General features: G+C 34.4%; 6 protein-coding genes across 9 annotated transcripts; 2 read left to right on the forward strand and 4 right to left on the reverse strand.

Moving 5' to 3' along the window:
• The first annotated feature begins 28006 nt into the window (after positions 1 to 28006).
• LOC104903018 (transcriptional regulator STERILE APETALA) lies at positions 28007 to 48670 on the forward strand. The gene is made up of 2 exons (XM_010690983.4): positions 28007 to 28576; positions 46610 to 48670. Exons 1-2 carry the CDS (start codon positions 28241 to 28243, stop codon positions 47795 to 47797), a joined length of 1524 nt encoding a protein of 507 aa, XP_010689285.2. The 5' UTR covers positions 28007 to 28240; the 3' UTR covers positions 47798 to 48670.
• A 3078-nt stretch (positions 48671 to 51748) lies between these two features.
• On the reverse strand, positions 51749 to 52282 carry LOC125493818 (uncharacterized). Its single transcript, XM_048637341.1, has 2 exons — positions 51944 to 52282; positions 51749 to 51862 (listed from the first exon to the last, which is right to left on the reverse strand). The coding sequence occupies exons 1-2, from the start codon at positions 52280 to 52282 to the stop codon at positions 51749 to 51751; spliced, it is 453 nt and encodes a 150-aa protein (XP_048493298.1).
• Positions 52283 to 63832: 11550 nt separating this feature from the next.
• On the reverse strand, positions 63833 to 71195 carry LOC104902991 (hypothetical protein). Of its 2 annotated transcripts, XM_010690954.4 has the most exons (5): positions 71050 to 71195; positions 70200 to 70501; positions 69906 to 70103; positions 69082 to 69642; positions 63833 to 64385 (listed from the first exon to the last, which is right to left on the reverse strand). In XM_010690954.4, the coding sequence occupies exons 2-5, from the start codon at positions 70432 to 70434 to the stop codon at positions 64036 to 64038; spliced, it is 1344 nt and encodes a 447-aa protein (XP_010689256.2). In that variant the 5' UTR covers positions 70435 to 70501; positions 71050 to 71195; the 3' UTR covers positions 63833 to 64035. The 2 variants fall into 2 exon arrangements, with proteins under 2 accessions (XP_010689256.2, XP_048492625.1); XM_048636668.2 differs by lacking the exon at positions 71050 to 71195 and having other exon boundaries at positions 70200 to 71043.
• A 4270-nt stretch (positions 71196 to 75465) lies between these two features.
• On the reverse strand, positions 75466 to 84662 carry LOC104902993 (mitochondrial import inner membrane translocase subunit TIM50). 3 transcript variants are annotated; one of them, XM_010690955.3, is made up of 10 exons: positions 84296 to 84662; positions 82348 to 82436; positions 81055 to 81091; positions 80046 to 80107; positions 79844 to 79963; positions 79463 to 79564; positions 79287 to 79382; positions 76538 to 76694; positions 76308 to 76410; positions 75466 to 75834 (listed from the first exon to the last, which is right to left on the reverse strand). In XM_010690955.3, the coding sequence occupies exons 1-10, from the start codon at positions 84534 to 84536 to the stop codon at positions 75786 to 75788; spliced, it is 1056 nt and encodes a 351-aa protein (XP_010689257.2). In that variant the 5' UTR covers positions 84537 to 84662; the 3' UTR covers positions 75466 to 75785. The 3 variants fall into 3 exon arrangements, with proteins under 3 accessions (XP_010689257.2, XP_048492113.1, XP_057247784.1); XM_048636156.2 differs by lacking the exon at positions 84296 to 84662 and adding an exon at positions 82712 to 82885; XM_057391801.1 differs by lacking the exon at positions 84296 to 84662 and adding an exon at positions 82530 to 82635.
• A 17582-nt stretch (positions 84663 to 102244) lies between these two features.
• LOC104902995 (glucose-6-phosphate 1-dehydrogenase, chloroplastic) lies at positions 102245 to 110960 on the reverse strand. Its single transcript, XM_010690958.4, has 10 exons — positions 110465 to 110960; positions 107804 to 107994; positions 107589 to 107683; positions 107383 to 107497; positions 104614 to 104819; positions 104386 to 104535; positions 104187 to 104307; positions 103866 to 104095; positions 103576 to 103776; positions 102245 to 102910 (listed from the first exon to the last, which is right to left on the reverse strand). The coding sequence occupies exons 1-10, from the start codon at positions 110694 to 110696 to the stop codon at positions 102658 to 102660; spliced, it is 1794 nt and encodes a 597-aa protein (XP_010689260.2). The 5' UTR covers positions 110697 to 110960; the 3' UTR covers positions 102245 to 102657.
• Positions 110961 to 140423: 29463 nt separating this feature from the next.
• LOC125493817 (protein FAR1-RELATED SEQUENCE 5-like) lies at positions 140424 to 142475 on the forward strand. Its single transcript, XM_048637340.1, has 4 exons — positions 140424 to 140505; positions 141690 to 141860; positions 141958 to 142349; positions 142470 to 142475. The coding sequence occupies exons 1-4, from the start codon at positions 140424 to 140426 to the stop codon at positions 142473 to 142475; spliced, it is 651 nt and encodes a 216-aa protein (XP_048493297.1).
• Positions 142476 to 144179: the final 1704 nt, after the last annotated feature.

The following is a 144179-nucleotide window of genomic DNA, read 5'->3' on the forward strand; positions in this document are numbered from 1 at the left end:
TTTAGGACTTTTCAAAAGAGACACAGTTACCTCCTTCTTAGGAGCATGGAGTAAAGGACAAGCATCAATAGTGTGCTCTTCAAAGCCACAAAAAGAACATCCAGCACTAAAATCTTCATACCAAATCACATAGCCACATTTCTTACCACCAGCACGAGACAACTCAGCATATTCAAGGAGGGGCTCAGTAATATCAACATGAATACAAGCCCTAGGAAACCTTATCTTATTTCTCAATAGAGAATTAGCATCCAGTTTAATCAAAACTCCAACATTATTAGCAGCAAACAAGTTAGCCAGAGATTCAAAGTTAAGAAGTTCAGTAGGGAACCTAGGGATACGAACCCAAAGGTCCACCCACTTAATTTCTTCCATGAAAGGATCAAAATTAGGGCGCCATGCCTGAAGCACAAAGAGGTCTCCTTGGACATGCCAAGGCCTCTCAGACCATACTAGAGCCAAATCATTAGGGTTAGCAAACTTAAGGAGAATCCAGTGATTCCCCATTTCCAAGAAATCAATATCACCATGCACAAACTTCCATTCAGACTTTGTACGAAAAATAATCATACGAACATCAAGAGGTTCACCCAACATCTTACTAATTAAACAGGATTTAGTGAGTTCCTTAATATCTTGTTGGACTTGGGCAAGCTCATCCACAACCACCGCCTCAGGAAAAGCAGCATCAAAGGGAGGATCTTGGACACACTTATTACTAGAAACAGCATTAGAGGAATTCTTAGAAGGTGAACTATCATCAGGTACTCAAGAGGGATCCTGAGGCTGAGCCTCAATCACCTTAGAGTTACCTGATTCCAGGACAGCCTCCTTAAAATTCATACTCACAAAAACTAAAAAACTTTTAAGACAAACAAAAGCACACCAGAAAGAAAGGGACTTTAGTACGAAAACTAGACGAGAGAAAACAAGATGAGTTGAAAGAAATTCACACACCTTCAGCTGCTTTATATAGTAGATAATACGAGCACAATCTAAGCAATCACTCTTCACATAAGTTTACTAAAGTCACTTACCATCGCCATAAAAATAAATGCTAGGGTTTCGGTTTGACGAAAAATTCTGGAAACTTGATGAACAGCACGCCAAAAACCAAATGGATCTAAGAGAAAAAAGCCACTCTCAATGAATGACAGCACAGAAAATGCCCTCTTAAACTCACACTTCACTCCACACCTCTGCCACACATTAAATGCCCGAAAAAAGCACCTCCAATTAAAAGCCCCAATTCTTAGCGGAAACCCTAACTCATTCAAAACCAAGGCCAAATTTGAAAATCCAGCCTGGAAATCATCATTAGAGGCTACTGAGTATAGCTCTAATTGAATACTAACCCTATAAAAATATAGTAGAGGAAGATTATTACTGCTACTAACCAAAACTTTAATAGCCTTAAGCAGGGTGTTAGGGTGATTTACCCAACACGGAATCAATTTAGTACCACTGAAATGACAAGAGAAGAAGGAGAAACTAGATTTTTCACCCAATTTGCAGCAAGTACCATGGCAGGGAGAGATCTTAATAGCCTTTTGATGATGAACTAGGGTTTCTCGGGGGGACTTTGGGGACTTTAATCGCCTTTTTCCTCTCTTTTTCTTTCTAGCTTTCTCTCTCATCTTTTTTAACATCATAAGGGGATTGTTTAGATTTGACAAGTTATTATGAATACAATTTTATTGTAGCCATTTTAAAATTATCCTCTTATTAGTGGTGTCATGTCTTATTCTAGTACTACTGTATAAGCGCGAATTTTACTATCTCATTGTAAGAGTTTTAATATTGAAATCGTTTTGTAAAATAAGTCGCCAACAAATCTTTGAAGAAAGACTCATAAACCTAATTGGATATCTGAAAATTTAAATGGACATCCAAAAGGAAATTATCCAATGTAGATTTCCTTGTCATGGCTTTATAATGAACCAAAAATTGATTTGGGGGGGGGGGGGGGTGGTGATAGTATGAACATGATCATAAATCACGTTCACCCATTTCTAGCCTCTACTAAATACAAGTCTAGTCTTATTTTATTTAACTAAACAATCAAGCAATTAATTTCCAACACCCTTAAAATTAATCTAGGTTAGTTCATTAAACACAAAAAGCTAATTTGCTAACATGTTCATTAGCAATAAAAAACTACATATCAAAACCAATTGTTTAAATTATCTTATTAGACACAAACATTTATTTGAGTTTTTTATTAGCAAAATAAACATAATGAAGGTGATGAAAATAAAAAAAATAATCATGAATATATACATAAAAGAGGGAAGGAGAGATATGATATTCAAAAGACATAAATATTCAAAGATTTACATCATCAAAGAAATGTATATGTTTAGTGATTTCGATAAAATAATAAAGATGATATTCAAACTGATTAAAAGGACCCTCAGAAATTATACCTCTATTTGAGTCGTTTATTTGTATGGATCTTAGGTAGAATCTATACAAATATATTAAAAGGTGTGCGTGACAATGTATACACGCCACGTGACACCTCTGTTACTCCACTAGAATTGTCCAATGTGTACTAAGTATGAATTAAAAAGTAAAATTAGCTTGCAACAAGATTTGAACCCATGACCTCTTGCTATTATACATGACACAATTACCATCTCAATCAACTTTTAATCATGCTTTAAGTGTCACATTATTTATATTTGTACCTTTTAAATATTGAGTTTTTCATAATATAATTTAATGGGAATGGAAAAAAATACATATCAAATTCGGAAGACAACACCAACTTGGGACAATATCCGGACCCATATACTAATTAGATACTAAACCTTGAAACGTAATAGTGTGGAGTGAAGGGTTGCGTTTGTATTAGGTGTAGGAATAGCCAAATAAATATATTATCGTATCTGGCATTAGGTTTTAAGTAAAAACTAGTCTTTAGGCCCGGGCTATGCCCCGGGTAAGTAAAAAAATTTCATTTATTAATATAAAACTTTATGATAATTACATTAAATACAACTTAGTCTAGTGGTTAGAACTTTAGTATATGTACTTGAGGTCTCGGGATCAAATCCTATACTATGCAATTTCTTAATTTTTTTATTGTACATGGATTACATGAACTAAAATTCCCTAGGGAGAGTGCCACGTGACACAGTTTCTTATTTTCGCACGCCTTTTAATATATTTGTATAGATAATATAGAGTGAGAGAATATATGAATATTAGCTAAATTATGTGTGAGGCGTGGGTATCAATAGAAAATAGGAGAGAAAGGGTTTATATTTTTGTTAACCAATTTTATGGATACGGGATACAGGATGATGGGTCGAATTTTTTTAAAGCCTTAGTATAAGGAATGAATCAGGATGTTCATATTCTCACTAGGTATATAAAAACATAGTACAAACATGTACAAGGAATACAAGATATCGACTGTAATTACAAAGCTATAAATAACGCTTAAATCAAGACTAACAATATACATGAAACATTTACATATTTATATGCTACACCAAGTGTTTTTTTTTTTGGAGATCTTGAATCTTGATTAGTAGTCACATACGAGTGAAGTGCAACCTGGAGACAACAAACAATTTAGGTTATAAAAAAGCATAAATTGCCATCAACATTCGACAAGAAAAATGTGAAACTTGTTCATGATGTGTATTGTGTGCAGTTGATAGATTTAGAATAGTCCCTTGAAGAATCAGTCAAAAACCTTTTGAAAATTACGTTGGATCGTTAATGGAATATGTAAAGAAAACTAGCCTGGCATCCACGGGCCCAACAAGGTTGGGCTTTCCTCCATCCTCTTTAAAGCCACATGGCCCCGGAATTCCCTAAGCCTACCAAGGCCACAGTAGGCCCATCATAAAGTGGATCTTATTATCTTATACCACGGATATAGAAGCTGCCATGCATGCCATTGCCAGGTACCTGCAATGTCCCGATGACTTCCAAGTTCCAAGTTCCACCCCGGGTTATCTCTTGCCTCTTCTTAACTCAAACACACATGAGAGTATTTGACTATTTTATTTGTAACTAGTCATATCTTTAGCTTACAGCGTGTGAGCGAGGGTTTGACTATTTTATTGAATGGTTTTAATTTTAGAACGTTTTGGACTCGCCCGCAAATCTTTAAAGGAACACTTATAAACCTAATTGGATATTTTAGTATTTAAATGATTTATTTCTCAAAAGGTTGACTTTTTGACAGTCAAATGAATTATTTAATGATTTAAAAAAGTCAAACATTTTATTTAGTCATACTTTGAAAATTATTTAAATAGCTTAAAACAGATTTTGGTTTAGCAAAAAGGATTTTAAATTGGGTTAGAGGAACCCATGCCAACTACTCAAATCACCAACCATTAAATTTTATTTTAACCCGAACACCTTTTTTTAATCCCAAAAGCGGGACACTATATAGACTCCCAAAACCCCAAATTTCTCCCACACCTTATTTTCTCTCTCTTTCCTCCTCTTTATTTCAGCCATCACTCCTTCCTCTCTTCCTCTCCCTTCCATTCGACTCTCCTCCTCTCCGTTTGCCGGACCGCCGCTAGCAGCCAGCACTGCTCGTTCCCCTCGTGCTGCGTGTCCTCCCTCTTCTTTCTTTTGGTTATTCCTTCCTCGCTCCTCTATTTTTATTTAATGCAAAGTTTATATTTGTAAGAATTGTTTTAATATGTTTATGTTTAAAGTTATAGTTGATGATTTAACTATAAATCTAAAATTATGTAGTTTATATAATGAAGTAAATAAATTTTAGATTTATTGATTATGTTTAAATTAGGATTTTAAGTATTCAAAGTATGGATTTTTAGGGTTTATAAGTTGGAAAATCATAGTAGTATGTTATAATTTATGAAATTGAGTATTCTTATAATTTTAATTATGTTTGAATATGTTTTAAAAGGATTTTATTATATTGTATGTTGCTGAAAATTTTATAAGGATGATTATGATGGAGTTTTATGATCAAAGTATGAGTTTTTAAGGGTTTTTAACAACTAGTATAGTAGTACTATAATAGGAGGCTTTAACAATTAAGTTGATGATGGGAAAGGTTTTTAAACACTTTTAAAGAGGGTTCAAAGTATTTTAATATTGATGGAAATTTATAGAGTATTGATTTGTGGTTAGATTAGTTATTTTAGGCGGATAATTCTCTTTAGGCGACTTTCAAACATGTGAAAGTGGCCTCTCGATTTGTCTACACAAGGTATGTACATACCTATGTGTTGGTTGGATTAGTATCATGTCCTAAGGATAGGATTAATGTATTATCATGTATACGAAACTATTTTTAGTTCATATGTTATTTATATTCAATTGAATTTGCATGTTTTATGCCGTTATGTGAAGCATATTGATTATATTATGTTTGTTGGAATATTGATGCAAGCATATGTGAGTTGGGAACTTTATTTTATTGATTCACGTGATGGATTAATATTTATGTTGGTATTGAATCATGATTGAATCATGATTTTGCGAGAGGTTACAATGGTGGGTGGTTTACTAATACTTCACTCTCTCTCTCTCTCTAGGATGAACTCTCGAGAATCTTCTCCACAAGAACGTGATCTCCTTAACCGTTCCAAAAAAAACAAAAAGAAAAATCACTCATCTCATTTTCTCTACTGATCCTAACCAACAATCCAAGAAAAATAAAGATCAATTCCTACCTATCAATACAACATCTAATGGGGTGCCAAATCCTAAAATTCATTTGGGTAATTCTTATAGGAATATTGTAGTTGCTAATCAGTTTCAAGGTTCCCAATTCCCGAATTCAGAGGAAGAGGATGATTTCTCTGAGGATGATGAGCCACCAGAGCATCTGGTATATAATCTCAGATGCCCTATTGTGCTATTATATAAGGAGGAGAAAAAGAGATTGAGAAAGCCATGGAAACACATTTTAATCATTAAGTTGTTTAATGCAAAAATTGAATACACGTCTCTAATAAAGAAACTGAAGAAAAAGTGGGAACTGAAAGGGGGATTGAATTGATCCTCACAGATATTGGGCATGAATATTTCATTGCGAGATTTACTAACTATGCTGATTACAATCATGTTCATACACAAGGACCATGGATTCTTGACGATAACTATTTCACTATTCGTAAATGGGTTCCAAATTTCATCCCTGATGACTCCCCCTTGAGATTCTAAACAGTGTTGGTGCGGATTTCGCATTTATCTGTTGAATATTTTGACAAGGAATTCCTCAATCAAATTGAAGGGTTGGTTGGAAAGGTGGCCAGGATTGATGATAATACAACTATGGTGGCTCAGCGTGGCCAATTCACAAGGTTAAGTGTTGAGTTAGATCTATCAAAACGTTTACTATCTAAATTCTGGCTGAAGGGTCGAATTTGGAGAATCCAATATGAGGGCCTTAGAATGTTTTGTTTTTATTATGGTGAAATAGGTCATTTGGCGGAAAATTGTCAACATGACTCCATGGAAGAAATGGATATGATTTTACAACATGAAAATAGGAATATAGCAGTCCCTAATCAAGAAATTGAAGATAACAATTTTGGGTCATGGATGTTGGTTAAAAAACCACCTCGTCGCCGCTATGTCAAACAGGATAAACAACCAGTGGAAGGTGGTGGTAAACATCAGGTCCATGCGAATGCTCCAGGTGCCATTGTTGGTCAACCCCAAGCTCAAACCCGTCAAAAAGATCTAGTTATGGGGGTCAAGATTCAATATTTTAGGTGAGGATAATTTGGCGCAATTTAAGCATATTGAAAAAACGGTTGAGGTTCATAATCCTAGCTCTATGTACCAATCCCAAAGTCAAATGGAATCGGCAGATTTGGGGAAAGCATCTCAACCAATTAAGCTAGCTTCCACTGATGCAATTTTTCAAATAGGGAAAATTCAAGCTAATCCCAAAAAATCAGCTATCAATTAAGCCTAATGCAAGCAAACTAAGGCAAGACTCTAGGAAGCTATCCAAAAATATTGGATTAAAATCTATCATCAAAGATTCTACTAACACGCTTTTTCCGGAAATTATTCAAGAATCCAAGGAAGGTTTTGGAAAAGAAAACGCTAAAAGTCTATCTCAGGCCGGTGAAGAAGCCATCCATAACACTCCATTCACGGCCTTAGAAGACATCACCCCTTTGCACCTTCAATCAACCACCTACAACAATGAATATATCACCCAACCCCTCACCCAATCTACTTGCGCATTCCACCAGATCGAGAAAATCCCATGTGTGGTCCATCCAATGACAAAGCCATTAGCCATATATGGAGTTGGAATTTCACTCATGGGAGGCATCAATGCCAGGGATGATCGAACTCATACTCACTCTCAAGATTCCTGATAAGGAGAATCAAGCTTTGCGTTTTTTCAATGATGCATACAGAGCCAAGTTTCCCAACTCATCATGTATTACGAATAGTACAAATAATATTTCGAATAATTACTTTCCCATATCGTGTATCGTTTGGAATGTTTAAGGGGCGGGTAGTCGGGAATTCAATTGTTCTCCGAGAAGTTATCAAACTTCATAAACCTACAATATTAGCTTTAGTTAAAACTCACGTGGGGGACAATCATGCTCAAAAATTGTTGAACACCTTAATTTTAATGGTCACATTAGAGTCGGTGCTCAAGGATTTAGTAGTGGGATTTGGGTGTACTGGAAGCCCGAATTAGTCATTGTTAATTCTATTGAACAAAATTAGCAGTCTTACAAGTAGAAGGTCATTAAACTTGAAAAGAAGATGGCCAAGACTGAGATGTTTTTCTTTCCCTATAAGAGATCAAAGCTCAACTTCCTTTAGCAAAGATTGCTACTGGTTCTGCTAATCCTCCTCTTCTAGATGATCCCTGTCTTTTAGTTGATCCCCATCTTCCTAGTGATCCTATAGAAGAGGATCCATATAATGATGAGGAAGATGAAGAAGGTTTTGGTTCCTCTTACTCCTCTTCCAACAAAGAAGAAGAAGAAGAAGATGATGATGACTCTGATGGAAAGGAAGAAGAAGAGGATGAAGACGATGACGAGGAGGGATTGCTTGTTTCAGCTGTTTCCCCCCTTCCCATCTGATAAATGTTTATGCAATACTGTTTCCACCCCTTTGTTACAAAACAATCTTTTAGGTAATTTAGGTTCTCCTTTTACTACGCTGTTTGTACTTGGATAATTTGCATTTTGATTTATAAACTGTGAGTTGCATGCCTAACCTGATTTCTTGCAGCACGATTACTTGATTGATAGTTGATGCTATTAATTCTGGATGAAGCGATAAGTTATGTGCAATGACTCTCACATTGAGTACTTTTTAATGATGCCAAAAGGGGGAAAATTAGTTGAAGTTGAAGCACCTAAGTGTATAGATTGAGTTTTCCTTAGTATAGTTTTAGTTTAATAAAAAAATATGTTAGGTTTAGGAAATCGTTCAAATAGTTAATTGTTCCAACCTTTTGAGTTTTGTGTCAAGTAGGCTTTTTTAATGAGTTATTTGAGCTTTAGTTGAAGTTATCTACTTATACTAACTAGTTGATTGTATGAAACTTCAAAGAGTTTGTCATCATTAAAAAGGTAAAATTTATTGAGTCCCCTAGGTTTTGAATGATGACAGATAGCTGCAAGGAATAATTATTCTTATGCCTATTTATGAGTCGTTATCAGGAAATAGCTGAGAAAATAAATTTCCAAGACGATTTGTTATGCTATGATGTTTCTTGTGTAGCAAACAGGTTTATTACAAGACTTGAAGTTAGAAGGACACTTGAAGATGTTCGAGGAAAAGACAAGTATCAAATTGTTGAATCAAGGGAAGTTTCAAGAATTGAAGTACATGAAGATGGTATAGGATCTTTCATTTGATTCATATTAGGTCTTCATATAATATTTGCCTATGATATTCTTAAAAGAATTTTTTGTGTTGTTATTAATGCGAAAGAGTGGGGCTTTGAATATGGGAACTAATTGGTTACATATTCTAAACACTACTAAGTATGGTAACAATTCTCGGTACCAGTTACTTTGTAGGATGATTGTGTTGGCTATTTAGAAAAGATTTTCGGGAAAATATTTTTTCAAATACTTTCCATAAGAAAAGATTGCCAGCCTTTAGAATCTTTATTCAGTATTCTCATTCCTTAAAGCGTGTAAATATCTTGGATAATATCTTTCATTCAAGAGAGATATTGGTCAATATATACTTTCCATAACTTAATATTATTATATCTTTGATATCTTGAGTTAAGGTACGTTAGTTTAAAGGTTAGACCTAAGTCTATAAATACCGAATAATGATTTTAAATCACCCTTGACGCTCTCCCGAATTTTTTAACTAACTTTGAGATCTTTCACAAAGGAAAAGCTAAACAGTTTTCAAAGATAGAGTACGCATTATATAGAGCTTTACATTACTCTTTATTTGCTTTATAAGAAAACGTGATTTAAGAGAAACTGATTATATTGAATCTCTAACAGACATGTTAGAGATTGGGTAGTGTTTGTGAGTTCATTCGCGAGCACTTGTGGATTTAAGTGCGAGATAGCACACTAGAGTTAGTGTAGGGTGTGATGTTTTCCTAAATTAAGGGGAAAATTGCGAGAGTATTCTTGCTTTTCAGAGTTGATTAATAAGAAAACTAACATAAGAGGATGTAGGCCCTTGTTTGGCCGAACTTCATTGAATTTAGTGTGTTCTTAACTGCTTACACGTCCTATTATTTCCGTTGTCTAGAACCAGCTCAATTTATTCCTTATTAAATTGAAATAATTTGAATTTAGCACCAATACTCTTAATTACTCAATTCACTGCCCTTATTGAGTACATTGTAAACCTTTAAATATTATTTTTATGGTCTTTTATGTGGATAGCATATTTTTCATAAGAATCGATAAAACCATGCTTGACTCAGTCAAGAAATGGCTTAAACATAGTTTCTCTGTGAAAGAACTTGGAGAGGTTGACTACATCTTGGGAATAAAGATTTGCATAGATAGATCGAAAAGGCTGATTGGACTTAGTCAAGATACTTATATTCATAAGGTTCTTGTAAGGTTCAAGCTAGAAAACACCAAAATAGGTTTCATTCCCATGTAATATGGCATAACACTTGACAAGACTATGTGTCCTTCGAGTCCTGATGAGGTTAAGCGTATAAGTAATGTTCCCCATGCTTCTGTAGTAAGATGCCATGGTATGCGCACTCAGTCGAATGTTACATATATTTTTTAGTATATGCAGTATATACTAGTAAATTCCAGGAAATGCATACTGGATGGCAACGAAGAGTATCTTTAAGTACTTATGAAGGACTAAGGATAATTTCATAGTTTATGGTGGAGTTAATGTGTTGGTTGTTAATGGATACGTGATAGGCTAAAGTCGTATCACCTAATCAAAAATAACCTAAGGTCCACTAACTAGTAGTCTAGGAAGTCAGGATCGAATCCACAGGGAGAAAGTTATATTATTATATCTGAAGTCTAATATTACACAAACAAAATTAGATGAATAGAGTGTGTTACTAAACTAAGCAAATAACAGAACTAAATAAAAAGGTATAAATCGATTAATAAAAGCACTGGAATTATGGGTCACTATGCATACAATTCGGGAAATCAGGGACGAATAACAACCACCTAATAAGTCAAACTGTCTAGGCACATGTAATTTCTCTCGAACATTACCTCCCTCAAAGATCACCCAGCCGCTCTCGCATAGTCAAGAGTCACTTTGCCTAATGATTGAAAGCCTTTACAGTATCTCTTCTCTGGAAGTAGATTCAGTATTGCAATAATAGAAATATAAATCAAGCCTAAATTATTATAAATCTAGCATGAAGATTCAACCATAGGAAACAATTGAAATACAAGGCAATCGAACTAATCTACCAATCCCTCATTGCATACATAGATCCCCACAATCCTAGAAATAGAACTACTCACTCATAATTATGAAAACAATAACAAAATTAATATAAAAACTCATACTTTGAAACATTGCAAATACCAAAGAAAAGAATCTAATTCACAATAGAGGAAGTAATAAAGAAAGATTACCGAACTATATTGAACTTGTAAATAAGAAAAAGGTTCGATCTTGAATTGAAATAAAAAAGCACTAAATTAGGGTTCTTCAAACACTCTCTAGAGAAAACTAATAACAAAAACCAAGATGTCATCTAGAAATTCTAATTTTGCTATTTATACAAGTCCTAAAACTAATAAGGAAAAGCCTAAAAATCAGCCCCAAATTCATTAAAAAATGTGTGGCGCAACGTCACCCGATCGAATCGGGATCCAACATAGAGAAAGCAGCTCAAAATCACAGGCGCCTGATGTCATCGGGCCGCCTAAAAGCTCGGTAGCTGCACAACAGATTTTCCATGGGCGCCCGATGTTGTCGGGCCAAATCGCCCCATCGGGCGTCAACAGCGAATTACGACTGGGCTTCAAAGCCCGATTGGGCCCGCAACAGAAATCATTGCCTTGCTTCTGCGCCTGATCGAGCTGTGGCGCCCGATTCTGTCGGGCCAAGCATTATTTACTCATTTCTTGGCTTAAGAGTCAAATCTTTGGCTCTTCTTTTGCTCAAGGTTCCGGAAAGCGTCCTCGGGATCTCGGGACTCAGCGTCCAACGTCTTCAATCCAATGTAGCGGTCATATAACAGATAGAAAGTAGGGAGTAGTTCCCCAAAACCTGCAATACAACACAAAACAGCAAACCACAACTAGATAGAGAGAGTTAGTGCAAAATGGCTCCTAAGTGCACCATAAGCATCACTTTTATCATATAAGTAGGGGGAAAACTCTATATAAAATCATAACATGAATACACCAATGCAGGCTTCCAAATTGACAAACATGACTTCCAATCCCAATCTGGGTTTCATTTTTTTATTTCAATGGAAGAGCTGTGAGCTAGGACCTGGAAGAGTTTTAAGCAGAGTACAATTGCAGATTCTACAACAAAGGTTGAGTATATTGCAGTAGCAGATACATCAAATGAAGTTGTTTGGATCAAAACTTCATTGGTGAAGCTTCTGCACTTACTAGCATTGAAAATGACATGGAGTTGCACTGTGACAACAATGACGCCTTACTCAGTTCCAAGAACCCATATAACACTAAAAGTCCAAACATATGCTCAAAAAATTCTATTTCATTCGAGAGATCTTTGGAAGAGATGATGTGAAAGTAAGAGAGGTTTAACTGGGAATAATGTGACGAATCTTCTGACTAAACCATTGCTTAAACTAAGCATAATAGTCATACTAAGTCTATGGGCCTAAGCATATGGGAGAATGGCTTTAGGTTATTTACTTCATGTTTACAATTGTAAAGACATTTATTATGCTTTGAATATTTATCAATAAAATTTTGATTTATTATTTAATTATTTGGTTTAGAGTTAAATAAAATATCCAAAAAATTGTGTTTTCAAATAGGATTATTGAAGACATTTTGATAATGGAACCCTATAACGTGAACTGAAATCACAATTTATTTAAAGTCCCTAGTATAGATCACATAAGTGATTTGGTTAAATACTAGCATATAATTAATTGATATCGCATTTCCATGGGCTATGGAGACATAGAGAGTTAACCTAATTATGTTCTTATAGTAGAATCAAACTTCTTTATTTAGGGGATTCGTTTGACATGAGTATGTCTTAATTACCATGAGATAATTATTTAAACCTCGATGATGTTAACCGTCGCGTCGTAAAAGTAGGTTATAAAGGCACGCAGTGGTTAGGTGAACTGAGAATTGATTGGGAGTTATGCTCATACAAGAGTGGATAAATCCTCCTATTAGATAGGCATTGTATCTAGGTCTTTTAAGTTATAACTGAAAAAATTGCATGGCCATGCGGATTCAAGTGTTAATTTGTATTTGAACAATTCAAAATCGGGAATTAAGGAACACAAATTTGAGCATAACATATGTTATGAAATTTGGCATTAAGTGAATTTAAGGAATTTATCATTACGTTTTTGTCTTCAAACAACTGGAGGATTGAAAGAATATGTCCTTAGACATTTCCGGCAATCACAAAATATAAATAGGAATAATTTTGAATATAGTAAAGTTAATTATTTTAGTAATCATATTTGCTTGCCATAAAATAAGTTAGTAGGAAAATCATGATTGCTCCTACACCTAAAATACATAAATTTTAATCCCTCATAATTTTATGAATTTTATAAATATATTTAAAATATATTTATATATTTTTTAGTATATAAATAATTAATTTCTTAAAGTGTTAACTATTTTTGAAGTCAAAGGATCATTTAATATTTTTAAACATACAAATATTTTATTGGGTTATACTTTGAAAGTTATTTAATAATTTGGTTGGTTTGAGTTGAAGTATAAAAGAGTTTAAAGAATGGGTTAGAGGAGCCCAATTCAATTTAAGCACTCAATCAACAAAATTTAAAAGTCCAAACACACTTTTCTAAATCCACAAGCGTTAGTATTGCAAACTTATATAAATCCCATGAGAGCCTGAAAAATTCCCACACAATTACACTCTAATTTTCTCTCCTCTCCCCCCTCACTTGGTCATCTCTCTCTCTATCTCCTCTCTCTCACCCAAATATTCTCTCTCTTGCTTCGTCCTCCTCCGTTGCCAGTCGCAGCCCCACCGGACCGCTGCCAGCAGCAACCGTCGCTGTCGACAGCAGTCCAGCGCCGCCTTCTCCCTCTCGGCCACGCGTGTTTCTTCCTCCTTCCTCTTTGGTTTACTTCTCTCTCCATGCTTTATATTATTTTAATGATAAGTTTTAATGGTTTAAGTATTGTTTTGGTGTTTTAATAATTTGTATTTGTAACTATTTTAATACTAGTTTTTTATGCACGATATGCATGCGGCGACATTTTTGGTCTAACTATTGCTCGGTAATAAAGGAATTCAAAAACAAAAGTACGCATCTAAGTTCACATTCATTTGGTGAGCAAGAAAGATTTAGATACTTACAAATAGTATTTAAAAATTATTTTAATAATTAAGTATAAGTGATGAAATTGCATATCCATGTAATAAAGGGAATTCAATTTTTTTGGAGTTTGTGCTTGTAATTAATTTTGTATTATGGCAAATTTTATTTAAGTTTGAATATGAGTTGTCTGTTTAATAAGAATGTCGTATTTTTTTATTGTCTGTGGTATTAATTTTTGGTAAGTTATTGATTATGAAATTTTTTTTAGTTGATTGGGTGTGAATATAATTTGAATGAATCTTTTATTGGAAAGTTTATGTGATTGACCGTTATATGAGTTGATTGAGTTTAATAGAGATTTGATTAAAAAAATTTTTGGCAAGTTTATGCGTGTATGGTTTTTGATTTACTATTGAAAGGTGTAGTTGGATTGTAATATTTATGTGTGTGGAGGGGTGAATATGTAAATTAATAGGGAGACACCATTGCTCCCCTCTTGGCTTATGTAATAGAGATTAATTTCAGATTATATAAGTAGTTTAGTGGAGTCAATAAATTTCAAATTTAATATATATATATATATATATATATATATATTATATATATATATATATATATATATAATATATATATATATATATATATCCTGGTATCAGAGCCAAGGGGTATTAGTATTTTTGTTCCTTATAAAACTTTATCTTTCTGGTTATAGTACTTTCCATTCTTAACTCTTGCTCCAGTCCTTTTTATTTCGGCTATTTTTAAGGTTTGTAGAGGCAGTAAGTCCCAAAAGTGGCGGTCAGACCATAGGGCTACACCTTCTCTATGGCAGGTAGATTATAGGCTTGTACCAAGTGTTAACCCTGGTCTAAGTTTTTTAACCAGATCATGAGTTCTATTTGGAGCAGAGGAACTTCATCCTCTTCTCATGGTAGTAGTAGTAAAGCCAATAAGCTGGTAAAAAATGAAACTTTTACTATGAAAATCTTGAACAAAGTATTGACAATTGGGAAATACCCAGAGTCAATAAAGACCAAATTTACAAAATGAGTAGATATAACATTTTTAAAACAGATTATATTATCAAAACCCAAGAACGTGATATACATTTAACAAAGCCTATTGATACTATAAAATTGTTTTCAGCTAAAACCTTGCAAAAACATGTTGAAAAGGGATATCGTTACATCCATATAGGATTGGTTCAAGTAGGTTTAAAACCTCTTACAAAAGAAGGATTGAATTCTTCAGTCCTTGTGGCTCTCAGAGATGGCCGATTCAAAGACTTTAATGATTCCTTATTAGGAACAATAGAGTCAAGCTTATGCATGGGTCCAGTCTCGTTCGATTGTTATCCAAATTTCAGTGTCTCTTTAAGTGATAAAAATATCTTATCCTCCTTGCTTTTGCAAATCAAAACTCATAATTACAAAATGTTCGATGGTTCTATACCAGTAGCTTTGATTTATAAAGTCCACTACAAAGCCATGATGTCTGCTTTTAATACTAAAAACATACAACATAGCAAGAAGGAGAAACTCTCCTCCTCCAAACCGACCTTTCTAGGTCTAACATAAGAATCCCTAGACCAATACAATGGAATGACGTCAGTCTTCCTGATGATTGGTTCCTCGAGGGAGCAGCTGAACCTGAAGAGCAATCCCAGCTCTTCCAGAACCTAACACCGATTTACAACAAGTTGTACAGTACTCTGATGGTAGTGTAAAACTTAGTTTTAACAGGAGCATTAGCTCCAGATATTCAGACCATTCCTCTGTTGAAAACCTTGGAAGGTCTTCCTCATCTACCTTCTATAAACAACATGCATTACAAACGACAAATCAGTTGTCCTAGAAATAATTATCCAGAAAGGCCAAGGTATTCTACCTCAGATATACCCTCACCTTCCATCCAAAATGTTGAATATAGAACCCAAGTTCCACACCCCGTTTATGCTGAACGACAGTCTCCTCCAGACTCGCCATCGGCTTCGGTTATAACTGAGAACATTGCAAATGAGCTAAACGTCCTTGAAAAGAACTTTGAGGTCAATAAAAAATTAGTTCATGAAGACTTTTATGCCACACATAATCTCTCAAAGAGAACGTGGTTTTTTTGAACATTTCCTAGATATACGTGCACAAATACAAGAAAGTTACTACAACTTTTTAGTTCAACACAAAGCTCATATTTTATTTTTTGACTGGTTTGAACTATATAGTTTTGACCACAACATTGTTTACCCTTTTAAATCCATAGAACCTGTAAACACCAGCAGAAGGACATCCGTCTGGGAGACTCCAGATGGCACTGTTCAAGCTGACCATCCTCCTTCGACAAATTACCTTCTCCGTAGGAGAACACAAGGTAGAGGCCTCACCTCTAAAGATACCTCAAGATGAAGATACCACAAACCTCAAAAATATTGTCCTACAAAACAACTTCACCAATATTACCCTCAACACGTTAGGAAAGCAACTTTCCAGAATTGAGAAACATAACCTTAAAACTGATACAAACTCGGTCTCAACCCCTGTAGATAAGATCCTCCGAAATCCGATTTTTAAACCATTTCAGATTTCGCAAAAGGCACAAAACGAGGTCATGACTTCAAAAACCGAATTTCTTCAGCTATCAAAGACCAACTTAGCAGGGTGGAACCTTCTACCTCACGAGTTGTTGAGGAAGAAACAGTCCAGAATAACACTATCAGTGTCCTAAACTTAGGTGAAGACACCGATACCGAGACTACCTCCATCCATGACAAAACACCTGAAATAGCTAAGCTCTCTTGGCAAAATTCTGGTCCTCTTGATGTTATTCCTATAAGATCTAGTGAATTCCAGGTTGGAAGTCAGCCTAACACAATTGTTCAACCAAAATATAACGCATCTTCCATTTATGAATGGAACATAGATGGCATGAGTGAACACCAGATTTTAAACCTTTTACAACAGATGACCATGGCTTCAAATGCTTATAAAACCCAATCTGGTACGTCAGATAAAACGGTTGCAGAACTGTTAATTGCAGGCTTCTCTGGCCAGTTAAAGGGATGGTGGGATTTCTATCTCACCAAACAACAGCAACTGGACATTTTAAATGCTATCCAAACAACAGAAGATGGGGTTCCCATTCTCAACCAGAATGGAGAACCAACCCAAGATTCTGTCTCGACCCTAATCTTTACCTTATCTCTACATTTCATTGGAGATTCCTCCCATCTAAGAGATAAAAACGCAGATCTTTTATCTAATCTTAGTGCAAAAAACTTAGTGATTTTCAATGGTATAAGAATACTTTTCTCACTAGGGTTTGCTTAGGGAAGATTCTAACCAACCCTTTTGGAAAGAAAAATTCCTAGCAGGACTCCCAACCATCCTAGGAGAAAAAGTCAGAAACAGAATCCGGGAAGACTTTGGGGAACATATCATCCCTTATGATAGACTAACCTACGGTGAATTAGTTAGCCTAACCTCTAAACAAGGCCTTCAAATATGTCAGGATTTAAGCTTCAAAAACATCTTAAGAAGGAGTTAAAAGAAACTAAAAAGGAGTTAGGATCCTTCTGCCAACAGTTTGATAACTCCTTCCCCCAAGCAAAAACTTGCAAAGGAAGTTGTAGTAAACCAACCACTTACCAAAAACCCTATAGAACCCGAAGGTTTTATAAAAAGACTGAGAAAGTCTTCCATAAAAAACCCTTTGAGCAACGAAAATGGAAGCCCATAAGAAACACCAACAAACCACCCAAAACCGACTTTAAAAATATAACTTGTTTCAAATGTGGTAAAAAGGGTCATACTGCCAGATATTGTAGAGTTTCTAACAAGATCCAAAATCTTGACCTAGATGATGAGACTCTAGGAAGAATTTCAGCTCTTCTAATAGAATCTTCTGATGAAGAGACTGAATCTTATAATTCTGCTGAGAGTCATGGACCTCAGATTGATGAAATTGAATCCTCATCTTCGGAAGAAGATGAACCTTATCCCTAAACGTTCTAACCAAAGAACAAAGCCTTATCCTAGATGTTATCCAGGATATTAGCAACCCTGATTTACAAAAACAATACCTTGAGCGCCTTCGTGAATCCCTTGAAGAAAAACCTAAAGAAAAATCTCAACCCCCCCTCCCCCAGCACTGAACCATACAACCTCACCTCTATTCTAGAAAAGAGGAGTTCTAGAAAGAAGCCAGAAAGAACCATACAGGATCTTCAGGCCGAAGTTAAAACCATTAAAGCTGACATAAGAGATCTTAAAACAAAACAACAGCATGACTCTGCCATAATTCAACTTCTAACCTCTCATATTACTACAGACACCCCTAACGAGAGTGATCCTGACACCGACCCAGGTGAAGAAAATAGCCCAAAAGTCCCAGAGGATTTCCTCTTTGTTTTAAAAGAGATCAGTTCTAGAAAATATTATATAAAGGTTACACTTGAATTTTCTAGTGATTTCATAATTAATACCATAGCTTTATTCGATACCGGGGCAGATTTAAATTGTATTAAATCTAGTCTTGTCCCGAGACGTTTTCATCAAAAAACTTCTGAAAGACTTAGCTCGGCTAATAACACCAAGATGCAAATAGAAGGAAAAACTGAAGCCAGCATTCTTAATCAAGGTCTTTCCTAAAAAGCCAGTTTGTCCTTGTTACCAATATACACCATTCTGTAATTTTGGGAACACCTTTCATAAATATAATAACCCCTTACAATGTTAGCTATGATAGGATATCCTTCAAAACCAAAAATAAGAAACTAGAATTCCTTTTCCTAGAAAAACCAAAAACTAGGAATCTCAACATTATAAAAGCAAGTTCTATTTACAATAGTGAGATAAATTCTCTTATCAACCGAAAGCAAAGTGATGTGCACGATCTAAAACAAAAAATCCATTTACAAAAGATCGAAGATCAGTTACAAAGTAGTGCTCTAAAAACCCAAATAGCTGACTTCCAAAGTCTCCTTGAACGGAAGTTTGCTCTGATCTTCCAAATGCCTTCTGGGATAGAAAGCAACACATGGTCGACTTACCTTATGAACCAGATTATGATGAGAAGAATATCCCTACCAAGGCCCGGCCAACCCAGATGAATGCCGATTTAGAACGTCATTGTCATGAAGAGATTATATTTCTCGAAAGTAAAGGCTTAATTTCAAAATCCCGCTCCCCTTGGAGTTGTGCAGCGTTTTACGTTAACAAAGCTTCAGAAATTGAACGTGGCACACCCAGATTAGTTATAAATTATAAACCTCTTAACGACGCCCTTAGATGGATTCGTTATCCTATACCCAATAAAAAAGACTTGATGCAGAAGTTACACCATGCTTTCATCTTTTCAAAATTTGATATGAAATCTGGATTCTGGCAGATACAGATCAAACCACAACACCGTTATAAAACCGCTTTACTGTTCCTTTTGGCCAATATGAATGGAATGTAATGCCTTTTGGCCTTAAAAATGCTCCTTCTGAATATCAACGGATAATGAACGATATCTTTAACCCCTATTCAGAATTTTGCATAGTTTACATTGATGATGTGCTAGTTTACTCAAGCACGATTGACCAGCATTTCAAAAATCTAAAGACCTTTTTCTATCTAATAAAAAAAATGGTCTCGTCGTTTCAGCAAAAAAGATTTCCTTATTTCAAACAAAGATTAGATTCCTTGGTCACTTGGTGTCTTGTGGAACTATTACCCCTATTGATAGATCTCTCCAATTCACCAGCAAATTTCCTGATAAAATCCTAGACAAAACACAGCTACAGAGATTTCTTGGTAGCTTAAATTATGTCTTAGACTTTTATCCAAATCTTTGTAGAATTGCCAAACCTCTCCATGATAGATTAAAGAAAAACCCACCACCTTGGTCTGATGTCCATACCCAGGCTGTTAAAACAATAAAAACCCGTGTTTTAGAAATTCCATGCCTTAGTTTAGCAAACCCTAACCTATCTAAAATTGTTGAAACAGATGCCAGTGACAAAGGTTACGGAGGTATCTTAAAACAAGTCGACAATGGAAAAGAATACATTATCAGGTTTACCTCAGGGCACTGGAATGATACCCAGAAAAAATACTCTACTATAAAACAAGAAATGTTGTCAATTGTTCTTTGTATTACAAATTCCAGTCTGATTTATTAAATAGAAAATTCCTCTTACGAGTTGATTGTCAAGCTGCTAAAGCTGTTTTAAAAAAGGATGTCCAAAACATTGCTGCAAAACACATTTTTGCCAGATGGCAGTCTATTTTAAGCATTTTTGAATTTGAGATTGAGCATATAAAAGGAGAAGAGAATTCTATCCCTGACTTCTTAACCCGTGAATTTCTTACAGAAATGCCAAAAAAGACAAAAGATAAGGAGAAGTCCCGACCTCCTCCTGAGAAAACCATATGCACCACACAAAAGCCAATAAAAACCTGGTACGACGCAGTTCAGAATATGGAAAGTGAAACCTCCTCCATTGATAGAACTCAGGAAGTTCAAGACTGGCTCCTTTCCATCTCTGAGCACCCTTCTTCTATCCTAAAACACCCCCAAATACTCCAAGCTTTCCAAAGCTCAAAGCAAAGCCAGGAAAACTCCAACAAAGCAGTCATAGAAGACAAAAATAACGCAGGTAAAAATATTACAGTTATTTCAAAACCAGAGGAAGGAGAATCTTCCCAAAAAACCCTTCCTCAAAAACAATTTGTTAAAACAGGCAGCTCTCAGGTTGTGTTGGCTCAACCAAAGAAAAATGAGACTTCCGAATATTTTGTAAAAACTGCTTCTCAAAACATTATAACTATTGAACATGGGTATCATGATGATGATCCTTATGTTTCAATTCAAAAGATTTTTGGGAAAAACTGGTTCTACAAACCTGGGATCGTACTAAAACAACAGATTATTACCAGACGATCCTTGAAACCACTGGCTCTGCTGAATTCAAGCATTTTTCTATAAGAATGAACATACTGAGCCTTCTTATTCAACCATCAAAATCCTAAAGGTTCTCAGTCCTCACGACTGGAATCAAGACCTTTCAAAACACAAAGCCTTCCCTATTAGCTTCAACAACACTTTCCCACATTGTAAAACCTTTAATTATTGGGATTACCAACAGGCTTGGTTCTCCACCTTCCTAATACAAAACAATAGATTATCCCATTCTTGGTTAATCTACTTTAACACTAAAACCATACAGCCAGAAAAATTGCCATCTTGGTTTACACATTGGTGGAAATTCTATGGCTCTTCTACAGAAATCCTTCACCCTGAAGTCACAAAAAGCTATAATACTTTTAGAACCCAATATAAACCTTCAAATATTGAAAGGCGTTTTCCTGCCTTATGTTTATTTTCAATGAAGTTCTACCTCCCTTGGGTTTGTCAATGGTTCCTCGAAATCAACCAAGATCAAGGGGGCATGGTCCTACAAAGAAAATTTAAAACTAGATGGTGGTCAAATTCAATGCTCCGCAGTCTATTCTCGAACCAGCCATTAGAGAATGGCTAAAGAAAAATAGTAACACAGGTATCATGACATCAGGGGCAGAACAATCTCAGTTCCTAGCCCGTAAATCACAAGCAAATTCCTTGCTTGCCTCAGCTAAAACCCCGAAGATTACGCACGGATCCTTCGACAGCTAGCTAATAGCATGTCTGAATCCTCCATAACCTCGGACAATGAAACAATAGCAGACTCCTCCATCCACCTGAGTGACGATGAAGAAGATGCTGGTTTCCAGACTTAAAAAAAAAAAAAAAAAAAAATATATCGCTCACTATCCTCAAAGCAGCAACAGGTTTTACGCAGCAAACAGACAAAATGCTTCAGAACTACAGTCTACTAGTAATTTTGAACAGCAACAGACAAGTTTCTCAACAGTATAAAGCTACAAAACTATTCATCAACAGTATAAAGCTTCTACAAGACAAAATTGTGAACAGTTTAAAGCAGAAGACAAATTGTTCATACACAGTAAAACAACGTGACATTACTACTTCTCCCTGCCTATATATTGAGGACTCTTCTTCAGTTAAGGGCAGAGCAAAATACACAAGAACAAAAGCTCCTCAGAAAATCTCTCTCTCTCTCTCTTCTTCCACAAATAAATTTGTAACTCTCTTTAGTATTTTCAGTTTCATATCAAGACGATTTGTAAGTCTTTCATTTTAAGCAATGGCTGGTTAAACCGCCTTAGTTTTAATTGTTTAATGTTTTATTTTTAAGATTTTATTTTATCTCTGTATTATCTGTTAAAACCCCCAGATCCTTGGCGTTATCCTATATATATATATATATTATATTATAATTATATTATATATATTATATATATTTATATATATAATATATATTATATATATATATATATTATATATATAATATATATATTATATATATATATATATGTATATATATATACATACATATATATATACATACATATATATATATATATATATATATATATATATATTAATTGGGTTTTTAAGCATGAAAGCATGAATTTTTGGTGTTTTTAAGAATTTTAACTATAGTACTATGTTATAGTTTACGAAAATTGAGTACTTTACTCTATACAACTATGTTAAAGTAAGTTTAAAAGAGTTTTAAAGATGTTATATCTTACTGAAATTTTTATTAGTATACTTATGGTGAATTTTAAATAGTAAAGCAATGATTTTATAGGGTTTTAAATGACTAGTATGTTAGTACTATATTAAGGGATATTAAAGGTTGAAATTTTAATGTTTAACGGAGTTTTAAAACACTTTTTAAGAGATTTTAAAGTATTTTAAAGTTGTTGTAATTTTTATATTATAAATACTTGTATGTTTTGGTACTTGGTAGGCGGAGACTTTACCTTGAGTGATTTTTAAGGTTGAGAAAGTGACATCTCATATTGTCTACACAAGGTACGCACATACCTATGTGCTATTAGACTAGTATCATGTTCTAAGGTTAAAATTGATATATTTTCAAGTGTAGGGAACTTTTTATAGTTCATATGTGGTTTATATTTAAGTGGATTTGCTTTTATATGCCGTTGTGTGAAGCATGTTGCCTATGATTATATATTATATATTTGTATGGATGATTGATACAAGAATGTAGGTTGGACGTTTATTATATTAATTCACATGAGGGACTAATAATATGATGATTTTAAAAAGTATTATCGCAAGTGCATGGTGTCTGTTGTTAGCAAAGACTTAGCAAATACGGGTCGATCCCATGGGAAGAGGATTTCTATTGATTTCTGCTTAATTATAATAAACTATCTTAGAGAAACGAATGTTTGATTTAATTAATAACTAAACTAGAAGCAAGTGATATGAAAATGTTGGTTTAATCAATAAATTAAAAGTGTAGGGGACACGTTCGGTCCACCATGATCATACCATCTAAAGAATACAAATCGACTCAATAGCAAATAAATTAAAAGGTGAGTAATTAAAGAAATGGTTAATCATTCAGTCGAGTATTAACACTTTCAATTCAACCTATGCAGTACGATCGTTAGCATATTAAGAATTGCCAATTGTAATAAAGCCTCTATGAATATGATCTTTCAATTCTAATTCTTATTAGGAAATTAATTAATCTTGATATTAGTCAATTACAAGAATCAAACTATTAAAACTTATCAATTGGAATTACTCACAACTCTAATATACACTAGTAGAATAAATGATATTTGCTGTGGTGATATTGCTGCGGTTTTACCTATATATACGTAGCAATATAACACGCAAAAAGAAATAAAAAAATAGAATTTGACAATATTGTTGCGGTTTCTACCCAAAACCGCATCAATATTGTATAACGGTTACCATTTTAAAAACATGTGGGGCCCTGTACAGCTAATATTGTTGCGGTTTCCACGTAGGACCGCAACAATATATTAAACAAATATTTTTTTAATATATTGCTGCGGTTCTACGTGGAAACCGCAACAATATTAGTTGTCACTTACCCAAAAAAAAAGACAGGGGTTTCTAATCTTTCACACTTAGGGTTTTTTCCTTCATTTTCTATCTCTCACCCTCAGTCTCTCTCAGCGCCTCACCCTTTCTTCTCTCTCTCTCATCCTCTCAACCTCTCAACCCTCTCTCATCTCTCTCAACCTCTCTAAACATGCCAGATCTGAACCCTCGGTTTTTAACTATCGTTACTGTTGTTAACTATCTCAACCCTTAACAAATCTCACCCTCAATAACGATAGTTTTTAACCTCGCAAGGCTTGTTTATCAGATCAATATCCTTCATAATCCCAAATTATTAAGGTTTTTTTTTTTCATTTTTTTTCATTATTTAGATTTGTTGGTACCGACCAGAGCTTCTCGCGATGAATTTCCGACGAGTTTTGTTCGAAGTTTCGTCTCTCATCGTTGTCTCGGCCTCAAATCTGAAATTTTCAATGTTCCTTCTCGCGATGAATCTCCGGCGAGTTTTGTTCGAAGTTTCGTTCGTTATAATCTCCGGCGAGTAAGATGGCGGTCTTGGTTTGTGTGATATCTTCGTTCGTTATAATCTCCGGCGAGTAAGATGCATGTCTTGGTTTGCGTGATATCTTCGGTTGAGGACGGTGGGTGATGGCGGTGATTTTAGTTTTTTTTTTTCTTAGATCTGATTTTCTTGTTTTCACCATCTTTGTTTTCTTTGTAAGCTGGTACAATTATTATTTGGTACAGTTTTTTACTTAGATTTTACTGTATAATATAATTTTCTGGTTCTTATTGTTTTTTTCATATATTGTAAATGAGAAGTGATGTTGGTTTCATTTTGAGTTTAGTTTCTATTAAACGATATAATGCTCATTTGTGGGTGGGTTTGTTGCCCGGTTTTATCTTTCAAATTTTATGGCAAAATGCAAAAAAAAAAAAATAAATTTTGCTTGTACCAGGACCCTATTGCTGCGGTTTTGGGCTAGAAACCGCAGCAATATATTGTATTTTTTTAATAAAAAATATATATATTGCTGCGATTCGGGCTAGAAACCGTAGCAATATCTTCAGATATTGCTGCGGTTTAAAACCGCAGCAATATAATTATGACCTATTGATGCCCCCTTAATTGCTGCGCGCCCAAAACCGCTGCAATAGGCCTCTTTTTGACCGCAGCAAATAGCATTTATTCTACTAGTGATATAAATCAATCAATTTTAAAGTATAAAAATCATGGTATAAACATGGCTTCCCTCACTTTATCCAAGAAAAGAGACTTTGAAATAACTAAAACAAAATCAATAATTATCCTAAAATTCATGTTTGAGAAATAATGAAAACAATAATAACAAACAACAATAATAAAGAGGAAGGCAATAGCATATATTAATGAAAAAGAAAGTAACGGAAAATACCTCTATAGCTTGAATTAATGGAAGAGAAGCAAAAACTAGGATTTCAAGGAAAGAGATGAAGAAAAAAAATTAATACTAGAGTTTTCTAGGAATAAAAGCATGAGAGAGAAATCAAAAATCTATCCCTTTTATATTTTCCTATAATATAATCTTTAAATGAGTGAAAGGAAAGAAAATAAGAAAATAAACTAATAAAAGAAGTTTGATGATTGAATGATAATAGCGACGACAGCCACAAGCCTGCGTCCAACACTTAGGCAAGTCCTATAAGGTTACATAAATCCTATAAGGTTACACATTGTAGAAAAATTATACAGAGCAACACAAGCCCATAGCGAGCCTTATGTTGGTCGGCAATAACTAACATAATTAAGCCCATAGGAAAGTGAGGAGAATTGGTTCTCCTAATTAACCTAAAATTCTTCTATTATACATTGATATAATAATACGATTTAGGAAACACATCATTAAGTAGTATCTTTACACCAGAAGAGAGAGAGCAAACACCGTAATTCCTCCTCACATAGAAACCGACGCCTATACCACCGAAAGCAAAAGGTTTTCCTCTTTCATTTTAGCAGACGTTGGTGTTCAACCGGTGTTCGTGGACTGATTAGAGGAGCAACAATGTGGACTCTCAGATCTTTAAAGATTGCATACAACAGGGAGTCCATGTTGCAGAGGTTGTATATCTAATCTGTTGGGTCCCCTAAGTTTTGAATAAGGACAAACAAACTGCAGAGAACAGTTGTTATTACATGTGGTTATAATCTGTTATAAAATAGTTGAGAAACTAACTTTTCCGAGACTATTTGCTAAGATATGATGTTTCATGTGTAACAAACAGGTTTATTCGAAGACTTGAAGCTATGATACCCTCTCGAAGATGTTCGAGGAAAAAACAAGTATTGAATTGTTGATTCAAGGGAAGATTCAAGAATTGAAGTACATAGTATATGATCTGTCATCTGATTCATCTTAGGTCTTCATATGATATTTGTTTATGATATTCTTAGAGGAATTATTTGAGTTGTTCTTAATGTGAAAGAGTAGGGATTTCAATATGAAAACTAGTTGGTTGCATATTAGAACACTATTAAACAGCGTAATAGATCTGGGTACTAGTTACTTTGTCTGGTGATTGAGCTGGTTATTTTAGAAAATATTTTCGAAAAATATTTTCAAATATGCTTTCCTTATAATAGAGTTGCCAACCTTTAGAATCTTTATTCAATATTCTCTAACTTTAAAGTGTGTGAATATCTTGAATACTATATTTCATTTGAGAAAAATATTATTCAATATATACTTTCTGTAACATAAGATTATCATATCTATAATATCTTGAGTTAGGGCACGCTTCAAGGTTAGACTTAAGTCTATAAATACTAAGTCACGCTTTTACATCACCCACGATGCTCTCCCAATTTTATAGAGTAATTTTGAGAGCTTTCATAGAGAACAACTGAATAGTTTCCTAAAATAAAGTACTAATTTCTTAGAGTTTTACATTATTCTTCATTTGCTTTGTTAAAAAGCGTGATCTAAGGAAAAAGTGATCGTACTAAATCTCTAACTGGTCGGTTAGAGATTGAGTAATGTTTGTGAGTTCATTCGCGAGTGCTTGTGAGTTCAAGTGCGAAATAACACACTAGAGTTAGCGTGGGGTGTGTTGTCTCCGTGAATTAATGGAAACATGAGAGTGCAAGAGTATTCTTATGATAGATATTATATATGTGATCTTATATATGATGGACGTTAGAAAATAGTTTCCTATAATTTCAATATATATGCATCTATATGTTTCTACTGTAAATTCATCTTTTCTTCATATTTATAAATTCTCCTTACTCGTGATTGACTATGGCTCAGTACCATTCACTTGGTAAGACCCTACACTAATTTTTAATAGGTTTAGGCTATGTTTAGTTCACCTGAAATTTTCTGATCTGAACTTATCTGATCTGATCTGAACTTATTTTTTCTGATCTGATCTGATCTGAACTTATTTTTTCTGATTACAAGATCTTATCTTTTAGATTTTTCTCAATATATAAGAAAAAATATAGTCATGTGGGGTCTTGTTTGATTCGTCTCAATGAGTACTTTATTAATATTCAATTATTATAATTTTTACTAATATGTAATGAAAGATATAATGATTTTTAAATATAAGCATAATCTGAACTGATCTATTTTGAACTTATTTTTTCTGATCTGATCTGATCTGATCTGATCTGATTAGATCTGAAATAAGCAAAAATAAGGTAAACTGAACATAACCTTAGATGCACAAGTCTTTGTTGATAGAGAGTTCAATAGCAGATAAAATTTGTTTAGTTCTATACTTGCTAATCTCGTATGATTGTATCATTCTCAGATGAAATAACTAGTCCCAAATTAATACATACATGACTTCAATATCTAGTATATGGCTATAAGCCTAATAAATTTCTCAACTTTGTAGTTATCGTGTATATTTGTTTCAAAAAAACCGCCACCAAATTGGTGGCAAATGAGATGAGGATTAGTAATATCGTAGTAGCTTTTACGTGGCAAGTAACACGTGATAACCTTGGTAAATTCACAAGCTCTCACCACACCACCACCCCATCTCATACTTGGACAAAGCAAAAAAGAAACTTTTTACATGCTCTTTTTCCCTCTTTCAAATCAAACCCTTTTTTTTTATAAAATAAATAGAAAAAAAAGAATGTCCTTTTTATGTACCATAAGAACAAATGTAAAGAGGCAATATATATAGAGTACTTTTGGGTCCCCTTCCCCTCATCATATTTATTTTTGTGTTCTTTCCCTCCTCTTCTAAATGGTTTTTGTAAGGGTAAAACCAAAATTTCTTCATCATTACATTCTTCTTCTATAATTTTATTGTCACAAAAAAAAAATTGTAAAATTTTGATAATTTGTTATGTCTTCACCTCCTCCATCCCATGTTGGTGAGGCTTCAACCTCAAGACAAAGATCAAGGAATGGTAATAATGGGAATGGGAATGGGAATAATGGGAATGGTAGTGGAAGTAGTAGAAGTAGAAGACAAAGAAGAAGAAGACCTCAAACTCCAACTCCTTCTCCTCAAGTAGTAGTTATAACATCACAAGAAGCTTCAACTTCAACTTACTACAATTTGAATGGAGGAGTTTGGCCTGAGCCTTTTGTGGAATCTCTTGCTCTTCAACTTGCTCTTGATACTTCTCTTTCTCATGGCCGTCTTGCTGTTGCTCCTACTCTTGCCATTCTTTTCCAGGTATTTCGTTTCCCATTCCCTTTCATTCTTCTTCATGTTTATGTTATGTACCCTTTCGTCGTTTTAATTTATATACTCTCTCCGTTTCTTTTTAATCTACGCAGTTTGCGAATTAATTCATATAATATAGTATCTGCGCAGTTTTCACGTTTGTGAATTAATGTAACGTAGAGTTTTGACCATTGAGGGTTAGTTCTAACGTTTCCTTTCAAATTCCACTGAAAATGAATGTGAATTTAGGGTTTTTTATTTTTATTTTTCATTTGTATGGTTTTGATGGTTTGCTATAAACTTCCAAGAAAACATGACTAACTTCCAAAAGAAAAAGAAAAAAAGTAAGAAACAAAATAAAATTTTATAATATTATTTGGTTAGAAGTTGGTAAGTCAAAGAGATGCGTCCAAAAAGTAAAGAAAACCAAGAAATAAAAAGTGAACATCTTGTCGTAATAATAACTTATGTCAAGTGTGATTAGACAGTTTGGAGCAGAAGGTTTATGATGTGTCAAGTATAATATAGAAGAATGTGTCACACATAATAAACATAACTAGCTGAAGACTGAAGCCTGAAGCTAGGCTAACCTTTAAGCTACATACTCTTTAAATCTCTGACCTTATTATGGAGATTTTGACCTTAATTAATTACTACTCCTTTATCATTCATTTTTATACTTTGTTCTTCTCATGCACCATTTTTTTCTTTAATTATTATATTCTTGTATGTTTCAAATATAACAAGAAGCTTTAGCAGATTTTCATACTCATTGCAAATTTGCAATGCATACAATTCTTAAATATATATAGTGTCTTGAGAGTGCTAACACATAGCCTAATAATTGCACCCAAAACATAAATTAAAGAAATTAATTCTTTTCTATATAGCTGTCTATTGAATTTTATCCTTGAAGGAGATCTATTTTAAAATTAGATTTGAATGTCTGTAGATTAAAAAGAAACGGACTAAAAAAGAAAGTGTGTAGATTTAAAAGAAACGGAGAGAGTATGTCGTAATATATTGTGATAATTTGGCTGAATTATACTATGAATTAGAGTCAACAATTTAAGAAATAATATTAAATTTTTTTAGCTCCTACTAATTAAGAAGATTAGTTAAGATACTACTATTTGTAAATAGTAGTATTGTAATTATAGTTATTGGGTTTTTGGGGGGTGAAAATGTACTTTTAGTAATTGGGATCCTATTATCGAGGATACCAGTGTAGTTATTTTCATCTTTGTGAAAATTTCTATTTTTGGTGTTGAAAGAAAGCAGGGGATATTGTAACCCCAAAAAAATGGAAGCATTCTTTTTCTGGTGTTTTTGGTTCAATAACTTTCCTTTTCTTTGCAACAATCTCTTCTAGAAAATATACCTGTCAATTCTTGTTTTTCTTTTTAGCAACGAGATTTTTTTTTATATATTTATTTTTGACATATTCCAAATTAAACAGTCAGAATGGTACATACCACTTTGTTCGTTCGTTCGTCTGACTTAATTAGCCTCATTTAAATGGTGTACTGCAATTGCTATTTTTATATACTGAACTATATACTTCAAAACTGAAACTTAACCTTATTTAGTTAATCATATTGAGGTCTACACTAGGTATATATATCTGCTATCTACTACCAAAAACAGTGGACGTTGAGTTGCAACTCAGGAAAGAGAAATAGAGAATTACATGCAACAACTGCAAATATTTATTGCTCTTCTTAGACCATTGCCAGTATTATGTATAAATGAATTAAAAGGAAAATTTTTGAGTAACTGTTAGAGAATATTGGACCGTAGGTCTATATCTATTGACAAGACCCATTAGGTTAGATTTATTAGGTTAAGTTTATGTTATGTTCTCTATATGAGTAATGTAATTGTAGTTGCCCATTAGATATAGATCTACGGTCCAATATCCTCTAACAGTAACCCTTAAGGTTGCCAACCCTTTTAGATACATTAAAATAAAATATTGATATGTATGTAATAAATGAGGAGAGAAGAGATATAAAAATAATGTTTTAATGTATTCCTAATCAATGAAAATTCAATAATATGAGGGTTGGCAACCCTTAGGGTCACTTAATTGATGTCCGAAAAATGTGATAGTAATAATGATAACAAGAATAATGTAACAATAATAATAATACAAATAATAATAATAATAATAAGAATGATAATTATAATAAATAGCTATGTATATTTATTTTCAAATCATTCAATGATACTTTTATCAAGAACCTTGGAATATTTTTTTTTTGTTCGTTAACTCATTAATTACATCATCTAGATCAGTGTTACCTCCATTTCTCTGATCAATCACTATAAGAAGCCCAACAATTGCTTCCACCAATCTATATCCCTTTTTGTACATCAAATCTAAAAGCCAAACAATTATTTTCTCCATTTCTTTTAAATTTATTAACTTTATTTTTAGGGCGTCTGAAAAAGTATAAAAAAATTGAAAATATTGAGAGAGTAACGGTAAATTGGGAGAGAAAACTGAAAAATGAAAGAGAAGCTAATATATGGGTTAAATATTAAAAAGTGGATGACATAGGTAGAAAAATAAGAGAAAGTAGATGAACCATGTTACTAAGTATAGAAAAAGCAACAGTGTGTAAATTTAAAAGAAACAGAAGAAGTGTCTTTTTTGAAGGAAAACGAAAAGGGGGAAAAGTATATAGTTGACCATATATGAAGTCAAATAAGAGCTTCGTTGTATAAGCATTTGTTAGAATAAAAATGTAGCAAGTATTACAAAACATCTTATAAAAGGAGTTTGATGTGTGTATTAAGAAACGGAGATATATAATGTTATATAAAACACTTCATGAAGGTGTGACTATTTCTTGGGATGATAGTAAATTTCTCTAATCGTGCAAGTTAGGGTGTAATAAGACTTTCGTTGTATGAACATTTATTAAAAACTAGTTTTGTAAGTATTGTAAAAATATTTTAAGAGTGAGTCTTGAGTGCAAATGTAACATATTACATTATAATTAAATTGTTTAATAAACTTTCACACGTACATGAATACATAATGATATAATGTCCATAAAAATGACATGGATTATACAAGATTACAAAATGGATATGGATCTAATGTAATATTTTCATCCTTTTTCCTGTCATTTGAGTTTCTTTTTAAAAAAAAGTTGTGATTTTTGAGTTGTTACAGAATAAGTAATGGTTTAATAGTTACATCCAAAAATTTGCAATATCTTAAAAAAAATGATGTAATTATCAAGAAATGGACAAAGTTATGTACGAAATTCATACAACACTTCATGTTGAACTCGCAAGTTAGGATGTAACCCCCAAAGCTCAATTCGGTTCATTTTGGGGAAGGGGGTGGGCATGCATGCAACGAATACGATGCGAGGATTCATCTTTTTAAAACCCAACGTGGAGCTCATACGCTGCCCAGTGCTTCAATCTATATACTCCATAGGGTTGACGCTGATCTTTTGCTATTCATGTGCTAGGGGATTTTCATCGTACCATGCTAAAGTTTAAACTACATATTGCAAACCTACAGTCTCCACTCTACAGATAGAGGGTCTCAAACTTATCCTAATTCAGTTTTATCCTTCGTACCATGGACTTCACCCATTATTAGTTTCGAGTTTAAGATACTGCTCTTTGATTAATCTAGAGTTTGATGTTGACTTGCTAAGCAAGTAAGTGATGTTTGTCATGCTGCTATATACTTTTTCTGTTTTTTTTTTTTTTACTTGTAATAGCTTGGCTTTCACGCTTGTCAATGCATAATTTCAACCATTAATAAGTTTAATTACCGATAAGTAAAAATTATAAAAGTAGAAAAATATACATTTAGACGAATCTAACAAGATCCCACATGAATATGTTTTTCTTTAACTATAAATCACCAAATATAAACTAAGTAGAGTTGGTGAATAGCGTAAAAGTTAAACCGTTGCAAGTAAATAAAAACGGAAGAAGTACTTGCTTTAATTTAGGCTATGTTTAGTTCACATGAAATTTTTTGATCTGAACTTATTTGATCTATTCGGAACTTATTTTTTCTGATCTGATTTACAAGATCTTATCTTTTATAAAATATATTATTATTATTATTATATTATTATTATTACTTTGTAATTCATTATTATGCAATACATTATAAGATCTTATTTATAATATTACTATTATTATCATTTTATTTCTATCATAACTTTTACACAACTTTTATTAATAATAATAATTATTATTATTATCATTATTATAATAACAACAATAGTTATAATCATAATAATAATAATAATTATTACTAAAAATAATTATATAACCCAAGTCATTAATTTATATTATAAGAGTACTTATAAAATGTTTCACACTTTCCCTTAATTTTTTTTTTTTGACACTTCAGAAGTCGGCAACTCTTTTTTTTCATATAAAATAAAATAAGATATATAAACAACTATGACTTGCGCAAGAAAGAAATGGATAGCGTGCAACTTAAAATAGCTAGAGAAATTTGAAATTCGATAGAAGAGATATATTGGATCTAAATTTATAATTTGTATCTCGCACTTGGCTTATTTTGAAATGTAATTTGAACTTAATAGTTTTGTTGTCATGAATTTGAGCTATCATATTTTATATATTTTTTTTTTATTTTTGAGCCAATCTTATGTTCTTAACACGTGACTTTTAATTTTCTATTATTTAATAACAAAAAAACTTAAAATAATGATAACAATAATATTTATAATGATAACAACGAGATTAATAATAATTACTAATATTAATAATTAATAAGTACAACAGCAACAATAATACTCCTTAAGAACAAATGTACTTGTAAATAATAGTATTAATAGTAATAATACAAATATAAGCATGATCTCATTTGAATCTAACTGATCTGAACTTATTTGTTCAGATCTAATCCGATCTAAAATAAGCAAAAATAAGGTAAACTGAACATAGCGTTATTTATAATGTTAAACTTTTACAACTTATAATACACAATTTTAACTATTAATAACTTTAATTAACTATAAGTCAAACTTATAAAAAGTTTATATTTAAAACACATATCGAGACGGTCTAACAAGATCCAACGTGAATAATATGTAATTATGTTTATCCTTATATATTAATCATACTAGATGATTAAAAGACGATATATAAATAGCATGAATTTCATGTGTTACAAGTAAATTGAAACGGAGAAAGAAAACCCCTCTTCGAGCCCCCACCTTTTTGCTTTTCCATGTTTTCAAGCTACCCTCCCTTCTCCTCAGTACTTTTTTTTGGCAATCTCCAACCCAATGGTGTTCCCTTTCGATTTGGTGGAGTACAATAAGAAGTTTTTTTTTTAATATTAGTAGTAATATGGTCATAGTGATTAGTATATAAGTATTGTATAATTCAAAAATTTACAAACATTTCCAAATATTTAGGACCCATGCATATATAATAAAACTGTCATACAATATGAAAAGTCAACCGTCTCATTATTTAAACATGGAAAGAGTTGAAAAAACTGAAGTTTAAAGGGGAAATAAGGGTGTATTCTCTTCATCATAAAAAATAAATAAATTTGAGGTCCAATAAATTTTAATCATATTTGATCTGTCTAATATAATATTTAAAGCTAATTTTCAATAAGGACTAATCATGTAATAAATTTTATTTAAATAAGTTTACACACCTAAAAAGTCCAAAGCAACTTGATACAATATCCAAAAGCTTATCGGTGAATAAGTAAAGAACATCTTGTGTAAAAAAGAAAATAAAATCCAAATCCAAACCCTTTAACACAATATATACATTATGCACGCGTAAATTCTAAAATAAAAAAAATTGATGTTATCAAGAAGCAAAATATGTGTGTATACAGTATATGGAATATAGAAAGAGAATGAGAGGAGACAGTCAAAGGGCACAATGGATAAGAGGGTGAGGTCTTCGGTTGTGCCTGTGCGTGGTATAGGCTTTTAGGTATATAATAGTCTAGTAGAGAGTAGAGAGTAGAGAGTAGGGTTATTAGTTATTAGGGGATATATGTAGATTCGTTGCTTTTAACGAGACTGGCCTGAGGCCTCCTTTCTTGGAAATGAAAGAGAGAGAAAAAAGAAATTTCAAAAAGCTACCATGTTAGTATCAAGTCCTATGTTTGTGTAAGCTTTTTCTTCCCTCTATTCGTCTCAATATATGTTTGGACCACATTCTCCACGTACATGTATCATGTATGAACCGTCGTTTCTACCTTTCAAGACATAACATTCGACACTATACCATCTCTTATGAGTTACTCCCTCCACTCTTATTTAGTTGCTACATTTTGACGCAAGAATTTAAGAGATGTCATTTTTATTCTTTTTTAGTGTATTTTTTAACCCCGTTAGCATTAAATAGGTGTGGAAAAAGGAAAAAAGTAGTATTTTTTGATGGAAGAAATGGGAAAACAAATATAATACTATTACTTTTTGGTCAGCCAAGTCTTCTAATAAGGAAATGTAGCAAATAAAAAAAAGCAACATTTTTTTTGAAATGTAGCAAATAAATAAAAGCAGAGGGAGTATGATGGTTGTTCGATCGATATGAGCACGTCGAGATTTTTGAGATGTTTTTTCTATTTTGTCGGAAGTTGAAATCATTTGACAATTTTTTGCGTTAGTCTAAGAATTCAACGATTTTTCGAATTTTACGAACTTCTACTTAATTATACTTTTGTTTTCCTTATGCTACCTCTGTTTTTTTTAGTTGCAACGATTAGACAATTTTTTACTCACACTTTATGTCTAATCGTTGCAACTAAAAAAAAATAGAGGTAGTATTAATCTAATAATCTCCTAATTTTTTATTATCAAGATCGTGGGTATAAATGAATGGATCTTTCTTGTTGAATGGTATTAATTTTGTTCATTCTCTATTTGATTTGCATATTTATTTCATAATTTTTTTATGTAATTATGTTTATTAGTTAGCCCTCGTTATTTTGAAATATATTCTAAATTAACTTACGAGATGACAAATTGTATCTTAGTAGATACTTCATAAGTTCTTTTTAATTTCAACATTTTTCTTATTTGATCACTTTGAATTTTTTAGTTGTATTATTTGCTTTTTCACGTATTTTAACATATTTTTTAGATATTAATATCTCTAATTTTTTAGATTTTAAAAATTATAAAAAATAAATATTAAATTTTTCACATTGAGATGAATTTAATAAGATTTTATTTATCTATTTTATTATGAGAGATTATACTCATCATAGTCTATAGTGTTATTGTAAATTTCATAGTTGATCAGTGTTGACCGACCAATCCATGGTTTAATTCCAAGGTTGTCAGTCATTACCTATATAACTCATTGAGTAGAAATATTGTTTGGTCGATCGGTGGGCTAAGTTAATTTAGATTCCAGTTTTTATTTTTGAATTCTTTATTCTTTCTATTCTTAAAAACCTACTAGTATGAGGAATGTTAGTAGTGGAAATAAAATACTACCGTGTTGTTTGCTTGACAGATTCATGGGAAGTAGAAATTTTTAGGAAGTTCCACTTCCCACAAAATGGAGGAAATTACTTACCTAGGGGGACCTAGGTAAGTGGAAATTTCCGTAAGAATTTTCATTTCCCTTAAATCACTAAACAACATCTAGCCATTCCTAATAAATACAATTACAGAAGAAGATAATATTCCAAGGAATTTGCACTTTCTACATTCAACCAAACGATCACTACGTCTCCTTACAAGATACAGTACAATCTCAATTGTACTTTTTTTTCAAAAAAAAAAAAAAGAGTATATAATTTAATTTTTCACACTATTTATAAAATACAGACTTTGATCATTGTTATGTGGAAGGTTATCGAATTTGTGTCATTGTTATAACCTTGTACATAGAGACTTTACTTTTTTCGGAGGAGAACCTAAAATACTAATTAGCAATAGAAGGAGTTAGCCACTGCCTCATATGTTACTCATCTTCAATGTGGACTAATTAGTCACAACATACTCACGTATGAGTTTTCTATGACATACATGTTGGTCTATCTTTGCTCAACAAACATGATGTCAAATGCCACAATCTGAGAGCAAAGAATAATGTGGGCTTTCGCTTCATGATAAACCTTCAAACCATCTTGTGTTGTGCATTAATCAAATTAATGGACCCTTCCACTTTGGGACTACTAATAGCTTTAGATATTCCACTATTCTAATATAGTACCATACAAGATCTTGTAGTAGTCTTGCATAATACATAGGCCTTTATGAAAGAAATTGTGAACATATGCAAGCTTGGTGTGGTCGATCTTAAAACAATTAGTAAATGTGAAGTAATCGACTAGTTTATATGTTGCTCATTTTCTAAATTGAAATGGGAACATGCGATTCCAAGTTATGTATGAGTTTTCTTTCAATAATAAGTTTATATAGTGAGATGTTAGAAAAGCATTCAATTGAAAGGGTAAAAAGTATTTTACTTAGTCTATTAGGTACTCTCTCCGTTGTTTTAATTAATTACTACATTTTGTTTAAATGGTTGTTTCTTTTTACTTCCTACATTGTTTAATTTAGGATACTTCGTTTATCAAAAAGTAATATTATTATATTTGTTTTTTTCTTTTTCCATCAAGAATTACTAATTTTTTTCCCCACTTTTTTCCATTTATTTACATTAAAAGGGTAAAAAAATACCTTTCAAAAAGCTTGCAACTGGCATTGCCTAAACTCTTGTTCATATCGTAATATAACAATTAAAAAGAAACGGAAGAGTATTTGATGACTTATGGATCGATTGTATCGTGGTTTATTGCTTGTGGATTATAGATTTGTTCTTAGTCACGTCAGTTTTTTGATTTAGATGGCTTTGGTTGCTTCCGTTTCGATTTTGAGTAGAGTTTGGCTAAGAAAATTTGGATGATTACTAGGTTTTTTTTTTTTTTTTAATTAAGGAAAGAAAAACTAGGCTAACCTCCTATTGCGGAGGCCAACGTTACCACTCGTTTCATTTGATTGAATAGAAAGTCATGTCAAAGGAATTTTTGAAAAGAAAACAATGGAGTGTTAAATTATCTTTATTTTGTTTATCCAAGAAAAGTTATTAGCAAGAGAATGTGATATGGGGAAAAGGATGAAGAGAAAACATGAAAACAAGGTTTTGTTCTTTTGGATTGAAATGAACTATACTAAATTGAACTTAATTTATCTGAAGTGAATTCTATGGAAATTGTGAGAGAAATATAACTGAACTGAAACAAAAGAACAGAGCCTAAGTAATACATATAAGATTATTTCATTCCTTTCTTTTTTCTTGTTTTTACAAAAAATTTGGAAAAAGTAATTTTTAATTTCACGAACTAACAAAGAAAGAGGAAAACTATATGCAAAAATAAACATTTTGCACATCCAAATACACTTTTGCAGTTTAGGGTCTTAGGTATTTTTGGTAGGTTGATTCTAACTCAATCCGACTTTTTAGATGTCGAATAGAGTTGAGGTTATTCTAGGAGAGTGTCGATCGAGTCAAACTCGTATATACTCAAGGTTCCTTCTCTTAATAGAAACTTTAGGGTAGATGATGTATTTGCTTTAGACTTTTTCTTTTGTAATGTTTAGTAAGTGTTTTTGAGTCGAATTTTGATTAGCTCAATGTAACTTGTTAACATCTTGAGTTCAATTCAAGCTCACTGAATCGTAAATAATTCGAAAATTGTCTCGTTTCATCGGCACTCCTTACCTGTAGTGTTACTTGTTGGAAAAAGCAGGCATAGAACTGGAAGTTTGTAGTCTACCGTGTTTTCATTAAAAATAAAAGTGTGAAAGATTTGGTTATTGGCATCTCACCATCTCCCTAGCTAATTGATAACATGATGATGTACTCATTCATAGTTGGAGTGTTAAAAAAGTACTGCAACTCTGAGAGGTACAAGACAAGTCGTATATGGTTGATATTATACTTGCACATTGTTCCACATCTCTTTTTATATTTCATTACATATGTCATACATACCTATACTCTCTTTCTTCTTTCTTCTTTCTTCTTTCTTCTTTCTCTCTTTTATGAATGTGACATGAAAAGAAAGTCAGTTAATATTATTTTGTTAATACTTTTCTCCTGATAAGATGTGACCTATGTGACCTACTCATTATAGGGTTCTGAGGACTCTAGTATTCCTACACTCTGCATCCTACTTACTCTCTCTCTACCTGTTGTCTTCACTCTTTCTATATCTCTATTCTGAACATGTACTTTTCACACTTTTCTTTGTCTCTCTATCTTTTTTTTTTTTTTTTTAATTTTTTTTCAATTTTTTCTCCAGCCTCATATGAACCGATGTTTAATGTCTCAGGCTCACTGAGCCACCTGCCAACCTCCCTCTTACTGTGCTATGTTTTGTCTCTCTAGGCACTGTCTCTAATTAATGCTCTTTTTTCATTAGACAAACATAATTCATCTTTCCTTTTCTTTGACCTCTATATTATTTTCTTTTTACTTGTGCGCTTGTTCCATCTATTTTTAGGGAGTGGAAAAGTATAGAGGTGTCCGGTTGTTATTACGCTCAGTTGCTTATTATGTGCAATTTGGTGCTTGACTCGGCTAAAACTAGACTTGGTGAAAATTTGATACGAGTTGATTGGACTCGATCTTGAACTTGATTTAAAACCTTAAAAAAAGTCGCGTTGAGAAAATCTTTATTCCATTTGATATACTTGTGAGCAGCTTGATTAGCGTTTATCGTTATTTTTTGCGCTTTTTTATAATTTTTCAAACTCTATTGTTTATTTTAATATTGAAATCAAGTTTTCTTAATCAAAAATTAATTATGTACTTAGTTACTTCCAAGAATGAGACTACTAGATCTTAAAGATGACAAAATTATACTTCAAAGGATACTGTGGAAATACGTAAACCTACGTTCTCAATTTCATTCTTAGCTCTCTCCTCAATCCTTTAATATTCGCTTTCTCTCGCGTGAGAAATTCAACAAAGGTGTTTACTCGAGTGCAACTTGAACTCGACTCAATCAAAGCATCATCAATGCTCGACTTGCTCCATCAGATTAGCTAGTAATAATCACATAAACTTGTATTTTCCTTAATATTGGGAGATAAAAGTCCGAATCCCTATTGCAATCTAGTTATTCATATTAGATTTGAGTCGAGTCATTTTGAATCGGGTTACTCTCAAGTATATTCTACGTTTGGGTTGAGTGATGATCAGATTAGATACATATTGTATGAGGTTTTCGCCAATCATTTGGTAATAAGATCAAGTTTGTTATTAAGCTAGGTTGTGGGCTTAGTATCGAATTGGGTCCTTGTGAGGTCAAGTCCGGCTGTTTATAGGCAAATCTTCTAGCTGTCTCCGCACCCCTACCTCTTTTATCACTGAGCGGTCATTTAGGGGCCTTAGCTGGTGATCCGGTTGTGTGCTTCGACAATGAAGCTTATTCCCCATCTTCTCCGATTCGATGGGTTGTGTTTGGGATCAAATTGGGTTGGATCGAGGGTCGACACATTGATATTCAATAAAATTATTTTATGTTTGATTATCGAACCTTTTGTTGTGATTACTTAATAAATCGGGAAGCCGACAACAAGATGCCTCCGTCACGACCAATAATAATAATGATAGTAATGATTGGTATTATAATAATAAAATTAGTAACAATTTTATTATAGTTATTATTGTTATTACAATATTACTAATTACTACAATTTTTTAATTTTCCTTTTGTTCTCTTGGGTTTGATCCTGCATTGGAAGTTTTTTTGTTGTAATAATTCTATTGATAATATTACTAATGTGGTTCAATACGGATTTTAGTTGATTTCTGTTCGTAGGATTCACTCAATCTAACTTTAGATCATGTTGATTTCAATTTATTTGAGATTTTGGAAAGAGTCGAGATCGATGTTTTGAAATTAGAAATCGAATTTCATATCGGGGTTAATAGGCAACTTTTTTTGTTTTAATTTCTATTTGTTTAATTTTCTTGATTTTTGTGTGTTAGAACCCATAAAATGCTTGCTAGATCCACTACTTCATCAAATTGCTTTTTATTTGTGGTTCAAAATGCTTCTTGTATTTTTTTTATTACTCCTGAAAAAGTTGTAGGTGGGTAGATTATATTTTCCTTTTTCATGTGGGGTAGATGAAAACTATAGAGAAATTGTGGAAATTATGTGATCTAGTTATCTCTAGAGGAAAAAGTAGTAATATTTAGACTCAAAACAAATTATAAAATGATACAATTTTTTTGGAGAAGAGGGGTGCAATATGAACTAAAGCATTGCCCTAGTGTATTTTTACCTCCATTACAAAATATAGTTCTTGTTTATCTTTTTTTATGAAAATTAAGGTAAGTATAATTTAAGAGAGATATAAAGAGTTTTTATTTATTCAATCAATGATCAATGATAGTGAATAAAGATTAGGAAAAGAGAAAAGTTAAAGAAAAGGGTTGAAGATGTCATAATAATTCATTTAATAACATTAAATGTAGGTACATTAATATAAATATATGAAAAGACATTCCTAGCAAAGAAATGGTGCTAAATGACACTATTCAAAATATGATACTCTTCTCAAACTTCTAATACATATGTTTATGATTTATAAAAATATTAATAATGTGTAGCTACTAGGAATCAGACACATGATTTTTGAAATGAAAAGTAAGAGTTTAACCACCAATCCACTATAATTTTAAGTTTTAATGTTTCAAAGCAAAGTCTTAAAGTTCTATAAGTATATGTAATTATAAAGACAGAGAGCCTTTTTGATCTCTAAAACTTTTATTTAGGTAGTAAAAGCTTCTTACTTCGATTCCATTGAAATTGCCATTTTTATTCCTAATTTCTTAGCAGCTTTTTTTTTAAAAAAATAAATTATTATACCAAAAAATTTAATTTTCCAAGTTCACAATCAATTATGAAATTTATGAATAATAATATTTGATAATTATAACTAACTCGTGGCATCACTCGTGTCACAATACTTGTTTTTTCATGAGAAAATGATGATATGAGATGGGTTTTTTTTTGTAAGGGGAGTACATTAGTGAAGAAGAATATTTTTAGTTAGAAACAAATACTATATTTTGGGACACTCAAAATAAAAATCGAACATGATATCTTGAGATTAAGGAAGTAGTAGAGTTGAAGGGAAAGGAAACGAGAAACAGAAAGGGGTGGAAAGTAACACAAAGCCTCCTGGCTCATCCCTTGCTCTAGAGTTTGGTTAAAGTAGGCTATGTTCAGTTCACCTTATTTTTGCTTATTTCAGATCTAATCAGATTAGATTAGATCAGAAAAATAAGTTCAGATTAGATTTTATATTTAACAATCATTATACTATTAAATATCTTTCATTACATATTAGTAAAAATTATAATAATTGAATATAAATAAAGTACTTATTGAGACGAATCAAACAAGATCCACATGATTATATTTTTTTTATATATTGAGAAAAATCTAAAATATAAGATCTTGTAATCAGATCAGATCAGTTCAGATCAGATCAGAAAAAATAAGCTCAGATCAGATAAGTTCAGATCAGAAAATTTCAGGTGAACTAAACATAGCCGTAGGAAAAGAGTAGATGGCCTCCCTCCTCTTCCACTCCATTTTCTCTCTCACACCATGTATTGCTGAGACTTTTTAAATGAGCTTAAGTAGTCATGTCGAATCATTGACACTTAAACATGGATGAGACACTTAAGCACTTTATTTTAGGTCCCAAAATCGATAAATTTGAGATAGTAGAGTCAAATACTTCAACACATAACAATGTTGGATATATGTATCCGAGTTTAAGAGCACCTACATTGGGGTTCCCCATTTGTAAAAAACTTAAAATAGGAACCTTCACACCAATAGAGGTATGTTACTCATAATGAAAAAAAAATGGGGAACACCAATAAATAGAAAACCATCCAATAATGGTGGTCTATGGTGCATTCCCACGTGGAAGACAAATTATGGGTGGGGTATGGAAAGTAGGAGAGAGAAAATGAGTTAGGGTATGGAAAAGTAGGAGAGAGAAGGTAAATGGGGAGGTTAATGAATAATGGTGTGGAATTGTGAAATGGGAAGGGTTGGTGATAAAGTTAGTGAAAAATGGTGTGGACGAATGAGATGAAGGGAGAGAAATTATGGGGATGTTAATGAATGTTGATGCTCTAAGCAATATAGTTCACCACTACATTTTGACTCCCCAATAATGTCCACAACATCTGCTACCTGTCGACCTGCATCCTTGATAACTACTGCTCAACAACTGCTGACCAGTGTTGCTAGTTGCTACTCCAGCAACCGCCCACCACTGCCTTAGCTCAACAATTTACAATTACGAACCATCACTGCTGCTTTTCATTTATCTTCTTTCCTTCATAAATCTTGGAATACTATCAAATTGACAAATGGAATTAAGCGACATATAAGTGGCCTTGACCTATTGAAAAATAACACCAAAATAAACCAAATATCACCCGGGTTGAAGAATTATCCTCGGACATCGCTCAAATCCAATGTCTCGTTCCCAATTTTAAAAATCGGAGGGAGTAACTTGGTACATGATGTTGAGGATTATACAAGTTACGCTTGAGCTATTGAGACATAATACCAAAATAACCCAACATGTCACCTGACTCTAAAAAAACTAAATCGGGCAATGGGCATGACTTGGACCCAAATACTAGTTTTCAATACTAAAAAATCATTGGAAGCAACCTTGTAAGCGACCGTTAAGGATTATATAAGTTGCGTGCAAGTTTACGAACACCTTATTTTATGTCATTTAATATCATGTTAAAATAATGTTTACAACTCATTTTATATAAAATACTTAAACTTTCTTTCTGAAATAGAATGAGTAATTTGATTTTCAATGTTTGGTTTGTTTAATTTGTAAAGAAAAGAAGATACCTTTTCCAAGGGTGGAAACTCAGAAGTGATCCTCCTACATGAAGTTTTTTTTTTCTCATTTCAAGAATTTAGGGGACATTTGGTTGGTGGTCTTTTAGAAAGGGTAAGGGCGTCAACATAATTGATTCCTTTATTTGTTGTTTTTTTGCACACTTTAATGATTTATTTTATCCTCTCCTTATTCCCAAAGCCCTCTACTCTCATTTTCCCACCATCTAAGGTTTGATGTACCCTTTTTCTTGACTAATCATTGACCATCCAACCCTACTTAACCCACCTGACTCCCCAATCACCAACACTCGACCAACACCGCAATATGACCCGACCACCCACCACCACCCACCACCCACCACCCGATCCTTCCACCTTAACAACCGACACTTCCTAATCATCCGCAAAGCTACCCACCCACTTGAAAACCACCTATCGATCACTTGAAAACCGCTATTACCATCCACCACATAAACCAACAATCAACCGTAGAAAAAAGGTAAGAAAGAATTGAGGAAAGGGAGATATTGAGAAAAGGTGGTAGTGGAGGGAGTGGAAGGGGAAGGACAATGATGCAACGGGAAGGGGATGGGGAGATCCCCTTTGTTGATCCCAATCCTCCTAGCACATGACAAACAAACACCTCCTTACAAGCTAAGCATTAAGCAATGATACATTTTTCTGAGGATAAGGTAGATGATTCTTTTTTCTTCTCCTATCCGTGGTAAGACGTGTTTGTATTTTTCATTTTTTCTCTACTTATCGTGTGAGGAAGTAAACATAAAAAACATAAGTTACATGTATCTTTAATTCTCTTAGAAATTCATTTTGTTGAAAATGTTTTTCCATTCAAACAAATAGAGACTCAAAATGTTAAATTGAATAACCATTAAAAGGTATAATTCTAAGAGCAATGTCGCTTTTCATTTTGGATTAGTTATAATAGGTTGCGTTCTCTTCATATTGCTAAATTAAGTGTCAGGTCCAATAAATTCAGTTCAGATAAGTTTCAATCTGGACAATAAGTTTCAATCAGGTTCAATCATGTCTAATTAGGTCCAATAAGTTTTAATAAAGTTCAAATAGTCAATGATCAATTAATTTGAATTAAAATTTTAAGTTAAAGTACAACTATGAATATTATATATTATTATATTTGTAATATTATCTATTATTTTTTTTATTAATATTACGATTAGCCGATATTTTATTAATAAAAAATTTAATTAAAGTACCGTTATGGTTACATATTATTATATTTGAATTATTATCTATTATTTTATTACTCGTTTAACTATTGGTTGATTATGTTATGATTAAAAATATTATCATCATAGTCAAATAAGGTTAAAAATAATAATCATCATAATTATAATATTTTGCATTTCATCTTTAAATAACTAGATGTAACATGTTTTCGTAACTAATAACAATGAAAGATATAAATGTTATTAATTGATTTCCTAATAGTGTTTTATGAAATTAAAGCAACACTATTAGATATATTAGTGGTGAAAGTTGTGCATAGGCAAGCATATAAATAATATTTTTTTGTTGTTAGAATGTTAAATAATAAGAGATAGCTAATAATTACTATTTTTTGAAGAATAAATTTTAATGATTATTATGTTATAATAAATTTTGAAGGATAATATTTATGTTAGGGGTAATATTTCTATTATTACTCAATAATTTTTTTGTTAAATAAGGTCAAATAAGTTCCAATCAAGTTTAATAAGGTCTAATAAGTTTTAATTAGGTCTAATAAGTTTCAATTAGGTCAATAATTTTCAATTAGGTCTAATATGTTCCAAAAAGGTCCAATAAGTTGCATTAGCCCAATTAGGATCCAATAAATTTAGTTCAAATAAGTTCAGTTCAGAGATGAAATGCGCGTATCCTTAATTTTATTTGATTGATTATAGAACTTAATTCGAATTCGAATACATAGATTTGGAACAACCAAACATTGAACTAACATAAAAGTTTAAAGTAAACGAATTTAGCTTGACATTGACCTCAGCTAAATCCAATGAACTTGAATATTACTTGTCTCAATAAAATTTATTGCATGGTCTATATTCTATTAATTTTGAAATAAATGAAATGTTTTTCTCAAGCAATTCTCATATAAAAGAGATAATCGTTTCATTTATTTCGGAACATTTTGAAGTACTGCTATTTATTTCAAATCTACACAATTTGACATTTACATTTGCCATTGATAATTTTGACCATTAATAATAAACTCTAATTTTGAATAGGTGAAAGTTAAAGTTGATATTTCAAATATATATGTCGATACGAATTGAACAAATTTCGCATGATTATGTTTTGTTCTTTGTATAAACTACAAATGATGGTTAAATGCAGTATGTAAATAATGTCTAAGTATAAATTGTAAATAATGTCTAAGTATAAATTGTATAAATTAAAAGGAAACAAACTAGTAATGAAGTTAAGTAACTTTTTTAGTTCCTCATTTGCTTGATATATTGGTAATGACATGATTCAAATTGCCCTAGATATTAGACTACCATAGATTTAACTAATGTTTTATGAGGGTAAAATTAAAGAAAATTTTAATTCATAACGAGTTGTAAGTTGTAAATTAAATGGCGTTATTGTTTTAAAAAAATGCCACTAATATATGATCATAAAAGTATAGGATTGTCATTTTCCTTTTAAAAAAAATTAAATTTTCTATAATATGCATAAATATATACAATTGTAAAATCTAATTATCTAAATATGTGATCATAGGTTGTTGAATATACACAACTAATGGTGTTAGAAGTTTCTTTCGATAAGAGATGAATTGGATTGGCCTCTAATTACATAAATCGAAAATAACAGCTTTGTAAATGATGCATCGTGATTATTATTATTATTATTATTATTATTATTATTATTATTATTATTATTATTATTATTATTATATGGTTCCTTGAGCTTTGGGAATAATAGTGGACAAGAAGTACATTCCAATTTACATCCAACACATAGTAAAAGTCTAAAAAGGAGGAGACAATAGAGGACAATGTGTTTCAACTTTCATATTTCTTTTATTGTGTTAATAATTAAAACTTTCATGTTTTAATAATAGTTATGTTTTCGTGACATTTTCATAGGTTTGTACAACATGGAGAGCTGTATCACGCTCCGAGCTCCTATGGCAGAATCTAGTGCGCATTGTTTGGAACAGCACAGACCTACACCGTCCTACTTGGCGCGAGGAGTTCATTTATCTTCACTCTACCTCTCGCAACTTCCGTGTTAGCCGATATTCCTACTACGTTCTTCGGCCTTCCGATCATTTATTAGCTGCAGCCCCTGGTGGAGACGATGGTGGTGCAGCTGATCAACTCCCTCTACTGTGCCTTCGCCTTGTGCTTGCTGGCGACCACCTTGCAGTAGGGTTCTCAGACGGTTCTGTGCGCATCTTTCACCTCCCCTCTCGTCTCCACCTTCAAACCATTCATCCTTTGCTCCGTGATCACCTTGGCTTGTTCTCCCGTGCAGTATCTGGAATTGTGCTTCAACCTCTTGCTGATCGTGTTGTTTTTGCCTCCCTTGATGGTGATATTCATGTTGCTTCCCCTCTTGGCGGGCCAACCTCAGCCCGCCGAGCCTACTTAGGGGATGTTGTCAATGATGGGGCTTTAGTTGACTTCACTGGTGGTGGTCGGTTTTGGGTCGGACTTTATGCTGGTGTCCCAGGTAGGGCATTTCGAGTGTGGGATGCAGATTCCGAAGAGCTACTATTTATGGGTGGCTCTCTAACTGATCCAGAATCTGTTATGGGGTGGCACATGCTCACAGAGATTCGACCCACTGAATTCGTGGGTAGAATTCGGGTTGCATCTCAAGGGCTTGCAGTTGGGGTTACAAGCCTTAGAGCATTGGTGTTAGACCTAGAGCAGCACGTCGAGGTAATGGGGGAAGAGACAAGTCGACGAGGCATCATTGTTGGATCAGTTGATGCCAACGATGATGCCTTCGTCATGGTAGACACTCGTGGGACAGCAAGTGTACGACAGTTGCGTACTCTCGAGGAGATGTCTCGGTTCTCTGTGTCACATCGAGGTGGTGGGGGTGCACCATCAGTACCACTCAGGGGAATGCTTGGTTGCATAAATAACATGTACGTAATGATGTGTGCTGGGGGTACCATTAGGGTGTGGGATGCTGCACAGGGTGAGTATTTGTATAGTTTGAGAGAGTGGGTAGAGGAAGCAACAGCACTAGCAGCCGATGATCGACATATTGTCGCGACATCGAGTGATTCGACTATTCACATGTGGGACTATGGCGCTTGATAACAGACGACGGACTGTGTTATATAATGGTTCAATATTTGACTGTTTATGGAAGATTAGATAAGAGGAGGTATAGTTGAGGGAGATTGGTTGGTTTATACACTCCATTTTGCTGACTTGACTCTCTAATGAAGGCAGATAATCATCCAATGCAAACCTAATTTATTTTTAAGATTTATAATTTGTTATTGGGGGTTGAATTTGGGGATAAAAATTGTAGTTTGATTGATTTTTTCTTCTTCTTTAAGTCTTGGTTCCTGACGAGGGTGGGCTTGGTGAGATTTGGGAGGAGAGAGATTCTTAATTATTTTTGTTGTATAGCCCAGAAAGATCTTAGCAAGGAAAGTGATTGTGATTGTTGACTGTGATAGACGAAAAGATGAAAGTACTTGTGAGATCTCACTCTCATTTGGACCAGTTGAAGGGACTTTTTATTTTTTATCTTTTATGATTCTTTTCCATGTTCATGTTTTTTTTTTTTGTAATCTTTCAGACGGTACTGCACTTTCTTATGAGCTCATGGTCCACTGGTGGTCCATTGGGCCCTCTATTATTGGAAATCAGAAGTACATTTGCACGTACAGCTAATCTATGATTATAGGCTTTATAGCCTTGCAAATATGAAATATATCATGGACACAAAATTTTATTTTTTCAAGGATATAATATGAAATATATCGTGATTTTAATTGGTCTGACTAAAGTGGAGATTAAGCTGGAAAGCTATGTCCTAAACTATTTTTAAAATTATTTTTTCATCATATATTCTTGACAAATCGACAAATTCATCATATACCTACAATGATTCATATATTCACTACATACCTTTGTGTTTCTGAAAAAGTTTATCAAATGCTCTTTTTCTTAATTGACGTTAACTCGCCGTTTGCGTTATTTACAACTACCACCACCTCCCCTACCTCTACAGGTCACACCATCCCTCCCCCTCTCCTCAACCCCCACAACCCCCCACAAATCACCCACCCACCACCATGCAGACCCCCCCACCCGCCACCTCTCAAAGTTCGCGACCCTTCTCCTTCGATTTCCGCAACTCCTCTGCAATGGCCGACCACCATATCATCGTCCACTAGAAGTTGGGATACTGCTGCAGAAAATCAAAGGGGAGGGAAGGGTGGGGGTCACAACAGTTGTTAGGGACAAGGAGAGGGAGGGGTGGGTGTTGCAGCAGTAGGAAATCGAAATTGGGGGGTGGGAGTGGGGGAGGTGGTGGTTAGGTTAGGGTTTTAGGGTATAAGCTGTAGGGTTAATAGTGGCAAAATAGTAAATAATGGCAACAATGAGTTAACGTCGGTTAGCAAAAAGGGTACATGGTGCATAGTTTTGAAAACTCAAAGGTATGTGGTGAATATCTAAAACATTGAGGGTATATAATAAATTTTTCAATTTGTCAGGGGTATATAGTGAAAATACCGTTTTTAAAAGCATAAAGCCTATTTATATGCATTAAAAATCCAAAATTTAATTTCAAAGCCCAATTAATTATTCATGATAATTAATTATGTTTTAAGCCTATAAATTAAATTTTTTTAGTTCAATCTTTTTAAAACCCAATTAATTATTCGTGATATTTAATTATATTTATCTACTGTTTAATAAATAAGAAATAAATAAATATTTTCAAAGATAGTATAAAATAAAAGATTTTTAAGTTGAAATGAGATTTTATCCTTGTAAATATCTGGTTTCAGGATTTAAGAGATATTATTTGACAAAAATAAAAATAATTTTGAAAACCACGTTAAATAATAAAGCTATCCAGATCACAGCGGCGTCTGGCGCTTCACTTTGCATGTGGTGCAGTGCTTTGCATCTGGCGTACTAGCTTGGATTGCGCTCAACACAATGTGGTGCATGGCATACGCATGTGACGCACAACTTTGCATGTCGCGCAATCTTTGCGTGCAATGTTCCTTAATTCCTATCTTTTTTTTATAAAAAGAAATTCTCTTTACAAACAGGCTAATAATTTTCGGATTTCAGACACACTTTTGACACCTAAATTGTTGGGGATCTCTCAAGGCAAATAACACTTTCATACTCTCATACTTTCATATTTTTATACTCAAAACACACAAACACATATTTTCACTTTGGTTGATCGTCACAAATTTTCGTTGAAAGGCTTCACAATTGCTTATTCTGAAGGTTGTTATTCCCTCAGACCGAAGCCACACCGGTATTTTTATGAGGATTTCTTATATCTTTCTTTCTTATTTATTTTGTTAAAGTTACTAACGATCTTTTTGTGATGTAGATCATTAATAAAAATTTGTTCATTTGTACGTTCTAAATCTTTATTCTATCTTCTTATTTTCTTATATTATTTTAATGATTTTCTTGCTTATACCTTCATCACCAACATGTTATTATTGCTAATCAAGACCTAAAGAATTGTCCTAACGCCTAATTAGATAATTTGCACAACTCGTTATAAACCTAGTAATTTTGACTTTTTAATAACATGTCACTAGAAAAGGTAGTCTCTTTTATATGTATAATAAACCAATGTAGACTAATTTTGTGAGGGTGCTTGAAAATATTAGCTGGTTGTTATTTTGCATAATTAAAATTGCTATGAATCGATATTTAGTAGAGACTGATAATGGACAAACGTGGTTCATGACCGTGTTCGTACCCTCACCCTCAAACTCAATCTATTTCCTCCCTGAATTCTTCTGATTAGTTGACTAAGATCATTTGTAGCTATCTTGATCTGCAATCAGTCCTTAAGCTGCTACAAACATTGTTTGCTGAAATGACATTGAAAAAAGAGATGTTTGTGATCATCTCTACTGCTGTCACAAATTAAGCATAAATCAGTGTGACTTAATCCATATTGAGCCAACCTGGCTGTAGTTTGAAGCTTAGCTTGCATAACCAACCAAAGTATAAAGCGATGCTTTGGAACATTTAATCTGTTCCAAACAACTCTGTCCAATGTGACCTTGTTTTGTTCTCCCATGAGCTTGTTATACACAGTTTTATTAGAGTAGCTACTCATGCTATTGAATTCACCCTGTGTATACACTTGCTTAATATGTTCTTTAACATCACACATTCTCCTCCAATACTAGCTTGAACTAGCCTTAGGAGCATAGGTCCACCAATCAACCCCTTTCAAATACATTGCATCCACCCATTTTATCCAAACACTATCTTGTTTAGCTTCCATTGTCCACGCATATTTAGCCAAACTAACCACATTCCACAACAAGATATTCCTGAAACCAAGTCCCCTATTGCTTTATGAATACACACTTTTTCCCATGCAGCAACACCAGACTTATTTGTGAAATGACAGCCACTCCACAAGAAAGTTCTGTAACTCTTACCTATGTCAATCAATACTGACTTAGGAAGGATAAATACCCGAGCCCAGTATATATGCAAACTCAACAGGGTTGAGTTGATAAGCTGAACTCTTGTAGTGTAGGACAGGTTCCTTGAACTCCAAACCCTGATCCTAGCTGTGATTTTTTCTATAAGCACCCCCACATTGTGTAGTAGTAATTCTCTTAGCACATATTGGTACTCCCAAGTACCTGAATGGAAGGCTCTACTGTGTGAAACCTGAAGCTACTATTATTCTTTGTATATCCTCTTGAGACATCCCACAAGCATGGTTTATTGATGTTTGTTGCCAAACCAGATGAATATGAGAATAGCTTAAAAGCTTGTAACATTAACATCGCAGATATATATTCAGCCTTGCAACACATTCCAAGGTCATCAGTAAAACACATATGAGCGAGTTTCATCTCTTTACACCTTGGATGAAACTGAAAATAATTCAATTCTTCCATCTTGTCTCAAACCTCTAGATGATTTAAATAAGCCTTCCATTTGACCAGTCAACATCAATGAAAACGTAGGAGTTGTAACACACTCCATTATAATATCAGTGAAGGAGGAAGGAAAGCCCAAAGCTTACATCATATCTTTCAGGAACACCCAATTCACTGTATCATAAGCTTTCTGCAAATCATTCTTCATTAAACAACTTGACTTCACATTTTTCCTGCCATAATGTTTCACTAGATCCTGAATTACCATAAGATTATGAACAATAAATCTGCCATAAACAAACCCTCCCTGATTTTCCATTATCAAATCACGTAGTACCTGTGTTGATCTTGCACAAATAACCTTGGTAATACACTTATATATGGTTTTACAACAAGAAATAGGCCTAAATTCTATCACATTCTTTGGGCATTTTGTTTTGGGCACCAGAATAATAACAGTTGTATTCAAAGCTTTCAAGATATTTCCTGCTTGCAAAGCATCAAAAACAGTATCAATCACATCCTCCCCAACTATAGACCTTGCATCTCTATAGAAATAGGTGCCAAAACCATTTGTCCTAAGTGCTTTATGCCTAGGAATAGAGAAGAAAGGCCTCCTAATCTCATTCCTTGTACAAGGAGCTGTCAATATTGTTCTGTGAGCTTTTGTAACCATAGGCCCCTCTTGAACTATCTGATTCAAAATAGGTGTCCTAGGCTAACTAGTTCCCCCTAAAACCTTCTCATACTAAGCTAAAAATGCCTTTGAAACATCCTCTACATTATCAAACCAATTTCCATCTTCATCATATATGATATACACCTGGTTTTGAAGCCTTCTTGCGTTGATACTTTGATGTAACAAAGCTGAGTTTCCATGACCATCCTTGATCCAGCCAGTTTAGCCTTCTATGAAAGGAATTCCATATAAGCTTTATACTTAATATGATACTCTTTCACTGCTATGATTTCTTCTTCTGCTATCTGCAAAACACCTGGATTATCATGCATATGCTTTTGAGCTTGAATCATCTTATGATACACTTGGATTTTAGCTTAATGAATCTATGAAAAACCTTCTTTATTCAACTCCTTCATTGCCATCTTCACCCTTTTGTGTTTCCGACTAACCTGATACATTTTAGTCATTGAAATATCCACATTCCATGCCCTTCTAACCCTCTCTTCAAATTGAGCAGATGATCTCCACATTGATTGTGTAGTATTTAAATGGTTTTATGCCATTTAAATTTTCAGGATACACTACTAACATGGTTGGAGAGTGATCAAATTCACCCTCATTTTGAAAGCACACTTCTGCAGTAGGATATCATGCTTGCCAAGCTATATTAGCTAGCACTCTATCCAACTTAGAGAATACTCTAGCCATTCCTTGTTGTTTATTGTTCCATGTATAAAAGTTCCCTAAACTTTTAACATCTTCCATTGAACAATACATCATACACTCTCTCATATCTCTCATTTCAACCCCCTTACATGAGACCCTATTCTTTCCCCAACATTCATTACACTGTTAAAATCTCCACACAAAATCCAAGGATCATCTGTATTCAAGTCTCTCAAATCATTCCACAAATCCATCCTTCTATTTATTTCATTAAATGCATAAATGAAAATGCATCTTCATGTCTACTAAATCCGGGCATATTGAAGCTTATCCCGATTTCTAGTAGGTTCAACTCTCTTAATTGGATTTCCTAGTTGAAATGCAATTTTATGAAGTGATTTCTCACCCCAATACTTCAAATTCAGCTTTAGTTGCACCCAAATAGGCAGACTTTTCGATTCATTTCAAAATCCATCTCAAAAATCCAAGAATTCACAATCAATGTTTTCTTGTCAAAGAAGTAATGTCCCTCCATTACTCTATCTCTAGACTCCATAGATGTAAATCTTATCAATAACATACCCCTCTTAACCAAGGTAACTTTATCCACATATAAATTCTTCCAGATTCTACGCATAAAGCCCTCCATTACTTGTATTAGGGGATTAGAGCTGACAATATAGAGGAATTCCAAAAGTCAATTTCATCTTGTATATCCTCCATTTCAATATGAACCGTTTCTATTGGAATTGGATTCACGTCTACATTCGCAATAGAAATCTCCTCAACCACATCATCCACATCAGATTCATGCTCATTCTCAATATCATTCACTTCAATTTCATCATTGACATCAAAATTATCAACTTGTTGCAGAATAGGAACGTGATTACCTGATTGCACCTTATCTCCTGATTAAAATATCTTCCTAGCACTGTCATGAATGGATTGGAGCCATTCATTGAATGTATGCTTGACATCAGATTGTTGTTTCAGCTGATTCAATGAAGATTTTGGCGTGAGAATCTCCTCCAATCCAGAATCTATCGCCTCAATACCCATTATCTAATCCATTGATCGAGTTTGTAACGCTTGAGAATCCGATAAATGTCCCTTACTCTTTTCCTTCTGTTTTCCATGGTTGCCACCTTGAGTTTTCCCCTCACATTGTCTTTCCATGGCGACGGTGCACGATAAGCTATCGTGCACTGAGAAAAAACTTGGAGAGAAGGCAACTCAAGTTAATCTATGGTTCATTGACCATTAATGGAGTCATGACGGAAAAATCTACATTGGATAAGTACCTATATTGTCTCTACAATTTTTCAATATGCAATTAGGTTTATGAGTTTTCGTTTAAAGATTTGTTGATGACTTCTCTCTATTTCAATATATTTTTCAGTAAGATCCTTATGATAAGGTAGCTAAATACTCAGAACAAATACACGCCTACAATTTGGCGACTTCACTTGGGAGGATTTTTTTTTTAAATGAGTGGATGAAAATTGAAAAATACTACTCATTCTCTTTTTATGCTTTTGAATGATAGTTTTGCATATGCATGGCCACTGTTTAAGCCACTATAAGGACAATCTTTATTACCTCATTAGCGCATGTTCAATGCGTGAGGCGACCCCAAGGGGGTTTGTGCTTTGTCCTTCTGAAAGCTTCCTGAGCGATAGTGTCGGATCTTAGACATAAGCAAACCTACCCAACCATGACATTGTTATCTTGTTCGTGACTTGAAAAGGTACAAAGCGTGGTATCAATCTGTTAGTTATGGACCCTTTTCAGCTTTAACCTAAACCCGAAACGTAGAATTAGACTTTAAGTTGAGAACTTTTGCATATATGTTATAGGACATTTGGTTGTGATTGTGATTTTTGTCTACTATTAACTTGTCTAAACGTTGATGTGTATTGCACATAAAATCGCGTCTAAAACGATCGTCAAAATTGACCAAACCTTCATTGAATTGTCAAATTGCATGCCACGGGCAGTGCCTCCAGAACCCTTGTGCCGTACGCATCAGCTTCGCACCGAGCGTACATTGATGTGTGGCGCGCAGACTCCATGTCTCATGCTATTGCTGATTTGGCTATCATTAAAGTCAATCGAGTATGTCAATACCGTCATAATTTATTGTTTGTCGTCGCATCCCGAAATTATGCAGAATTAGCCAAAACTTCACCTAAATCGCCAAATAGCATGCCGGAGAGCAATGCGCCAAATGCATTAGAGTACGTCTGACACATCGCTCTTGCAACACACACACAGGCATCGAGCTACGAGCCATGTTTTTGCGAGGAGCACATCTTCTGCTACTCATTTTTTGTCAATTTAGTCGTCGTAATGGTCATCTATGTATTTTTTCCGTCTAGATTTTTGTAGTGTCATGATCATTCTTAGAGTCCTTTTGTCAAAAATCAACCTCACCTAATTTTAAAAGATGAAAATGAATCTTTTCATACATATCACCTAAAATCGAGTCTAACCTAGAAAGTGCATCTAGGAAAGTGATCATGGTAAAGTTAGAGTCGTCTTGCATGTCTATATCTTGTCTTCTCATTTTATCCATTCTATCCAATAAATTTTCCCTAACATTATCATATTGCATCCATTTCAAAATCTATCTACACACCTCTTTTGTTCTATCTTTTTTGAGAACATTTATTAATCATCATCCTACCACATGTAAAAAAAATTCTTTCTCAAAAAATTAAACGATCTTTAATCATCTATTATCTTTTCCCCATTAAGATATAAACTACGCGTCTCTTTCAGAAATGAATTTTGAAAATTCTAAGTAGTGTAAATACCTCTAATCCAATCCAATCAACCCAATATCAATCCATTCACATTCATCTTAGGCCCATCTAAGTTTGAGTCCTTGCATCCATTTTCAGCCATGTGCATTATAATCCATTTGCATTCATCCTAGACCCATCTAAGTTTGAGTCCATGCATTCATACTAAGCCTACTAGCATTACAATCCACCCTTTGGCCCATATAATTAAGTCTAGTTAATCCTAAAATCTAGGCCCATTTGCATCTTTATGTAACCCTAGTGTATGTCAAGCCCATATGCGTCTCCTAGTCTATTCATGCTAGTTTATTCCAATATAAGTCAATTCTAAATCAATCCAAAACTTAGGTCCATATAGGCCCAATTCATACCCTAGGTCTAGTTTGCATCTTCATGTAAGCTCTAGTCAAGTCTTAGAAATATAAAAACCCAATTCATATCCTAGGTCTAGTTTGCATCTTTATGTAAGCCATAGTTGACTCTTAGTACTATAAAAGCCAAATTTATACCATAGGTCTAGTTTGCATCTATATGTAAGCCCTAGTTAAGTTTTTAGGCTACAAAAGCCTAATCATAGGTCTAGTTTGTATTTTTATATAAGCCCTAGTTAAATCCAATTCCAAACCATATTGGACGAAGTCCAAACTCTCAACCCATTAATCTTTTGGTCCAGTCTGTTTGCTCTAAATGTTAGTTCAAAATTTAGTCTTCCTTAAGTCCATAACGACTAAAATCCTTGAGTTTAGCAAAGCTACACCTCCTTAATTTCATAATGGCCACTTTCAAGTGTGGCCTGCTTGTTCTAAATGTAAGTTCAAAGTATAGTCTCCCTAGTGTCTAGTCTGCTCACTTTTAGGTTAAAAGTCCAGCCCCCCTTAGGTCTAGCCTACTTATTTCTAATATAAGTTTAAGTGTAGCCTTCCTTATTGCCTTGCTTGCTGACTATCCTGTAAGTCCAAAGTCTAGTCACCCTTAGGTCTAGCCTACTTATTCTAAATATAAGTTCAAAGTCTAGCCTTCCTTATTGCCTAGCGTGCTTACTCTCCCGTAAATTGAAAGTCTAATATTTCTGAACTCCACATAGGCAATCTTCTATGAGTCTGGTCTACTTACTCACCTGTAAGTTGAAAGCCTAGTATGCCCTAAGCACTAGTGGAAAAAACCCATATGATGCGATCAAAATCGAACTTATTATGTGGTTTTGGTCCGCATCAGGTGGCTCGCAGCAGGTAATAGATTAACTGCTGCGATTTTGACCCAAAACTGCAGCGTTAAATGATTAACAGTTGCGGTTGACCACCCCAAATACCATTTTTTTTGTATTTTTTCATTATTAATCAATACAAAAATAATAATATATATCAATAATCATCTTATTAAGCATATTATGCTCAATTGAAGCATAAACATAAATATTTAGATACATAAAAATAAGGTCTACATTTAAGACGTTGAAAAGTTGCACATACAACTTCACAACCAAATTATTTCCTCCATCCCATCCCAAAATGATGATCTTTATTGTCCCAAAGGAATATGGGTGGTTTAAATACATGATAGGTGAACACAATGCACACAATCAACTCACTGAAAGAATGCAGTGTACTCGGGAAAGATGCTTAGCAAACTTGAGATGAGCTCTGGAGATGGAGACTATTTTATAAGAATTCCATGATACTTCTCCAGTAATGATTGCAGATTGCAGTATTATTTGTGGTGATAAGTCGTTTTTATATATAGTTTTTAGATGCATTTAGGTTGCATTTTAGAGCATTTAGTTTCATATTTAGGTTCATTATTGCATTATATTCTTAATTAAGTTATGCTTTTGTACTTCTATTCGGTATGTTTTCTTGTTTTTGATGAATTTCAGGCATTGAGAACGTATTTGGATTATGATTAGCTAAACTTGAGGATTAGGAGCACTTGGAAAGGAGTTACAATGCATAAGGATCGTATGGATATATCATAGTACGAGTTTGAGCAAACGAAGCGGAAAATCATTAGAAGAAATGTGAAAAGAGTCATTACTCTTCTGATCATAACTTTTGATGTGATTCTTAGAATCGAGCAATTCCACCAGATTTGGAAACTAGACTTGAAGATCTTTCCAACGATAGGTGGCACGCCCCGAGGAAACTTCTAGTCAAAGAGTTATGCCTTTCGGAAGATTGCACTATTTCTGCTGGAATCTGCCACGTGTACGCGCGGATCACTAATCCGCGTATTAATGATTTATTTAAGACTTTCCTTATCTTATAAATTACTTTCCAAGTCATATTAGGTCATTGAATATATATTTAGATAGGTTTTCATTCTTTTTCTCCCCTCCCTCTCACGTTATTTTCTTAGGTTTTAGGTTTTAGTTTTCTCTCCTCTTTTTCTCTCTAGTTTTTAGTGTAAACCCTAGTTTTTATTCTTTTGCATTAATTCTTGAGTTTCATTAGTTTCTTTCATTGATTTCTTTAATTATGTTTTCTTTTATAGTTTTAGATTTCATTATTTATCTCATGATAGAGTAGTTTCTTTTATCTATGGTTAAGTTGAACCCTAGTATGATTTAATTCATGATTGTTTCTTTAAATTCTCATATTAATTGTTAATTGTTCTTGCTTAATTGATTGTGCATATTCCAATACTAGATTAGGGATAACTAGTATTGTTATAATTCCATTGTCTTCATCACAACGGGAGTTGGATTTTGACGGATTTGACTATTTGAGTATTTCAATTAAGGGCATGAAGTTCTCCACGGGGAGTAGGTAGAATGGATTGTTAGTTTCGTTGTATTTCAATTAAGGGCATGAAGATCTCCACGGGAGTGGATTAAGGTCACAATAGAATCTTGTATTAGATCCCTTATATTGTAGTTTCGTAATTTCTTATTTTCATAGTTTGTAGTTTACCATTAAATATTTGATTAAGAATTTTTCAATTTAGCTCAAATATAAGCCTTATAACCAGTCGTTGAAAGATATCAAAATAATCTTTCACTTCTAACTGGAATTACCTTCATCCGATTTGTGGTTTAAATGTTATGTCCATTTTAAGTTATGTATACAAGATTCTATTGTGCAATGTGCTCCTTTGTACGAGCGGACATGGGGCATGATGTAAGCACACCATTTATCAACGTGTAATATATTTTCATTGATTTCTTTGCCGACTCTACAACCCGTAGCCACCTTAGGTAGTCCCACCTATATTAAGAGCAAGGCAAAACAGGATGAAAGCAAATGTACTACAAAATTCAGTCAAAATTGACCGAAAATATAGCAAATTAAAATGTCACTGTGATCAAGAAGATGAAGTGAATGAAATAGAGAAAGAAAAGAAGAAGAAAGAGGGAAGAAAGAGGATCAAACCAAGCTAAAAGGAGCCCTTAAAGTGCGTTACAAACGCATTTATCAGTCTCCCCAGGTGAAACATTGGGTCGAATATAACCTTTCTGCAACAATGCCTCTATCTGTATCATTAACTCGGCCATCTTGGCTCTAAAGGTCAACATATCCCCTGTCATCTATCCTATATAAAAATCGACAGCCTCGTATAGTTGCAATAATGACAAATCCTCAGTTAATACATCTGGAGACTCATTAACGATCAGAGTTCTTCCCTTCCTCCATTACTTCCTTATGATTCTCTACTATGATGTAACCAATATATTCTGGTAGCATATTTTCATTTGTCACTTTGTTCCATTCATCCTAGCTTGACGACATACCCTGCTATATAATAGTTCTATATCTGCTTAGTGATTTCACCTAATAACATTTAATGATCTCTCGATCCTTGCTCAACCAAGACATCCTCAAAATTACATTATAATACCCCAAATCGAAACATTAAATCCAGCTGCAGCTCTGACACTACGATCTCAATTACACAATCTCTGAATAATCATTTACAACAACTCCACCTCTCTCTCAGTCATACAAGTTATAATACTGATGTTTAACAAAAACGTGTTGGAGATACATAAATGCAAAGTTTCCGAATCAACAACGCATTAGCTACAACCTTATATATATACATTGAAATTTGCCCCCCCCCCCCCCGAAACCACATCACTTGGAATCTCCTACAACTTTGGTGTGTCTTTGATTTTCCATCTTTACTTCTTAATTTTTCCCTTCCGTAAATTTCCCCCTATTCTTTCTTTCCTTCAAATTTCTTTTCCATCCGCGCTTACTCTAGAGCATAATCATATGACAACTCCAAGGTTGAATAAGATCAAATTTGCTTAAGTTTTAGTTCCTCAAAACAACACCTAGTTTCCACCTACATTTCATAAAAAAACATATGCCAAATCCATTATATACAAATTTCAATCCAATTAGTAATATCCATAATTTCAAATTACAAAATAATTTTCTTACTTCAAAACAGGTAAAAGAAACATAGAACTCATTCAAATTCAAGTTCATTTCGGTCAGACCCCATGACATAGCCAAACTACAGCACATCTTATTAGAGATATACAAGTTATTCATAAAACAAATCACAGAGTACTTGTAACCGACACATAGGCTCCAATTCTCATCTAATGAATTCTCAATCACAACCATATTGATTCTCATGATGTCTGTATTTTCAGGTTTACTGTCTCCAAACCTTAGATTTATATAACCATTATTGTGGGTTGATAATTCTCACTCCATATCGCCTTATCATACATAAATGTACCACGATTCGACTATCTATTGAAATTTATACACCACATAATTCACTTATTATCCATATCAATCTCAAATCTACAACTTATTGTAGTACTTCTCAATGTTTAAACTTAATGTCCATATTAATCCTTACTCCATACCCATTCCTTTATCAACTCAGAACACTAAATCCCTAACTCTCCATTTACGCTACTAGCCTAATGCAGAAAATAAAGCTTATTTAAATAATACTGACGTAACTACTTTGAGTTTACACACGCATATATATACTCTCTTTCCTATTCGTCCTCAAATTTTCACAACACATTTATTTATAATTACATACATAAAATAAATATTAACACAAATCTAGCTTTGGCACGATAAACTCTTTTTCACTCTGTCTTTCTCTCCACGAGTTATACGTTCATACATCGTTCCCTAGTGATATTGTTTGGTATGGTTAACCCTGCTTATGACGCTCCAGAGTGTTCTTCGTCTCGCCTTTGTCTGTAACACATCACTTCCAACCTTAATAAGCTCTTATCCTTATTTTCCATAATTACATCATAAACCTAGACAACTTCATTAGTCCTATACAATTTAACAAGCTCCATTAAACTTGACGAAACTAGCCCGTGGCTCACAAAATCATATCGGCATAAGTCCCCAGTTGCCTTTAGTGACTTCAACAAGCATCCAGATCATCTTTTAGTTCCCCGACTATGACTTAGCACCTAGCTAGCATGGTCCACCGCATCATCTATCATTTATCGACAACATATTAAGTGTTATTCCTCCTTATGTAAGCATGTTCTCTCTTTTACTTTCACGTAATATGCTCGGAACTGTCTACAATAAAATCTCATAACATTGACATACAAATTCATACATATAAATTCACATAGCATACACATAATCACACACAGATGTTTTGAAAACTTTTATGTATATATGAAATTAGTTTTAATTTCCCATCTCTAACGAAAATCTTATATATGCCCTTTACTTATTATTTCAAAAACTTATAATCTAAAAATACTTAATTTTGGATTTCAAAAACCTTTTCCATGATACCACTTGTAGCAGTCCGCTCCAAATAGCAGCTTAACTAAGACCTATCAATGATAACTACGGTGTTAAGCTGCTATTTGCAGTGGGTTGTTAAATGATGTAGGTAGGAAGGAGGTGTAGCTATGGAGGTTGGAGGAGAGAGGCATGGTTTGAGAGGATGAAGAGTGGGAGAATATGAAAAGAAGTGAGAAAATAAAAGAAAAGGGTTGGTTTTATAAACGAAGGCTCGATTCGGTGAGAAAAAGCATACGCCTGATTGTAAGTTACCAAAACCCTATTTATAGTCTTTGCAAAACTGGCTATAAAAGTATCGGAAAATAGTCAACACGAAAATCCGACTAGTCAACCGGGGTAACTCGCCCGGTCGAGCGACACCTTAAATGAACTAAGTTGGACATCCGCCCGGTCGGGAGCGCAAGCAGTTTTGAAGCTTTCTTTGCGCGGTTGGTCGGGCACACAACACACTAGCAAACTCACCATGTCTGGTCGTGCCAAACTGCCTGACGGGCGAGATTTTTTCTTCAGCTTCTTATGTGAATTCTTCTTCCAAACTACTTGACTTGCTCCCCGGATATGCTATGGGATATGTGTGATCATCGAACTTTCGTTCCATGGCTAGATTATGGCATAAAACACATTGTCTGCACAATAAAGCATAGAGGAACAAAACCAAGCCAAGCCCAACCACATCAAATTACACAAATATGAGCTTAAAAGAGCTCAAAATAGTACTCAATGTTAAGACCGAAATTGGGGCTCAAAACTCTATATAAAATAGACACATCAAAAACCGCGTTATATAAAAAAGATGTACAGATCACAACTGCATTTGGTGCATCACTCTGCGTGTGGCGCAGCACTTTGCATCTGGTGTACTCGTGTGGATTGCACTCGTCGTAATGCGGTGCGTGGCACGCATGGCCCATGCATGTGACACACAGCTTTACGTGCCGCACAATCTTTTGCGTGACGCACCGTGTTTTTTTAAGCTTAAATTCTCTCTATAAATAGCCTAATGATTTCCTGATTTCAGACACCCTTTTGACACCTGAATACTTGCGATCTCTCAAGGTGAAAACACTCTCATACTCTCATACTTCTATAGTACTCAAACACATAAACACATACTTTCAATTTGGACGATGCTTCACAAGTTTTCGTTAAAAAGAGTCACGATTGCTCCTTCCAAAGGTTGATATTCCCTCAGACCTAAGCCAACAATTATATTCATGCGGACCCTTAAATCTTTCTTTCTTATTTATGTTATTGAAGTTACTAACGATCTTTTCGTGATGTAGATCTTTACCAAAAATTCGTTATTCTATACATTTTAAATATTTACTCTTTTAATTCTTATCATTTTATTTGCTACAAGGAAAATTTTACGCATTGATCAAAAGTAAGAAATCACATTATATGATTTTGAGGTGAATAGTGCAATTCTTCTTAGAAAATAGAACTTTAAACATGTTTGTTACACTCCACTATGTAATATATTATGAGGACAACGATATATGGAAAATCACTATATACTTCTTTGTGGCCCGTTAAGAGTGTTAACATAATGAGTTGTGTATATCTACAAGAAAAGCATTATATTTACTATCAAAAAAAGCATTATATTTATGTATATGATAATAGAAAGCAAATCTTAAATATATATACATAAATGATTATGGAAATCTATGAAGAAAATACGATATTTAGGTGTTGAGATGTGGACCTCTCATAACCTTTTTGCCACCCTTTCAAATAGGACCTACAAAAATTTCATTCAACACGAACACGATGGATAAGTAGGATAATTTCATAAACAAAGTTGATAGTTTATATGGATATCTATGAAGAAAAGTAGGTGTTGAGATGTGAACCACTAATGACCATGTTGGTAGCCTCTCAAATAAGACCTACAAAAATTTCGTATAATACGATGGGATAAATGGGATCGTGTATAGTCAGAGTTAATAGTTTGTACCTAGCTATCATATTTGGCAGAAGTAAACAATGTCACAAATTGGAAATGAATATCACAATAAACAAATAAACCCAATTAAGAAGATTTAGGGCTATGGATCCATATATTTATAATTAATGATCTATCATAGAACATACAACGACCATTCGGTCCGTCTAAGATCTAGAGTATTTCACGATTATCCACACCCTCAATACTGACCATGAAATTCTTGTATTTAAGGTCATTGTTTCAAATTTAAGTGTACTCTTATGAATTACTATCTCAAGTTATTACCTGTTATAAGCATAGATTTTATTCGGACCATATGAATTATTTGCAAAATCAACATGAAGACCTGATAAATACTTAAACAGTAACATCATTGACTAATTAATCACATTAAATTTATTGAACATATCTATTCTTTACACTTTGTACATATCACCTTGCCACAACACAAAACTTGGGCAATCAATGTTGAAGTGTGATTCCCTTTACCTTCTTCCACCCCTTAACAAGAGATGATTTGCTAAAACCTATCTTTAAACATCAATATGCATGTATAAGTATAACTACAAAAAAAAATCAATAATGAGATTCCCCCCACATTTCTGAAAAATACCCTTGACACTTGCCTAGGCCATTTGCACCAGAAACATCAGGTTGAGCCCTTATGATCTTTACTCTGTTACCAGGATTACTCGGAGAAGAAGACGCGCCGCGCTTTAGGTTATGGCGGTATTCTAACACAATCTGTTCAAGTACTTCAACCTCAAACATATTCATCTTGATTTTTGGGTTCATCTTGTCTCTTACATATGCAAATGCAAGTTGGTCCCTATGATTATAAGCATCTAACTCATTGAACATGAGGCATGAGAATATATTGTTTCCAACTCCATGCTTTCGCAAAATCAATGCAGTATCAGGCACATCTGCAGCCAAGTTCATTTTTCATTTAGTAGTGCTAAAACAACATCGTAATACAAGTATTACAATAACTCCTCTTGTGGTTACATGAAACATCTTAAAGAGAAGTACTGCTAATACATGCTAATGACATGTGAAAGCTAACCAATTTATTGTACGTGAAAGTGTTAAAATTGTGTAGATCGGTTTTTACTGCATCCATGTTTAATTACTTGCAAAGTTTGCTTTTTTTTTTTTTTTTTTTACTGTCTACGATGCACAAGTTTGTCCAACAATTTTTCTTTCCAGACCTATAACGAGTTCTCCACATGATTGTAGTGTATCTCATCTCGACCTAATATATAATATAGAGGTAGAAAGGAATTAAAAGGTTTATATAGTACCATTCTTATATCGTAAATAGAGTAGGCTAAGGTGCCAAATAACAAATCTAAGGTATTCTAACAAGGTGACTTTTGTAATTGGGTAGTAAAATATGGAAAGTGAAACATGGGAAGCATAAAGTATTCAATTGCTATAACCAAATTGTCCAATAAGTGGATAACAGTACCAAAAAGTGTGTAATTGGTACAAACATAATGTGCATGTATCCGAAGTTAACGTACATCGGTTGCAATTTAACAACCCTTGCATTGATCAAAGTCAGCAACCACCTCAAAATTCAAAACACTGTAAATAATAAACACTAGTTTTTAGGCTTGGATTATGCCTCGTATGATTATAATATTTATTTATTAACATTTTACTTTATAAATATAAAGTCAAATATTACTTGGTTTAGTCTTTAGGACTTCAGTGTATAAGCTTGAGGTCATGGGATCAAATGTTATAAGATGCATTTTCTATTTTTTTTAATTGTATGTGTGGTTATATAAAATAAACACTATAAAGAATAGCGTCATATAACATAGTTCCTTACTTAGAAATGTCTTTTAATATATTAATATAGATTCTTAATTTGGCAGTATACCAATTTCCTCACAATGATTTAGTCTTTAGGTGTTTTCAAGCTTCAAAACGTTGCCTTATCAAATTTTGGGGAAAAAATCTAAAAAGTTCATCAAATGATTGATTCTGCTGCCCTTCCTCTATTTTCATATGTGATCATTTTAAAGAAGTGTTCTCGTTTACTAATCAGTATTCAGAGAGACATATTCAAAGAATGTGTGGTTCCACAGATTTGGCTGTGGGTTCAAAGATTGAAATAGACATGCATTTCTCTAGAGAAAAAGGTCAACGAGTTAAAAAGGGAAAAAGAATACACAGGAGATGTACTTGGCTCCTTGCCCAGGTCCTTGGGCCCTCAAGAATTTGACTCTCCACACTATTCAAATCATATTCGAACATTTTTCTAACTGCGGTATTTGTTAGCGTACAACTTTAACTAATAAAATATTAAAGATTTTTTTGTCAGAAAAGACCAAATAAATGGGTATTTTATAGTGAAAGATCAAATGAGTATAATTTTTTTCTTATTTAAAACCATACTTCAACTTTCTGACAAAAATAAAAAAAAATCAATTTTACGGAGTTGACTTCTTGTATTACTTCTTTTTTTGTCGCTTTTTTTCATAAAATTCCACCTTTTCTTTTCATGGACTTCTTTTACCACTCAATATAGCATCACAAAGTGGTAATGGATGATGATGAAATTTTATAATGATATTGGAATATTTCAAGAATGGATCAAACAAGCATTGTCATACACATTGACATAGTTTAGTTCCAAAAATTTAAAATTTATTATCATTGGTATTCATTACCACCATATATTACTGTCTATAAAATGAAAAGTTATAATGTCTACATGTATAGATCCCTCAATCTCCCTCTTTCTTTTCGTGTAAGGAGTCATTTGCTTCAAAATATTGAATGAAAAGGGAATGATCACAAATAGAGGAAGGAAATGGTAACAAAAAATCAAAAATGGTTATCTTTATTGTGTGTTTGGTTCAAATTAGGGAATGAAAATGATTGGTAACTATTACCACCAATTAACAAATTAGGAGGGGAAAGCAGAAGGTAACAAATTGGAGAAATTCATTACCATCAAGTAATGGTAATGGATTAATAAGAGGTTAAACCAAATAAGAAGAAAGGAAATTGATAATTGATTATGTGTCTTAGAGCCTAAAAATAGTGAGCCAAACGACCCCTAAATCGTTTAATTCAAACACAAAGTTGGATCGCTGCAGCAATGTATAAAAGATCTGTCACGAATACTATATATTTAAGAAAATCTACGATAAAGAAGTAGATACTACAGCTTACGTAACACCAGAACAGTACTAGGAATATTTATTAAGTAGGACAAAGACTTAACTATGATTAGAACAATCATCCATACTAATCTTGATGTATCTCAATGTGAATGCACATGCAGGTTTGGTAGACAGGTCCTACACTAATAGTAATACAATATATGCAACTTGCAAGTCATGGATACTGCTTCTATGCCAATTCATTTAACGGGAAAAGGGATTTTAAACTTGATTTATAAGCTACAAGTGATCACTAATACTCTTTTTACGTGCTAAATTTTCATTGCTTTTGCCACAACTCAAGTACGCTTTCATTAAACTTGTTTATTTCCTAAATGTTAAAAAGAAAAGCCGAAATCAACTGTTTAAGTAATCTACACTTTTCCAAGAATTGTAGCAATATCACACTTTTCCAAGAATTTAAGCAATACGAACTTACAGAGTACAATATCAACGGATAATTCTACACCTTTTTTTTTTTTTTACTAGTTGTTAAGGAGAAGGATCTTACTTGACTGGGAAATCGCACAAAGTTAACTTGATCCCAACTTCATATATAGGCAAAGTTCTTTGGAAGAGGGGAAAATGACAATTAAGTGAATCTAATAGGTTTGATCTGACAAGCTTACGGTTGTGCTATACGAACCTCATCAATATAACAAACTTTGCTTAGAAACCAATATACGCAACACACTTTTCTAAAAGAGTAGTGAAAAAACGCTCATTGTGAGTAGGCAATTTGTCCATTCACAGAATTAAACAAGATTGATTTGACAATAACAAGTGTATTAAACGCAAAAATAGGGGTTTCTATAGAAAACCAATTGCACTTTTGGGGACAAAAGATGAATGGGACACACAATTCAATGCAAATTTTTGCTTTTTGGCAAAGATCACATGTTTAATAGGGACAATAAGGTCATTCTAACATATTTACATACACAAATAGGGGTTGGTTTAACAGAAACAAGGGTTTCAAGCACACAAACAGTGGTTGGTTTATCAATAACAGGGTTTTAAACACACAAACTATAACACCCAAAATTTGGCTCCTAAATTTTCCGCTATTGTCTTTTCTTCTATAAGATGTCTCCATTTTCTCTGTTTTATCTTAACAATGGACGGAGTGTTAAACAAAAAGGGGTTCTTATAAATAAGCAAATGTACTTTTTTGAGACAAAAGGTGAACGGACACGCAAATCGATGTAATTTTTTGCTTTATGACAGATATCACATGTTTACTTTCTGACAAAAAGTTGCCATTGTGTATTTTTATTTAGTCATAAAGTTTTTGTTTTTACATAAAAGTAACTTTTGGGAAAAAAAATATTGTGAGTAAGCATGGTGGCCGCTCACAATGAGTGTTTTATCATTTCTCTTTCTCAAAGCATTTTACTGTTGACTTTTAATACTATCAATACACCCCTTCGCAGTTTTCAAAGTCTGTTAGGACATGGGAGCACAAGAAGGTCATAGTAGAGCTTATATATAAATTTCCCTGATTTACTTTTTGGATCTTCATTAAATCCTCATGCATTATATGTTGAGTTCACAATTGATCTTTAGTCCCTTTCCTGTAAAACATTTGTTTTTCGTGATTATCTTCCACTAACATTAATATGCACGAAAAGTCAACCAGTATAAGCTAAAATTACTCTCCCGGCTTAGGAGTCACAAGGATCAGTTTTTTTTAATTGTTATTATTAGGAAATTAAGTCAGTCCAAGGACTAACCCCTATAAGGCTACTAGTCTGTAGGAAAGACCAGCACATTAACTGATAAGGCATGCATAGCATGCTAAGGAAATACCCAGCATAATGATGGGGGTAAGGATCGAACCCTTGACCTCAAAAACTAAAAGGGAGCGCTCTACCCACTTGAGCTAACTCCTATCCTTATGAGTCACAAGGATCAGTGACAATTGCATAAACATGTCTTCATTTTTCGAAATTTTAACTTTGTTGGTAGATTGCTCAAAAACTATCTTAACTAAAACTTTTTTTTGATAGTATCTTAACTAAAACTTATTAAAATTTTGTTGTTAGATTTCAGAGGGGTAGATGAGGGTGTGCAAGGAGCTCAACAGCACAGGGCCCCCAAAATTATAAAGGCCCCAAAATATATTATTTCGAAAATTTTACTTCATATTTGAAAAAATCATCCCTTGTTTCCCACCCTTAATGAATTTTTTAATGATTTATCTTTAGATTTTGAACTTTCCATCTTTAGAACTCTAACCTTCTATCTTTATTTTCTATAAATTAGGGCCCAATTTTCATATTAGAACCAGGGCCGCAAAATCTTCAAGACGGCCCTGTTAGATTTGTATATTGACTACTTTCATAAGATCATCTTAACATAACTTCAATCATAATGATTCAAGAGGAATTTACTGTGATACTCGACATCATTTTATTAGTAGTAGTAGTAGTAGGAAAACCTGATATGTAAGGGAGCTTGCTTGATGACCAAGGACGTAACCCGTTTTCGCAGTAAGTCTCCATTTGCATCTTTATTTCCTCAACATTTAACCATTTCCTCCACCTTGTAGTTGCCATTGCTTCTTCCATGGTATGTGTGAAAAAAGGATGCCTTGAAATGGCCATATCTACACCTTCCTTGGTAAGAAGAGAATGAATCAAAAGCAAAGGATCAACCACAAGTTGCAATTTAGCATCCACCCAAATGCTGTATTTTGCATTAGGGAAAAGCCTATGAACTAAGTACTTTGGTATCACGCCGTTCATAGCCGGGTTTTTGTACAGCCCCTCAGTTGAGACATTGACTAGCCTCCATACACCAATCTTGTATTCGTTCGATTCGAGTGAAATTAAGTTGTGATTAAGTAGCCCTTTCAAAGTAGCATCATCTACAAACATGAAGAAACAGGTGATGTCTAGTGTCTTAGAACCAAGCCCTTTTGGTTGCCTGATTTTATCATGATCACCAAAAATAGCTGAAACAACTACCACTTCTTTGCAGCCTTCCATTTCAGCTCGATCTGAAATCGAAATCCATAAAACATAAACATGTTATACAATCTCTATAATGAAATCAAGTTATCTGACTTAGGGTGCGCTGTCTTCACTTCAACATAAGGCGAAATCAGTACTTTTCATCGGGTCTGATCAGTTAGTTCAAATAAGTTCAGGTGAAGAAAACGCTCCCTTATAAAGGAAAAGGGGCTATTGAACATTTGTATTGGTTAAAATTATATACGAAGCGGAAGAAGAAACTATCATAGATTTCTAAGTGTGTACTAACCATAATCATTGACAGTAAATGGCTTGAAGAATCCACATGGGAATTCCGTCCTTTGTTGCAATTGATCAAAAAAAGAAATCCTCTTATCTATGCTAAAATTTCCACCAAAAGTAGCAGCCTTCCCTTGCATATAACTCAAAGGTAAATCAGTCCAATCTTGACAATATTGCTGGATCTCCTTGAAGACGGATGGATAATCTGACAAGAACGCCTTAATCATATCAACACTACACATAATATAAAGATTTCATCTAAAAAGTACAAAACTCAACAACAGAATTAAGGCTAATTTACCTGAGAAGAAAACAGGGGAAGAACAGGACGAACGAAACGTAGGAAGAACATGCTTGTGCTCACCATAGGAAGAAGGGTAAGTAAAAAGAGGTGATCGTATAGGATCATACGGTGCAGCACGGAAAAGCAGGCATTTGATGCTAGGGGAGATAGCTACACAAAAGGCAATCACAAGTGAAGTGAAAAGGAAGAAGCACGAAACACAAAGCCGGTTTGATCGGAGAAGGAGAGGCATCGACGAGGAGCTACAACATCAAACTCAGTCTTGGTTGCAATACTTCAAGTATTAGAATGCCTTCTTCCTATAACCAAAACAAATTTTAGAATAAGCATTTAAGAAGAAGCCTTTATAAGTAGGCTTCAGGTAAACAACTTTGGAGACATTTCAATCTTTATTGCCATTATGAAGTAAGCATATACTTATTTTACTATAAAACATGATTTTGTGTTTTCTTCAAGTACAATCAATAGGCCCACCTTCAATGATCAAAAAGAAAGTAAAAAACAGTTCTCAACTGTAGTATATACGTATATGAAATTCAAGAAAAAAAAATGATGATCAGTCTTTAAAAAAAAAATTAGAACTTGGTTATTAAGTGGGATTTGAAAAAAACAATTGTTAACACAATAATTCCAACTTTCGCCTCTCTATAACAAGATCTAATGATTTATTAGAGTCAGAAAACTCGAATTTCGACAAGATTTTGTTTCTCTATAAACTAAAAAGGCCTCCTTGAAGATTTGATTGTATCGATTGTAAAACCAAATTGGGTTTCTTATGAACAAAAAAGAATGAACAACATTTAAAATCAAGAGATTGAAAAATAATGAAGAATGAGAAAGGAGAAACCTGTTTGTTTTGTTTGTTGGGAGTGGATGATAAATGGGGGTAATAGCATTAAGGGGGGGACGAGAGTGGCAGAAATTGGAGTGGTGGTGACCCAACGTGAAAGTCCCAACAATATAATTCCAGCGAATGACGAGATTATGTTTTCTTGTGATTGTGGCATTGAAAAATAATAATTTTTTTTTAAGAGAAAAAGGAGGCTCACCTGGTACCAATCAAAGTTTCAGGATAAAATAAGTACTTTTAGTTTTCTAGAAGATTTATGGGGATTTACAAAAGAAAAGTAATTATGTGAAAGTTAGTTTGGCAGAGGAAGGTCGAAGAGCTGACTAATTAAATTGTCGAAAAAATTAACACTTGTGATAATAAGATAAAAATAAGACTGGTAAGTTAGCAAGTGGTAAGGTTACATGGTGAATCGAGATGGAACTAGTAGTAGCATGTTATTAGGGTTGTTAATCGAACGAGACGATTGCGAGCAGGTGCAAATGATATTTTAACTTTTTTTGAAAGGGGTATGTATCATCAAGATACTCTTGTCATTTTTACGTTTTTCTGTATTTGTTTAAATTGAGAAAGTCGATCCATTGGGCTCGTAAATTTTTTAAAATATTCATGCACGACACTTAATCGTCCCCCTCGTGATATGTAGAATTGCACTTGAGTTGACAATCATGTAGACTCGGCCACGTCCAACTCTACTTGCAACTTGTGTTAGTACATTGCACAAAAATTAATAGAGCTTTAGATTGATTATTGCATTTTTAGAGTTTAGGATACTAAAAAACCAAATTGGCCTCAACTGTCAACACTTTAGAGGTGGCAAACGGGTTGGGTCATATTCGGATCGGGTACAGGTACGGGTGCGAGTTTAATGAATCGGGACAACATCGGTTTGGGTTTGGTCAACTCGGGTAATGAACACTTTCTTTTCTAGCAAATAAATAAAATTCAAAAGTTAATGTTTGTGAAAAATATTTCATTATTACTTTCGGGTCGGGTTCAAGTTCGGGTCATTATTTTCGAGTCGGGTTATTCGGGTTTCAGTTCTATTGAAGGTGAAATACAGGTCTCGGTTCCAGTATTTCGGATTGGGTCAGCCGGTACAAGTCTATGTTTCCAGCTATACGTCAACCGGCATGAGTCTATTTTGCCGGCTATACTCAACAACACCAACTATAGCTTGAGTACAGCCAACAGGATGACCTTAATCTAATGCAACTCGCATCATGAACTATGAGTTTGGGTGTAAGAAATTATGTAAATGGCAATAGAAGTGAAATAAATTAATATTATGTCCAACAATCTCTATTACTTCTTGCACTTAGACCCATATAGTTCATCGAAATGGCATATATCATTGGATGTGAAAATAAATAATAGATTAAGTCATTTCAGTTGTTTTATTTATTACAACCAAACCAATCGTTCATGTTGTGGGATATACCTTGCTTATAGTTCTTGCTGTGGGCTATACGCCTATACCCGCTTAAGGTCATGTTATTAGTTGCACCCAAGTTGTAGTTGGTGCCATCAAGGCCAATTTTACCTTAAAAAAAGTTCGATTTATAATAAATTAATCAAAATACTCAAGTCGAAAAAAAATTAATGCAACTAAAAAAAGCAAGTATGAAAGATTATACATAAACTAGCTTTAAAATACCTCTAAAACGAGATCCATTTGTAACATACTTCAAAGGTCATGAAGCGGGTGATAAATCTGGTCGGATTATACTTCTATAACACATTCTTTCTCTAGAAAGCTCCCCAAACCTCCCAAACCCAAAACAGCCTGCGGCCCTGCAGGCTCGCTGGTGGCTGCGGGTCGCCAGCGAGCCTGCATCCGTCTTTTCCGGTGCATTCATGTAGTCGGTCTTTTCCCCTCCCCGTTTCCTTGCGTCGAGTCTACCCCCCTCCCGTGCATCGTCACCCCCTGTTCCCCCAACCCCGCCTTCCCATCCCCCTCTTCCCAGTTGTCGCCGGTAGCCGCACCTCGCCGCCGCCGCTTTCTGCGTCCCCCTACCCCTTCCCCCACTGTAGGTTAGGTTGCTTCCCCTCCCTTTTCCCGTTTTCCCTTCTTTTTCGCGTCCCCGCTGTTTGGTAGAGCTTTTTTCCTAGGTTTCGCCTCCCCTGTGTCGAGTCTTCCCCTTCCCCTGTTCTTCGTTTCCCCCTCTCCCCTGTGTATGGTGTTAGTAGTTTTGTGCTTTAGGGTTGTTTGGTTGTGTTGCTTGTCGGGTACTCCTAGGGTGTTAGTGTTCCTAGGGTGTGGTCGTTGCCAGTTTGCTTGAATTGAAGGATTTCATCCCCGTTCCTCGTCTTCCTGTCTTTTATGAACAATCTAGTTGTTTGGTGTTTGTTTGTTTTGGGCTTCCCCCCCCCCCAGTTAGTGTCGGGCTTCCCCTTCTCCTTCCCCAAGTCAGTGTCGGGCTCCCCTTTCCCCTTACCCCTGTTAACCAGTTAGTGTCAGGTACTTTCTCAAACAGTGGTCTAAATCTCCGAATAAACGGATTGCGTTATTTTCAAGTTGTTAAAGTTATTTTCGGTGATTGGTTGTGGTCATCGAAAAGTATTAGTCAGTTGAGTCATGTTAGGTGGTTCACAGTAGTTACAGTTGAATATGTCGGCTTTTTGGAATTTGTGCTGAGGGACAAGGTGTCTCACGGAGTTCGTGAGCAAGGACGAGGTGATGTTATTAGACTTTCATGGTTGGGACGTTTATTTGCCGGTTTTGAAAACCGGAGGTATACTCGAAGGGCTCAACTTGTTTGGCTATCCCTTTCGCTTGACATTGATCTCCATGGTCTTTGCCTTGAAAACTTCAAATCTGCAGGCGGCACTCCAATTGCATCTGGGGGTTTACAGCACGCCCACTCATCAGTGTTTCTCTTTCATCAAGGAGAAACCAAACATACTCTCGCTCGAGAGTAGTGAGTCACATTGGAATGTTACTCCTCACATGGTCATGACCTCAGAATCCCAAGTGATGCCAGATCATTGCGATTGCTCATACAGCGAGACGCGACGCTCGCCGGTCGTTGTTCGTTGTACAAATTGTGATCGTCATTTGCCTCATTCCCCACATTCATCAGCGCTCCGAGGTTTGCATCCACCATCATCAGCACTGGCCAGCGATGCGCTCCTATTTACTTGCTTTTGTTTCGTTCTTATTTCCTTTTGTATTATGAGGAATGTACGAGCTCTTAAAGCTCCTATGAATTTCGGTATTTGTTTTAGGTTGCATTGTATTAGAATTAGGATGTACTTCTTCTTTTAATTAACGTACGATTTTCCGATGTCAAAAAAAAATCTGGTCGGATTTGGGTGGTGCTCAACCCCCATCTGCCATCCATCTATTAAGTTAATTTATTATATGTGTTTTTGTGACCTTTAATGTAAAATATAAATTAAGTATTATAAATGCAAAAGATATTTGTAGATTGTCAAAATTATGATTTTGAAAACAATATTTGTTGTTTTAGCTTTTTTTCATATAAAAACAATCTTTGTTATTAAAAATAGTTAATTATTATATTGATTTAATTTTATTTTTGTTAAAACAAGTTTTTACCCATTATTCACCAATTCACCCACGGATGATAGATGAACAGATATGGATGACAGATTATGCGGGTGATGGATGGATGTGAGACAAATGATAGATACGGCTAAAGCTCCACCTGATCCAAACCCGATCCATTAATATCCCTGATTCACATAAACTATACAGCCAACAGTACCTATGACCAAGACTTTTTTTTCTCTCCTTTCTTATTTCAAACTATTCGAAATGAGAAATGGAAATGTAAACAGACTCTTCCTGAAATCCTGATTCAAGAATATCATGTGATAGAAGGTCACGAGGATTGGTTAAGTTACGAGTTCCAACTCTTGCTTGTTCTTCGTTTCTCCGAATGAAATCAATCCACTCCTCCGCCACCTTCCATCATTGTTATAGCGCTTGTCCACCACCAACAGAAGAACTACAACACAGTTATCTCACAGCACGGACCTCCAGATCGAGCAGTTTTATCCAAATTTAAGTCATTCATGTTATTGTAATTGTTATGCAAGAGCGAGTAACGCTCGATTTAGTTTCTTTGTTTTTGTTTAGTTCAAGTTAGGATTAATGCAAAATTACCCCGTAGAAAAAAAAAAAAAAAAAAAAAAAAAAAACCCTAGTACAGCTTGCAGTCTAAACCCCGTAAATTTTTTTATCGTATTCACTTTGTTCAATCTTTTCCTTCTAAACCAAACAACCAGGGCCGAACAGTGAGATTGTGACGCAGTGACGGTGCCTGCCTGCATCACAATTCACACTGTTGGACCTTCTGATTCAGAAGTTGAAATCTGGATAGACTTCAATTTTAATGTTCAAGAAAAACAAAGCCAGCAGAAAAACAAAAGCAAAAGAATCAAGGCTAATGCAAGTGACAATACAATACGAAGAGCTGCAACGATAATCCTCTATTCAATTTTTCCTTCTCTTGTTTTTTTCTTGGAACAGTAAAGTAGTTGCAACATCAAGATCTGAACTACAAACTCTATAGACTGAAAACTGTCAGCTAGTTCACTAAAAACAGAATTTACAAAATTACTCACATAATACTCAACTTTTGAACATGTGAATTTATAATTTCGTGCCAAGCAGCTACCGTTGCCACCTGAAGCTTGAAAATAAATATTGCTTAACCAGCCCCTAAGTATAGTTTTAACTTTTAAGGGAAAAAGAGTTGCTTCTCCTACGAGTAGCTCCAACGGAAGGGCTTCTGCTTCTTTTTTCCTATCTGCCTGCAACATCATCAAAATATTTCATGAGGTTGATACATAAGTTGCAGCGAGCACCAAGCTTAAGGCACCAACAAAGGGGCCTCAATTAATCTCCTTACAGGAATATAATACACCGCATAGATATTCAAAAGGTGATGCAAGTTGAAAGATGAAATAATTGTCCATATTGGACTCTTTAAAATGATTGTTTACCGAGAGCAACCTTCAGATACATTTGACATGGTGCATATTGTTAGAGATAAAGTACGATATTAAAGATATGATAAATATCGGTAGGATATATTAGTAGTTAGGATATAATATTATCTAATATCGTACTTTATCTCTAGCACATATAGATCTGTATGTATGCACACTTATGTCTGAGCAGGTTCATGGGAATGTGCATCTCTCCCTATTATCATAGACATCATACTGCATTCTATAAACTCATATCATTGTATAGTATTTGTAGAGCGGGTGGTTTCTATTACCTTTGATACTCTCGGGAACGATTAATGAATTCACTTGCAATATCCTTCCCATTGTATGAAGCAAGAACTGTTCTAATATCAGCCGGTCTGTGGAGACCAACGTCTGTTCAGTAACACAGGGAAAAGAACAGTGAGAGAGAGAGCTTGTCATTTTGTCACCACACTTGCACATAAATCCCCACTATTTTAAATAAAGGGAAGCATGACATGAGAAGCTGATAGGTACTTACATTCAAGAAATGGAATGAGGTCAATCAATGTTGTATCATCTGTTTCTTTTTTCCAAGGTTTTATAGCAACGCTATTTTCAGGCTGAAGGCAGGATTCCAATGCATGTCCGCTCACATAGATAACTCTGGAAGGATCTCTGTTTAACTTGGAGAGATCCTGCACAGTAGTGACCAAAAGACAAATAACAAAAGTCGCATTCAATACCTTGATCGAATGACAAGAACGATAAACCATATAGAATGGCAGACTCCGGTGTCAACAGCATAAAAATCAACATGAACCACAGTTGAACAAAAAAGGAAAATACCCAATACCATATTTTGTTGAGAAAACATGTCAAACAGTGCCGTATTCAGAAATTTTACGTAGGAGTAGCACATGAGGAAAAGGTTAATAATTCAAAAAAAATTACTTCAACAATTACAATTCCACAAAACCTTTGTTTATTTTTCCCTTTATATCTTTCTTTGTTCCTAAATCTTATTTCATAACAGAGCTTTCTAGTACACTACTACAGATGAAGTTCAAATTTTGCAAATGTATAAAGATTGGTATATTTCCATGACCACCAGAAACACCAGAGAAAGGCCAAAATTTAGATAAGTGACATGCGTTTTTAAGTATAAACAAGTTAGAGGCCAACTCAGCAACTTTCTGTCTTCTTACTGTGCAGTGAGTAGGAACTTTTCTAATTCGTTTTTCAAAGGGATCGAGGGGTAAGAACTTGGAGGAAATACATGACTGATTGGACAAAATAACACTAGATCAACAACGATTACAGCACCAATCAAATTAAAGAAACCTATACAACCAAACAAATCACAACTCAACAACAATCACAACTCATGAACTTTATAAGAAACTGCCAAAAGACTATTAACAAGCCCTCAACCCTAAGTCCCTAACATCCATCTAATATCCAAAGTTCCAAACTTTAAAAAATAGGAATGAGGAAGAAGTAGATTGACATCAGAGGACCAGAATTTCAAACACGGAGAAGAACTGGATGAAGCTGTCTCATCTCATACATCTAAATTTCCAAATTAGAGGGAGAATGATAATTTTTTTCTCGATACTTTTCAATCATGGAATTCAAAATCGACCATTCCTTTATGTAACTGATCTCGACCCAAGCTTAAGAAAATGAATTCAATACTTAACATCAACAGATCGGTCCTCAACCACTATAGGAAAACGGTTTTCTCAAATTAAATATATTATTTCCGTGCTCCGTCTATAAAACCAGCCAGGAGGATAGTGTAGACATGCTACCAATCAGAACTCCCATGCTTCTCTATCTTATATTCTGAATGAAAACAACAGTTCTTCCCAGTTTCATATAGAGTGGAGTGTGCCAGTGTGGTACCACAAGAAACTAGTGGCTCATGCCCAGGGCCCAAGGACAAGACTTTGACTTGCAGCCAACAAGCAAACCATACCAGAGAAAACTTGCTTGGGGTATAAGAACATTAAGATATAAATACAGCATCAACATCGCCTCAATACCTCTAAAGAGGCTCTCTTTCAGGGCAGCTTAGTTGGAAGAGCAGAAGAGGGGCTTATATATGTAACCTTACCCTAATATATAGAAAGAGGTTGTTTTCATTAGACTTTGCTATGGGTTGATCTAGCTTGGACAGATTACAGACAAGATTCAAGAAAAAAGAAATGAATTGGATTGATAAATCAAGAAAACTGATGATAAAATTGGATAAACACAAGCTTTCGAGAGGCTTGATCTCGCCCCAATACAAAAAGAGAACTCTTCACAATGATCAGCATGCACTCCTCTCTGATCTCCTCTAACTCACTCTCTTCTTCCTCAGGCTATTCCTAACAAACTAATAATGCAATATCTACATTACGGTTTCCCATTAGGCCAGTTCATTGCAAACTCTTGAACTGAAAAATGACTCATTCCCACTTGGTGATAAATTCAAATAATAGTACATTTTACGCCTCCATTGAAAATAGACAGATCAAGATTACAGATACATGAACAGGCATATATACTATAGGTTTCTAAAACACCATACACCAAGAATCATACAAATGTCTATCTTCATTACAACTGTGCAGTGACAAAATCGCCAGACTTAATATGACAATAATCAAAATTCAACAATCTATTACAAGTTCTTTGTCTGGTGTTTAAGGGGGAGTTTCAATGAACACAGAGCTGACTTCCTAAACATTATATGACCAACAGAATATGAAAAACAAGCCAAAGATCTATAATAGGAGTACCAACAATACTCATCCATCCACTAAATGAAAAGTAGAATCAATTAAAATACTTGTCCTGCATAATGCAGCAGAACTAATGAACGTAGGAAGAGTCACTGTAGCAAAGTGATAGAAAAAATACTTCACTCGAGTTCAACCGTCTAAAACTTTAAGAGATTCAGACCTATGAAATTTGTTTCACATACTGAATTTGAGATTTACAAATTTGTGCTGGTTGCCTTTGTCTATATCATGAAGAGTTGGGCAGTGGGCTACTCAACTCAATCAGGTTATTTGGCATCATTGGGGAAAAGATATAAAGTTGTTGACTCATAATTGCTTATCTGAAGAATAATGAAATAGCATAAGCAGATAACCATTGTGCTCTCCTTTAATCTGCCCACATATATTATACCCAAAGAATAAGAAAAATAAAAATCAATTAAGATCTATCTTCATTTCAGAAACAGTTAAACAGAGAGAACGGGAACAAAGAAAGGAGACTAAATTGCATCTACAAACCCGGAAATGCTTCCCATCCTGATATTTTGTGGCGGATCTCACTAGAATGTATCGCACACCTTTTTCCTGGAGCTTGTAACTTATTTGCTCATCCAACTGAAGAAGCGACAATAACATGTATAAATAAGGTGGTATGACATAAAGGTAGAATTGAAAAAAAGAAATGCATTACATACCATTGCAACATCACTATACACGACAATCTCATAGATTTGAGCCAAGTGCTCCAAGAAATCATCCAGCCCTGGTCTCTTGTAAGTAGCCCAACCTTTCTCACGCTTCAGATTAGAAGAGAAGATATATTCAGAAGATCTGATAGATTTCCCATCTCTATGTTGTTTCAAATGTGAATTAGCACAGATCTCTGTCTTTCTATATTGTGAGCACATGAGTAAGGGCCGAGTATAATGAATGAAAAGGGCAGAAGCATCGCTAGATGAAATATGTCTAAAACATAAAGAAACTGTCAAACAAATTGCATATCTACATGGTAAAATAAATGCAACATCTCAGGGGCTCGGGATACAAATGCTTGAAGCATCTGATAGAACACTCACCTTCCACTCACTAAGAATTAATGTCTCACTTAGATCCAAAACAAGGGTGAACACTCTATGTTCTTGTTCTTCTTTAATCATATCTGGGAGAAGTTTATCAGCACAAGGTTCAGCAAACTCCTGAAAGATCATATATGTTACTTAAGCCACCAAAGGGGGAAGTGTTATACTAAGAAGGCAATGTAAAAAACCATAGAAATACCTGCACACGCTCTTCGATCACTCGCCTTAAATCCAGGTAAAGATCAACAGCTCTAGAAGGTACTAGAAAGATAAAATGAAAGAAGAAAATAGTGAGAGGACAAGAAATAGATGTCTGAAAGATTTGACGATTTTTGTTGCATATAAAGGAAAAGAGACATTTCAATGAGCTAGAATATTTTCTGTGGTGCACATACTAAAAGCGTTCTTGATAAAGCTCTCAAGCAAAGGAGGCTTTCACCTATAGCATTATGATTATTATTTGGTGGAACTCAGCAATTTTAAGATGAAATAGTCCACAGGTCATTTTAATGATCGAAGAGGCAAGACAGATAACCAGAAAGAGTAGAAATTTCATTTCCCGTAGACAATTCTTTTACAGGTCTCAATATGATGATTATAGTTCGACGCAAGCAGTTTTTTTTGTGTGCAAACGAATTAGACATGATCTATTTGACTATTTCTATTTCAGTCACTACACGCAAAGAATTAAGCATGACTATTATGTTTAGCTAAGAGAGTTAAAGCTCCCAACCCACGGAAAGATTTTAGGGGCAACCACTGCCATTTAAAGCTGAGAATATAACCATACTCCCCTGTCTATGTTGTCTAAATAAAAGCTCGCATTTGAAGAGAGCGAAGACTTCCAATGTGAAGGAGCATCCAACCTAGCTAATTTAATTGACATTCTAGATGATCCACAATCTTCTACTGAATCCTGGAAACAATTCCCATCTCAACATAATGAAAGAGTTTATTTTCACTACTTAAGATACTGTTAAACCAATTTATATGTAAAACAATCAACTACAAAAGAATAATTTGTATTGTTGTAGCTTGTCACTAAAACTTTGCTATTTAGGCTGACTCAGCAGGAGAAATGCTTGATGAGTCATGGTGCCTGAAAAATTAAGGGGGAAAAGTAAACTAAACAGAGAATCCTGATGATAACAAACCATCAAAGCAGAGACCGGAGCAGGGAATAGGGATGAGGAAGGAAGCCACTTTACCTGTCATTACACTGGAATAGACCAGATGCGGGATTGTCTGGCATACAAAACAAAACACAAAAATCAGTTTAGCAACTAAAAGTTAGAGTAGATACAGAAAGAAAATTAAAATAAATTGCCTAATTCATTCTGTAATTGTGCAACCCCACCCCCTCCCCCTCCCCCCAATACATAATAAATAATATTTAGTCTGCTCAAAACACAATAGGTCAATCTAGCAGAGATAGCAAGTATTTTCTTTGTAAAATGATGGGTAGCGTGTAAGCAAGTTCAAATACCCCTCCGCCAAAACTGCACGCGCTTTTTCCATCAGTTTTTGCTCAAGGCTTTACCATTTTCCCTTTTACTTTCCTTTTAAATTTCATTTTGTAAGGAGCCTTAAGTCCTTAACTTATGCTACACAAAACCTGGAAATAAGAGGGGTACAAAAGATGTTCCTGTTGTTTTCAATTTAGAATTGCAATTCGTTATTACTCTTCTAAAATCCCACCCCTCAAAGCCACCAATTTTACCCAGTTTCCTGCCACTCATTCTCCATGTCATCCCCTAGCATAACTTTTTCCATCTTACTTCATAATATCCTAATATCTGCAATAAAACTTGTCCGAACCCATAAATCAATATCCAACAAGGACTCACTATAGGTTGGCAGCTCATCAAGTGTGCAGCCCATTGTTCGAGAATACGGTTACGGTCGCAGCCACGTGACTAGAAACAGTTGAGGTTTCGTGGGAAGACCGGGAGCAGAACGTATACGTTCAACAAGCGTCGTGATTTCACCCCCTTTGGTATTATTGTCCTTTTTAGGTGTTTTTATAATTATACCCCAATAATTATGATAGTATAAAAATAAATTGAAAACTTATAATATTTAATAAAATCTTTTACATCTCCTAGTTTATCATACTGTTATTTGCAATATATATTAGAAAGTTAACTTAAATAACAATAATAATCTGGCTAAGGTTAGGGTATCGGAAGCTAAGATTTATAAAGTTACCCTGAGTCTTGATATACAAGATTGTTGTATAAGCAAAGAAAAACATTTCATAAAGGAGGTTAAGCAAAAACAGTAAAATAAAACCATCAGTGAAAAAGACGAGAAAATAATGAAAAATAGGTTATGAGGACATCACGACACTAGGGGAGCATCTGGAACAACTTTTCATTAACAGAGCACAATCAACTTAAATGCTACAAAGTTTTCATCCGATTTCTAATAGTTTGACTATCATAGATATGATACACTCTAAACTATTAGGCCGGATTACTTCAGTAGACATGGAAACTTACTTCAATAGTGAGTGTAGCATCTACCAAGGAATGATTGATTGAAGATCGAAAGGCTTTTGTCTTCTCATCTACTTCATCAGCAGTATATGCTACATGGTAAAATATAGCAAATTCAGTCAAATGCAGTTCAAATCAAACAGGGTGAAGAAAAGATTTCTGCATATGTAAAAACAATTTGGTACCAGCAGCTGATATATAATACAACAACAATAAAAACACAGCCTTAGACCCAAAATGATTTGGGGTTGGTTAACATGAAGTCATAAAAAAATCCTTTATATGGCAAATGAATCAATCAATATTTTCGGTACGGATAAAATAATAAAATTGACAACATAACTGTGTATGACATCAGTGATCACACCTTGCAGGAAAGGCGCCATCAGCCGTTTGTCACCTTTCTTTGATGCCAAGCAATGTTCAGGAAGCAACATATCAACATGAATTTTCGCTCTATAACGTCACCACATAACATAAGCATGCTACTGACCCATTTAATTTTTTATTTTGACGGTCCCATTTGAGATACTTCATGCAACACTCAGAAAAATCCAATATCAAGCAATTTATGGTTGTCTACTACATCCAAAAATCAAGATATACTAATGAAAAGCCAAAAACTACAACATTCAAATTTTGGCAGTATATTTGGTTGTGGTCCAAGAAAAACTCATTACCTCAAAGTCTAGACAACACACAAATTACTCACTCATACACCAAATTTGGAATGTCACATTGTCAGTGAATTTCAATTACAGCAAGGTGTGTAGGTGTCACCAACCATCTCCTAATATGAAATATATACATAAACCGGAAAAGACACAAATATTTGCTAGCTCTAAAAAGATTTAGGTGAAACAAACTTTCAATAACTCATTGTAAGACATTAAAAGTCATCTCTAAAAAGAGTAAGCACTCACAAAGTCCACCTTATACTTCCTCCATTTTTTTCCCATCACATGTTCAAACACATCTTTTTGTGGTCAAACTTTGACTATATATATTTATTCAAATGTAATCAATACTTCCTCCGTTCTTTCGTCTCAATGTTTATTTTTCAAAAATAAACACTTTATAATATTAATTATAAGCAACTAATAATATTAGTAGTCAAAGTTTGCATTAAAGTCCATTAAAACGATCGACTACCTCTATTTCTTTTTAAGTGCAATACTTTGACTTTTACACGATCCACACGCCTCACTTTGACCGTATTTTTTTACTAATATATAAAAGCAAAAGAGTTTTTGCGGGGATATACCAGAGTAATAGGGCATTTTGTGGGGATATACCTGACAAATTATTTTTTTGTGGGGATATACCAATCTAAATTTAAATTATGTTAAAAGGTACCAAAACACTATTTTCAGCGAGAAAGTCAAATTTTCGGCCTTTGACTTGCTCAATTACTCTTTGTATAGTGTGTGAGATTCATTTGCTTCTATTACATTCATTTTCCTCCAAGTTCATCACTGTCACTTTGTGGCTCACTTGCGAGTTTCTACCAAGTCAAAGGCAATTTAAGTTTGTATATTCCCACAAAAAATAATTTAGTAAGGTATATCCGACAAAATGCCTTATTACCCTGGTATATCCCCACAAAAAACTCAAAGGAAAAATGATCCTATAAAATATTGTTGGATTTGTTTCAATAGATAATTTTCATAACATTAACTTTTTATAACTTTTACAAATACATAATTAGGCATATTAATGGTCAAAGTTGTAAAAGCCAAACTATTGCACTTATTTAGAAACGGAGGTTCGTACATTGCAATCGAATAAGAACAAAGGAACCAGAAGGTTTTCAGCAATTAAATAATCATCTGATATGAAAACCTAGCAAATAGACACTATAATCCATTGAATGCAGCAAATGAAGCATACAAAATAATCAAGGAATAAGAAATCAACAAAGTTAAAATGAGGAGAGAGAAGAAAATCGAACCGTATGTAGCGTAACCGGCAGTGGAGAGAGCGCCGAAGACGGTGAAACCGAGAAACGAAAGAAACCGCGATTTGGAAGGCGTGGGAGTGGGAGTGGGAGTGGGAGTGGGAGTGGGAGAGAAAGCGGGATCAGAAGGTGTGGAATAGGTCGACGAAGATGATGCAGAGAAAGCGGCATGTTGTCTAAAAGTGAAAGAATGATTATTTAGAGAAGATCGCCTCAAGGTTTTTAGCAGCTGCATGCTTCTTCTTCGTTGTGGAATGACTTGTGGGGGAAAGATGGAGACAAAGGGGGGAGGGTTTTGCAGGGGTTTTTGATTCGTCTGCGATTAATTAAGTTTTGGTCATTGCATCTTGTGGAATATTTCAAAGGGAATCTACCTTACAAGTTAAAACCCTGTCCCTGTGTTATGTTTATGACTTTATTTTATTTAAAAGAAATTAGTTTTCCACCCGTGCAAAAATGCACGGGAAGTTTATTTTTTTATTTAATTTTTTATATCAAATAAGAATGTGTATATATTATGTTATACATGGTAAAACACTGCAAGTTTACATGTAGCATTTATTGAAGAGGAAACACGAAAAAACCCTTTTATCTCAATGAAGTGAATGAATATCACAAATGAATTATTAAATGACAATAATAATAAGAGTATTTTAAAAACATTTTGAACCACGTCTTTGTACTATACATTTGTGGTAACATTTGAGTTTTCACGTTCTTTATCAGCTATTAATGTTTTTCAAACCCTTTTTGCTAATAACTCTTGATAATGACAATATAATTTTAAATTATATAATATGTCCCTTGAAATCATGGTGTATCTATATTTATATAAATATGTAATGAAATAGTATAAACATAAAAGTAGAGCAGGCAACCAGCAAGTTGGGCTGGCAATCAGTTCAACTTTGGTTGGATTTGCTTTCGGTTTACTACACATTTAATAAACAGGTTGAAATACTCAACCCTGACCCGACCTATTTGATAAGTGAATTACCCGTTGAACCCATTAATCATAATTAGTATTATACAAAAAATTAATTATTTTCTTAAAAGTATATATGAGATAGTTCACTGTTGAAAGTATGCATGTTTAATATTTCTTATAATAATTGTGACCAATTTTAGCAATATTTACTTTTTTAACCAAATTTTAGATTTATCAATATATTTTTCGAGAATTTTCTACATATATGCAAGTTAATAAAGTCAAAGCATGTCAATTTCGAGTCGAAAATGTCAATCTCAACCTACCTGTTTAATCAATGGGTTAGAAAATCGGTCAAAGTTCCAACTCTAACCTGCTTATTTTGGGTTAGGTTCGGGTCGTATTTCGTATTGAGTTAGCTTTTGCAAACCCTACATAAAGTAGTGACATTATAATTTACACTGTATAGTAAATGTAAATTAACAAAAAAATTAAAGAGAAAATACATTTTTCAATTTAGTTTATTAAAAAAATAACATGTAACTCATCTTATCAAATAGACAATAAATTTCATGTATATTGTAATATATAAATTTAATATATTGTAATGTATAAATTTTTCTTCTAATATATACCTAAGAAATGAATAAGAAATATCAGTTATTAATGTTATCAAACCCTTTTTGCTAATAACTCTTGATATGACAATATATATTTAAAATTATATAATACGTCCCTTGAAATCATGGTATATATATTTATATAAATATGTAATGAAATAGTATAAACATAAAAGTAGAGTAGGCAACCAAGTTTGGTTGGATTTGCGTTCGGGTTTATTAAACATTTAATAAACATGTTGAAATACTCAACCCTGATCCGACCTATTTGATAAACGAATTACCCGTTTAACCCATTTAATCATAATTATTATTATACAAAAAATTTCATGTATATTGTAATATATAAATGAAATATATATTGTAATGTATAAATTTTTCTTCTAATATATACCTAAGAAATGAATATAGAAATATCCTACACGATATTATGATCTTGTAATGAGAATCGTATAAATTAAAATGGGTTTAACCTTAAACAAAATAACTAAATGGGCTTGTTATCTAAAATGATATAATATTGTATTAAGAATAGTCTAAAATTGGCTTACAACCCGTGCGATGCACTATACTGAAATATAAATTATCTATAATAATCAGTATTATTATTATTATCCATATAAATGATTAAATGGTACTAAGTTAATAGCACATACATTGCTTAGGTTAATTTAATTAACTTTGAGTAACATTTAGTGGTCAAACTTGTTCAAACTCGCTTTAAGCTCACATAAATTTTCTTACAATGAATCTAATTGTTTATATCAATATTGTTACATATTAAAAAAAAAAAAATTTATTCCCCCTAGATAGCATGGTTTTCATTTGCGGGTCAGCAAAATATGTGCTGATAATTAATATTAATAACATATATCTAAGAAAAAATATGAAAACCCAAAATATTTCAATTTAGAAATTGAATATTTTGTGATATTTACATTAGAATCATGAAGTGATCATACACAACTAAATATTGAAATAATTTAAGAAAGATATAAATGAGAAATAAAAGATTAGATGGCTTTTAAAATTTGTTACTATTGACTTGCGAAATAATTTACATCTTGACTATTTGAGAAATAATTTATATTAAGATTATCTGGACCCGTGCATAATGCACATGGATTTTTTTTAGTTCTCAAATAGTTTTTTTTAATTCCAAAATTATTGGAATGACTACATTTAAAATTGAAAGATTATAAATTGTAAATTTATATTTCATGATATAATCTTTTCATTAGGGCTGTCAAAATTAAAGCTGATCCAATATGATAACCCTCGAATCTAACCTGAAAATTTGGATTTGGGTTAAAATTTTCAACCTGAAAAAAAAGATGGGTCAGCCCAACCCGACCAGAAAAAATAATGGGTTAGGTTCAGGTTGAATTTTTGAACCTCAAAACAATCCAAATAATTTGACTTTGAAGTGGGGTCAAATTCAAGGCAGGCCAACCTATGTTTATCTAACTTGTATTAGACCAAACTCGTTTCTTGAATATTCTAAATTTGATTAAGTTGGCATTTGAATTCAAGACTCACTCAATATGTTGAATTATTGCAATGATTAAATTTAAAATCAGGTCATTTTGTGTTGGTTTCGGGTCAACCTGAAATCGAAAAGGTCAGGTTCAAATTCTAATTTTCGACCTGAAAGGCTGAAATCAGAATCAAGTCAAGTTTGGATTAGGGGTAAGTGACCCGAAATAGAAATCAGGTGAACTTGAAATTAATCCAACTCGAACTTATTGCTACCCCTACATTATTAATATAGACAAAGACACGTAAAGATAATTATTGTATACTACAATAATATCTAATAATAATGTACTCTACTGGAGTAATAATTAAGCAATATAAAAAGTTGTGAAAATTATCAATCCCGCAACTCCAAAATAAATTGTCTACATTATAAATCAAAATCTAAGACTCTGCGGGTAAGTTACATAAATGATAATGTAAAATGATAAGTTATATCAATATTAACATTGTTTATTATTAGTTAGCAACTGTGCCGGAATTATACACGAACTAATATGATTGTAAAGTACTTCCATTTGCTGAGTGAAACTTACCAAATTTATAAAATTGTAATTGATCAATTTTACATGTGGCACTAAAAAAATGAGAATAAGTGTAATGATGACATGTGGCGAAATGAGTAATAGCTTGACACATAGGCAAATTTTTCTAGCTTTATATATATATATATATATATATAGATTAGAGGTGATCATCGGTCGGGCCAAGCAGGATTTGGGCAGGGCTGCATCTAAAAAAAATTGTCCACTGATCAGGCCAGGTCGGGCCAAAATCGATCCGAGCAAAAAAACTAAAAAATCATTTTTCGCTTGCCCAAAGCAAAAAATCTGGGAGGACCGAGTCCGACTGCGGGCCAAAAATTTCTGCCCAAACTTGCCAAAAATCAGGGCAGGTCGGACTAGAGTTGATCATCTCTAGAAGAAATACTTGTTGTTTTTGGAAGGGAGGCCTTGAGGCTTGGACCTTTACTTTTTCCTAGTGTCTTTCAGGGGGGGCAAACATCTACCCCTTCTGTTTTTTTTTTTTTTTTGATCCATATGAACCATCAAGGCAACACAAAGAAGGAGAGGGAGATTCGAACATGTGACCTATCGTTCACAGCACCTCAAACTTAACCACTAAGCCAAGACATCCTTGGTACCCTATGTTTTTTTTAATTGCTATAAGGAGTGAAGTTACACGAAAATTGGTAGGGTATGATCCCTAAAAAATATAGTCAAGTGTGATCCTAGTTGCTTTATGTTAATGCATACTTTTACAATATCAATTTTTTGTAATTTTTGATTACACATAATTAAAGATATTTAAAAACAAAGTAGTGGATTGGATAGCTTGTCTGCAGGTAGACAGAAAAATGTTGCAATTTGCAAGTATTAAGAAATAGATGGCCTAAGAAGTAAAACAAATTACATAGTATTTGATCAAAATCATAGATTATAAAAATTTATACTCCCTCCGTTTCATTTTAATCTACACACTTACACTTTTCACGCATGTCAATGCAAAATTTTGAGTACATATATCTTTATTTTTGTATTTGTAAAGATTATAAAAAGTACATATTAATAAAATACAAGTTATGATGAATCTAACAAGATCCCACATGACTATATTTTCATCCGCGTATAAATCACAAACGATGGTCAAAGTGAAATTTGTGAATAGTGTAAAATATCAAAGTGTAACAATTAAAATGAAACGGGGGAGTATATGATTAGTATTATCAACTACGTCCTATATAATCTAAATTTAGCAATTAATTACTTTATACTACATCCGTTTCTTTTTAATTGTTACACTTTGACATTTTACACTAATCACAAATTGCACTTTGACCCTCTTTTGTGATTTATACGTGAATAAAAACATAGTCATATGGTATATTGTTAGATTTATCTTAGTATTTAGTCAATCCTAAAAGAAATTGGTAAATTTGAAAGATAAACTATTGTAGAAGGAATTTTTTTTTAAAAATGTGTTGTTAATATAAATCACATATTCATGTTAATGGAATAAGGTGGAAAAAGGATTATTAGAATATAAAATAATGACTTAATAAGTACATAGAAGTGAGATAAAAAAATGCAAAATGACCTGACAATTTTAATATAAATTAGCAACTTTCTATAATTTATATTGGTGTATGTATAATAAGAATTATGTATTTAACTTTTATATAAGTTATTTCCTTTTATTTAGGAGGGTCTGAAAGAGTAAGAGGAAGAAAAGATGTTGCTAAATAACTTTTGAAAAAAAAAAAAGAGTAAGAAAAAGAAAGAATGAATGAAAGTTAGATTACAGGGATCGATCATACAACCCTACTCTTTTATAAATTTTCTCTCCCTTACCACTGAAACAAACACTAGTTTTGATAAAAAGTCTGCATATGTAAACTATCTATATATGCTTTTCTAAATGAATGGGGGTACAATTGTACCCACTATACCCCTCTGTATCCGTCCATGGATAAGCTAAGCCTAAATTTGTGAATAACAATCCATCTTCGTAATCCAAATTAAATATATTATGTCATAATATAATGGTTGGACTTGGAATGGATCATGGTTTTATTACTTTATAGGAGCATCCACATATTTATTAACCTCTTCTTATTTTCTCTTTTCTCACTTCATTAGTCCATATCACTTTTGACTAACTTTTTCATCTGTCATTTCCATTTCATAATTCTATACCTAGATTCATGAGGTTCGTCATTTACCTTTTCTCTCCTACTTTTACGTACCCCAAACCTTTTTCTCTCTCTACTTTCCATATCCCGTCAATATTAATAAAATAATTTGACTCATCATATTAATTTTAGATAATAATAAATAAATCAAAATATGATAACTATAATTAAGTAATTGCCTTCTTATTCATCGGATTAATTTTTTAATTGTATTATGTTAACAAAAGAGTTATTTTTAATTACACTAGTTTAATCGCTAATTGCTAATTACACTAATTTACTCAATTTAATTTATTATATTTTTATTAAATAATTGATAAGAGATATAAATGAGAAATTATAGAGTTTTAAAGTTTTGAAAATATGTCAAAATTGGTATCTATTTATAGAGAATTAAAAAATATGGGCGTTGGTATGATTTTTTTTTGGAAAAATTCCCTAGAATAAGTCAACCTTTGGCCGGTCTTCTATAATTAAGTCTAACTTTTCGAAACTCCTAATTAAGTTTAATTTGTAACCTCATTAACTTTACTTAGGTTGCATTAAGTTTTAACCTGCAACAGTAGGTAATTGCAAGTTTTAAGGTGACGTGGCAATGACCGTTGGGATATTTTAATTAAGACCTAATTTTTTTTTTTTTACCATTCTTTTCTTCCTATTCTCTTCTTATCCCATATAAACCTCTCTCTCTCTCCTCTTTCCTCTGAAAATTTGCCCCATCTCTTTCATCTCTTCTTTCGTTCATTCATCCTCCATCAAAATTCACCCTTTTTTTTCTGCAACAAGATGTCAGCAAGGAAAGCTACTTCCTTTGGCTCTGGTTCCTCGTCAACCTCAAGGAGGGGGAATCGTGAAGTTAAATGTAATTGTGGGAATTATGCTGTGATTAGAACTGTGAAGAACGGCCCAAACTCAGGTTCCAAATTTTATGGGTGCCCTCTATGGCCTGTAAGTTCAATTGCATTAGGTTGTTAGTTTTTTTTAGGATTTTTTTGTCAAAGTTTAAGGATTTTCATTGGTATGTGTTGTTATTTGTTTGGTTTTTAGGATACAAAATGTGACATGTTCAAGTTGATTGATGGTACTAATGCAATTGAGGAACTTCAAATTCAATTGTTTGAGAAGGACACCACCATAGCAGAGATGGAGGTGGTTATGAAGTTTAATGATGATAAGATCAAGAAACTGCAAAGGAAGAAAGGGAGTTTGGAAGAAGAAGTTCGTGGATTGAGGGATGAACTAAGCCAATCTAGAGTTGACATTATGAAAGCTAAGACAGACAGGAAAATTTGCAGCTGGCCCTAATTGTTGTTTGTGTTTTGTTCATCAGTATGTACTGTGTTAAGTAGACAATATCATGGGAAAATTCCTTATGATGATGATGTATTGTATGAAATGATGATGTTATTTATGCTATGTTTGGATTGAATGATATGAGAAAATTTGAATTTTGGCTTCATTTCAATTGTTGCTAAAAATAGAGTACATCAACAACTCAATTTTGTGCTCAAAAAACATAGGGTAAGCAGCCAAATACATAGGGCATCTTGCCAAGTAAATGTTTTCACAAAAAGGAACAACACCAAAACACCATACATAGGGTAATTACTGTTTAGTTTCACACAAAAAACACATTAATCTACTGATTGGATTCATAACAGAAGAAGCTTGACTTGATTGTGGATTTTGAGTTACTCTTTCACCAATGACCTGTATTTTACAGAGGGAATAACAATGAGAATTTGAAGAGAAAAAAATGACTGAAAAGATGTGACATTATAAACTTACATGAGATATAGGATTTCCATCAGCACTAAATAAAACACCCACACCAACATGAATCTGCACAAAAAAAAAAGTTTGTTATTAGTGAGTTTATTGTTTGCTAATGACTGATCTAAAAGATTGCTAAAAAACATGTTCATACCTGATTTCTTCCCCTCCCCCTACCTCTCCCTCTCCCTCTTCCAGTTCCTATTGCACCCCTGCCAGCCCTACACACCTAAGACACCCTGCCAGCAACTGGACCACCTAACACACCTCTGCCACCCCTGCCAGCAACTGCACCACCTAAGACAACCCCTGCAACCCCGCAGCAGCATGAACACCCCTGCCAACCACTTCACCACCAGGAGCACCCCTACCTCTTGCTCTCCCAGATCCACTTGAACTTCCCCTACCAGTTGCTTCACTTCTAGATCCCCTTCCCCCTAAAATCATCCTTCCTCCCCTGCCTAGCTGTGTTGGTTGAGCTGAAACTGAGTGATGTAGGGGTGTTGGTTGAGCACCATTGTTGGGTGTAGCAGTGCTGGTTGTGGTCTCCTTCCTGGGCCTGCCCCTGGCCTTCTTAGGTGCAGGTTCAGATGGTTGTATTACACCTTTTTGTGGACAACCTTTTTATTGTGGCCTTTGGTTTTGCACAAAGTGCATGTCATTTCCATGCCATGTCTGGATAGTGTCCCTGGCCTCTTTGGATCCTCAAATGGGTCTCTTATTCTGCTTTTTCTAGGCCTACCAGGCCCCACTTTGATGGGAGGGGGATCTATCTTCATTTCTATTCTTGGCCAATGCCTCTCTCCTTCAATTGGAGGTATTGACCCAGCATATGATTTCAAATACACTTCAGTTTTGTAGCACTCATCTACATAAGCCTCTGCTTCATGGTTAAGGAAGAATATGCATGCCAAAGCATGGCAGCAGGGAATTCCCATCATATCCCACTTCTTGCAAGTACATGTCTTTGCATCTAAGTCCACAATCAGTTGGTCCAAATAGTATCTCACATTAAAAATGTGTTCTGTTGATGGGAGAACATCACAGTTTGATGCCTTTGCTTTCTCTTTGTCTAATATAGACTGAATCCTAGGGCACAATCCAGAATTCTGCTTCTCCATTTCCTTTCTCTTGTTGACCAATCTTTGCATGAGTGCAACTCTTATGTCCTCCATCATGTAAATCAAATGCTTAGTCCTAGCATTGATTATATATCCATTAAAAGTTTCAGCCATGTTATTAGTGATGGCATCACTTTTAATGGATGTGTTCATGAAGGCTCGACAAAAACCTTTGGATTATAGGCCTTGAAAGCATGGGCAGCATCAGCATTTACCTCCTCAAGCTCAGCCATAGCATCATTATAGTCAGCTAGACTATATGCTTTGGCTATCTTCCAGAACATGAGTTTCATCTCATCTCCCCTAAAGTTTTTATGCCAGTGGGCAAAAACATGACGAGCACAATGTCTGTGCTCTGCCTTAGGGAGAACAGATGCCACTGCATTTAGGATAGCCTGAAATATGCAAATATGTGTGTTACATAAATAATTGAGTGACCTATATATTCTGCAGTAGGTGTATATATGCATATATATGTGTGTGTGTATGTTCAACTAACATAATTATGTAGGTGTATATGTGTATAGATGCAAACATGAATATAGAAGAAACATATGTGAACATAACTGAATATTATGCAACAGTAGGTTAATATTATGCAACATAAAAGTGATGCCATCACTAATAACATGGTGCTCATGATAGCAATGATAGTTGTAAGATTAAACAACAGTAGGTTAATCATCATCTAACAAGTGTTTATTAAACAACAGTAGGAAGAAATGATAGTTCTAAGATGAAATTAATACCTGGTGCTCATCTGAAATGATAGCAATTCCAGTGCCATCTCCCAGTTGCAAACAAGTTTGTAGGTGGAGGAAAAACCACTCCCATGACAAGTTGTTTTCCCCTTCAACTGCTTGGCCAAGAATGGAACATTTGCTCATTAGCATCCCTCCCTACAGCTGCAATAATCTGACCCCCCAAGAAGGTCTTTAAGAAAGCAGCATCTACACATATCACCTTCCTGCAACCTTCACTCCACCCTTTTTGAAGTCCTTCAAAACAGCAGAACAACCTTTGAAATACTGGAGGGTTAGCTTGTTTGGATCCATCAGTTACCAACTCCACAACTGTACCAGGGCTTGAAGACTTCAAGGCTGCCATGTACCTTCCTACCTTCAGGGTAATGGTCTTGCATAGATCATGCAAACATCTTGTGTGCTGCATACTTAACTTTATATGCAAATGTTTTTTGTAACCAATACCTTGTATGCCCTTTTTACAGTTTCAATGATGTCCTTGGCAGCCATGATGTGCCTTGCCTTGAATACTTCTAACATTTCCCTAGCTACCCAAGTTGTCTTTAACTGCCTGTTTTTTTTTCATGTTTCTATGGCAGTGGTGCACCCCAACTACTTTCCTGACCATGAAAGTGGCTTTGTGTGAATGCCCAAGATGCATACAAGTAGAATGGACAACTTTTATCACAAGTGACTCCAACCTCCTGCCTCCTAGCTTTGTTGCTTATTGTGACAATGACATTTCTTCCTTGCATGATTGCATACTTAGCCACAGCATTCTTGAAATCATCTTTTGTTGTAAACCTCTGGCCTACTTTCCACTCAAACTTAGTGAAATCAGTTTCTGGACCAACTAGCATCCCTCTTCTTGACCTCCTCCACCTCATTCTCATCACCACTTCTGGGGGTGTTTCACAGTCATCCTGACTATCATAATACTCACTTTCATACCCTGTGCCTACATCTACTCTAGGTGGATTCTCACTGGTGGTGTTTGTGTATTTAAATTCCCCTCAGCAGCTTCTTTTGCAATTGTTGGGCAATGTGCAACAAGTTACTTGTGCAAGTTCTCACCCTTTCTCTAGCTTGTGCAAACTCCTCATCATATTATCAGATTCCCCAACCAAACCTTGGTACACAGCTAAGTCTTCAACCTCATCATCATCAGCATCTAACTCTTCTCAGTCAGTTATCATCAATTCATCATCACTTGCACCACTGTTATCCCCAACTAGGTTTTTTCAGCAATATACAGAGGGTCATCCTCATCCTCACTAAGACTGAATTATCAGGTCACTGTACCTAAGAGGGCTTTCTGGTCCGGGATCAATCCATTCATAATTTTTCAGAAAATCATCTTCAATTGGTTTTTTTGTGCAGTAAAGAAATGGTCTTTTCTTTTGCCTTTAGCTTTGTGAATAGGGTTTGTTGGAGCTGCTTGTTTGCCTACATCAGTTTCTTGGAGGTGTTTTGTGTTTTTTTAAGGTTTGAATCTTGTGGCTGAGGTGTCCACAAACAAGGGTTGCTTTGACTTTGTGGCAGTCTGGCTTTTTGAGGAGCTGGTTTTTTCAATAGCAGGTGGTTCTATTGGGCAATAAACAATTCTAGCCTTGGACTTGACCTAGTTGGTACATCAGTTTTTTGGCCTCTTCTAGGTGGTTAATTTCTGGGTCCTATTGGGTGGTGGGCTATTTGATGTCACTTTTAGCTTTGTAGGACTAGGCATTCCTACATGTTTCACATAACATCAAGGCTCCTGTTTTTAATAGCTAATTGACCCATTTCAAACACCCCTGCATCATTCTCAACACACCTCAATCCTTCCATCAATGTCTTACCATCAAGCTTGTAGTACACCTTATCAACTTCACTGTAATACCAGACTTACAAGCTAATTCATGAACTCCCCAGAAACACATTTCATCTGGGTTCACCTGAAAGGTCCTACCTTGACCCCCTAAATACACCAATTCCCCATTTTTCACAACCTGGAACTTCCCACCATGCCAATACCTCAATGTCACATTTTCAAATTGATTATTTGTCATTGTGCCCTAAAAAATTGTATTTCAATTTCAGATGATTAACAATAAAATTTCACAAACTACAAAAAAATGAGAACCACCACACTATTTATCACAATCCGCAAACAAAATTTACACAAAACAAGCATCCCTCCCGTAATTTTCCCACATTTCACAAACCCTCAAAGAAATTATGAAAATTTTGAACTTTGCACTATAAATCAACAATTTTTTTAACTTCCCGCAACAACAATTAAAGGATGATAAGCTACAACAATTTTTACAACTTCACTTTGTCTCTTTGAAATTGTGAAAAAAATAGGTGAAAAAAAAGCTTACCTGCATGTCGCTGGACCTTCCTGCTGAAGAGACAAATAAAGGAAGATGAATGTTGGTGTTCTTCAATTCTTTCGCATTTCACTGGAACAGAGTAGTAGTAGAGGGAAGAAGATGATGATGAAGAGAAGTTGAAGAGAGAGAAATGAGAGAGTTCCTTCTGAAAGTGAGGAGAGAGAATTTACTTTCCCTCTTCTTTTCCCTCTTCTTTTTTCATTTCTTTTCTCATTAAAAAAGTCAAAATGTCAACCTTATGTTTTTTTTTACCAGTTAAACAGGTTAAGAGTAAAATAACCTAAGTAAAGTTAATGAGGTTACAAATTAAACTTAATTAGGAGTTTCGAAAAGTTAGACTTAATTATAGAAGACCGGCCAAAGGTTGACTTATTCTAGGGAATTTTTCCTTTTTTTAAAAAAAAAAATTCATTAAATTAAAAAAGTTTATATCATATTATTTTATAAACAAGAATATTATCGTTGGAAATAACTACTGGCTAACAAATGGCATTAGGCTATTGGCATCTGGCGAAACCCCTACCTCGTGTCGTAAATTGTCTGTCATGACAAATGGCGAATTCTTATTGTTCTACGATTTTTTTTTAAAAAAAAGAAAGTTGTTGGAAAGAGAGACATACTTGGAGAAGGAGAGGGACCGGTTGGTCCAACCACATGACGTCTTGTAATGTAATTCGTCCCTTGAATCAGATCCTTCCTATTTATTTTGGTTCCACTATTGTGAAAAGGGGAGGGTGATTTCCCACCATTTTGATTACTCTAAAATAGATCTGTATTCACTGATGAGCTCAAATATACACAAATAATAAGAAGTATATTGTCTTAATGTGTTTATATTCATCTACTTCTTTCATTTCTTTTTACTCGCTACACTTTGACTTTTACGCTTGTTGATGCACTATTTTGACTATTTATTTCTTTAATTGTAGATTAGAATCAAGTATAAAAAATTAATTTTATGAAAAGATACATTGAGACGAATCCAACAACATATTGCATTATAACATTTGATTTTATCTAATTGTAAATAATGCATGGTCAAACCTCATAGATAAATAGTGGAATTTTCAAAGTGTAGCGAGTAATTCGAAATGGAGGAAGTATATAAAAATTAAGTACTTGACAAGTGTTTGTGATAAAATAAACTCAACAGCTTGACCTTCTCATTCACCTCAAAACGTATATATATAGTACATCATATTCCTAATCCTAAAAGATAAGTATAGGAAATAAAAGATATTAACACAACTTAGGAAATCTAAAGATATATACAATATCTCCTAAATATTATCTTAACAGCCTCCCTCAAGATGGAGCATGTAAATCACGAATGCCCATCTTGTTCAGAAAAAACTCAAACTGAGCCTTCCCTAAGGCTTTTGTAAAAATGTCTGCCAGCTGAATCCGCGTGGAAACATACGATGGTCGAATGACTCCTGCTTTAATCGCATCACGAATAAAATGACAATCTGCTTCAATATGTTTTGTCCTCTCATGAAATACTGGATTATTAGCAATATGAAGAGCTGATTGACTATCACACAACATAGTCATGCCCTGCTTATGTTCCACCCCCAAATCGCGAAGCAATTGTTTCAGCCATTTCAACTCACAAGTCAATCCCGCCATGGACCTGTATTCTGCCTCTGCTGAACTCCGAGATACAGTCTGTTGCTTTTTGGTTTTCCAAGACACAGGAGATAAGCCAAGCAACACAAACCAACCAGTCAACGATCTACGAGTCAAAGGACAACTCGCCCAATCCGAATCACACCATCCTTCCAATTGAAGTTTACTATCAGATCGCAAAAGAATACCTTGTCCCGGACACTTCTTCAAATATCGCACCACTCTCAACGCTGCCTCCCAATGCTCTTCTTTTGGCGATTGCATAAATTGAGACAAAATATGCACTGAGTATGCTAAATCCGGCCGCGTGACTGCCAGGTATATCAAACGGCCAATCAAACGCCGATACTTCTCACCATCGGAAAAATCGTTCCCTTTCGCCAAAGCCAACTTATGGTTCTGCTCCATTGGAAAGTCTGCAGGTTTTGCTCCTAACAACCCTGTTTCAGCAATAATGTCCATGGCATACTTACGTTGACACACATAAAAACCATGTTTACTACGTGCCACTTCTAATCCCAGAAAATATTTCAAGGCTCCCAAGTCCTTCATTTTGAAACATTCACTCAAGTACGCTTTGAAACTAGTCATAGCAAAAACATTGTTCCCTGCAATTATCATATCATCCACATATATCAACACACTCAATTGAAGATCTCCCTTGGAAAGAGTGAACAAAGAGTAATCAGAACACGATTGTTTGAAACCATATTTCTGCAACGCCTCAGACAATTTCTCAAACCAGCACCTGGGTGCTTGTTTCAACCCATACAATGATTTCTTCATCCTGCACACCTTTCCAGAATTATTTTTATGAAAACCTGGAGGAATTTTCATGTAAATTTCTTCTGCTAAATCACCATGTAAGAAAGCATTATGCACATCCATTTGATGAACTTCCCAATTTTTAATCGCTGCAACTGCCAGAAACGTACGAACAGTGGACATTTTCGCCACAGGTGCAAATGTCTCATTATAGTCAATGCCTTCTTCCTGATGATTCCCAAGACACACTAGTCTTGCTTTTAATCTGAGCAACTTCCCTTCTTCATCTCTCTTTTCTGTAAAAACCCATTTACTTCCAAGAGCTTTCTTCCCAACCGGAAGAGTCTCCAACGTCCATGTCCCCTGCTCTTCTAAAGCCTGAATCTCAGCTGCCATAGCTTCTCTCCAGCCTTCGTGAGCTACTGCTTCGGTAAAGGAGCGAGGAACTCTCGCTTCAGTCAAAGCTGCAATAAAATTTCTGTGTGCAGATGAAAATCGTTCATAATCAACAAAATATGTTATCGGATAGGGGGTACCTGATTCAGAAGATGATGTCGCAGATGAACTGGAAGGAACTTTATCTTTCCGTATTGTGTGTGTAACGCAATCTCGCAACTTCGATGAAGGAATCTTGACACGCTTTCCTCTTCCCAACTCCTCACTCGTGTCTCCCTTCGCATCCTCACTACTAGCTTTTCCTCTTCCCAACGCCTCACTCGTGTCTCCCTTCTCCTCATCACTACTAGCTGCCTCCCTAGTATCCTCGTCACACGGTTCTCGTCCGCCCCCATTGGGCGCTGAAGACCCCGCGAGCTGGGCAGCAGGTGCCTCGCCACGCTGCTCTCGGCCACCTCCATCGAGCGCTGGAGAACCATCGAGCTGGGCAGCAGGTGCCTCGCCACTCTGCTGCTGCTGGCAGCCCTCATGTTCATCACCGACACCTCCCATATGCCACCAAGCAAAGTCATCTGCATGCTCAATTGAATCATGCACTCCACTGACCACAGAAGACTCCAATGACTCCCTTATAGGCTCTTCAAAGGGAAAAACACACTCATGAAATCGAACATCACTAGATACAAACATCTCTTGTGTTTCTAGGTCAAACAAGTTCCACCCTTTCTTTCCAAAAGGATAACCAAGAAACACACACTTCCGTCCTCTAGATGCAAATTTATCACCTTTACTTCTTTGATTATGAGCATAACACAAGCAACCAAAAACACGAAGAGGGTCATATGACGGAATTTTCCCAAACAACATCTCATAAGGAGTTTTATTATCCAACACCGGTGTAGGAGTACGATTAATCAAATAACATGCAGTTCTAACACATTCCCCCCAAAATTTGATAGGCAATTTTCCTTGAAATCGCAATGCCCGAGCGACATTCATAATATGTTGATGTTTTCTCTCTACACGACCATTCTGTTGTGGGGTACCAACGCATGATGATTCAAAAATAATGCCATGCTTAAGAAAATAATCGTGTAGATGATTAAACTCAGTTCCATTATCACTCCTCACAATCTTAATAACACGATCAAATTGACGTTTAATCAAGGCAACAAAATTAAGGAACATGAATTCCACTTCAGTTTTATTTCGGAGAAAATAAATCCATACACTACGAGAATAATCATCAACAATTGTCAAAAACATTTTTGATCCACAAGACGAGGCCGTTTTGTATGGTCCCCACAAATCTATATGAACTAACTCAAACATGCTACTAGCATGACTATCACTAACAGGAAAACTCTCTCTAGTTTGCTTTGCCCGAGGACAAACATCACAAACATTATTACTCTTCCGACTAGAATTACTCACAGGAGGAATTAACTTCAATATCTTCTTCGATGGATGACCCATTCGTTGATGCCATAAGTCGAACACACAATCTACTGTCAACACACGAACTTGCGGAACACCACGGAAAAGATAAAGTCCATCTTGTCGTTCACCCACGCCAATCACCGTCATCCTCAGTTGGTCCTGAATAACACAAATTTTGTTAGTAAATTGAACTGAACAATTTAATTCATCACTTAGTTGAGTCACAGAAATTAAATTACAATTCAATTGAGGAACAAACAACACATTATCAATAGTCAAACCACCCTGCAACTTTACCGAACCCAGTTGGTTCGCATTCACTGACTGACCATCCGGCAAGCCAACTGGACAATTCTGAATTGTTTTAATATTTGTCATTAATGACAAATCATTCGTAACATGATTCGAAGCCCCTGTATCCACAATCCAAGGTACACTATTTTTACCTTCAAGCCTGGATTTGGATTTTGTCAACAAATCAATGATTTGTTGTGCCTGCTCAGAGGAAACCCCAGCAATACCTTGCGTGGAGGATGAACCATTACTACATGAGACGGGATTGGTTGCTGCGACTCCTCCACCTTGCACCGCATTAGCACGTACAGCGACAGTGTTGCCCGTGCCACCCCCACGTCCACCACGACCGCCTCTACCGCCACGTCCACCTCTCCCGGGACCACGACCACCCTTGCGCCTCTCATCCCACCATTCTGGGAAGCCAATGATCTGGTAACAATTCTCCTTGTCATGGCCTTCACGGTTACAGTGTGTACAAAACAATTTGTCACGCTCTCCTGCCACAACTTTAAACGCCACAACACTCTCCTTCTTACCATCTTTAACTCGCAAACGCTCGGTATTAATGACAGTTTGATAGGCACTATCCACCATTGGCAAAGGTGTATGTGCCAAAAGTTGAGCTCGAATGGCTTCATAATTGTCATTGAGGCCAATCAAAAAATAATGAAGATACTCTTCCTCACGTATGTCACCAACCTGTTGGGCAATATTACATTTGCAAGCACCACATGAACACTTCGGCACTCGACAATACTGCACCAACTCCTTCCAAATTTTAGACAACCGACTAAAATACTCCGTCACGGATTCGGTCGCCTCTTGATTACACAGCCCAAGAGAATGTTTGAGTTGACAAATTCTGGTGCCACTCACCACGCAACAACGCTGCCTCAAGTGAGTCCACAACTCACTCGCAATATCGAAGTCCTCGACGGTGGAACGCAGACTATCCTCAAGTGTGTTGGTGATCCAAGATACCAACATAGAGTGCACCGCAACCCAATGTTTCTGCATACTCTCGGTGCTGGGTTCCTGAATAGAACCATCAACAAACCCAAACTTCCATTTGGCAATTAAAGAACGTCGAACCGCTTTGGCCCATTCATCATAATTTACGGCTCCTTTCAACTTGATTGGAGTGATCACAATTCCAGGATGATCACTGGAACCAAGATAATATTCAGGATCAACCGATCCACTCGCAACACTCGCAACAGCCTTGGCTTCGTCTTTGGCTGCGTCTTTTGTCATGGCGCAGGAATAAAAATTTCAGATTTTGTTTAACCCTAAACCTAGGCTCTTGATACCATGATAAAATAAACTCAACAGCTTGACCTTCTCATTCACCTCAAAACGTATATATATAGTACATCATATTCCTAATTCTAAAAGATAAGTATAGGAAATAAAAGATATTAACACAACTTAGGAAATCTAAAGATATATACAATATCTCCTAAATATTATCTTAACAGTTTGCTAGACAAAAACAGTTAGATAAGAATTAAGAAGTTAATTAGTTTCTTCCTTTCTCCAAAATCCACACCCTTGAGCATTTCTTGATGATCAGTTATTAAAACACAAACAAACCAATTATGACAGCCAATCTACCCATGGGATGAGGATGACAAGGGGCAACAATGCTGTTTCTTAACAACAAACTGTTAGCAAAATCAACTAACAGAATCCATTCGGTTCATCAAAATGAATAGAGCTTTAACTACAAATTGACTGATTCATTACATGCTTAGCATGTAGTAAGACACTTGATTTTGTATAAAATTGACTCAAACAGATAAATCTACAGTGTGCAATACAGAAACAACTTTTCATTCGTCGAATATGTTCCTCTCATGCTTATTCCATTCTCTATGTATATGCGTCCCATGCTCACGATACCATTCATACATGATAACAGGAATTCAGCACCAAGCTTGTATTCACAAGTTAGCTGCCAGAGTTTTAGCTCCGTAGTGAATATACGTACCACATAAAGGCTAGAGCACTCTACTCACATAACCATGCCTTGGTTATCATTTCACGAGTACTCACCACTAATATCACCCCAGCGAACATTGTGTTTAGCAGCAAGATAATGGGCTCCAACAGGTCCTCTGCTACCATATGGGTAAAGCTCTGGTGCTACCTTTTTCTCTTCTAGAGCCTTTAACAATGGCGTGAACAATGCCCATGCAGCATCGAGTTCATCACTTCTAATGAACAGCCTCCGCTCTCCTTCTATTGCATCCAGAAGTAACCTCTCGTATGCATCAGGAATTTCTCCACGATACCTTCAAAAGTCAGCAGACACTGTCAGGGAGTGGGAACTGGGAATTGGGAAAAAGGGGGTAGGTCATCAAATCTAACCCTCTCAGATTGCAAAACGTATTTATAATTGAGCAAAGCCAAGATCATTCTAATCATCCCTTTTTATCTTTTTTTTTCTTCACACCAAATTTTAAGAACAAGATTTTTGATCAGATTAAGAAGTAAAATCTCTTTTTTTTTTTAAACTATGCGCTAGCATCAAGTTGAACATTGTCACATACGACTCCCTCCGACCCTTTTGGTTTGCCACATTTCCCATTTTAGTTTGTCCTCGTAAGATTGCTCCATTTACTTTTAAGGTACATGGTCCGCATACCCCACATGCGAAAAGCCAAAACAACCTATCAACTCAATAGTGTAAAACAAAACAACTTGCTAACTCAATGCAACTCTTGAAAACGTAGGAGTATGGGGAAACAAAGGGGACAGAGGGAATAATAAACTAAGCTGCATTTGGCATAAATGTTTTAACTCAAGGCCAGTAAAATCTCCCATTGACATTTTTCGATTATATTAAAAATGTCGAGTTGCATAAGAAAGTGGCCCAAAACAAAGGAAGTTGATATTGAGAAATCTACTTTGGCTATAGCATTTATTTGGTCAATATGTTAAGATATGTGTGTTTTACCTAGCACTGTAAAACAAATTAAGGTCACTGCGATCCAATCTCATCCCAAGGCCGGGAACCTTGTTGTTGATTTTTAAGAAAATTGCTTCATCAGGTTGAACCCGAAGAACAAGCTCATTGGTAGCTTTATCTGAATCGCTACCAATGATTCTCTTGTATAAGTTTCCAGGAACATGTCTAAACTGCACCCGGATTTCAGCTCTGCATTTCACATGCACACAGCTTCATTGCAGAAATGTGAAAAAAATATTTTAAGGAAACATAAAAGAGTAATGTTCATGCATGTAAACCTCTTTGTATGAAGAGCTTTTCCAGCTTTCATCAGGAAAGGAACTCCATCCCATCTAGCATTGTCGATGAATAATGCTGCAGCTGCAAAAGTTGGAGTGAGACTATTCTTTGGTACTGTTGGATCATCTGTATAACCTTGGTACGATTTTCCCCCATTGCTGTGACCCTTGTACTGACCTACAACCACGTCTTGAAGCTGAAGTGGTCTCATTGATCTAAGCACTTTTACCTAGATGCATGAATAATGAGAGAAAGCATGATATCACAACTACTTCTCGAAGTGTTAACAAAAAGAGATCATCAAAGAAACTTTCGAATACCTTTTCATTCCTAATGTCCTCAGCATCTAAGCTAACTGGCGTTTCCATTGCGAACAGCGCTAGAATTTGAAGAAGATGGTTTTGCATTATATCCCGGATAATTCCATAGTTATCAAAGTATCTACGAGTAAAGTCAAATGAGAAAAATGAATACATTTGCTTAGTGATATATTAAAGATATTTGATTCTACAAGCTTACCCTCCTCGTCCCTCTGTACCAAAATCTTCAGAGAATATCAATTGGACATTCCGGATGTAGTTCCTTGACCATAGAGGCTCAAAAACTAGATTCGAAAAACGTAGAACTGATAGATTCTCAACCAGCTCCTTCCCCAAGTAATGGTCAATCCTGAATAGACATTCAAGGTTTGACTTGAGGTACCACTTTTTAAAATAATCATTGACAAGACATCAGATGGAATTAAACCTGAAAATTTGTTCCTCGGTCAAGTACTGTTTAAAGCTTCTAGTCAGCTCACGCGATGAATCTGAGTCACGTCCAAATGGTTTTTCAACGATAACCCTTGTCCATCCACTCTCTGAAGAAGCTCGGTGGCTAACACATCTCACCACATCCACAAATATGTTTGGTGGTATTGAAAGGTAAAATAGCCTATTAGGCAGCCTACCAGCCTAAAAGGATATCATAAAAAGTTCAATTTCCAACATCCAAATGTGTACACATTGTCCAACAAGAAAATATACTACCTCCGTTTTTTTTACTTGCTACATTGTTTTAACTTTTCTTATTAGGAGACTTGACCCACCAAAAAGTAACACTATTATATTTGTTTGGAAAAATTTCAAAAAACTACCTTTTAAAAATTTTCTTTCAAAAAACTACCTTATATAACAAATTCCTTTCAAGATACTAGCATTTTACGTTTATATTTAATACTAATCAATAAATAACAGTCGCCGTAGGTATTGTTGTCGATGGTCTAGCGAGAAAAGAAAGAGAAACGAGAGGGAAAGAAAGAAAAGCAATTTATGGTGACTCAATTATTACTGATTAAACCCCATTTATGATAAAAAGTATATTGAAACAAATTTGCTACATAAGGTAGTTTTTTGAAATAAAATTTTTAAAAGGTAGTTTTTTGAAATTTTTTGATTATAAAAGGTAGTTTTGTGAAATTTTCCTTATTTGTTTCTCTTTTTTTCCACCAAAATGTAATACTATTATATTTGTTTCTCTCTTTTTCCACCCAAAAGTACTACTTTTTCACCTTTTCCCACCTCTTTTAATGCTAAAGGGGTCAAAAAGTACACCAAAAAAATTGAGAGGGACATCTCCTAAAAACTAGTGAAAGCAACAATTAATGCAGCAAATGAAAAAAAGCACAGGGAGTACTACGTCTTGGCTTTGAATAACATATTAGAGACCATTACAAGAAAGAGAACTCAATTTAGAAGGGGCATCAACTAATATCTAACAGGTATACTTTGTTTGACTGATCAAATGAGGCTGTGTTCAATTATTGGCTTGTGCAAACTGCTAACACCCTATCACTCCATACACATTGGTACACCCCTACCATGTTCAAGCTCTCAGCTTTAGGATATTTCAGGAAGTTAATGCTTCGTAACATTTGAGCATTTCCATGGCATGCTTGGATTGGAGGAAAGGTATTGCGTAGGTGATTTTGTAGAGCAAGGAAAGGGGAAAGTACTACCCTCAGTTGGATTAGTACTACCCTATAGGGGAGTTGTTTAACTATTCCCCCAAAGTAAGGGTATTAGCTAACCCCAAGGTGAGGGTATTAGCTACCCCCTCCCTCCCTCTTCGATACGCGATACTGTTCAATCCCATCTACCACCACATCTACCCACCTTTGTTCTTTTTATAATTGCTCCTATTAACCCCCCTAATAAATTTCCCTCCAATCTAAACATGTTTTCAGTTTGACAATTTGGATATATTGCCTAGATTTGCACATTTTGCATCAGTCAAGCTCTTATACGACATTACATAAGTGAAAAATATGTTGATGCAGGGAAAATGGAAATTACTTTATGTGTCACAACTAATGAGTAATGACAGATTCGCTGGAGAGGCGTTTTGACAGAAATATTTAGAAGAGGCATGCAAGTTGATCAGTTTGTCCCCTTTTTGATACTGATAATGTGAATTGCAGGTTTATTGTATTTCAAGTGTCCTTTTCCTGAAAAAATTCTGCAGGGAAAATATGAGGTGATTAGCCATCCAAAGATAGCCAAGGAGTTTGCAGCAGGAAAGAATGTGGTCCAGCAAGAAGGCAATGTGTGCTTGATAGACTCGGACATAAAATGCCACTAAACATGTGATTTGGATGGAGAAAATTACAAGGCTGTTTCAGCAGAATAGCTCAAGAGCAGCAACAGCAACCAATCCTTAGATATACAGTAGAAATTATTCTTAGATATACAGAAAGGTCTAAGTAAAGGAACAAAGTTAGAGATTGGTTTAGGTAGCTATAAGGAAGACCTATCTTTTTCAGGGTTGAGATTGTATATCATGATTCCTGAGTAGGCTACATAGCCTAGAGATATGACATGTTTTCCATGATGTAATGAAATTATTTATCGAGCTAGTAGGCTGGTTAACTAGAGCTAGAGGATAAAAGATAATACATGTTATGTAGAACAAATAGAGTAATGGAAGATATGAAGAAACCATGAAGCAAGAAATATGTTAATGCAAGTCCAATTGATCAGTTATGTATTGTCATGAACTTTCACCCTAACCAGAATTCTTATCCAACGATATACAGAGCAAAAGTTCCTTCCGTCATTTAGCATTACACACCAGATAGTTTCATAATAAACAAAGCATCATATACTTGTTAATTTTTTGTGTCCACTAAGTGCTCATACACTCTTTTTTAGGCTGTAGGCATAAATGGCATTAACCTGGCTACTCTCCAAAGACAATTTACTTTCCCTTCTCCTAGATATAAATGTTTGTGCCAGTTCCATCTTTCCTCAAACATAAGTATAGTAACAAAACTTTCAGTTTACCTATTTCTCCTTATTCTGAAGTCCCAATGACAATTTTCTTTACCAAAGTAGTCAGCCTCTATTAGGTTATGTAATTAATTCAGAATCATATACTTTCTATTTCATTCTATCACAACTATGTTGAGAGCTAAACCTCAGAATATACCAGATAGAATAACATCTGAGAACAATTCAAGAAAATCTACAGTTACTATACCTCTTTTTCTTTAAGCTTACAGTCCAATTTTGAAAAGTCATCCTCAGAATTGTACTGACCGGAATGGTAAAAGCATCGTTGTAAAAATTGGTCCATTTTGTCAGCACAATTTTCCCTGTAATGTCTCAGAGGTTGTCAGTATATGCAAATTGCAAAAAAGATATAACTTAGCAAAGGAATAAGAAGAAATTTAGTGATTGGGATACCTCTGATCTACTCTACAGGTTAAGGTTGCACTGATCATGTTCCGCAGCTCCTCATCACTCAGTTTTGTTCGTGCATAACCAAATATTGTGAAGTTCTGCATAACATGGTTGGAAGGAGCAGTGTAACATTCATTTCTGGTGCAATTAAACATGTCATGATACATAATGAAAGTAGATTAAGTTGATTAGTAATATTATTAGAAAAATCAAAGGACCTCAGTTAGAAAGTCTTCATAAAAGAGAGCAAAAAGGGCAGGAAATATCTTCTTCTTGGCAAGATCTCCTGAGGCACCAACTACAATTATGCTCAGTGTGGGATCTTTTTTGACAGAATGTAATACCGGAAGCGCCTGAAGATCCTCTAGCGGCTCAACATTCTTTGCAATGATTGGGGCCACAGGTACATCTGCACAGAGCCCAAATAATTGTAATATCATAATAACAAAGCCAAATAGATGTATTATATGATCATGAATATGGTGAAGTCTCTATGATTACCAATGTTGCATGACGCTATATGACAAGAAATCAATCGCTAAGATTAAAGTCAAATAATCTAGTATATAGGCCTTATTCACAGAAGTAACACAGAGTCAATAAAGTAAGTCACTTACTTGCCTAGAGTGAGCCTCACATCACCTCCCAAAGGGGTAGAAAAAACTAAATAAGGCTAATATGAAGATAAAAAAGAACAGGATTGTAGGGTAAATGCAAGGAAAGCTCTCACTAAAAACCATATAGACCGTACCATTTTTATTTAATACTCTCTTGATCTCCTATTAATGTTAACATTTGCTAACGCCACACTTATGAATATTATACTGTGAACCGAAGGACACAGTGTGAACACACCATAAAAATGGTTTGGCTCATACTCCAAGGAAGTACTCCATAAAAGGGTGTATATTAGATTCTTAGGTATTACAACGACAATAATAATCATCCTTTAATCCAAAAAAAGAGAAAAAAAGAGAAAAAAAGGGAAATTATAGTCAATTCAATACAAACATAGCATCCAAAATTTGAATTATAGTTATACTTCGAGTTGATCAGCATGTTCCACGATTATCCCAAAATTAGTTGGAAGCCCTAATAAACTGTACATTGTTAAGTACTCTAAGTCCTTAGATATGCAGTGTTCCAACCGGTGAAGAAAAGCTAAAACCAAATGATGTGTTTGTTGTTGACTGTGAAAACTAGTCCACTATCTCTTTGGAAATAAGTGGCCATACCTTCCACTATGATGCTTCAAATGTGTATGCATTTCTAGAAGAAAAGGCTGTTAAAAGGTAAAGTCCAGCAGAACAGTCGGGAACGAAAAATGTGGGAAAGAAGCAATAATTGATAGAAGCCATCTAGTATCGTTCTCTAAGTTTCAAGTATCCTCATCTGCAACTTGTAAAAAAACCAATATAATCACTTATGGACTCAGAATATTGGGTTATTGTGCACTTGTGGTCCAGATATATTATTCTCACATGCGACAACAAACCACTTCTCTTAGCTACCATGATGCAGACATGATTTACTGATGATCCCAGGCCTTGCTAAATGCTAATTTGCATTTCACTAGAAACAACTCTTTTTCCTGATCAATGATTAACATTACACAGTTAACCAATCTTAATGGATAGAAGCTACATAACATTCATCTTTTTATTATTGCAGAACACTTGATAACCCTTCTCCTTTTTCATATCCCATTCCCTTTCACCTTTTCCTCTTCTCCTGCTTTCTTTATGATATACTTATAAGCTTTTTTCCTCTAAACTTTACATAGTACATAAGCCTACAATCTATCATATAGTGGTTTCCATGATGGAGTATTTGTCAGTAGAGCATGCTATTTCAGTCCTGCTTTTTCCTTTTTTGAATAAAATTATTTACAGTATCCTAATTTTCTTAAGAGGGAAAAATTAGAGCATTTATAAATTTTTTGCAAAGGGTTTTACTTGAGAAATTGTACCAGTTTAGCAGACTATAGACTGGATATCCGACCATATGCTATGTCTTAAACTGATGGAAAGTTCGTTTCATTTGCAATACTTTCAAAGTAGATGTACCTACCAATAATTCTTCTCACTTTCTCATCAATTTTATTTCGTAGCTCAATGGACTAGTCTAATCTATGTCACTCGAAGTTGGGTACTTGTGTCAGACATGGGTACATGTCCAAGTGCCTGACTCGGCAATTTTATGAAATTCCATGATTTTGGCCCAAATGAAGTGTCTATACGCATGTCAGAGTATCGAGGTTGCATGTACTTCACATATAATAAAGAGTTTAAGTAACACAAAGTATAATAAGTTAATTATCATCAGGGAAAAGAATCCTCGAGTACCCTTGAATCATTGAGGCAGTACTTATTTATCATCCAAAAAACAATGATGCTACTATTGTCTCCTTTTATTTACAATTTGTAGAAGGTCACCCATCCCTAGACTACTCCCAGGCAAACACACGTAACTTTGTAAGAGATTGTGTGGCTTGCTAAATCCCTTTAAAGCAATCATGACGGGTATTACAAAATTACATTCAAATAACAGCTCTATACAAGCATCATAGCAATTGAAAAAATTATGCCATTATCAGGCAAGATTTTTGCTTCCTCTGGAAAACTCACTCAACCAAACATATAAAGCTGGTGCTTAGCCACCTGAACTAAAAGTTATTCAAAAGTAAAGTATTTTTCTTAAGAGCAACCACAAACAAAAGGCACACTCTTTCATAATACTGACAACATCCTCAAAACAAGCTTAGCTGATTGATTAAGTAAAAGAATGACACACCAACGCATGAAAATTTTAGTGATTAACTAGTATAAAGAGAAGTGAATTACCAAGTTATCTGAATGAAACAAAGCAAAAAACTTTACCATCTTGAAGAGAGACTGGATTTAAAGGATGCCCATTTGGAGATTCTGAATTGAAGCACTTTGTTTTGTAGAATCTTGAAAGAATGTGAGACACCCATTTGGAAGAGCAGAGTTTTGAAGGGAAAATAATAGAAGATGATGGCAAAAAACAAGTACCATTTTTAAGTGTAGAGGGAGAAACTTTCACTGCTGCTACTATTGAAGATGAGCAAGTGCTCATTTGCTTAGCCATGCAATATTGCAATTGGGTTAGTTTTTGGTGGCCAAATTGGAAGTGTTAGAACAAGAATTATTTAGCTACATGAAAGATATTTTGATTTAGATTTTAAAGTAAAAGATTGAGATGTTTTTGATACATTGCCTGGTGAATTCTTGAAGTTCTTCTGAAGATAGTTAGGCATCAGAAAACTGTTGAGATGAGAGTAGTAGTAGCATGTAGGGCCCTTGTGTAATCTTCAATATGAGGCTATGGATTATTCTTGCTTTTCTTTTCCTCGTTTTGTGAATTAAGATGGCCATGTGCACTATTTTATTGGCTTTGGTAACTAGTTTATACAATGTAACGATGTGACGTGACACTGTTCTCAAGCTTCTAATACACATATTTGAAATAAAATATGAGAGTTTAACCACCAATATAATACAATATTAATGTTTAATGTTTCAAAATAAAACATAATAAAATCTTATAATTATAAAGACATAGACAAGCTTTTTTTTATCTCTAACACTTTTATTACGGTAAGAACATTCTTACACTCCAATTCTATTGACTGTTAATTTTATCGCCAATTTCCTGGATTTTTAAAAATAACTTATCATGTCATAACGTTCATTTTCCAATTTTGCATTAGAAAGAAAATTACGAAAAGCTAATTTGAAATCAATTATTAAACTTATAAATAATAGGAAAAATTTCAAAAAATTACCTTTTGTAACCAACTTTTTTCAAAAAACTACCTTTTAAAAATTTTCTTTCAAAAAACTACCTTATATAACAATTTTTTTTTCAATATACTACCATTTTATGTTTATATTTAATACTAATCGATAAATGACAATCGATGTAGGTGTTGCTGCCAGTGGAGTAGCGAGAAAAGAGAAAAGAAACGAGAGGGGAAGAAAGAAAAACAATTAATTGGCAATTCAATTATTGTGATTTAACCCCGTTAATAGTAAAATGGTAGTATATTGAAAGAAATTTGTTATATAAGTTAGTTTTTTGAAACAGAGTTTAAAAGGTAGTTTTCTGAAAAAAGTTGATTATAAAAGATAGTTTTTTGAAGTTTTCCCTAAATAATAATATATTTCATAATTGTAACTACCCGGGCATTGTGCAATATTTAAAGTAATAAAATGCAAGTGATTTTATTATATAAAGAAACAAAAAAAAAAGCTAATATATGTGGTCTAAAAAGTGAAAGTTAGTTCGAAATAATTTATCTAATTCAGATTAGAGGATTATGTCAAGATGAATAAAAAGAAAGTAAAAGTGAAGGCCTTTATCTAGATTTGTTCACTTGTGCAAAATTAAGATTATAAAAATTGACTAAGAAATTATCCACCTTGTTGTTTCAAAGTAAAAGAGGTAAGTTATTGCACTCAACCAAATTATTGATGTCTCGTTATTTAGTCTTGTACTCATTCCTTTTTTTAATGTGAAAGTATTGTGTCAGACCGTCGGACACAATACATTTAATCGTACCAGAGCAAATTTATTTATCAGAACAACACCAAAACTATCTAGATCACCAGATTATACAATAAAACAAAAACACAGCAATACAAGACGATTACTCAATTCACAACACAAAACCGAAATTCACCTTCAAAACGACTTCCATGGCGTCGGAAATAAACCCGAACCAGCGACCACTTTTCTGAACAGTAGCTCCAGAAGCGTCGGGAGAAGCGGAAACGGCGGCATCAGCGAGAGTATAAAGAATACTTTCAGCTTTACTGTAAACTTCGCTCAAATTGATTGAACTTTCGATTGAAGAAATCGAAGGAATTTGCTGAAAGCTGAATTTCACAGTTGTGCTTATAAACTTGCTTCAATGAGGAAGATAGTAGAGTCCATAACGAATTTTTCTTTTCAATTAGTCGAATTATTCTTTCAGTTCATTGGTCTATTCTTTCAGTTGCTTGATTTATCATTTCATTTGGTTACTTTATTCTTTTAGTTGTTTATTTTATTCTTGTGAAACTATTAGTTGTTAAATGAAAGAATAAGAAAACTAACTGAAACGAGAGTTCACTCATGGTACACCCGGGTGTACCATGAGCATGGTACACCCGGGTGTACCATGAGCATGGTACACCCAAGGGTATTTTTGTAATAAATTAGAACTTCAGGTGCTCATTTGACACCAAATTTGCTCATATGGGCATTTTGCTCATTTTCTCATTTGTTCATTTGCTCATTTTGTAATAAAAGTATTTGCTCATTTTCTTAAATGAGTAGAAATGTTTGCTTATCTGCTCATTTGTTCATTTTGCTCATTTGCTCATTCGCTCATTTTGCTCATTTGGAGAAAATAGTCTTGGGTGTACCATGCTCATGGTACACCCAGGTGTACTATAAATATTCTCCTGAAACGATAATATGAGTAACTGAAAACTAAGTTGCTTTCATTTAGAACTTATTTTATTTCATTTACTTCATTTTTGTTTTCAGTTAGAATAAAACACGTAAATGAAACAATAAGATAAGTAATTGAACTTAAAAGACATCCAACTGAAATAAAAAAGATCAACTGAAAAAAAATTGAAACCAACTGAACAAAAATCGAAACCAACTGAAAAAAATTGAAATCAACTGAACAAAAATTAAAACCAACTGAAAAAAAATTTGAAACCAACTGAAAAAAAAATTGAAATCAACTGAAAGTCGTCCGACCAAATATTATGGTCGGACGCGTCTGACCCAATACCTTCTCTTTTTTAATCTATACACCTTGTTTTTGTCCTGATTCTTTTGAAATAAAAATCTTATATGGACTTGGTCTACACTAAATTAGTATGAACATAATGCTAATTCATGTGATTTATGAAAAAAAAAAAAGTGTCATTATATATAAAAAAAATAGATATAAAAAATGAGTACATATAGATTCTAAAGTTTGACTATGTAGAATAAAAGGTAAGTATGTCACGAACTGAAAATTTCATCATGATAAACTAATATAAGAAAGTGTGACTATATAAAAAAAATCACTATGATAGAAATTAATTTTATAGCGTAACTTAAGATTTTTAAAAGGTTGCTATATGAAAAAAAAAAAGTCACTATGTTAAATAAGTGGCTTTGTTCTACAATAATATTAGTCTGGATCAGGTCAATGCAAGACTAACTCTCTTTTTAATTTACACACTGTTGCCTTTTCTATTTTTGGTAATATGTCTCATCTACTTTCTCCACCTTTTCCACTCATGTCATCCATTTTTTAATATTTTACTCACTTTTCAGTTTATCTATCTCACTTTTCAGTTTATCTCGCCACCTTTTCAATTTCTTTCTCATACTTTTGAACTTCCTTCTTGCTTTTTTCCCAGAGTGAAGTGAGTAAATTCTTTTGAAAAAAACGAATGAGTATGTGTTAGCCAATAGCCCGTTGTTACTTGTTAGTATTGCAAAGGTTTACATATGTGAAACATTGAAATAACATATAACCATGGAGCTAAATGTAAAAACACTGAAATATACGATTTTTTTCACCAAATACTTCAAAGTAAAAAAAAAATCACCAAATACCTTTCAACCTTTCAAAATTCACCATATACCCCTCAATTTTTTAAAATTTTATGATATACCCATAATGACTAACGACCATTAGTTTTTTTGGTCATTAATTCCTAATCATATTTCTAAACTCTGATTAACCACAATATGAGTCATTTGTCTTAATTGACAAGGATTAAAATACCTTCTATGGTCCTTTTTTTTTCTCTCTCATTCATAACTCTCTTTCCTCTTTTTTGCCATAGATGGTGTTTTTTTTTCCGAAAGAAAAGACATGTATGGTGTTTTAATAATGGCCTATTGGAGTAAATGAATCAATTAGAGATTAATTAGAATTTTGTAACAGAATTAAGGATTATTGACAAAAAAGCTAACAGTCCTTAGTCACTAATTAAGAGCATCTGGTGAATATTAAAGAAAGTGTGGTGTATGATGAATTTGAAAGGCCGGAGGCATTTGGTGAAAAAGGAAATTACTTCGGGATATTTGGTGAAGAATTCACAAATTTTGATTAATTGTTTCCCGATCTTTTATTACTGTTAAAAAATGTATCTTTACACAAATATAAGATATACATGTGCAATTTTATACATTATTATTAAACTGGATAATATTCTACAGAAATTGATAGTTGATATTTTGTTTCATAGTATATAAATTTTCTTTTGAAAAATCTCACAAACTCTTACTCCCTCCATGTCCTTTTAGTTTATTCATTTCATTATGGGGAAGAATTAAGGTGGAAGTACAAAAGTTTGAGAGAGAAAATGAAAAAGGTGGAAAGAGAAACTCAAAAGTGAGAGAGAAAAACTAAAAAGTGGATTAAAATATTAAAAAGTGGATAATATCGATGGAAAAAGGAGATAAAGTAGATGGAACGTGTTACAAATAATAGAAAAAGCAATAATATATATAGATTAAAAAGAAATAGACCAAAAAAGAAAAGTGTATAGATTTAAAAGAAACGAAAGGAGTATAATGTTATATCCTTTCTTCCTTTACCAATCACAATATTTTTCATGTTGGTTTTTTGCTCGAAAATATTAAAATAGTGAACATTATTAGGAGTAGTTGAGATAATCAGGTTGAAATACTTTCAAATTTACGTTGTTTGATACTCAGGAGATCACAACTATATTACGTAACAATGTACTTCCTCCGTTTTCTCTTGTTGTTCCCGTATTGTCCATTGGGAAATTTCAATATATTGTTCATATTTTGAATCTTTCCATAAATAATATAATTTATGAATCAAATTTTCCATTAGTTTCATGTTGCAATAAATGTGTTCACACTATTCAATAGTCACTTTTTACCTTTTAACCCCTCAAACTTTTGCCTAATTTTTTTTGTCAAACATAGAGTAACTCAAAAAGTAATAAATGTGTTCACGCTATTTTGTAGTTACTTTACTCTTTTACCCCACAAACTTTTTGTATCATTGGTTGCCCAACATAGAATAACTCAAAAGGGCAAGAATCTTTAGTTTTAGTCAATTTTAATTATTTAAAATGGTGAATCTTGCCTATTTTTTGAATTGCATTGGTTTCTTCCCCGATTCCAAATAGGAACAAAAAAGACGGAGGGAGTATTACATAAGATCACAATGATCTAGCAGCTCGAAAGAAATTCTCCAGCAAACAACTCTAGCGAAAGAAACAAACATGCAACCCCGAGGGGATCGACGACCGCTTAAGCCTCCTCTATGCTCGTCACTGTGGTTGTCAAGCCCCTACTCCTTCCACATTCCTTTATTCAGTTTTGTTTGGTTTTTTTTGTGGCTTAGGTCTGGTTTGCCAGGGAAGCGCCAAGAAAGTCGATGTGCCGCCGCCTGAGGGCAAGTTTTTTAAGAGTCAAAGTGCTTATCGAGAGTGGCAGCAAGTGTCGCCGCCTGGAAGGAAGTCGTTGTTTGAAGCAGGTGTCGTCTTGAGCGACAGAGTACAATCAAGTGATAGTTTTTTCTTGCCTTTCGATTGTTGACTGAAAGTTGTCAAAGGCGTTGCGTTATGAATGTAGTGGTAAGTTCTTTAGTTATTTGTATGGGTTATATATGTTCTTTGTTTTATCCTTAGTTTAAGTTTATCCAAATCCAATTATCTTTGCCATTTTGTCTACAGTGATATATACTTCTCTTTTCATGTTCTTGCTCGATTTATTTATATTTCTTTTCTTTCCCTTCTTTTGTTAAGAACTATTTGGTAAGGGTGAATCATTTTTGGTTTATCTTAGTTTCTATTGTGCTTTACACGCGCGTGCCGGAAACTCAAGTTCGGATCGTATGATGCGTGAGATAGCTCAATCCACTCGAGCATTAACTGATGTTATAGAGAACTTGTTGAGGCTCAAGCTGCTGCCCTTAATACTCTTGTTACTCCTGTTGATGGCAATGTTAGTTCAAAAACTGTTGTGATTTCTAAAGCAATTGACCAGAAGAAACCTTCTTCTTTTAATGGTAAGGGTGACCCTACCAGGATGGAGAACTGGATTAAAGAATTCGACAAAATCTTTACCACTCTCCAAGTCCCTAATGAGATGAGGGTTGATGTTGCTGCCTACTATCTGGTTGAGGATGCTGATATTTGGTGGACTCATAACAAGTTTGATCTGACTACTAAGGTGATTGTGGATGAGGAAGGAGAAGAGCTCATGGAAGAGAGAGAGTTTGGTTCGACTCAGTTCAAGAAGGCGACTCGTGATGAGTTCTTTCCAGCCCATATGAGGAAGAGGAAGAGGACGGAGTATAATGATCTTGTGCAGGGAGATATGATCGTTCATGAGTTCTACGTGAAATTTCAGGAGTTGGCTCGTTTTACTAAGGGGTTAGTTCCTGATGAGTAGGAGAGAGCGGTGAAATTCGAGGAGAAGTTAGACCCCGATCTTCATTCTAAGATGGGAGCTGGTGAGTATACTACAGTGATGGAGGTGCACACTCGTGCTTGTAATGCTGAGAGGATTGAGGAAAAGAGACTAGTTGCAAAGAAGTTGAAATCCACTCCAGCAGGATCTACTCAGGCGACAGAAAAGGGTGATACATCTGGTTCCACTGGTTACAACAAAGGTAGAGGAGGTTTCAATAAAAATCGAAACTTTGGGAATCGTGATTCTTGTGGTAGCTATAACAAGGGAGGTTCCAGTCTGCAATATTCTAAGGACAATCGAAACCCCACTCCTTCTCATAGCCATCCCCAAGGTCAAATTTAGAGGACTGATCGGATTTTCTATTGCAAACATTATAGTGAGAACCACCCTGGCAAGGATTGTGATGGTAATTTAGTGGAGTGTAATCACTGTGGGAGGAAGGGTTATCATGCTTAAAGAATGTTTTACTAACCTTAGATCGAGGAACTTTAGGCTTGAGATGAGTTCGAGGAATGGGGCACAAGCAGAGAAGAGACCCCCAGAATGGAAACAACAGTCGTCCTGCGCTTTCTACTCCAGGGAACGTTGTACCTAATCGTAATGGAGGGACTACAAATGCTACTCAGGCACACAGCGGTGATGTGAGGAGGAACATTGGGCAGGTTCATGTGATGAACCAGACTGAGGCAAACACCAAGGTAACATGGTCACTAGTACTTTTTCTATTCATTCGACGTCTATTTATGTGTTATTTGATTCCGGTGCTTTTCATTATTTTGTGTCTGAACTTCTTGTGAAAAAGTTAGGGTTAGAGAACTCTAGGACTTGTGATGTAGACATCTCTAATCCTTCTGGTGTGATAATAACTTGTAATAACGTGTATTCAGATGTCCCTATTATGTGTGGTAGTACCACCCTAGTAGCTTTTGATAGCTTTTCCTTTGCATGGTTTTGATGTAATTTTAGGGATGGATTGGCTTGGTAAGCATAAAGCCAAGATAGATTGTGAGAAACAAAAGGTGTCTGTAGTTGGTCCTAGCGGAGTCCATGAGTTTTATAGAGGATCTTCTTTGAAAATCATTTCTGCTTTGACTCTAAAATCTTATTTGAGGAAGGGTTGTCCTATGTACTTGTGCCATGTTCATAACACTAGTAAGGGAGAGTCACGTGTTGAAGATGTTCGTATTGCCAATGAGTTTGTAGATGTTTTTCCTAGACATGAAAGTGTTTTATAAATGACACGAAACAAAATTCAAAATGATTTGAAACGACTCCAAAATGATATTGAATACTCCAATAATGACATGAAATAATTTTATATTAACATGAAACATGTATATTAGTTATCTCATATGAGATGGTGTTACACAATAAGTTATAGTGTAACATGTTCTTACACTCAAGACACATTCTAATTATATAGAAAAAAGTAGAAGTGTAACTATCATTAAAAACGGTTAAAAAAGGATAACTATTAAAATAAAAGGGAACTAGGGAAGGTGTACATTAGACGGATATTTTTTTGGGCCCCCCTTTCGAAAATCTCGTAGTAAGATGAATTTCGCACATGGCCACTCACCTAGAGGCACAACAAGCTCCATCCCCCCCTCCCCCACCCACAACAATATAAAAAAACTCGTATGAACTCGGTGCACACTAATTAGTGTGCACCCAATAGATGTTATGTAGGTTGTAATGATTACAACTTCTATTATTTTGTCTTTCTCGCTTCTCAGATTTCCTTACCTTTTCGGTTTCTCTCTCATAATTGCTTCATTTTCTCTTTCTTCAATTTCTTACTCTGTTTTTTTTTAGTTTTTTTGATATAGTTGATTGTACAATTGAACCAGTTATAGAATATTAGGATTATATTATCATTCTTGATATAGTGTGTTTATATGTGGTATAATATATTTCTCTATACTATAGTGATTTTTGGCAAGAGCTATAATGTGTATTTGTGTTATAGTGTATTTGTTTGTGATATAATGTATTCCTTTCTTATATAGTGTATATATAGTGGGTTTCCATGTATTATAGTAATGTGTGTCCCGATTCACGTGCGTGAACATGGTGCACACTAATTTTATTATATTGTGAACCAAGTCCATACAAATCAAATTTGGCAGCAATATTGAAATTTTTGCTTCCACTAAAATTTGAACCTTGGTCTCACTTGTGCGAGATAGGAAGTTAAACCATTAAACCCAAGGATACTTGGTACATTAGATGGATTTGTCATACTCAAAAAAGACATTTATGTGAATGATAAAATATACAACTACAAATTCACCAAATCTCTATATAGGTTCTCTTCTTTTTTTTTTCTTTTTTTTTTAAGGGATGCTACATAGAGAATAATAACTTCATATGGGCCATTAAATTTCTCAAACAACTCCTCCATATCCCTTATTTTTTGAATGGCATATCCCTTGCCATTCACCATAACATCAGAAATATCATCATTGAAGATGATAACCTTATGTTCATCAACGTAGTCAAAGGTTTCTAGGCTATTCCGTGGCAGATAGCTAATATGACGAAAGATATCAAACTTCTACTTAATGAAGTCGATAATTGGCAACTCACACATATTTTTAGAGAAGCAAATTGAGCGGCCGATTGGATCACTAACGTGTTCATCTAGCTAGTTACATCATCTTTTATTGTACTTCTTGTAATAATATTTTTATAGGAGTACCAGCATCCAAAGCTGATTTCAGCTCAGCTTAACTTATTTATTACATCATTAAGTTAGTTAGTTATACCAAGTTGTTAGGCAATTTGTTACAATCTATTATTCTCTTGTATAAATAGTTCTCTCCTTATCATGTTGTAATATAACATTCATTTTACATAGAAATAAATTTCTCTGAACTTTCCTTTCTCTGAAAATTCATTCTCATTTTCCTGAGCTAAATGTGTGATTCTTCACAAATCATCACTTTCACTTTCTTCTATCCCGATAACTGACGCATTAGGAGTTTCTCTCGAACGAAGGGTCTACTAATGTTATTTTACTTACCTTATTAAAAAAATCACAATCATTTGCTTTTTCATGTGACCTTAACCAAATCCTAGACTTCACTAAAATCGTACCTCCTTCACATTCTTACCATAATCTTGAAAACCAACAAGCTAAAAAGAACAGTTTGACTAGGAATATTATTCTTAGAGACACTGCAACTAGATTTAAGTAAAGTGAAATACTAAACTCATACATAGATGTTTATATATAATCGAGCCAATCAACATAATATATACTCCGTATTTCTTAAATAGTTACATCTTACTGTTTGGGATAACTCAGACAATTGGAAAAAATATGCGAGATGAAATGGAAAAGTAAGATGAAGAATAAAAGAAGGTGAGATAGTGTAGAAAAGTAGGTGGAGTGGAAAAGCATAATCTGTGCATTGTGCTTCCAAGTTCCAAGGTAGAATGATAATTGTGCTCCCATAATTAAAATGATTTATCAAAACGAAAATGATCATTTTAATGTTGAAATATAATATTACAAAAATTTACTTAGGAAATGAACATTTTATTGTCGAAGTGGAACATTATAAAAATTAACTTACGAAAACAAACATTTTACAGTTGAAATGAAACATTACCAGAATTAAATTACAAAAACAAACGTTTTACTGTAAGATTGGACATTACCAAAAATTGTAGACCATTTGCTTATCAAGTATAAAACATATTTTAACGAAAAATAGAACATATTTTTTGCTCGAAAATAAGCTTTAAACGAACAATTTTTTAAAAAATGCAACATTTGCTTATTGAAAATAGAACAATTTTCACGAAAAACATAACATATTTTTTTTGCTGAAAAATAAGCTTAAAACGAACATTTGTTGAAGTAGAACATTTGCTTATTGAAAATAGAACGGTTTTCAAGATAAATAGAACATAGTTTTTTGTTGAAAAATATATTTAAAACGAACATTTGTTGAAATAGAACATTTAGGGTGCGTTCTATTCAACTTATTGGCCCTGAACTTATTGGACCTTATCTGAACTGAACTTATTGAACCTGAACTGAACTTATTGGAACTTATTAAACCTGATTGGACCTGATTCAACTTATTGGACCTGATTGAACCTGATTGGAACTTATGGACCTTATTGGAACTTATTGACCTTATTGAAACTTATTAGACCTTATTGGCCCTATTGAAACTTATTAGACCTTATTGGACCTGATTGAAACTTATTAGACCTTATTGGACCTGATTGAAACTTATTTGACCTTATTAGACAAAAAAATTGATCATTAATAACATAAATATTACCACTAACGTAAATACTACCCTCAAAATTTTTTATGGAGTAATAATTATTATAATTCGTGCTTTAGAAAAAATGATTATTAATTATCTCTTGTGATAATTAATTTAACAAAAAAATTTACTATTTATATATTTGCCTATACATAACTTTCACCACTAATATATCTAATAGTCTTGTTTTGATTTTATAAAACACTAGTAGAAAAGCAAAAATTTTAATATGAATAATAAAATAATAGACATAATACAAATAAATAATAGACATAATACAAATAAATAATAAAATTAATTATAATTATTATTGCAAAATATTGTAATTATAATTATTATATTATTGTTAACCTTAATTATTTGACCATGATTATAATATTATTTAATAGCAATATGAATAATCATAATAATAGACAATAATACAAGTATAATAATATACATTGTGGTACTTTAATAAAAAATTCTAATAATAACATAATCAGCTAATAGTAATATGAATAATAAAATAATAGACATAATATAAATAAATAATAAAATAATAGACATAATACAAATAAATAATAAAATAATAGACACTAATACAAGTATAATACTATATAATCATTGTGGTACTTTAATTAAAATTCTAATAATAACAAATCAGCTTATAGTGATATGAAATTATGAATAACAAAATAATGGACAATAATACAAATGTTTATTAAACATTGACTATTTGGACCTTATTGGACCTTATTAGACCTGATTGGAACTTATTGGACCTTATTGCACCTGATTGGAACTTATTGCACCTGATTGGAACTTATTGCACCTGATTGGAACTTATTGGACCTTATTAGACCTTATTGGAACTTATTGCCCTTATTAGACCTTATTGCAACTTATCTGAACTTATCTGAACTTATTGGACCTGAAACTTAATTTCTTAAGTTAAGCAGAACGCACCCTTACTCATCGAAAATAGAACAAATTTACCGAGTGCACCATGCTCCTAGGAGCACAATAGAATTTTCAGGAAAAGCAAGAGAGAGAATGTAAAATACCAACGGGTTATATTACTTAAACAGAAAAAAGAAGAAGTTTAACTATTAATAAAAATGGTTCAAAAAGGAGAGTGTAACTATTAAAACAGAAGGGAACTAGACGAATTTGTCATACTCAAAAAAACACATTTAGACGAATGAACAAAAACATAGCTAAAAATTCACTGAATCTATATATAGGATTTATTGAGTGAAATTTCCAGGTAATTCAGCACATGGCAGATAGAATAGAATAAAGAGAGAGAGAGAGAGAGAATAATCAGCTTGAGTCACTGCTATCATATATTTCATTCACCCACTGATTGACTGAGTACACCAATCCTTAAATACTAGGTAGCACAGAAAAGGACAAACATAACAGCTAGTTTTATTATAGCTCATAGAGAATACTATCAGTAGTGGACATCATTTAATTAGACAGTAATTAGGTAGCACTAATATCTTCATTACTCCCCCTCAAGCTGGAGAGTGAGCAGGAGGAGAAGCTCCTAGCTTGGAGACATGAGATTGATGTTGCTTGACAGTGAGCACTTTGGTGAGAATGTCTGCTATCTGATCAGTTGAAGACACATAGGATGGAGATATCAGGCCTTTCTTGAGTTGATCTCGAACATAGTGGCAGTCTATTTCCACATGTTTGGTCCTCTCATGAAGGATTGGATTAGCAGCAAGGGCAATAGCAGCCTGATTGTCACATTTTAGCAGTGTAGGAGGAAGCTTGTGTAAGCCTAAGTTTTTGAGTAGGGCTGAAAGCCATGTAACCTCACAAGTGGTTAAGGCCATAGCTCGATATTCAGCTTCAGCTGAGGAGCGTGCAACAACAGCCTGTTTCTTTGTTTTCCAGGAGATGGGAGAGGCACCAAGGAAGATGCAGTAGCCTGTAGTGGATCTCCTGGTGACAGGGCAGCTGGCCCAATCACTGTCACAGTAAGCTGTGAGGAGAGCAGCTGAAGAGGAGGCCAGTAAAATGCCTTGGGAGCAAGTGCCTGCTAAGTATCTGAGAAGTCTCTTGGCAGATTGTAGGTGAACAGAAGTGGGGAGCTGCATGAATTGACTAAGTACCTGTACTGGAAAGGCAATATCAGGTCTAGTAATAGTGAGGTATATCAGCTTGCCAAGGAGCCTTTGGTAAATGACAGGGTTGGGAAGAGGGTCACCTTTGTCATGGGTGAGTTTAGTGTGACTATCCATGGGAAGGTGAAGAGGTTTGGCATTGGACATGTTGTAGGCATGAAGCAGGTCAAGAGTATATTTCTTTTGTGAGAGAAAGAATCCATTGGAAGTTCTGTCAATTTCGATGCCAAGGAAATACCTGGCAGGGCCAAGGTTCTTCATATGAAAGGTGTTGGAGAGAAGAGTCTGAAATTGGGTGATAGATGGTAGGTCATTGCCACATATGAGTAAGTCATCTACATAGATGAGAATGAGAGTGATGATATCAGTAGAATGGTGAGTGAATAGGCTGTAGTCAGACTTTGATTGTACAAAGCCTAGCTGGAGGAGGGTGTTTGAGAGTTTAGCAAACCACTGGTGTGGGGATTGCTTAAGTCCATATAAGGACTTTTGAAGTTTGCAGACAGTGGTAGGTAAGTGAGGTTTAGAAGAGGAGGTAGCAGTTTGGGGATGGATTCTACAGCCATAGTGAGAGTAACCTTGAGGAAGGGTCATATAGACATCTTCAAGGAGGTCACCATGCAAGAAGGCATTGGTGACATCCATTTGCTCAACATGCCAATCTTTCATTGCTGCCACTGCTAACAAAGTTCTGACAGTGGTCATCTTTGCCACAGGGGCAAAGGTCTCAGAGTAATTCTCCCCATAAGTTTGTCTACAACCTAAGATGACAAGTCTGGACTTGTATCTTTCAAGTGTCCCATCAGGTTGATATTTGACTTTAAATAGCCATTTGCAGCCAATAGTTGTCTTTCCAGGAGGTAAAGTGGTTACAATCCAGGTGTTATTAGCCTCCAAGGCACTTAACTCAACATTCATAGCATCAATCCAGTGTTGATGAGAAAGAGCTTCTTTAAAAGAGGATGGTTCAGAGTGTGTAGTGAGCTGTGCTAGGAAGCAGGAAAAATGAGGTTGCATGATGGTGTGAGCAAGGTTAGCAATAGGGGAGGGTGGAAAGAGGGCTGTACCAGTTTTAGGGTCAGCAAAGTCTTTGTGCCAGGTAGGAGGTTGGTGTGTTCTTGTGCTCTTCCTCAAGAGAGGTGGTGGAGCAGGTGAGTGTATAGGGGGGGCAGGAGAGGGAGGTGGGGTAGGGGCAGGAGAAGTGAGTATAGGTGTGGTAATTGTAGTTGTTGGTGTGAGCAAGAGATCATCAAATAAGGTAGGGTCAGGATGTGTATTGACTGTAGTTGGGGTAGGTAAAAGTTGCATATATGAGGTGAGAGATGAGTTGTGAAATGGGAAGATATCTTCATGGAATTTAACATCTCTAGATACAAAATGTTGCTTTGTGAGGAGGTTTAGAAGCTTGTAGCCCTTCTGTTGGGAAGGATACCCTAGGAACACACAAAGGACTCCCCTGGGAGCAAATTTGTCAGATGTGAAGGAGGGATTGGTGGCAAAAGCTAAGCACCCAAAGACTCTGAGGTGCTTATATTCAGGTGGGTGTTTATATAGCAGTTCAAATGGTGTCATATATTGAAGCACAGGTGTAGGTAGTCTGTTAATAACATGTACAACAGTGAGAACACAGTCACCCCAATAAGTTAAGGGTAGCCCAGCTTGGAATCTTAAGGCCCTTGAAATTTCAAGTATGTGTCAGTGTTTCCTCTCCACCCTTGCATTTTGCTGTGGCCTTTTTACACATGAGGTTTGGTGAGAGATTCCATGTTTGGCAAAGAAGGCTTGGCAGGGTTTGTCATCAAATTCAAGGGCATTGTCAGACCTTATGAATTTGATTTTCTTATTGAAATGAGTGAGAGCATAGTTCATGAATACTTCAAGGGTGGCAAGGGATTCAGATTTATACTCTAGCAAAAATACCCAGGTTGCTCTAGTGTTGTCATCCACTAGGGTGAGAAAAAACCTGTATTTGCCTTTAGTACAGACCTTGTAGGGTCCCCAAATGTCCATATGGACATGATCAAAGGGTTCTGCAGCTCTGGATTGGCTCAATGAGAATGGTAATCTTGGGAATTTGGACATAGGGCAGGTAACACAGACTCTTGGGTTTTCATTTGTAAAAGGGGAGATATCTGGTATGTGTTTAAGTTTGGCTACAGGAGCATGACCCAACCTATAATGCCACAGCTCCAGAGGGTTAGGTTTTTGTGAGTTTATGGTGTTTTTCTCAGCTGTCAGACACTTGATATCACAAGTAATGTTCAATTCATCATTTTCCAAGTAGTAAAGACCATTTCTAACCTTCCCAATCCCTTTTATTTTCCTGGTGCTGCTGTCAACTATAGTGCAATGGTCTGGATGAAACTGTATCTCACATTTACTGTCTTTGATCAGCTTTTGCACAGATAACAAGCTGTGTTTAAAGTGTGGTACACACAAAACTTGTTTTAGTTCCAGGCCATTAGCAAGGTGAACATCACCAATGTGGGATATAGAGGCAGTATCACCAGTAGGCAGATTGATCTTAGGTAAGTTTTGGGTGAGAGATGGTTGAGATAGGTTGTGAATGCAGGGTGTCATGTGGTCAGAGGCTCCGGAGTCAATGATCCACTCTTGAGCACTGCATTTCACATCAGGGTTAGAGTTGGTCATGCCAGAGAAATGTTGATCAAGCTCTTCATCTGTATCAGTTTCCTTGACAGAGTTGATTTGTGGTAAGAGTTTGGCTATTTGTTCAAGTTGCTGAGGTGTGAAAAGAAGACCAGTGTTAGGATGTGAAACATTGCTTTGAGCAGTGTTAGCCATTGCTCTAGGGCTGTTAAGGGTCCAGTTGGATTGATTTGTGGGGTGAGTGTTGCTTGGGTGATAAGAAGGCTTGTTTTTTGTGAAGTTATTTGGTTGAGGAGGTTTAGATCTTGGATGGTTCCTTGGAAAACCAACCACAGTCCAGCATTTATCCCTTACATGGCCTTTCTTACCACAGGCAGTGCAAGAGTTCATAAATTTATCAGGGTTAGTCCTGCTATACATAGCAGAAATTTCCACATCAGTCTTGTGAGTTTGCAGCAAGTCTCTTTGAGCCTCTTCTTGCTGTATTGCAGCACAAGCAATCTCCACAGTTGGTAGAGGAGATAGAAGCAACAACTGACTTCTTTGTGGATTGTAGACATCATTCAGCCCATTCAAAAATTCAAACAACTTTGACTCTTCTCTTTGCAAGTTTATAGTGTCAATTAATCTTTGTACTTCAGTATTAGGACTACTCACAGTGGGTAACATATTTAATGACTCTAGTTCTTCCCAAAGAGTTTTCATAGCAGTGTAATACTCATTAACAGTCAATGATTGTTGCTTTGTTTCATACAATTCTTTGCTTAGTTTATACTTTCTGGATCCATTAGTGAGAGAGAATCTTCTTTCTAAGTTATCCCAAATGTCTTTAGCAGATTTCATGAACATCACAGATTTCTTAATAGTGGGAGAAAGGTTATGAGTGAGCCAAGCTATTACCATGTTATTACAGGTCTCCCACATAGCAGCCTTAGTTTCATCGTCTGTGGGTCTTGGTACAGTTCCTTGAACAAACCCCATTTTTCGTTTTGAAGCCAGCTGAATCTCCATAGCCCTGCACCATGATCTGTAATCAGCTGCTCCCTCAAGTTTATCCACCTGAATGGATGTTCCTCCATCAGATGGGTGTATGAACAGTGGGTTCATCATTTCTTCCAGAGTGATTTTAGACATTTAGGAAAGATTTTCAAAGGGAATCAGAAGAAAGAAGAGGAGATTGATTAAAGGTTAGCAGAAAGGAGCCACCTTTTGAGGTAGAGAAAGGAGGTTCAGTAGAAGAGAAGAAGCAACGGCGTTGCAGGAGGAAAGATAGGAAAATATTGATTAGGGTAGAATGTTATTGTGCCACGTGTGGCTCTGATACCATATTGAGTGAAATTTCCAGGTAATTCAGCACATGGCAGATAGAATAGAATAAAGAGAGAGAGAGAATAATCAGCTTGAGTCACTGCTATCATATATTTCATTCACCCACTGATTGACTGAGTACACCAATCCTTAAATACTAGGTAGCACAGAAAAGGACAAACATAACAGCTAGTTTTATTACAGCTCATAGAGAATACTATCAGTAGTGGACATCATTTAATTAGACAGTAATTAGGTAGCACTAATATCTTCATTAGGATTCCCTTCTTTTTTTGAGGGATGTCATATAAGAAATAGTCCCTTCATATGGGCCATTAAATTTCTCAAATAACTCCTTCACATTTTTATGAGCTTAATCCAAAATACTGAAATGGAAAATGATAATGGGATTGAGACTAAGGTCATCCTCCAAGTCATCCAATGGAATCATACTACCAAGCTATATAGCCTAATAATACTAACCTCGATTTAAAGATAACTGGAATATTTTGACTTTCACAATCGCCAACGGACAACTTTGACCATTAAAATATCTAATGATACATTTGTACAAGTTATACAAAATTGATATTATGAAAATAATTATTGAAACAAATCCAACAACATTTTATATGATCATTTTTGTTTTAATATATTAGTAAAAAAAATACAGTCAATGTGTGATGTGTGAATAGTGCAAAAGTCAAAGTATTTCACTTAGAAAAAAACACAGAAAGTATTACTTATATACATCCCCCAGACTAAAAGCAACTCAACAAAGAAAATGACAACAATCAGAAAGATAAAGAGACCAACACAAGATCTACCATTCTCAAAGGAGAGAAGAATAAAAATGACCTTTTTTTAATTATAGGTACAAGTAGGATTTGAATCGAGTCATCTATCTCAAATACGGCCTAGCCTAGTATGTTTAACAACTCCCCATTCTCCCGCATACCCCATAAAGGTGCTACTACATGGGTTCGGATCCGGGTCTTGTGAGAGGAAGAAAACACATGGTACCATTATACCAACATAGCTATAACCATGAATCCTATATAACGATAAAATTGTCAATGTACTTACGGCCCGTTTGGTAGTTGGTCATAAATGGTGGTAATGAGAATGAATTTGTATGTAAATTTGTGAAAAATATCATTGTCCATTCCTATGGTAATGCTAATTTATCCTAAAGTGTCCACTTTTCTTCTTGAATTTTCATTCCCATCAAATACCACCTTGTAGGTGGTAATGAGTGGTAATGAAAATTGCTTCCTCTTGGAGACAAAAACACAAGTTTAGGGGTGAGATTGCTTGTCCATAGGAAAAAAATGTCTCCCCATGGAGATTTTAAGGGTCCTTCCCTAATAAAATTACACTTAAAATTCATTCCCATTTCCGCAATTTATTAACGATTACCAAACGGGCCGTTAGTTGTTTAAATTGTCAATGTACTTGATTGTTCAGTACTAGGCGGTTCAGTAATTAGCCCGACCTTTGTAAAATATTTGGCCTATATAATCATAACTCCATGATAATCTTATCTAATAAAAGCTCTATCTATAAACAACCTTGTCTCTCAAGTCTTTTTAAATTACTCTAAGCCTTACTTTTGCCATTGCAAAAATCCTACAGGCTACAGACATACAATGTGAATGTGACTCAACTCCAACCACGAGATAAGAGTAGTCCTTAGTCCTTAGCATCTAGTGTAGAACGAGTCTAAGAGGAGACTTGGTCTTAGTATAACTGCATAAAGAAAATGACCCAAAAGTCTTGAAACTTTCTGAATTCTGAGCCCACTAGATTATTGGACACATCCGGCCGGTTTAATACAGTAGTGTGAATGCTATTGGAGAAAAGTAAAAGGGTAAGTCTCCCATTGACTTACTTGTCTCACTGTGGCCTGTGGGTTATTTATTGGGGGTGTGACCGTGTGAGTGGATTGATTCAAATTTTCTACTACAAATATTTTCGGACTAAATTTTACCCTCACTCTTATGAAGTCCAATAAGTTCAATACAATTTAAAACGTATATCAGCATATTATATACTTCCATAATAAGTGAAACACTTCTCTAAAAAAGTTCTCACATAAAAGAGAGAAGTGTTTCACTTATCATGGAACGGAGGAAGTATGATATAACCAGTCCAAAAAATTAGTCATAAAACTACTTTGACTTTTTTTAAAAAAAAAAATTCAGACTTTTAACATTCTTGTTTTAAATTTTTTACCTAGCGCCAGAATTTGTACTTACCCTCCAAAAGTCTAGAGTGATAAGTGAGAATTGAAAAGGCAAAAGTTGCTTTAATCCTTTTGGCGCCTTTTATGTTATGCAACTAGGTTTTTTTCCCGGACGATGCCTCGGGTCAGTTACAACTAGAATTTTTTGCACGCGATGCGTGCTTGAATTTTTTTTTCGAAACATAAACTCGATTTTCTTCGGCATAAGAGTCAAAATTCGAACATTAGATATACGAAGTATAATTGTTTTTAGTTGCAAAATTTGATTGGTTTAGTTTCTGTCACTTAAGTCTCTCACCATTCTTTTTTTTTTTTTTTTTTTTTTTTTTTTTTTTTACTTTTCAAAGTTAAATTCTATGAACAAAATAGAAATTTTATTGAATTTATATATGATTTCTAATATTATAATTTTTTTAGTTGATTTTTGAATTAAGTACAGTACTTCATAAATTGTAAAGAAAGTAGACACTTTGATTTCAAGTCAATTTTTTCATAGGTCGTAGTTTGTAAGTGAATTTTTAAGTTTTTGTAAAGTTTCCTTATTTTAGTGATTTGCATAACGTAATTATGCAATTTTATGATTTTAGTTGACTTGTGAGTGATTGTTATAATTATATTTTTGATATTTTTGTTTGAAGCCCCTTTGATTTGTAAGTGAATTTGTAATTTAGAATGGGAAGGGGGTAACATAGTCTCTTCATTCGGGGACACCATAGCTTCCCCCTTCCCTTATATAATAGAGATATGTTGTACTTTAATTCTTGAATGATATTTTACATAAACCTTTTTACCTTGATAATTAATCGCTATCATATAATAGAAAAAAAAATAGGTCCAAATATATGTGAAAGTTTCATTATATATAGGAAACACTATAAAAAAGTAAATAATTTTTTTCCTTGTCTAACTTCTAAATTCTAATTTCACTACAAATACACCTCTATCTTTTATCATGAACCACCATTAATTGTGAATAGTTCTTGAGAATAGTGATTTGTAAGTAAATTTTTGTAAATATTTTTGTATGTATTGACGTTCTAGGTTATTAGCTAGTTTTAGTTTGTATGTTAATTTTAAGTTTAATAAAGTTTCCTGATTATTTGAGTGATTTGCATGATTTTTATAACGTGATTTGACATTCCTTTTGTAATTTAGAAAGGGAAAGGGGGCAAAATAGGCGTTTCAAAAGAGGACACCGTTGCTCCCCCTTCCCTTTATAATAGAGATAAACAAATATGTTATAATTTTTTATTTCATAATTTATTTTGCTACTTTTCGTATTTTTTGTCCATTAAGAAATTGAAAAACTCACGTCACGACGTGATAAGTAAATTTTTTTTTGAAAGATTTGAGTTTGAAAACAATACCTTAAAAGAAATTGTGGTAAGAGGATATGACATCAATATTATCTTTTAAGTTACTCCCTCCGTTTCATAATAATTTACTCACTTCACTTTGGGGGGAGAACCAAGGAGGAAGTACTAAAGTATGAGAGAAAAACTGAAAAGGTGGAGAGAAAAACTGAAAAGGTGAAGAGAGAAACTGAAAAGTGAGAGAGATAAACAAAAAAGTGGGTTACAATATTTAAAAGTAAATGACATGGGTGGAAAAAGAGGAGAAAGTAGATGTGATATGTTACAAAATATAGAAAAAGCAACAGTGTGTAGATTAAAAAGAAACGGACTAAAAAAGAAAGTGTGTAGATTAAAAAGAAACGGAGGGAGTACGTAATAAAAGTGTTATAGATGTACTCCATCCTTTTTTTAATTGCTATATATTTCTTAAATAGTTGTTTCTTTTTAATTGCTACATTTTTCTTATTTGGGGTACTTGGCTCACCATAAAGTTATACTTTTATATTTGTTCTTCTCTTTTTCCACCCAAAAATACTACTTTTTCACTTTTTCTCATTATTTTACATTAAATGTTACAAAAAGTATACTCCAAAAAACTTGAAAGTGACATTGCATAAATTGTTGTGCATTCAACAATGTAGCAATAATAAAACCGGAGGGAGTATATACTTGTTAAGTCTTTTTAGTTAACTACAATTATTACATGACTTTATCATATTTTATTTGAAACATTAAACAACAAAGTCATAGTGTATTGATGGTTAAGCTCTTACTTTTCATTTCAAATGTCACGTGTTCGATATCTTGCAACATTTGCATTAGAAATTTGAGGAGAGTGCCATGTGACACATAAACTTTCTTTCGACGCCTTTTAATATATTTGTATAGATCTGCATTTTATTACTTAAACAATTTATGTAATTAACTTACTTTATGAAATGGAAGTAATAAGTCCAATTTTAAAAATTTCAATGATTCAATCAAGAGAAAACATTGGGAACCTAAATTTGATAAAAAAAAAAAAACTAATATGTTATACTTCCTCCTTTCCGAATTAAATGCAACAAATCCATATTTTCACTAATCACACTTTTCACGTTGACTAAGATTTGCAATTAATACATAATGAAAAACAGTCAAGTGAGATCTTATTAGATTCATCTCGTCACGTACTTTCATAAAATATAATTTTTGTAATTTTTACTTATAAGTAAATTATAGATATTTGTGGTCAAAATAATGTCTCGGCACGGGTTAAAGTAGGTTTGTTGCATTTAATTCGCAACGGAGGAAGTATAATAATTGGAATGGACTCGAATTCAAAAAAAATCGAACATGACTAGACTCAAAAAAGTTTGGATTAGATTCAGACTCAATTTCTCGAGACCAAAAAACTTTGGACTGAATTGTGATTTGGCAAAGTCCAATCTAATCAGCTTACTCTCATAGTTATTAGATCACATAGGATCTACTATCGTGAATTGCTAAAGGTTTAAGACTTAATTTGTAAAGTTTTTGAAAAAAGACCCCATTTGTCACAATATTTTTTTTGAAAAAAAACACTTAGGGGGCGTTTAGTTGGAGGTCTTGTGGAAAGTTTAAGAAAATCGAGTAACTTGATTCCCTTAATTGTTTGTTTGTTCAATCATTGATACTTTTACCTTCTTCTTACCCCTAAAGTCCTCTACTTTGATTCCCCAAGCCAAGCCCCCCTTCGGGTTTCACTTACCCTTTCTTAGACTCGTTATTGACCATCTCCTCTACCACCCAACCACCACCTCCCACCATAACCTGACTAAGGTAACCCAACCTGACCACCGCAACCCGATCCCTCCACCCTAACGCACCCCAATCAAGCCACTAGCCACCGACACCGTCAACCACCTAAACCACCGGGCACCCACAAGGCACCAACCCTAGAAGAAAAAAAAAGGAAGAACGACACATGGAAAGGGAGGGGAAGAAGGCGACGACATAGGGAAGGGGAAGGGGAGAAGGCGACGCGTTGGGAAGGGGAGGGTGAGAAGCGACGTGCAAGGAAAGGGGAGGGAGAGAAGTGATGTGCAAGGAAAGGGGAGGGGGAGAAGGTGACGACACATGGAAGTGGAGGGGAGAAGGTGACACACATGAAAGGGGAGGGGGAGAAAGCGACGCGCAGGAAAGGGGAGGGGGAGAAGTGACGACAGACTGTGAGGAGGAGGGGGATGGGTAGCAACGACAAGCTACAAAGGGGAGAGGGGTGGACGGTGACGACAAGCTATGAAAGGATGTGGACGGGCAGCGACGCAGCGGCGACACTGGGGTAGAGAGAGGCAGTGGGGAAACAATAGGAGAGGGAGGAGTGGTGGTGCTATGGTGGAAGAATGGTAAGAGGAGGAAGAAAGAGGAATGCCATTTACCAACTAAACAACAAATCTAAGGGTTTTGCCTTCCTTTTCCCCTTTAATCCTTACTTAATTCCATTTCCTTTCCTTTATCCCATAACAACCAAACACCCCCTTATTTTGACATTCTTTTAATAATATATTCACCTTGTCATTAAAGTTTAGCCAATAATCAAACTAATGCTCCCCTCTTCACACTCTAAGTGCATTGGCTCCAACTAAATGAATTATGTAAATATGTATGACTTATGACCATCAGTTTCGCCTTTTAGTTAGAACCGATAATAAGGTCGATTTTGTGGTTAAAAAGTACTCCCTCAATCACAAGTATCAGATACCTGTCATTCTTCAATGCCAAATTTAGAATATATTTTTTCACAATATATAAAATGAATGCGTTATCTTATTAGAAATTTCTCAATAATGTTTATTTTTTAAATATGAAGCTTTTCAAATTTTCGATTTTTTCACCATATACCTTTGATAATTTTTTTTGCACCATATACCCTCGCAAGTTTCCAAATTCACCATATATCCTCCAATTTTCAAAAAATACAACAGACTACTCTTTTGACTAACGGTGTTAGACTTTCGTTAGTCATTAATTCCTAATCTCCCCTAAACCTAATTAACTATCATAAACCCTAATTAACCCTAAAAGTCATAACTAACCCTAAAAACCTAACTACCCCTAATAGCCCACCAGCCCACCACCTACCCCCAGCCCACCACACCCCCAACAACCCCCAGCCCTGCAACCTCGCCAGCCCCCTCCCCCACCTCCACCCCTACCCCACTTCCCCACACCTACACCAACACCCGCGCCCCACCCCACTCCCACTGATTTTTGCACTCCACTCCACCGGATTTTCGCACCTTTGACCCCCACTACCACTGATTTTCGCACCCCACCCCACTGGATTTCGCACCCCAACATTTCCAAGAAATCAACGAGGTGGAGGGATGGGTGCGAAAATCAGTGGGGTGGTGGTCTGAGTTACGAAAATCCGATATATTTCGCATTTGAAACTCAGTGGGGTGCAAAAATCCGGTGGAGTGGGGTGCGAAAATCAGTGGGGGTGGGGGCGCACGAGTGGGGGAGGGTGGGGGATTGTTGAGCTGCGGGGGTGGGGGCTGGAGAGGTTGCAAGTGGGGAGGGAGGGTGGGGCTGCGGTGGTTGTGGAGGGGGGAGGGGATAAGCTGGTTGGGGTGGGGTTGGGGGTTGGTGGGTCTGAGATTGGGTTGGCGGCCTATGGGTGGATAAGGGAGAGATAGTTAGGGTTTACTTAGGGTTAGTGTTGTAGCCTAAAGATCGACGACTCTCAGTAGAGCACATGGAACTAGATCGACCACATGTCCCTTGCTTATTGATGAAAGTACAAGGCCAAAAGTAGATTGATGTAGTACAAATCTCAATTTGGAGAAGTACCAGCCCACTCTTCTGGCCTGGTTTGTACTTAGGCCCAGAGTCCTAAAAAAGGCATATGCATAAGGTTGGATGATGTATACTATCCAATCGTTGCTTGCCACGTGTCATGTTTTCATTGCTTAGCCAATCAGATGCTCCTTAGGGTGACCTTAAGACACATCAATTATCCCAAACACTATAAATAGTCCTTGAAATAAGTAGAAAGGTACTTTTTCAGAGCAGTGTACTGTTAGTCTGTCATAAATCTCTCTCTCTAAAAGTTTCTCTTTCTACTCCTGATACCTTACTTAAGCTTCTGAGGGAGAAATACCACCCAAACCTCCAGGCTGGGTCCCTTTTTGCAGGTGCGAGAACAGAGCTCAGGTTCAGGAGCTTTTGATTAAGGCAATGTTGCACAAGACTCTAGTTGAAGAACCTGTTGTGGAAACAACAATATATTTACGAGTCTAGCACTACGTAACAATTAGTGTTAGGGTGGGGGAAGGGTGTTTAGGGTCAGGATATTAAATTAGGGGTTAGGATTAGCTTTAAGATAGTTAATTAGGATTAAAAGAGGATAGGGGTTAAGGACTAACAAAGTTTATCCCTTTTTGACCTAAGACATGAAGTTCAAAAAATAAGATTAAAAGTAACTTTTAATGAACTCTAAGTTCTTTTGCTTTGTCGTACTTCAATGACTTTTGTTAATTGATCATAGAGCTCACATTTAATGCTTTTAAATACTCAAAATATTCATTTGCTAAGATAGAATGTTCAAAATTATGATCAAATGTACATTTAGAATTTACCAATATAAAAATTACCACTGTAAAATACACAATATTAAAAAAATAAGACAAAATGTAAATTTCAACTAACTCGAAATTCTTTCCCTTTCCCAATATTATGGATGTTTGATTTTTGATAATAGGATCCAAATTTAATGTTCTTTTGAAGTATTCCAAATGTTCATTTGCATAAGAAAAATGTTCAAAAATAGATCCAATGTACAATTTAGACTTAACTATACATTAACATATGTTTTTTCGCCTAATATCCAATATTCAGAAACTAAGACCGAATGTACATTTTTAATGGATTCGACGTTCTTATGTTTTTTCCTACTTTAACTGACATTTAATTTTGAAAAATAATTCAGTACCAAATTTAAAGTATTTTTATTTCAAAATTCTGAAAATGTTCATTTGCATAATAAACAATGTTTATTAAGATAAAATACATATATCTACAACTTACCACAATAAGATAAAAAAAATCCAAAACTAAGACCCAATTACATTTTAATAAAGATTGAGAGAGAAAAACAACACGCTTCATTTTGTAACCCTCAATCTATGACTCCCTACTTAATTAGGAAATTGTTTGATGACTAGCTCAATTTTCATGAAATGAGATATATGTGCAGAACCTTCTTCTTTTTTTTTTTTTGGACAAAAGCTTGAAATAATGAGTTTTATGTTTTCGTTAAACATATAATACTCAAATCTTCTTGTATTTTCTTTTGTAAATAAGTACTAAGACATAAGAGTATACATCATCAATTACCATACATTCCTATCTTCTCTATTAAAAATATTTTGTTTGAAAATGGATATTCCCGAAATTTTTTTGGTTGAGCGTGCACTTTTTTTGAATTCGCAATTGAAAAAAAAAATTACACGAATTTACGAAATTTCCAAATCGTAAAGAAATAGGCACTGTAACCGATAGAATTAAGAAATCAGACGTGGTGTATGTAAAAATAGTTGATGAATTCAACTAGCCGACGACCTTTTTTCTAGTGAGATGCAATTAAGGTTTCGTCCCGGTGTTCCTCCGACTTTCCAAGAAAAGATCATTGCCGCGACCATCAACACGTCTCGCATAGTTTATTGAATATATTTATAGACTAATAATGATAATAATAGTTTGCTGACATATTTAGTTGTTACTTCCTTCGTTATGTTTGGTTAACTTATAGGGAAGACATTGACCAGGTGCAATACAGGCGATCGCACAAGGCGCAGAAAATATAAGCCCATAAATATCATTTTTATATTGATAATTATTGACTGATTATATAAAATATTTTTCATGCATAGTTTTATTGTAGAAGTATAATTAATATTGGATCAGATGGTAAATTGATCAAAATATGATTATTTGATTTACAATTTTGATTCGCTTCAATTACTCTAGATTTGATTAATCACGCAATAATTTTAATATAACCCTGAATTAAAACTAAAGGTTTATGTCAATCCTTACACTCGAAAAATTCAAAAGAATATTTTTTTCACAATTTTTAGCCTTGAATAAGATTAGAATACTCGTATAAATACTAATAATAGAACAAGTCATCATATGGAGAAAATAACTACTCCTTAATGTTAATGGTAAAACCATAAACTTATTAAAATAGATGGTATAAAGCAAGATTATAACACATGCTATTCATCCTATAAACTCTTATTAATGGAGTACAAGACTAGAGAAACAACTTATCCAAAGTGTACCTTTAATTTTACCGCAATGATGTTAATTCGTGAATATTTTTATTAATTTATAATAAAAATACGATTTATTCACCATATACCCCTGATAATTATTTTTTTGCAGCATATACCCTTTCGACGTTAAAACTTCACCATATACCCCCCACTTTTCAAAAACTATGTTCACTTACCCATAATGACTAACGACGTTAAACTCCGTTAGTCATTAACCCCTAAATCCCCCTTTAATCCTAATTAACTAACTTAAATCTAACCCTAATCCTAACCTCTAATCTAAAATCCTAACCCCTAATGTAATATCCTAACCCTAAACACCCCTCCCCCACCCTAACCCTAACCCTAACCCCTAAGTAAACCCTAACTATCTTTTTCCCTTATCCACCCCTAGGCCACCAACCCAATATTAGCCCCACTAGCCCCCAACCCAACCCTTCCAGCCTAACCCCCCCCCTCAACAACCACGTACATCGTAGCCCCACCCTCCCTCCACCCCCGCAACTTCACCAACCCCTTCCCCACCTCCACACCCACCCCCACTGATTTTCGCACCCTACCCCACCGAATTTTCGCACCTCTAACCCCCACCACCATTGATTTTCGCACCCTACCCCACTGGATCTCGCACCCCAACAGTTCGAGGAAATCGACGAGGTGGAGGGATGTGTGCGAAAATCAATGGAGTGGTGGTATGAGTTTTGAAAATCCAGTATATTGCGCATTTTAAATTCAATCGGGTGCGAAAATCCAGTAGGGTGGGGTACGAAAATCAGTGGGGGTAGGAGGCGCACGGGTGGGGGAGTGGGATATGGAGCTATACGGGGTAGGCTAGTGAGGTTGGGGTTGGGTTGGGGGCAGGTGGGGGTGAGGTTGGGTTGGTGGCCTAGGGGTGGATAAGGGAGAGATAGTTAGGGTTTACTTAGGGTTAGGATTAGGGTGGGGATGGGTGTTTAGGGTTAGGATATTAGATTAGGGGTTATGGTTAGATTTAAGTTGTATTTAATTAGGATTAAAGGATGATTTAGGGGTTAATGACTAACGGAGTTTAATGTTGTTAGTCATTAAGGGTAGGTTAACGTATTTTTTGAAAAGTGGGGGGGGGGGTATATGGTGAATTTCAAAAGTCGAAAGGGTATATGGTGAAAAAAAAATTGTCAGGGGTATATTGTGAAAAAAGCGTAAATAGTATGAACATTAAGTAAAAAAAAAAAAGCGTCCGTGATTTTTTAGTCAAGGGATCCAATTCAACTCTAGAACGTTCTTTTATGTAATAAACAATGTTCCATTAAGTAAGACACGACCTTCCAAAAAACAAAAGAAAAGTAAGACACAATGTTCGATACTAAGATCAAATGTGCATCTATAATTTCATACTATAATAAGAAGTGCTGCAACATATGTCTTTTTATGAACATAACTACATCTACCCACTGGGTAAATAAGTAGATTATCTACTCCTAATAGATCATTAAAAAAATATTTGTTAATTTTGAGTCCAATACCACCTTACAGTCAATTTTTTTTACTAGTGGGTAATCTACCGAATGAGTCAAACAAGTTTTATCCTTTCTTTTTTTACCTAAGACATGATGTTCAAAAAATAAGATTAAAAGTAACTGTTAATGAACTCTAAGTTCTTTTGCGTTGTCGTATTTCAGTTGCATTTGTTAATTGATAATAGAGCCCAAATCTAATGTTCTTTCTGAATACTCAAAATATTTACTTGCTAAGATAGAATGTTGAAAATTATGATCAAATGTACATTTAGAATTTACCAATATAACAATTACAACTGTAAAATACACAATGTTAAAAAACTAAGACAAAATGTATATTTCAACTAACTCGAAATTCTTTCTCTTTTGCCAATATTATGGACGTTTGATTTTCGATAATAGGGTCCAAATTTAAAGTACTTTTGAAGTATTCAAAATGTTCAATAATAGATTCAATGTACAATTTAGACTTAACTATACATTGACATATGTTCTTTCGCCTAATATCCAATATACAAAAATTAAAATCAAATGTACATTTTTAATAAATTCGATGTTCTTATTTTTTCCCTACTTTAACTGACATTTAATTTTGAAAAATAATTAAGTACCAAATTTAATGTATTTTTATTTCAAAATTCTGAACATGTTCATTTGCATAAAAAACAATGTTCAAAATTAAGATCAAATACATGTATCTACAACTTACCATAATAAGATAAAATGTTCAAAACTAAGACCCAATTACATTTTAAAAAAGATTGAGAGAGAAAAACAACACGCCTCATTTTGTAACCCTCAATATATGACTCCCTAATTAGTTAGGAAATTGTTGATGACTAGCTCAGTTTTCATGTCTAAGAGATATATGTGCAGAATCTTTTTTTTGTTTGACAAAAGCTTGGAATTACGAGTCTTATGTTTTCTTGGTAGGATAAACATATAATACGTACTCACATCTTCTTGTCTTTTCTTTTGTATATAAGTATTAAGACATAAGAGTATACATCATCAATTACCATACATTTCTATGTTCTCTATTAAAAAATATTTTGTTTGAAAATGGATATTCCCGAAGAATTTTTGGTTGAGCGTGCACTTTTTTTGAATTCGCAATTGAAAAATAAACTACACGAATGTACGAAATTTCCAAATCGTAAAGAAATAGGCACCGTAACCGATAGAATTAAGAAATCAGATGTGGTGTATGTAAAAACAGTTGATGAATTCGACTATGCCAACGCTTTTTCTTCTAGTGAGGAGCAATTAAGGTTTTCTCCCGGTGTTCCTCCGACTTTCCAAGAAAAGATCATTGCTGCAACCATCAACACGTCTCGCATGGTTTATTGAATATATTTACAGACTAATAATGATAATAATAGTTGAAAATTTTATTGTGCTCCCAGGAGTACGTAGCACACTGTGCTACTGGTACCAAAACGACCGCGTTTTGTTAAATTAGAAAAGTATAAAATGCGCGAAATAACCAAATAGAACATTTATTTCAGTTGATCATTATTATGTTCGAACTTCTATCTCTTCTCCAATCTTCTCTGTTCGCTTATAATTGTTATTGATTTCATTATCGGTTTTTGCACTTCTCTCGTCGATTTTTGTTAATTTAGGTGATCAAATGTCGAATTTAGCTTCTGCTATTGTTGGAAGTTCGACAGAAGATTTGTGTGATTCAATTTTGCCTAATTCGAAACCTATTTGTAAGTTTTGAATGATTTCAATTGCTTTATTGTTGGTTTTTTGTTGTTCGATTTTGCAATTTATTGTTCGTTGTTGCCTAATTCGATTATGTTGTTGCTAAATTTTGTGACTTGCATGTTGTTTTTTGAATTGTAGGTTGTATTGTCAATTCTTCTACATAATTTGCTAATTCAATTGTTAGTAATTGAAAATCAATTGGTAAGTTTTTGAATAATTGAATGATTTTGATTGCTTAAGTAATTTCATAACATCATGTGTTTACAATTTTTATAAATTTTTCTGTGTGTTGTTGCTGAATTTTTTTGAATCAGTTGATAATTGAATATAAATGTATAAAACATCATAGGTGATTGAATTAGAACAAGTAGCTTTTGAATTTAGAACATATTGCCAATTGAAGTAGAACACGTAAAGTAATTGTGCTATTGTTGTTGAACTTAATCAGTTTGAACTAAAAAATAAAATTATTAATCAGTTTGACATGAGCATTTTTCATTTTGAACATTATTGCTTTGGTGTTAGAACATTTATTCGTTTGATTTGGAACATAGTGCAATTTGGAACATATTATCATTTTAATATGATAAAAGTAGAACAACTAGTCCATACAATTAGAACATTTACTCAATAAATTAGAACATATAGTATATACACTTAGAACATAGGAAATAATATACAATAGAACATATATGTCATAAAAGTAGAACATTCAGTATAGAACATCTAGCATATATACTTAGAACATAGAAAATAATATAGTATAATAGAACATATATGATAGAACATTCTGTGCATACAATTAGAATATTTTGTTAATAGAACATTCAAGGCAATAAGATAGAACATTCTGCTTTTGAAAATAGAACATATGTAATTGAACATGTAAGGCTCAAATTTAGAACATATTGCCAATTAAAGTAGAACATGCTTAAAGTAATTCTGCTATTGTTGTTGAACTTAATCAGTTTTGAGGTGAACATTTTTCATTTTGAACATTTAGCTTTTGGTGTTAGAACATTGTCTGTGTTTATTTGGAACATATATGGATTTTATGTAGAACATAATACATATATGCAAAAGAACAGTACATATATGAAAAAGAACATTTGTTATTTTCATTTAGAACACCTACTGATTTCATGTAGAACATCCTGTCATTATTATTTTATTTTTGTCATTTTAGGGAAGAAGACTTATGTTGTTGAGTTTGAGGAAGGTTCTGAATCCGAGTTGCTACAGAAGCAAGTGAAAAGTGATGAAGAAGCTTTTGAATTGTATAATGATTATGCTTTTAAGTTTGGTTTTGGTGTTCGTAAGGGTAAAACAAGGTGCAGGGTCAAAGATGGTAGTATTTGTATGAGACAAATGGTTTTTTGGAGGGCTGGTTTCAAGAATGTGAATAATGTAGGACATAAATCGTATTCAAAAGTTGATTATAGAAATGGTTGCAGGGCTTATGTGCAATTTCATGTTGATGAAGATGGTATATGTTTATACTTTGGTTGCACATGTTATGGGACATAATCATGCAATGGTTCCACTTCATGTGCGTCATTATATTAGGTCACATAGATTAGTGCATTCTGAGCAGTTGGCATTTATTTCGAACTTGAAGAGAAGTGGAATTCCTGTAGCAGATGCTATTCGGGTTATGAGGAAAGAAGTTGGGGGTTCTCCTAACCTAGGATTTATTGCTAGTGATGTCTATAATGCTCTTGCTGGTGAGAAGGTTAAAAGTATTGATTTTTCGGACTCAAATCAGTTGATAAAGTTTTTTGCACAAAGGCAAGCAAGTGAGGCTGATTTTTATTATGATGTGCAGTTGGATAATTGTGGGAATTTGGTTAGTTTTTTTTTAGAGATGGGAGGATGAAAAGGGATTATTTGATTTTTGGTGATGTTGTGATTCATGATACAACATATCGTACAAATAAGTATGAGTTGATATGTGCATTGTTTGTAGGAATGAATCATCACACGAACAATATCATGTTCGGATGTGCTTTCTTGCTCAATGAGAAAACTGATTCATTCGTTTGGCTATTTGATTCATTTGTGAGATAATGGGTGGAAAAAAACCAATCACTATGATGACTGATCAGTGTGCAGCAATGGCAGCAGCATTGAAAGTTGTTTTGCCATCAGTGAACCATCGTCTCTGTACTTGGCATATTGGTCAGAATTCAAAGAAGAACATTCCAGACTTGAGGGCACAAGATGATTTTGTTGATGTCTTTAATACTGTTTTGAAGTACAGTGATACAATTGCGGAGTTCGAATTCTATTGGCAAAGGTATAATTTGATTCTTCTGCTATTTTATTTACTCATTTGATGTGTTTATATGTTGAACATATTTCTGTCAAAAAAGGAACATTGCTTTTTTATGTAGAACATTGTGTTTCTCTATTTAGAACAAATGTGTATTAATGTAGAACAATCGTGCGTTTGATGTAGAACATTATATTTTTCTATTTAGAACAATTGTTTATTTTTGTAGAACATAGAACATATTTAATACTAGAAGAATAGAACATTCAAGTTATAAGAATAGAACATGTAGTACATAAAATAGAACATAAAACATAGAACATATCTAATTGTTCAGTGACTTTTTGAAGATAGAACATATGTAATAGAACATTCAAGGCACTAAGATAGAACATTCAGCTTTTGAAATAGAACATAAATTATAGAACATGTATAGTTGTCCATTCAGTTTTGTAAATGAAAATAGAACATTCAAGTTATAGGAATAGAACATTCAAGTTGTAAGAATAGAACATCCAGTGCATAAATTAGAACATAAAACATAGGACTTATTTAATTGATTGAACATTATATGTAGAACATAATGAATTTGATGTAGAACAAGCCACAATATAATCTACAACATTTCAGAGTTTAGAACAATTTAGAACAACTGTTTGATGTAGAACATATATTTTTCTATTTAGAACAACTGTTTATTTTTGTAGAACATAGAACACATTTAATACTATAAAAATAGAACATTTAGTTCACGAAATAGAACATTCAAGTTATAAGAATAGAAGATGCAGTACATAAAATACAACATAAAACGTAGAACATATCTAATTGTTCAGTGAGTTTTTGAAGATAGAACATATGTAATAGAACATTCAAGGCAATAAGATAGAACATTCAGCTTTTGAAATAGAACATAAATTATAGAAATTGTATAGTTGTCCATTCAGTTTTTTAAATTAAAATAGAACATTCATGTTATAAGAATAGAACATTCAGTGCATAAAATAGAACATAAAACGTAGAACTTATCTAATTGATAGAATATTATATGTAGAACATAATGAATCTGATGTAGAACAAGCCATAATATAATCTAGAACATTTCAGAGTTTAGAACAATTTAGTTTTATAAATAGAACATGTTATAGCTTAGCTCTAGAACATTTTACTTTAATATAAGAACATATGCTGTTATATTAGAACATTATCTCTGATTTGTTATTTTTCATTCTAGGATGATGACTCAATTTAATTGTTCTACAAAAAAGTGGCTCAATGATTTGTATGAGCTTAGGGAGAAGTGGTGCTCTGCATATTCTAAGAAGTTCTTTTATGGTGGTATTCTTTCCTCATAAAGAAGTGAGACAACAAATAAATCTGTGAAAAGGAGACTCTGTAAGACAC

This window comes from Beta vulgaris, chromosome 9 (genome assembly GCF_026745355.1).
Source record: "Beta vulgaris subsp. vulgaris cultivar EL10 chromosome 9, EL10.2, whole genome shotgun sequence".
In the NCBI taxonomy this organism is placed as follows: Eukaryota; Viridiplantae; Streptophyta; class Magnoliopsida; order Caryophyllales; family Amaranthaceae; genus Beta; species Beta vulgaris.

Coding starts and splice junctions, on each gene's coding strand:
- LOC104902993 (XM_010690955.3), bottom strand. CDS start 84,536: ATGCAGCTGCTAAAAACCTTGAGGCGATCTTCTCTAAATAATCATTCT. Junction 82,437..84,295: donor TGCCGGTTACGCTACATACG/GTTCGATTTTCT, acceptor TTTACCATGTAG/CATATACTGCTGATGAAGTA. Junction 79,565..79,843: donor TAATTCTTAGTGAGTGGAAG/GTGAGTGTTCTA, acceptor TCTAATCTGAAG/CGTGAGAAAGGTTGGGCTAC.
- LOC104902995 (XM_010690958.4), bottom strand. CDS start 110,696: ATGGCTAAGCAAATGAGCACTTGCTCATCTTCAATAGTAGCAGCAGTG. Junction 107,498..107,588: donor ACCTGTAGAGTAGATCAGAG/GTATCCCAATCA, acceptor GAGACATTACAG/GGAAAATTGTGCTGACAAAA. Junction 104,820..107,382: donor GTAAGCTTAAAGAAAAAGAG/GTATAGTAACTG, acceptor ATATCCTTTTAG/GCTGGTAGGCTGCCTAATAG.
- LOC125493818 (XM_048637341.1), bottom strand. CDS start 52,282: ATGGTTACAAAAGCTCACAGAACAATATTGACAGCTCCTTGTACAAGG. Junction 51,863..51,943: donor TTTGTGCAAGATCAACACAG/GTACTACGTGAT, acceptor ATGGTAATTCAG/GATCTAGTGAAACATTATGG.
- LOC125493817 (XM_048637340.1), top strand. CDS start 140,424: ATGTCGAATTTAGCTTCTGCTATTGTTGGAAGTTCGACAGAAGATTTG. Junction 140,506..141,689: donor GCCTAATTCGAAACCTATTT/GTAAGTTTTGAA, acceptor TTGTCATTTTAG/GGAAGAAGACTTATGTTGTT. Junction 141,861..141,957: donor GGTCAAAGATGGTAGTATTT/GTATGAGACAAA, acceptor AAATGGTTGCAG/GGCTTATGTGCAATTTCATG.
- LOC104902991 (XM_010690954.4), bottom strand. CDS start 70,434: ATGCCTCTCCTTCTCCGATCAAACCGGCTTTGTGTTTCGTGCTTCTTC. Junction 70,104..70,199: donor TTCCCCTGTTTTCTTCTCAG/GTAAATTAGCCT, acceptor CGTTCTTGTCAG/ATTATCCATCCGTCTTCAAG. Junction 69,643..69,905: donor ATTTACTGTCAATGATTATG/GTTAGTACACAC, acceptor TTTCGATTTCAG/ATCGAGCTGAAATGGAAGGC.
- LOC104903018 (XM_010690983.4), top strand. CDS start 28,241: ATGTCTTCACCTCCTCCATCCCATGTTGGTGAGGCTTCAACCTCAAGA. Junction 28,577..46,609: donor CTCTTGCCATTCTTTTCCAG/GTATTTCGTTTC, acceptor ACATTTTCATAG/GTTTGTACAACATGGAGAGC.